Source organism: Siniperca chuatsi, linkage group LG2 (assembly GCF_020085105.1).
Source record: "Siniperca chuatsi isolate FFG_IHB_CAS linkage group LG2, ASM2008510v1, whole genome shotgun sequence".
Taxonomy (NCBI): Eukaryota; Metazoa; Chordata; class Actinopteri; order Centrarchiformes; family Sinipercidae; genus Siniperca; species Siniperca chuatsi.
The window spans coordinates 33,572,871-33,715,379 of NC_058043.1; the positions used below are offsets into that span (position 1 = coordinate 33,572,871).

At 40.6% G+C, this 142,509-nt stretch overlaps 2 protein-coding genes across 5 annotated transcripts; both read left to right on the top strand.

Annotated features, from left to right (window-relative positions):
* Nucleotides 1–16,129: 16,129 nt before the first annotated feature.
* Nucleotides 16,130–53,068, top strand: LOC122884969 (constitutive coactivator of PPAR-gamma-like protein 1). 3 transcript variants are annotated; one of them, XM_044215532.1, is made up of 17 exons: nt 16,130–17,302; nt 19,000–19,246; nt 19,332–19,414; nt 25,436–25,564; nt 29,297–29,387; nt 33,242–33,330; nt 33,424–33,674; nt 36,358–36,451; nt 36,536–36,757; nt 36,994–37,165; nt 39,313–39,562; nt 39,753–39,867; nt 40,592–40,801; nt 47,067–47,265; nt 47,544–47,673; nt 48,868–48,964; nt 51,429–53,068. In XM_044215532.1, the coding sequence occupies exons 1-17, from the start codon at nt 16,829–16,831 to the stop codon at nt 51,744–51,746; spliced, it is 3,171 nt and encodes a 1,056-aa protein (XP_044071467.1). In that variant the 5' UTR covers nt 16,130–16,828; the 3' UTR covers nt 51,747–53,068. The 3 variants fall into 3 exon arrangements, with proteins under 3 accessions (XP_044071467.1, XP_044071474.1, XP_044071479.1); XM_044215539.1 differs by lacking the exons at nt 39,753–39,867; nt 47,067–47,265; nt 47,544–47,673; nt 48,868–48,964; nt 51,429–53,068 and having other exon boundaries at nt 40,592–40,777; XM_044215544.1 differs by lacking the exons at nt 36,994–37,165; nt 39,753–39,867; nt 40,592–40,801; ... (2 more) ...; nt 48,868–48,964; nt 51,429–53,068 and having other exon boundaries at nt 39,313–39,556.
* Nucleotides 53,069–54,629: 1,561 nt separating this feature from the next.
* On the top strand, nt 54,630–88,086 carry phf2 (PHD finger protein 2). Of its 2 annotated transcripts, none has more exons than XM_044215545.1 (22): nt 54,630–55,060; nt 66,784–66,869; nt 67,796–67,910; nt 68,350–68,510; nt 69,745–69,886; nt 70,009–70,195; nt 70,424–70,586; nt 71,845–71,932; nt 72,315–72,421; nt 74,144–74,235; nt 74,322–74,411; nt 76,258–76,602; nt 76,831–76,947; nt 78,546–78,661; nt 78,878–79,056; nt 79,825–79,892; nt 81,033–81,199; nt 81,979–82,289; nt 83,142–83,237; nt 83,327–83,436; nt 83,517–83,832; nt 85,745–88,086. In XM_044215545.1, the coding sequence occupies exons 1-22, from the start codon at nt 54,963–54,965 to the stop codon at nt 85,831–85,833; spliced, it is 3,243 nt and encodes a 1,080-aa protein (XP_044071480.1). In that variant the 5' UTR covers nt 54,630–54,962; the 3' UTR covers nt 85,834–88,086. The 2 variants fall into 2 exon arrangements, with proteins under 2 accessions (XP_044071480.1, XP_044071481.1); XM_044215546.1 differs by having other exon boundaries at nt 82,000–82,289.
* The last annotated feature ends 54,423 nt before the right edge of the window (nt 88,087–142,509 follow it).

Consider the following 142,509-nt stretch of genomic DNA (forward strand, 5'->3'; position numbering starts at 1 on the left):
TCTTACACTTTCAGACTGCTTGTACTGTGAAAATTTGCATGAATAGGAACATGTGATATATGTATTGATATATTACACTGTTGTCAAAAAGAAAGTCATGTCATTAAAATAACCCAGGCACAATGACAGCAGAGTGTACAACTAAAGTCTTAAATATCTGGTTACTCCCTACCTTCATGGCAGTATGGCAGTCCAACAATGTAATAAATCATTGAGATCATATCTCTCCAATATTAGCTTCTCTGCACTGGCTCCCTGTAAAATTCAGAATAGAATTTAAAATCCTTCTCCTCACCTACAAAGCTCTTAATGGTCAGGCACCATCGTATCTTAAAGATCTCATAATACCTTCTCACCCCACTAGAACACTGCGCTCCCAGGATGCAGGCTTACTTGTGGTTCCTAAAGTCTCCAAAAGTAGAATGTTAGTTATTAAGCTCCTCTCCTGTGGAATCAGATCCCAGTTTGTGTTCGGGAGGCAGACACCATCTCCACATTTAAGAGTAGGCTAAAGACTTTCCTCTTTGATAAAGCTTATAGTTAGGACTAGCTGGGGTGAGTCCTGAACCATCCCTTAGTTATACTGCTATAGGCCTAGACTGCCGGGAGACTTCCCATGATGATCCTCTCTCTTCCTCTCCCTCTTCAACTATATGCATTTTTATCCCATTACTGCATGTTACTAACTCGACATCTTCTCTCTCCCGTAGTTCTGTGCTTTCTCGTTTCTCTCCTCTCTCCTTCTGTCACTTTCAGCTGGTATTTCTGCCTCTAGAGCTTCAGAGTCTGGATCTGTGGTTGTGGGCCGCCTGCTGCCCCTGTGTTCCTGCTCGACAACTGCTACTACAGTTGTTGTTATTGGCTCTGTTACTGATGCTTACATTATTCTTCCTATAGCTGTCATTCCTATTATTATTTGATTATTAATATTAACACCATAATTACTATTCTACTATATAAAAAAAAAATTCTACGTGGTCTTTGCATTGTGCCTCCCTAACCCTATCCCTTTCCCCCAAATCCCTCCCCTCTCTCTCTCTCTCTCTCAAAACCTAACACGGCGGCGGTGGATGGCCGCCCACCATTGAGTCTGGTTCTGTCCAAGGTTTCTGCCTGTTAAAAGGAAGTTTTTCCTTGCCACTGTCGCCAAATGCTTGCTCATGGTGGGATTTGTTGGGTCTGTAATTAATATTATAAAGAGTACGGTCTAGACCTGCTCTGCTCTATAGGAAAAGCGCAATGAGATATCTTCTGTTCTGAATTGGCGCTATATAAATAAAATTTTATTGAATTGAAAGCTTTATGTCCAAATTTATTGCAATTTAAGTAAACCACCGCCCAGAAGGTGGTGAGTGTTAAAGATTTAAAAAATCTTTTCAAAAATGTTGTGGCTCTCTGTAAATGTTTCAGTCATTAAACTTATTTTTAAAATTAAAATTAAGATTATGTTAGGGTTGCATTTGGGCCACATTGTGAAATAAGAAAAAGTTCCGCAATATTTCAGCATAGGAATAGTGAACACAATGTACAGAGAAGGGAAGGAACGAGGTGTTAATACAACAATGCGCAAAGAGAGTTATATAGAGCAAAAGTCAGTCACTGTAAATCTATCTGAAGCAGAGCATCGGAGGTCACGCACTCACATGGCACTGCTTCATGGATGTCTGGCCCCAATTTCAGTACCTCATTCTAAAAGTCACAGACGTGATTGCGCATTTGGAAGAGCAGGGATAGAAAGAAATATGTTATGAGTCTGGGAGTTGTTTAATAGAAAATAGTGTGCAGTATACACACTTCAGCAGGTTGCGCACTTCATTAGGACTTGAGTCTGCTTCCTTCGTTTACAGTAGGTTGCTCTGTGTCACTACTAGATCACCTTACTGGCCAAAATGTTGAGAAAACAAAGTTTGCAAAGAATAAAGGAGAGGTCCACTACTGAATGGGTACACCCCAAGTCTCTTATTTGATATTTCCTCGATCCTCGCTTCGTCCCAAGTCTCTTATTTCTGCTTCAAGAAGCGAGAATCAAGGAGCAAGGAGGGATCTCTGAGTTCAATTCAGTTCAATTCAATTCAGTTTTATTTATATAGCGCCAATTCATAACAGAAGTTATCTCAATGCACTTTTCCTACAGAGCAGGTCCAGACCGTACTCTTTACAATATGAGGAACCATGAGCGAGGACAAACGAGAGCAGCCTTCACGGAACTCTTTTACTGGCTGTGGTCTGAACAACAAAAGGACCACAAACAACTTTATTCATTTATTAGAAAGATTTTTTTTTCATCATCTGTTATTCATTCCCCCCATTAACTTTTCTTATGGATGCAATTAAAGTCAGAGAGAGTAGGAGAGTCTGTCTGTCAGCAAGAAACACTTTTTACATAATTTATCATCATCAGGGACATAGGACTGGGAGGGAAAGGGGGACTGAGAAGGGCCCTCATGTGAGGAGGGCCCACAAAGATACTAGAATGAAGAGCCGTGGATGTGGGGAGGGGCCCATAGAGAATGCCTATGTACAGGGTCCAGAATTTTGTGCTACGCCCCTGATCATCATTTCCATTCAGTGAGGCTGATAATTCCTGAGCATGGGATTAGATATGAGTTACATAATTTCAATTTTCCCTGAAACATTTAGTCTAATAAATAATTTCATGTGTTCAAAAGACACCATAATCATATTCTGTTATTCAATAAGGAATTCAAAATCAGAATATCAATAAAATACAGATGCAAATAATGAATAAATAATGTAAACGCATTCTGCCAGTAGAAATGATTCTTGTTCCTCGAGCAGCACGCAGTACACAGAATAAATGCAGAATGCAGGTTGTTCTTCGTGTGCAGGTGTTTGTTAAACAGGTAACATGCTACAGAGAGAAAACACTGCTGCTCTGGCAGTGATAACTGTGTGCCATTATTAGTATTAGCACATGTGTGCAGACACAAACAGCATCAAAACTCTCTACAGCTGTTAAAGCTGACTGACAGCTCATCCAGCTGTGATCAGCTGCCGCCGTCATCAGAAACGGACGTCGCTTCACGTGACACTTCAGAGGAAAGCACGTCGCATTTCTCTTAAAACACCTTTCCTCGTTTCCTCGGTCTCTCCCATGTGACCCCGGTGGGAGGGAGGAGGAGACGCAAGTGCGGGAAACGTGGATGCAGTTAAGAGACTTGAGATGTACCTAATGACTGCTGCACACACACAAGCAGTTCATAATTGTATGCTGCCCTCTAGCAGTAGTGTTGGGATATGACTTCATTCACATGCTATTTGCTGCGTATTCAGGCTGAAGGAAATTCTGATCATCTACACAAGACATTTGGAATTTACTTCATAAATGATTAATCATTCGATGAAATATATATGTATATATTTTTACACCATAGTCACATTCTTTAACAGTACACAGTTTAGGTGTCTGCTTCTCTTAACTTTAAATTTAATCAAATTTAGTTATAAAAACAAAAATCTAAATGTTCTGGATCATGAATTGTTCAGATCAAAACAATTGCTCCATGAAGGCTTTAAAAAAAAAAGTCTATTGCAAAACCTGTTGCATAACTTACATGAAACATTCTGAGGTGACAGTAGACCTATTACTTAATTTATAGAAGTCGAGTATGCCGAGAAGGCAGTGAGCACTTGTTCCTAGGTATTGTGAACTTCTGATATGCAAAATATCAGTTATTTTTAGGTGTGTTGTTAGATGACATTAAATTCACTTTAAACTTTTACAACAGATGGGACAATTAAGGACTTGCTTGATTTGTTGGTTTGCACTAAAGGTCTGGAGATAAAAATAGTTACTGGATGTAACTCCAGTTCTATGAGTAAGTGCGTAGCCCTCTAACGGGCTTCGCTATTGGTTGACTCCATCGAGGCTACTCCTCGGCACCCTGACACAGATCTTTGTACTCACCGCCCAATCAGGAGGTAGCAACCACATACTATAAAACACCAGCACACCCGCTGTTCATCTCCCTTTTGAACTCAGCAATGGGAATAGAACAGAGACCAGCAGGGCCTGTAGTTAGAGGGCTACACACGTACTCATAGAACTCTTTACCTACTATTGAACTACTATTTCTATTTCGTATGTGCTACGCCTTCTAACGGGTTTCAATATTGGTTACCACCGGAGGCGAACACTATTAGGGATGTAATGTACTCCCAGCTGGGCCCGAATTCCTCCATACAGCAACTCAGACCCAACTGCTAACTGGGCGAAAGGAAATTAAGTGGCCAGTCCACTAAGCACCGCCCACCTGGTGGTCCCACAGCCTAACCACATGCCTTCAAGCTTGAAGCAGAACGTAACCTGACTGTGTAAATCGGAAGCGGATGGTGCAGCCATTCTTGGCTCAAAGAAAGTTTTACAAACATAAAACCTCCATGGATCAAAAATTCATAATAGAAAGTCATAATTGACCTTGTTTGCAGTTTGAGGTGTCCTGTCAATAGTTTTACAGACGTCTCATTTTTTCGTTGCAATATTGCGAGTGGCTACTGGAAAATATTGGAGGCAAGGCTGAGTGGCGGCGCCATATCCAGTTCTAATGACACATCCATGGCAGAGACGGTGCCTCGATGGGGTTAACAAATAGTGAAACCCATTAGAGGGCATAGCACATACGAAATAAAACTGTGACTGCCGGTACCCAGTCCGTGCCGGCTGCCCATCCATTCTGCACATGCGTGAACTTATACCCGTTGCTTTGTACCACGCATGTGTGAATTGTACTCTACGGCAGCCAGCAAGTTGTTTTTTTTACTTTATTAACAACACATATTAACAACACAATTTTACACAAATACTCTACAATACAATACAAATAACAATAGAGGGAGTATTTGAGAAACAATAAAATTAACTAATTACAAAACACAAGCAGAAATAAAATTGAACAATGTAAAAACATACATAACACAGAAATCAAGCGAAGTGAATAAATAAATAGAACTTTTAAAAAAGTGAATAAGCAATATTGTAAACCAACTTAAATCAATGGTTTCTACAATGTCTCTCAAGAGATGAGATGTATTTAAAGCTTTTTTATTCACATCGGAAGACAAAAAGTAGTTTGCACAGCACAATTCAATTTATATAGCGCCAATTCATAACAGAAGTTATCTCATTGTACTTTTCCTATAGAGCAGGTCTAGACCGTACTCTTTATAATATTATTTACAGAGACCCAACAAATCCCACCACGAGCAAGCACTTGGCGACAGTGGCAAGGAAAAACATCCTTTAAGAGGCAGAAACATGGAGCGGAACCAGACTCAAGGTGGGTGCTGCCGGTTGGATTGGGTTGAGTTGAGTTGAGAGAGAGAGAGACAGAGATAGAGGGAGGGAGGTAAGAGCATACAGTAGCACAATGCAAATTCCACATAGAATTTCCAAATAATAATAATAATAATGTAATGGTAGTGGTAATACTATAACTATAATAATGATAGGAATAATAATGATAAAAATAATAATAATTGTAGTAGCGGTTGTTGGGCAAGACATGTGGGCAGTAGGTGGCTCGCAATCATAGATCCAGACTCTACAGCTCTGGAGGCAGAAATACCAGATGGAGAAGTAGAGGAGGAGAGAGGTGCATCATGGGATGTCTCCCGGCAGTCTAGGCCTATAGCAGCATAACTAGGGATGGTTCAGGATTCACCTGAGCCAGTCCTAACTATAAGCTTTATCAAAGAGGAAAGTCTTAAGCCTACTCTTAAATTGGGAAAGGATGTCTGCCTCCCGAACCCAAACTGGGATCTGATTCCACAGGAGAGGAGCTTGATAGCTGAAGGCTCTGGCTCCCATTCTACTTTTGGAGACTCTAGGAACCACAAGTAACCCTGCATCCTGGGAGCGCAGTGTTGTAATGGGGTAATATAGTATTATGAGATCTTTAAGATACGATGGTGCCTGACCATTAAGAGCTTTGTAGGTGAGGAGAAGGATTTTAAATTCTATTCTGGATTTTACAGGGAGCCAGTGCAGGGGAAGTATGATCTCTTTTCCCAGTTCTTGTCAGTACATGTGCCGCAGCATTCTGGATCAACTAGAGAGTCTTAAGGGACTTATTCAGGCAGCCTGATAATAAGGAATTGCAATAATACAGCCTAGAAGTAACAAATCGTGGACTAGTTTTTCTGCATCATTTTGAGACAGGATGTGCTTGATTTTTGCAATGTTACACAGGTGAAAGAAGGCAGTCCTTGAAGTTTGTTTCATGTGGGAGTTAAAGGACAAATCTTGATCAAAGACAACTGCGGTTCCTTACAGTGGTGCTGGAGGCCAGGGCAATGCCATACTACTGAGGGCTGTAGGAATACATGGCTCAGTAGAGCTATAACTCTGTCAGAGTGGCTACAGTGCTGAAAAGAACTCTAATGATGAGTAGTAGGCTACTCTGACATTACAGAGAGCTTTCCTGTATGTCTTATCTTGCCAGACTAAATGAGATTCTTCCAGATTGGTGGAATGCTATTTCCTTTGAAGTTTTCACGATGTTTGCTTTAATTTGCGGGTTGTATCATGGAGCTAATCTTCTTTGTTTTTTTATTTTCTTTTTTAGAGGGGCTATAGAGTCAAATGTCGTTCGCAATGAGCCTGCAGCGCTATCAACAAGATGATCAGCTTGGGAGGGACTGAAATTAACATTCTTATATTAACTCTCTTATATTGAGACATGGCACTGAATTAAATGCAGATGGAATCACTTCCTTGAATTTAGCCACAGCACTATCAGATAGAGATCTAGTGTCGGAGCTTTTGCCTAATGGTATGTAGTCCAGTAAAAGGAGTTAAAAAATGATTAAATAATGGCCTGAGTTTTCATTTTATTCATTGAACACACTTCTTGCCCATGAGCTCTGCAACATGTCGTTTTGTGGGGGAATTGCATGCAGGAGGGGCTGGATTGATCTGATTTGTTTCAGGCTGCTGTGGTATTGTATGATGGTAATTATCATGTTTTTCACTTTCACCCTGCCTTAATTTATAGTTTTCAGGTTTTTCTGAAGATGAGATTTGCAGCACATCTGTATTTGTCTGGGACTTTGGTCTTGTGAAGGTCATGGCTTGTCCCGTAGTCACAACCTCCGCCCCGTTTCCCAAAGGCATTGAAATTGAACATTTAATTGTCTTTCCAAAGAATCCTTCATTATCAGAAAATTATTTAATAACTTTTGAACTGCTATTATTGGACTACACGACATTAAACTCCTACTCTAGATGTCTATCTGATAGTGTTGTGGCTAAATTCAAGGAAGCGATCCCATCTGCATTTAATTCAATGTTATGTCACAATATAGGAGAGGACTCCTATGCAAATTGCAGCCCCTCCCAAATTAACCATGTTATTGAATTTAAGCAAACATCATGAAAACTTGAAAGGAAATGGCGTTCCAACAACCTGGAAGAATCCCGTTTAGTCTGGCAAGATAAAAACAAGTCATACAGGAAGGCCCTCCGTAATGCCAGAGCAGCTTACTACTCATCATTAATAGAAGAAAATAAAAACAACCCCAGGTTTCTTTTCAGCACTGTAGCCAGGCTGACAGAGAGTCATAGCTCTATTAAACCATGTATTCCTATAGCCCTCAGTAGTAACGACTTAATGAGTTTCTTCAATAATAAAATTTTAACTATTAGAGAAAAAATTCATCACGTCCTGCCCTCAACCGGTACCGATTTATCTTCAAACACAGGAACCTTAGAAACAACTGTAAAACCTGAAATATATTTAGACTGCTTTGCTCCTATCAACCTTCTTCAACTAACTTCAACGATTAATTAATCTAAGCCATCAACCTGTCTCTTAGACCCATTTTCCAACTAGACTGCCTAAAGACGTTTTACCCTTAGTTAGCACTTCTTTACTGGATATGATCAGTCTGTCTTTATTAACAGGCTATGTACCACAATCGTTTAAAGTAGCTGTAATTAAACCACTTCTTAAAAAGCCCACTCTTGACCCAGGGGTTTTAGCCAACTATAGACCTATATGTAACCTTCCCTTTCTCTCTAAGATCCTTGAGAAAGCAGTCGCCAATCAGTTGTGTGACTTTCTAAATAACAATAGTTTATTTGAGGATTTTCAGTCAGGATTTAGAGTGCATCATAGCACAGAGACAGCACTGGTGAAAATTACAGATGACCTTTTAATTGCATCAGACAATGGACTTGTCTCTGTACTTGTCTTGTTAGATCTTAGTGCTGCGTTTGACACCATTGACCATCACATCCTATTGCAGAGGCTGGAATATGTAATTGGCATTGCAGGAACCGCAGTAAACTGGTTTAAATCCTATCAGATCGATCTCAGTTTGTACATGTTAACGGTGAGTCACAGTTAGTCACAGAGTTACACAAGGTTCTGTGTTTGGACCGATTCTATTCACCTTATATATGCTTCTTCTAGGCAATATTATTAGGAAACACTCCATAAACTTTCATTGTTATGCGGATGATACCCAATTATATCTATCGATCAAGCCAGATGAAACTAACCAGTTAGCTAAACTTCAAGCATGCCTTAAGGACATAAAAACCTGGATGACCTGCAATTTTCTGATGTTATTTGTCTAAAGATATAGTTACTCTACATGGCATTGCCCTGGCCTCCAACACCACTGTAAAGAACCTCCGAGTTATTTATCAGGATTTATCCTTTAACTCCCACATGAAACAAACTTCAAGGCATGTGCAGAATGGATCGGGCACTGACAAGTGTCAGGCTTATTATAACTTCAGTAAATTCCCTATTACATAATAGTGAACTATTAAATTTCCAATGATTAAAAACCATTTTGTTATCTTGATTTGAAAGATTTTGTTTTAGTATTTTGAACAGGCACATTTGCGGTAACCTTCTTTGACTGACATGACCAATTTAGCACATGTGCAGAATGGATTGGGCAGCCTGTATGGATCGGATCGACACCATGGATGTATAATGAGACTACGTTCCATTTACCTTGGAAGTTGGAGCTGGAAATGACATCACACCCAAGTTGAACGCGTTCCAGTACAACAAGTGGGAAAAACAAGATGGACGCCTCTAGCCATTGTTAGCAATACCAGTTGATAACAATGCATTACGCGGTATTATGCGCATACAAACGCCGTAGCAACATGTCCAGTTAGACAGTACTGTGATTTAATGAGACACAAAAGATGGAAGTGCTAATAATCAGTATATTACTACAGCTTATAACTGTTAATGCGCCAGCAGCCATCTTGGATTTTGAGGTCGGGTTGGTGAGTTCCTTTAGGGGGCGTTCCAGTTGAAATGTCCATAGAGGTTTTATATTTGTAAAACATCCACTGATCTGAGAAAAGCGATTTAAAATTTGGTGACGTCATCACAATGTAAAGTCTATAAGCCGAGTGGGAACTCACGGGCAGGGCCAGCGGGAGAAACACTACTACGCATATTCAGTGGGCCGCATACCCCGGAAGTAAACCCAGAAGCTAGAAAACTTTTTTGGCATATGGCTACCTTGTGACTGACAAGTAGCTACCACAGCAACCTGTAAATCAGGATAGAGGCGATACGTATGTACTGCACTGTGTACATTTAACTTGTTTTTGGGTGCTGTCTGTGTTTTCATCTAAGAACTTTGACCCTTTCACAGTGTGTTTTCAGTTCATGAAAGTTAATTGTAACATTTTGGTCGTCTAAGAATGTCTTGTTCAGCGTTCAGTTGTACTAAAAGACACTCTGAGGAGTCGGCTGTTCATTTTTAAGTACATTTTGTTTAAAGCCTGTTTTACACTAGCCAACATTAGCATCCCAATTAATATCACAGTTAATGTGAATTACGGATGCACCTTCAAATCCTAGCTAGCGCTACCGTTAGCTGATAACTTAGCAATTGCTATGCTCCCCAGCTTCACCCCTTCATCCAAATATGGTCACTTCAGGTCACTGGTTGCAAAAAACCAAGATGGCGACAGCCAAAATGCCAATCTTGAGGCTTCAAAACGGTAGTCCACAAACCAATGGGTGACGTCACGGTGGCTACGTCCACTTCTTTTATACAGTCTATGGTTATAACCTACCACTGTATTTTATGATATCTGTCAGATGAGCATAACAGTGTTCATGACAACTTATATATTTACTTCCAGTTCAATTCACAATGTGGCATAATGTGACAAGAATGTACGGATGTAATACTTTTTCTTTAATTTAACACACACGCATACAGTATATACCTTTATATATTTTATTGTGTGGAGCACTATAAATGTTTGTATTCAAAATACTATACAAATAAAGTGACATATAGGGATATACAGTATATTATATATGTGATGGAGTTATATAGTCTACAGCATATTATATAGGCCTGCACACAAACTGAAAAAGTAAAATTGATCTCAAATGTAGCCCACAGCCCCAAATGCAGTTGTCGTCAGGACTATACTTTTGGAATATTTGCAGACAACACAATGAGCAATGGACTAGACTACATGAAATACAGCAAATTACTGCTGAGAACAGAATGTTCTTGTTGATATAATAATGTAACATTAGCAGCTGTTTGCACTTGTAAACATCATGCCACAATTACAGCAGTTGTATTGGGCATAGGCGACATAATCAAGGAATGCGGTTAGAACAGCGCACCTGTGAGGCGCTACACAAACGGTGAAGGCAGAAAGTTTAGTCGTGCATTTGATCATCTTAAATCATTAATACAACTTGTGAATACAAAAGGATTGTGCGCAGTCGCACAGTTGGCGTCATGACTTTCTCTCTTCACAACCTATTCAGAGCCGCTGAAGCTACAATGCCTGTGTGTTTCGTACATGGATGTATTTAAGTAACGGATTTAGCCACACGAGCATGGGTCTTGCTTATTCTTTCGCTTCCCGGCTGATAAACGGACCAGGAGTCACTGGATAAAACACATCAGGTAAGCTAACGTTACAAGGGACGGCCATGTTGGTGTTGGTGACGTATATTGTGCGAGCGAGCGATGGAAGTTCACTGAGCATTTTCACACAACACTGAATGGTATTGCAACAAACCTAAAATTATCTTTTAAATTGACAAATATCATATGTGTAATTCATGGCACAATTCAGACAGGATTTAAAAAAATATTTGTGTCTCGCTGTTGACTACAGTACATTTTTTTTCTAAAAAAAAGATCCCATAGGAGACACCGGAAGGGGAGGGACTTCGCTTCTCTATATGCCAAAAACAATTTCTAGCTTCCAGCCCTCCGCTAACTTGAATGGGGACTAGAGGTTGGCAAGATGGCGGTCTGAGCGGTCACGTTTGCCTCTGGTAAATTCCCTCCAGAGTTATCTTTTGACTATTTGTTCCCACTATTTTAACTTGTTTAAGAATTCTAAAGTTTTCCTGACTGCAACAAGACAAAATGTCCCCTCTGAAACCAATGCAACCCGCTGTTTCATTGGAACAAAGTGGCCATGACCATCTTTCGGCAGGTGAAACGTCAATGGACACAGAGCGAAGCCGTGATAAGAGAAACTTGGACTTTGATTTGAGTGAGTCTGTTCCCTGTACTCCGTCCAAAGGTGAACATGTTCGCAAAATGTCAAAGTCAAATGAAGGGGAAGTTCCAAGTTCTGCCATTCTTGCTGCAATAAACTTGTTGAATAAGAGATTTGATACACTAGAAAATAAAATGGAAAACATGGACACTAAGCTAACACAGAACTGTGCAATGCTTGCTAGCCTCTCGAAAGCAGTCGAATTTAATGCATCTGAGATCAAGGTTTGCAAAGGCAGAGTGATGGAGAAAGACTTGGAGCGATTGCGTGTTGAAAATGTTGAGCTGCAAGAAAAATGCAGAGAACATGACCGCTATAAAAGAAGGTGGAATCTCCGGATCAAAGGCATGAAAGAGACCATGAATGAAGATACCAGAGCCGAAGTCATTAATCTCCTCAAGAAGATAGCTCCTCAATGGGCACAAAACATGGAGGAGATTGTGGATACGGTTCACCGGATTGGTCCAAAGTTAGACAGCAAAGTGAGAAACATAATCATTCAGTTCACAAGACGCCAACACAGAGATGGGTTCTGGAAAATGACCAAAGTTTCTGCTGTCTGCAAGAACGCTGGTATTCGGTTTGCAGAAGACCTCACGAAGGAGGACAGGTTAGCGAGAGCAGTGCTGTGGCCCCGCATCAGTCAGGCACGTCAAGCCGGGGAGAAGGCCTATTTCCGAGGGCCACATGGATACATCAACGGTCGTCGCATCAAAGAATAAGTATACTCTCACATTTTTTCAACGTGGGATAATGTTGTCAGGAGGGAATAAACCTGTTTATTAGTCACTTTAAGACACTTCTTACTACTCTTTATCTTTTTTATTGCTGCAAGGTTATCCAGCAGATGGATGTTCTGAAAGCCCATTTAAGTTTTATTTCACTCAATACAAGGGGTTTAAAAGACAATGTGAAAAAAAAGCTATTTTTTTGCACTGTAAAGGATTTAAAAGCCACTGTGTCCTTCTTCAAGAAACTCACTCATGTGCCTCTGACGCCACCTACTGGTCAACGCAGTGGGGGGACAAAATTCTCTTCAGCCATGGGAGCAACAGATCTGCAGGAGTAGCCATCTGCTTTAACAAGTGCCCGGGTAATGTAGTCTCATATAAGTCAGATGACAATGGTCACTGGCTGACAGCTGTCATTAATATGGACAATATTTACTTGATCTTAACAAATGTCTATGGTTACAATAACACCAATCAAAATAAGGCCCTGTTACAAGAAATCACAGAGGTTGTTTCTCAATATAAAAGTTCATACCACACAGATTTGATATTGTTTGGAGGAGATTTCAATCTAGGACCTGATGAATATCTTGATAGATATCCCACTAAATTCACAGACACTCATTACAATGGTACTTTTCTTGATTTTTGTAACACCTTTTCCTTGATAGATACCGTATATGGAGGGATACATATCCTAATCTTAGACAATACTCTTGGATTAAACCTAATGGGAGTATTAGGTCTGGAATTGATTTGTGGCTGGCAGCCCCAGCATTCAACATTTTTTATCGGAGGTAGCCATGTCCAGTGCGCCCTTAACTGACCACTGTTTGCTGTCTCTTAAATTGTAGCCAGAGCTAAGAGGTAATAGGAGAAATGTTTGTTGGAAATTTAATGCCAACTTTCTAAAATGTCAGGAATACTGCAACATAATAAAGGAGCTAATGTTAAATATCAAATATGATACGTCAATTGGTAACTTTTGCAGCAGATGGGAACTTTTTAAGTTTAGGGTTAGGCAGATTTCAATTCAATTTGGAAAACAAAGGGCCAGAACCCTGAGAGAACAAGAACTTAAACTAATACAGGATTTGGATGATTATTGCAAAAGGACCCCCATGTTGGATTCAGATAAAGCTACTTTCATCAATCTAAAAACCCAATTGGACGAATTAAGTACCAGAAGAGCAAGGGGAGCTTTCATAAGGTCGAGGGCGAAATGGATCGAAGAAGGTGAACGTAATACAGCTTATTTCTGTGGTCTTGAGAAGAGGAGACAGGAGAGAAATATTATTAACACACTGATGATAAATGGCTCTGAGTGCACAGATTAATCACCGAGGAGGTCTACAGATTCTACAACGACTTATACACTCCTTCTGACCGAAGCAGAGATTTATCGCTTTTGGAAAGTATTAAACATCACATTCCCTCCATCAGCTCAGACTTTAAGGACTTGTGTGACTCAGACATTGAAATGTTTGAACTGGACAATGCTGTTAAACAGCTGCCTCTTGGGAAGTCTCCCGGGCAGGATGGACTCTCTTCGGACTTATATAAGCACTTTTGGAAAGTATCCAAAACAAAACTCTGATGACTACTACGAAACAAGGGCTCATATCACTTATTCCAAAAACTGGAAAGGATAAGAAATATCTGGACAATCTGAGGCCGATAACACCACTTAATGTAGATTATAAATTGTTGACTCATGCCATTGCAAATAGGCTTAAGGTAGGTATCTCGCAAATTATCAGTGAATCCATGACAATATTTGGCTTGTTCTTGATTTATTGGACTATAGTGACAATATCGAAGATGATGGTTTTATTTTGTTTTTGGATTTCTGTAAGGCTTTTGACCGTGTAGAACACCCCTTTATGTTTGATACCCTAAGATATTTTAATTTTGGAAGTGCCTTCTGTGATATTATTCAAATGCTGTATAGTGATATCAATAGTGCTGTTCTGTTGCCCTTTGGCACATGTAGACGTTTTGATGTAAAGAGAGGGATACGGCAAGGGTGCCCTTCCTCTCCACTTTTATTTATTATGGTTGCAGAAATTCTGAGCATAATGATAAAAACATGTGAAGAATTAAAGAAATTAGATGCTTTGGGATATCCACTTGCGATATGTCAGTTAGCAGACGATACCACACTGTTTTTGAAAAACAAGACTCAAATACCCATAGCTCTGCAAGTTGTTGCTCGTTTCTCAGAAGCATCTGGTCTTTATCTAAATGTGGGTAAATGTGAGCTGATGGTCGATCACCCGCAAATACCGTTATATGGTATACCTGTCAAGGATCAAGTCAAATATTTAGGTATTATTGTAACAAAAAGTGAAATAGATAGAGAGAAGTATAATTTTGATGGTGTTTTAAAGAAGAGTAAAGCAATTCTGAACATGTGGTTGCAGAGAGACCTATCTATTTTTGGAAGATTACTACTCTCTAAAATGGAGGGTCTCTCGAGACTTATTTATCCAGCATATTCCCTAAACATACCTCAAAAGGTAATCAAACAAATCAATCAAAATAACTTCAATTTTCTCTGGAAAAACAAGCATCATTATATAAGGAAAAATGATATTGTTAAATCTTTAGAAGAAGGCGGCCTGAATGCCATTGATTTCGACCCAATGAATGGCACTTTAAAATTACGGTGGTTACAAAATTTTATAACAAATCTAGACAGTTTCTGGTTCAATCTCCCCGCTAAAATATTCTCTAGTTTTGGTGGTGTCGAATTTCTTATTAAATGTGACTTTGAGCTATCCAAATTACCCATTAAGTTTCATGGACAAGTTCTCCAGTACTGGAAATTAATTTATAATCATAATTTTTCGCCCCATGATACACCTTTATGGAATAACAGGTATATACTGATTAGAAAAAAATCCTTCTTTTACAAACACTGGGCTGAACAGGGTGTAATGCTGGTTTTACATTTACTGGATGACAGGGGTAATTTACTTAACTATTCAGACTTCATTCACAAATATAATATTATTTGTTCTAATCAACAATTTACACAAGTCATCAATGCGATTCCACAAGCTATTATTGGTTCTGTTAAAGGTTTCTTGATGTACACACACTCTGTTCCCCAACTGTTTCCCTTAACTATTCAAAACATTTCCTTTTTAGACAAAAAATGTAACAACAAGTTCTTAAGATCCGTTTTATCCAATGTATGTTTTTCCTTGCCTTTAAGAAGACGAAATATTATGAAAGGTTTCACCAGTCAAAATATAAAAAAGTTCAGATGTAACTATTTAAAACTTCCTGTCCCACCCAAAGTTAAAGAGGTACGTTTCAAATTGTTAAATAATGTTTATCCATGCAAAGAATTTTTACATTCAAAATTTAATATTGAAGACAATGTTTGTACTTTTTGTTTAGCTAACATTGAAACAGATGAGCATCTCTTTTTCTCGTGTGTTTATTCAAAGATATTTTGGGATAGTTTTTGTATTTGGGTTTATCAAAACAACTTAGGTGTCCGTTCTTTCAATTACAATGATGTTAAATTTGGCGTTGTACTGGAGGACAAATCAAAAGATTTAACAATTAATAGCATGATTGTTATGGCAATTTTTTTCATTCACAAATGTAAATTTGGCAATATTAAGCCTTTATTTAATGTTTTTATTCATGATATGTCATCTTTAAAAGAGTCTTTGAATGTCTGTAACTCTAGGAATGCACTTTGGCTATGTAATAATCTGGAAGCTCTTTCTTTGAACCCTGTAACTTTGTAATTATGTCTTTCTTTGTTCTTGGTTTCATTTTTGTTCAATTGTTCGACCTGCTCTACTTGAAATATTGAATGTTTAATAAGCCTGTATGGTTTTTGAAATAAATATTAATAAAAAAAAAACAAAACAAAAAAAACTGACAGACCCCACCATAAATCAGGAAACAAAATCCTCAAACCTAAAGATTCAAACTTGTCAAGATAATTCCCATCCAACCTTTGGAAACCCCACTTATGCTGGCCATACCATTGTACAGTTTATCAAACGTATGTTATAGCCACTGATTCGCATAGGACAAAAAAGTGATTTCCTGCATGTTGCACTTTTGGCTACACCCAAATCAGTGATAACATTGATATGACATTAGAAATTGTAGACGCGAAATTAAGCAAATACGGAAGTAAGTAGCAATGAACCCTCTTGTTTATACAGTCTATGGTTTCCTCGTATGCCTCTGTACGTGCTTGTGCGTCATGTCGTCATGTGTTCCCCTCCAGCTCCCTCTCTCCGGGGCCGGGCAGACTCACAACCTCAGACATGGCTCCGTCATCTGACACATGGCAGCTAGCAGCCATGAACCAAAAAACTACTCACGATGCCTAAATAGCAGCATTTTTACGTTTATTTCGAAATTATTCCAACTCCTGCAATAACCACAGCTACCAACCGGTTGTCAGTCACTGTCAGTGGGAAAGGCGCACTGCAACCCCTTTCGGTTTAATATCCTCTGATATTTCGCTTTTCTGTAACAGTCACTTTTAAGTTTCAGTCTCTTCTAACAGACGCGCAACATGGGTGTTCAAGGTTTCCAAGAGTACATTGAAAAGCATTGCCCTAGCGCTGTGGTGCCGGTGGAGCTCCAGAAGCTGGCCCGGGGGAGTATGGTTGGAGGCGGCCGGCAGAGACATCCTCAGAGTCCGTTGAGATTGCTGGTGGACGCCGAGAACTGCCTCCACCGGCTTTACGGAGGCTTCTACACCGACTGGGTCAGCGGGGGCCAGTGGAACCACATGCTGGGCTACCTGGCCGCCCTCTCTAAGGCCTGCTTCAATGGCAACATTGAGCTCCTGGTGTGTTTCAATGGCGCCCTGGAGAAAGGCCGTCTTCACGAGTGGGTCAAGCGACAGGTGAACGAGAGGCAGACCGCCCAGCAGATCATCAGCCACGTCCAAAACAAGGGCACCCCGCCGCCCAAAGTCTGGTTCCTCCCTCCCGTGTGCATGGCCCACTGCATCCGACTGGCGCTCCTCAGGTTCCGCGTCAGGGTGAGTGAAAACTCGGCCTGGCAATTCCTGTTGAGCAGGGCCACTCCGGACTACCGCCCTCAGACGTTAGCAGGCATTGTGGTTAGCCTGCTAGCTGCTCATCACTGCCAGTTTCACCCATGATAAAAGCTGCTCCCATACTCGGCCAATATTAATCAGTGTGCCTCTGGGAGTGTTAGCAGTGGAGGCAGTGGCCAGCTTTTTAATATTGAACTCATTCTGATTTTGTGACGTTAACTCTTCATATGAAATGCATATGATCAACATTGTAATGTGGTTCGATTATTAATTAAAGGCCAGGTGTTTGCTTAGTCCTAGCAGAGCAAAAACAACTGACTCACTGAACTGCCCCAGTCCTAAAGGGAAGCTGAAAGAAGAAACCAGTCACTCTGGAACTTTTAAACGTTGAAACAATAAGCCAAATGACAGAATATTAATTGCCAACTATTTTGCTAAACTATAAATCAGTTAAGTACATTTTCTTTAAACAAATAAGCCCAAAATTCACTGCTTCCGGCTTGTCAGTTGTGAATATTTGCTGGTTTTCCTAGCTTTTTATGATGGTAAATTGACTATCTTTGGTTTGGTTGGACAAATCAAGACCTTAGAAAACATCCCCCTTTAGCTCTGGAAAAAATGTGATGGCCTTTTTTCACTATTTTCTGACATTTTAAAGACCAAATGTTTAATCGAGAATACAATCTGCAGATTAACTGATACTGCACATAATTAGTTGCAGCCCCTAAATATTACCTATGCAGGAACACTACAAAGTACAGAAATTCATACATATTTAAGCTGAGTATCTACAGTACTAAAGCATGCAGAACCAGTAAAGTTGCATTTCATTCTGCATGCAGTTTTGTCTCTGGCATGCTGCATTGTAGAGCTGTTATCAGAAGTGATTTACATGGCATTGATTTGTTGCATGTAAAAATGAAGGATGCTCCGATCTGCCATATTGGTATCGGGGTCAAAACTGACCTTATTAGGTGTATTGGGTATTGGGCAGATACCCGATCCACAAATGGGTATGGACTGATCCACATTAAATACAGTTTACTTGTCAATATCATTGAAAATGTGTTTCTGCTGTCAGTGACATTCATTAGGTCAGGGCTGCTGGGGGACATGTTACCTTCCCTATGAGTTCCATAGTGTGGTATTCAGATTTTAAATTTGCAAATCAGATCAGCATCTGGAATTGGATACCCTGAGTTGAGGTATTGGGAGAGATAAGTTGGAGTGGTGCAAACCAAGTAAATATGTGAATCAGGATATATCATTTAACTCCGTAGTTACAAGATATTATAATTTAGACATTGCAGTCATGTGTTATGTGGTAAATTTTATATATATATATATATATATATATATATATATATATATATATATATATATATATATATATTAGTGTCACTATTCATATAGTTATGCTGTTTTGAGATCAGGTTCTTTTGACACATACTCTGGATAGCATTTTAAATATATAGCCTATTATTTGTCTCTCTTTGAGTATCCAATCAGCTGTGAAGGGCTTATTCAGTACGAGTAGCTCAAACAAAACTGCACCTGGTTTGTAATCCTATTTCTGTTGCCTTTTCTCGAGTGCCTAATACACCATGTCTGTGTAAGAGGTTTATTTTGAGGTTTTACCATCTAAAGCCTAGCTAATTCTTGTCTTGGACACTCCTCAGGTTGTTCAGAGCATCGAGGACCACCACCTGGAAGTGATAGCCTTATGCAGGGAGACCGGCTTCCATGGCCTGGTGGCCTATGACTCAGACTACGCTCTGTGCAACATCCCATACTACTTCAGCGCCCATGCCCTCAAACTGAGCCGCAACGGCAAAAGCCTCACCACCAGCCAGTACCTGATGCACGAAGTGGCACGGCAGCTTGATCTCAACCCAAATCGTTTTGTCATTTTTGCATCACTTTTAGGTTGGTGTGATAGTACTGGACATAATATAAATGAAACTGTTAGATGAGTCCGACTGACCCAACTATGCTGTGGTGTGTTTTATAGGAAATCACATACTGCCTGATGAAGACTTGGCTGCCTTTCACTGGAGCTTACTTGGTCCAGAGCACCCATTAGCATCTTTGAAGGTAAATCTTCTAATGATGATTTCTTTATAATCACAGGACTGGTAATCCAGTGTAATAGAAGAGAACTGTGAATACTGATAGTGAATGACAGTTGGAGTGTAACGGTGGTTCAGTGCATACTGTGCTTGAATATTTTTGTCACAGGTGAGTGAGTGTATTGCTCCTGCAGTGTGCCTCCTAATGAATTTCTCAGAAAACCACCATTGTCATTCACTTTCTCAACGGAAAGTACAAAAGTGTCTTTAAAGAAAAAATCCACTGATTTTATACACAAAGGTCTGTTTACTCACGAGGAGTACTAATTCAGCCTGTGAAAACAGTTGTATGATGTCCTCTGTGGCTCGGGAGGAGTGTTCACAAAATAATCTCCGATGAAGCTATTGTGTTGCATTGTGGGAAATATTGGGTACAGGGTTTTGGGAGTTTGACCCATTCTAGGGACTAAAAGTCTGCTTCATCCATCTGTCTCACATGAGTCCTTCAACTTTATGGAAATGCGATTTTAAAGTACCCCTTCACTCAAAAATGTGTTTTTCTTATGTTTATGTCCCTTATGTTGCTTATGTTCAGAAGCGAGGTGAGCAGATTAAAGTAGTTTGTGAGTAAACACTACAATAAGGTGCAGGATTTAGTAGAATTAAAATGGTGACATAACCTACTAGAAATAGGGAATATATTCTTTTATATATTATAATATTTTTAATAGACAAATATATTTTTTGTTGCACTTTTGTTTCTTGTTACATTTGTTTGTTTTTAAGAGAAAATTATTGAATAAAATATTGAAATATTAATGAGAAGTTTTTGATATTTATTTTAGGTAAATTGTTATACTAATCAAGTAATAAAAAATAATCTTTAGAATAATCAATAAATTAGATGTTAGATTAATCGACTAATCTTAGAAATAATTGTTTGGTGCAGCCCTAGTCACAAATCCGAAAGCCAATCGCAACGCCACCGGCAAAGAAACCTGAAACCTCCGGCGCAGAGCCGACTTGTCAGCACAGAGAGTGAGTTTGCACTAAGTTAGCGTAGTCAAAGTTTTGACAGCAAACATGGTCGAGTGTGCAGTTTATGGATATAAACCGGACCCTGGAGCTTCCTTCCACTATCTACTTACGTTACGTAACTGGCACAGGTCGACCTAACGCACAGCGGTGGTGGGCGGGGCCTTCAGAGGGAGAAAGGGTAGGTGCTTCCAGTCCCTTTTCAGAGTTTTTATTTATTTATTTTATGTGGGATAACCATGTTAAACCAAATACTAGTCATAGCAGAGTATTTTCACATACTTTAAAATGTGTTTAAAGTACTATTGCACTATTGGTGCACAGATGTAAGTGACATCACCCAAACTTGTGTGTTCATGTAGGACTCCATCGCTCATATTAAGAAGCTGATTGACAAAATAGCTTTTTAGGGTCTTTAAAACATAGTAAAAACCTGATTTCATCGCTGCCTTTAATTTCTTACATTAAGAAGACTTGTTTGGGCTTGGACACGTAATTACTTTCATCGTTAAACTCACTGAACGTTAATACACATTTCCGGTTTTCTTTGCTGATTCCTACTGAGCTTTGAACACAAGGACTGGAGACCACATGCTTGTACATGCCTGTTTTTTTCCTATCCTTAGGAAAGTCCAGGGTCCTGCACGTATCAGTAGCTTTCATGCAAGTTTAAAGCAAGGTTGCGGACATCGCTGCTTGTTTGGTGACAATTGATGGCTAAAAATCAAAACTGATAGTTGGACAACAAATCGCTGTGAAACCGTGGATCTTTCTGGAAAAGGAGACTGAATTTTAGCACTGCTGTATTGCCAAAGTTGTAAATAAAGAGAATGCTGTGAGCTTAACCACCAATTGCCACCAAGCTGGATTTAGTGATTTGACATGAAAATTTTCATGCATGGCCAATGTACAGAAATAGGATATTCATGGATTGGTGAATGGTTGAGTCAAACAGTTGCCTGACAGCAGTGCGAGACAGTTTTAGGGCACAGTGTATAAATGGTTCAGCTGTTACTTTTTAAATGACTAGTTGTGATTAAACAGAAAGCCATCTGGTTCACATGTGCAGCCTGACTGAGGCTGAACAACCCAACATACTGACACATTACATTCCACTGCCGAATGACACTCAACAGGACCTCATAGTGCACACACTGATTGCTCACGTCTTAACTGGTTTCTGCTGCTGTCCCTTAAGTCTTTACTTTGCTCCCATCAGTCTTTCAAACAGTAATAAAGATAAAAAACTGACCTCGTAATTTTCCCAAAACATTGTTTTACACAGTAATATTAACTTTAAAATGGCATGGAATTTAAAATACTAAATAATCAACAGATTGTGAAAATCTACTGGTGGTACAACTACAAATATACGGCTGTAAAACAATATTTAAAAAAGAAAACAAACAAATGCATATTTACATTACATAAATCTCACTTTGTTGGTTGCTGTAGTCGATATCCAACCTGCCATCTTCAACAAAGAAAACATATTTTTTATCACATGGACACTGCCAATATTGGTAACTGAAACTGCACTATACATATGTTCATGCTTGATGAAATCATAAAATTATGATCAAACTAATGGAAATATTAAAGCTATGAAAGCTATATTTCAAGTTGCTCTGTACAAACAGTCCAGTTTCGCAGCTGCTGTCACTTGGACAGCTGTTTACCTATTAATCTCTGTTAGTGGGTCATTTATAGTCCACACGTGCTTTGGATTTGGATATCTGGAAAGTAACTAGTGGGCTTCAGAACAAAACAAAAGAAACTTAGTTAATTTGAAATTGTGGCTCACTAGCACAAATGTGGCCAGAACACTTAGGCCTTGTTCAGACTGTCAGCCCAAATCCGTTTTTTGGCATATCCAGCATGTATCCAGGTTGATTTTAGAAAGTCTGAACAGCAAAAAACACATGACACATTTGGAGCTGGTTTGAAATGCGATTCCAATCTGATTTCTACAGATGCGTCTGTCTGGACATTCTGGCCACTCAAATCGGATTTCCAAGTGTCTTTTGTGCCACGCGACGCACAACAACGTCAAATTCAGAGTGACAGAAGAGCATCGGAGCTGCTGAGCAGAATCCATGTTGTGTGGCTGAGTTTTGTCTGGTGCAACGGAGGAGTTCTGCACCGTGACTTGGCAGTGTGATTGTTTGGAGGACGAGATGAAGGATCTCCATTTCTCATACTTTCACGTTGGAAAGCCGTGTCACCAGCGTACATAGTTAATGACACCTACGTCGTCACCACAGCAACCCATGCACATAGGTTGGTGATGTCTGGACACACAAATCCGATCTGATCACTTGCAAATAATGGAGCAGACAGTCTGTCTTAAAGATGATTTGAGAAAAAAATCAGATTTGCCTGCAGTCTGAACAAAGCCTTAAAAAGACCTTCATCCTTCTGTGTTAATTGTTTAGTTAGCTCCTGTTAGGGGTGGGCAATATGGCCCTAAAATAATATCACGATATTTCAGGGTATTTCTGCGATAACAATATTCTTGATGATACGACAAAAATCCTGAAGAAATTTTATATATATATAGTTTTTGAGTGGAAACACCTCCAAAGGTGGTAGAGAATGACCGAACCAAGATCCTGTGGGACTTCCAGATCCAGACTGACAGAATGGTAATGGCCAACCAGCCTGACATCGTGGTGGTGGACAAACAGCAGAGGAAAGCCGTTGTGGTTGACGTGGCGATACCAAGCGATGGCAACATCAGGAGAAAGGAACATGAGAAACTAGAGAAGTACCAAGGGCTCAGAGAAGAGCTGGAGAAGGCCTGGAAGGTGAAGGCAACAGTGGTGCCCGTGGTCATCGGCGCACTCAGGGCAGTGACCCCCAAACTGGAGGAGTGGCTACAGCAGATCCCTGGAAGAACACCAGACATCTCGGTCCAGAAGAGTGCAGTACTGGGAACAGCAAAGATACTGCGCAGAACCCTCAAGCTCCCAGAGGACCCGAGCTCGAAGGATGAGACCACCCGCGGGGGGTGAAGGACAAAGTTTTTTAAATTTTTTTATTTATTTTTATATATATATATATATAAAAAATTGTTTGTTACCATTTTAATTCTCCACCTTATTGTAGTGTTGACTCACAAACTACTTTAATCTGCTCACCTTTCTTTTCCCTTCAGTTCTCTTTTCTTCACACACACCTGCTTGCCCGCCTCTTTCTGTTTCTCTCTCCTCGTATGTGTCTGCACTGTTGACTTTCTTTGTCAGCACTATGTTTTATAAAGTCACCCAAAAAAAACAACTCCCATTTTGGATTTTTTCACCCGTGATTCCGTTTTCACAGCAGCAGGTGAGCCGCGTGTGTTATTAATGACGTCGCCTATCGAAACCAACGTGGTACTAAATGACATCGGCACCAACGTGCACTTACAAGCTTTTACTAAACAACGGTATAAGTAGGAGACTCTTTCTCTTTGTTTCTCTGCAGAAAATGTGCGATTGTCAGTAGACCGCAAGGGAGGGGTAGAGCAAGGGGAGACTGTCCACTAGTTAATCGATCGCGGATGGCGTTGTTAATATACCTGGACGGCCCGACCAAGTAAAGTGTGTGGGGAAACTGCTTGATCTTTTGTAACCAAACCACTGCCACTACTGAAGTAGCTCCCCTTTTTGGAACCAATTCCTCCACCGTGGAGCCGGTAGCAATGTTACTTTTGCTTTCAGCCATGCTTGTTGTTGCTGTGCATAACAGTACAACGACATTATTTCAACAAGTTTGAATGTTGCCATTATCACGATATGATTTTTTTATCATATTAAAAATTATACCGTTATTATCGTGAATGTGATATGGCACACCCCTATCTCCTGTTATATGCCAAACATACATCAGAACTATCATTTTTGAGTATTATATAGCAAAATCCCTTGTTTTCTTCCTGTAAAATGTTAAAATATTTTAGATGACTCATTTTCAAAATAATGTAATTGTTTGCTAATTATTAATTTCTCCCTCTATCCTCCTCCTCCTGATCTAACAATGCAAGTGAGGGAGGTGTGGGTTGAGGTCAGTCCTCTACAGCTTTGCATCACGTATTCACTAAGCCACGCCCACGTTTGAGTGATCCAATCAAATCTTAAGGATTTGATATAACTCCCTCTCAGAAATACATCACATTACTGAAGATAAAGACACAGTTACTTCACTTTCACTGTGACTTTACAGGGGCCCTGTTGGATTTTCTTGTAAACAAAAAAAATCTGTTTACATTCAGTGTTTCTTACCAAAACATATAGAGTTGTGATGTGGGAGGAGGTATTTTGGGTGCCCCTGGTTCTGGTAAAAAGTCCCATTGAGTTTTTCCCATCGACAATGTTGTGTGACTCACAGCTGGAGCACTTTTACTGCGCTTGGATAGACATGAAATTCTCACAGTTGACTCATCAGTAGAAAAGATTAACATTAGAAAATATCTGGTTCTTTGATACACATGTAGTCACTGATCTTAATCACCACTAACAGCAAATGGAAGCTAAAGATTAAGGTGCTGAGAAAAAACACAGATTTTACAATCGGCACTTTTAAATTCTGGATCAATTTTGGGTTCATTTCAATTTTGGAATAGGTAGGTTGGCAGGACGGTAAAACGGTCTAATAAAAAGTTTCAGATGCATGGTTAAAACAGAATATGTAACTTCCCCAAAGAAAACTATTTAATTAAGCAGATTTAATATGATAATTATCTTGAAGCTGTGACATATTTTCACATTGTTAAACCAGCATTGACATGCAACAGTCTGGTAAACGCAGAACTGCACTGGAGATTTACTGTTTTTACTCTGCATACTTATTTATGATATACCTGTGCGTGTGTGTGTGTGTGTGTGCGCTGTGCCAAACTCCGGGCCAAATACAGTATTTTAAACAGCAACAGGATGTTGTTGTACTCACTGATGTAAATAGTTTTGTTTGAAATTATTCCCTCAAACTTGAGTGGTTGACCTGTTGTTAACTCTGCATTATCATTCCTCAGGTGCGTGCCCACCAACTTGTGCTCCCACCCTGTGATGTTGTAATCAAGGCTGTGGCTGACTACGTCCGCAACATCCAAGACATCACTGACCTGGAGGCCATTGCTACGGACATCTTCAAGCATTCACAGGTATGAAAAGTAGAGCTGCGCTGATGTGTCAAGGTGGCACTGGCTCTTTATTAATTGGACACTCATTGTTATCTGCTTGAGAGACGATGGATATAATGCAGATTGTTTTGGTCACATGCTTTTTGATGAATATATCCCAACAAACAGTGGTTGTGTAGCAGTAGTTTTCAGACTTATCCAGGTGACCCATTCCTTCTAAAAGCACCAAAAACCAATTTTTTGGGGGTGAAAACGATTTATACTTGGTTTCCAGCACTTATTTTTAAGTTCCGTTGCGAAACATTTCCATAAAAGTGAATTTAATGAATGTATTGTATGTATAGTGGTGCAGCAGTAAAACAACTGTGATAGACTTCACTGTAGTCTAGAGCCTGAAAAAATTTTAACATTTGTAGCATCAGGAGGGGCTGTAGAGAAGATGTTTTGCTAAAATGTAGTCAATAGCTAATAGCACCAAACCTCCAGTTCTATAGACAATAAAACCATTGGACAGATCTGTGTTTAGAAAGCAAACAGATTTGCATTTATACACAGACCTTTCTAGAAAAGGAGATTTTAGCTATTAGCGATTGCCAAGATTTTTAAATTCACATTCAAAAACCACCTTTGACATAGCAAACATTTCGCCTTGGCCAGTAGAAAGCACTGAGCAGAATCCAACTAAAATATTAGATTCAACAGGGTGAATGAACCCCATCGCTCCTGAAATGAGCTGTTACAAGTAGAACGCATAATATAGATATAAACATTTACAGCACTGTAGAATAAGTTTACACAATGGAAAAGAAAAAAAAGATACAATTATACAAGGTTGAAGTAGAATTTTTTTTTTTTTAGCACTGCTATGAAACCACTCTCTCCTGCTCTCATGACTCAAGTGTGAGCCATGACCCATACCCTAGTTGGAGGCCTCAGTTCATAATGTATTCAATTTATTTTATATAGTGCCAATTCATAACAGAAATGATCTCATTGCACTTTTCGAGAGAGAATTTTAAAATAGTGGTAATGTTATTAAAGTAATAATAATAGGACTGATAGTCACAGGAATAATAATGACAATAATAGTAATAACTATAGTAGCAGTTGTCGAGCAGGAACACGGGGGCAGCAGGTGGCCCACAACCACAGATCCAGTCTCTGCAGCTCCGGAGGTAAAAATACTTGCTGAAAGCGACAAGAGGATAGAGACGAGTAAGCGCAAAACTACGGGAGAGGGAAGATGTCGAGTTAGTAACATGCATTAATGGGATAAAAATGCATACATAGGGAGAGGAGGAGAGAGGAAAGAGGTGCATCATGGGAAGTCTCCCGGCAGTCTAGGCCTATAGCAGCATAACTAAGGGATGGTTCAGGACTCACCCAAGCCAGCCCTAACTATAAATTTTATCAAATAGGAAAGTCTTAAGCCTATTTTTAAATGTGGAGATGGTGTCTGCCTCCCGAACCCAAACTGCGACCTGATTCCACAGGAGAGGAGCTTAATAACTAACATTCTACTTTTGGAGACTCGAGGAACCACAAGTAACCCTGTATTCTGGGAGTGCAGTGTTGTAATGGGGTAATAAGGTACTATGAGCTCTTTAAGATACAATGAGGCCTGACCATTAAGAGCTTTGTAGGTGAGGAGAAGGATTTTAAATTCTATTCTGGATTTTACAGGGAGCCAGTGCAGAGGAGCTAATATTGGAGAAATATGATCTCTTTTCCCAGTTTTTGTCAGTACACGTGCCGCAGCATTCTGGATCAACTGTAGAGTCTTAAGGGACTTATTCGGGCAGCATGATAATAAGGAATTGCAATAATCCAGCCAGAAGTAACAAATGCATGGACAAATTTTTCTGTATCATTTTGAGACAGGATGTGCTTGATTTTTGCAATGTTACACAGGTGAAAGAAGGCAGTCCTTGAAGTTTGTTTCATGTGGGAGTTAAAGGATAAATCCTGATCAAAGATAACTCGAAGGTTCCTTACGTTGGTGCTGTAGGCCAGGGCAATGCCATCTAGAGCAACTTGATCTTTAGATAATGTGTCTCGGAGGTGCTTGGGGCCAAGCACAATAACTTCAGTTTTGTCAGAGTTTAACATCAGACAATTGCAGGTCATCCAGGTCTTTATGTCCTTAAGGCATGCTTGAAGTTTAGCTAACTGGTTAGTTTCATCTGGCTTGATCGATAGATATAATTGGGTATCATCCGCATAGCAATGAAAGTTTATGGAGTGTTTCCTAATAATATTGCCTAGACGGAAGCATATATAAGGTGAATAGAATCGGTCCAAGCACAGAACCTTGTGTGACTCCGTGACTAACTTTGGCGTGCACAGAGGACTCACCGTGTACAAACTGAGATCGATCTGATAGAATGGATTTAAACCAGCTTATTGCGGTTCCTTTAATGCCAACTGAATGTTCCAGTCTCTGTAATAGGATGTGATGGTCAATGGTGTCGGAGGGAAAGTTAGATATAGGTCTATAGTTGGCTAAAACCCCTGGATCAAGAGTGGGCTTTTTAAGAAGAGGTTTAATTACAGCTACTTTTAAGGACTGTGGTACATATCTTGTTAATAAAGACAGATTGATCATATCCAGTAAAGTAGTGCTAACAAAGGGTAAAATGTCTTTAAGCAGCCTAGTTGGAATGGGGTCTAAGAGACAGGTTGATGGCTTAGATTAATTAATCGTTGAAGTTAGTTGAAGAAGGTCGATAGGAGCAAAGCAGTCTAAATATATTTCAGGTTTTACAGTTGTTTCTAAGGTTCCTGTGTTTGAAGATAAATCGGTACCGGTTGAGGGCAGGACGTGATGAATTTTTTCTCTAACAGTTACAATTTTATCATTCAAGAATCTCATGAAGTCGTTACTACTGAGGGCTATAGGAATACATGGCTCAATAGAGCTGTGACTCTCTGTCAGCCTGGCTACAGTGCTGAAAAGAAACCTGGGGTTGTTTTTATTTTCCTCTATTAATGATGATTTGTTGGCTGCTCTGGCATTAGGGAAGGCTTAAGACTATCCTGCCAGGCTAAACGAGTCTATTAAATGTTCAATTTCGATGCCATATACCAGAACAAGGTCGATGGTGTGGTCAAAACAGTGAGTGGGTTTATGTACACTCTGACAAAAGCCAATCGAATCTAATGACCCAGCCAGTCAAGACAAAATAAGTCAATATGATACTTTGATATTAAATCGTTCACTAGTACAGCTTTAGATGAGAGAGATCTGATATTTAAGAGTCCACATTTAATTCTCCTATTTTGTTGTTGTATTTTACTGTTTTTGTTTAGGTTTTTATGTATAACTTCTCTTCTGTTAACTTTTGATTTCATTCATTTAAGTGGTTGGGGAGTAGATACTGTCACTAAGGAGTTTTGGGAAGGTAACCGCTCTGGAAGCGCAGAGAAGCATGTAAGACTGCAACTCTGCCTCCTGGTCTCAACTCTGAGTTGTCATGGTTTTGGTCCACTAATAAACAGGGAACAGGGAAATGTAGTATACTGGCATGTACCAGGTCATTTTAACTTTGTTAGGATTGGGAAGCTTTGTTTGAAAATGATAATCTTTATCTTAATGTTAAAAACAAAAAGATGGCTGCACGCTTTACAGAGCCCCAATGGGTCCACAGGTTATGGCATTGTTAACTGAAATATTTTCCTTCTTCTGTGGACAGATAATTCACCTGTCTTCTGACTGTGCTCTGTGTGTACTAATCTCATTTGTTATTCTCTTAGTCGTGCACTGATGACAAAGTCATCCGCTTCAAGAAGGCAGTGGAGTACTACTCAGCCGCCAGCAAACCCCCTCAATGCCCTCCACAGTTAGGTGGGTTTCTTTCTGATGATACTGTATTGTCTTGAGGTCTGGGCTTGAATATTGTTGTTTATCAGCAGCTTTGGTTTGTATATAGAGTAGCTGGAAGTTCTCAGATTTTGTCTTCACTGGCTAACCTGGCTGGTACATGTGTTAGATAAATGTTTGAGATTAGAAACAAAGACAGGCCGCAGGACTGCTTACCCATGGATGTATAATAAGACCTGGATATGGCCGCTCACACTTGCTTCCTATTTTGTATTGTAGTGAAAAATTCCTCTGCGGCCCAAAAAGCATTTCCCTGAGACCTCTGTAAAACTGTTGACAGGACACCTCAAACTGCAAACAAGGTCAATAATGACTTTCTATTGTATGAGAGGGAGAGAGCAATTCTTATTCGACTGACCAGGCACCATCTTTGGGTCCGGTATCCATGTCTTATTATACATCCATGTGCTTACCACGTTCTCACATGAGCGACAGTTGGTAGCGGTAATGCACCTCTAAGCTGGTTTGCCAACTGGACCAGAAGAAAAGAGTGACAAGGAAACATGGAGGAGGAGAGTGAAATTGCAGGATTTGTTTTGTATGGAAGTTTCAAATAAAAGAAGAAAATAATCAAATGTGATGAAGTATATATGGTTATTTTGAATCCTCTTAATTGAATTTACAGAACAATTACTGTATCGTGAATCATGATATATACCGTGATAGAAGATTATGGACGTATCGCCCACCCCTAGGTGTGACATGTTGGTTTAGTATTAGGTACATTTCCATCAAACAATTTATTATGTGCTTTTTTCATTCAAAAAAGGAGTAGAAACACCTGAAATTATAAAATGAAAGCCAAAACATTGCAAATGTTTTATGTTTTTTTAATGGTTGGCTGAGGTACAGTTTGCAAATGATTTGAATAAGCGATGATGTTGCAGGGCTGCGTAATCGCAATGTCCAGGGTTTGAGTCCAGGCCAGTGACCTTTTGTTGCACATCAGCCCCTTCTCCTCTTCATCAAAAACACTACAGGGTATGGGTCAATCATACAGTGCATTCAGTAAGTATTCAGACCCCTTCACTTTTTTCACATTTTGTTATGTTGTAGCCTTATGCTAAAATCGTTTAAATACATTTTTTATTGCAAATTTATTTAAAAAAAACAACAACCCTGAAATATCACATTGACATAAATATTCAGCCCCTTTGCTATAACACTTCAACTTTAGTCCATGTGCCTCCCATTTCCCTTGGTTATCTTTGAGATGTTTTTTTCTACACCTTGATTTGAGTCCACCTGTGGTAAATTCAATTTATTGGACATTATTTGGAAAGGTCTACAGCTGGCAATGCATATCAGAGCAAAAACCAAGCCGTGAGGTTGAAGGAACTGCCAGCAGAGCTCAGTGACAGGATTGTGTCAAGGCACAGATCTGGGGAAGGCTACAAAAAAATGTCTGCTGCATTGAAGGTTTCCAAGAGCACAGTGGGCTCCATCATTCTCAAATGGAAGATGTTTGGAGCAACCAGGACTCTTCCTGGCGAAAGTGAGCAATTGGGTGAGAAGGGCCTTGGTAAGAGAGGTGACCAAGAACCAATTGGTCACTATGGCTGAGCTCCAGAAGGTCAACCATTACTGCCACACTTCAATCAATCTGGGCTTTATAGGAGAGTGGCCAGACGGAAGCCTCTCCTCAGTGAAAGCCTGCTTGGAGTGTGACTGTATCAGACTGTAAGAAACAACATTCCCTGGTCTGATGAAACCAAGATTGAATTGTTTGGCCTCAGTTCTAAGCATCACGTCCGGTGGAAACCAGGCACCACTCATCATCTGTGGAATACCATCCCAACGGTGAAGCGTGGGGGCATGGTGGTGTTTTTCAGCGGCAGAGACTGGGGGAGGTCAGTGTTGAAGGAAAGCAGAACGAAGCAAAGTACAGAGATATCTTTAATGAAAACCTGGTCAGGAGCGCTCAGGACCTCAGACTGGGCCTTCCAACAGGACAGTGACCCTAAGCACACAGCCAAGACAATGCAGGAGTGGCTTAGGGACAACTCTGTGAATGTGCTTGATTGGCCCAGCAAGAGCCCAGACCTGAACCCAGTCGAACATCTCTGGAGAGATGTGAAAATGGCTGTCCACTGACGGTCCCATCCAACCTGACAGAGCTTGAGAGGTTCTGCAGACAAAAATGGCAGAAAATCTTCAAACCCAGGTGTGCAAAGCTTGTTGCGTCAAACGCAAGAAGACTCGAGGCTGTAATGCTGCCAAAGGTTCTTCAATGAAGTACTGAGTTAAGGGTCTAAATACTTAATGTGATATGTCAATGTGATATTTCAGTTTTTTCTTTTTGATAAGTTGCACAAATTTCTAAAATCCTATTTTTGCTTTGTCATTATGGGGTGGGGTATTGAGTGTATATTGATGAGGGGGAAAAAAAATACCAATTTTAGCATAAGGCTGCAACATAAAGTGTGACGAAAGTGAAGGGATCAGAATACTTTCTGAATGTAGGAGACAAATTTATTCATGAAACTTTGAGTTTCTTTTCTGAAGTGCATTTAAAATTTAATATATTAATATCAAAGATACTCTATAACATAACGCATTACAGGCAGCGCCAATGGTATGAAATGGTATACACTTCCTGTTTCCTAAGTGGGCATGGTCGAGTCTCCCCAGTTAAATAATAACAACAATAGAATTATTAAGTAAAGAAACAAGTTTAATATTATTATTATTAAGTAAAGAAACACAAGTTCACAAGTTTCAACTTTTAGTTCATGGTTTGTATAAGTCCCTTTTACATGTCTGTTTATCCGGTTGGAAAGTGACATCGGCAGCATTGCAGTGAAACCAGACCGACGGTTAGAGAACAGATGTTGCCAGATCTCTCCAGAGTGTGTGTGTGGCTGAGACAGAGACAGGTCTCGATCAAAGAAAAATGCCATTTTAGTGTCAGAATGTTTGGAGATATGTGGCTCGTGAAAAATGGGTCTGATATTTACTGTGGTGACTATGGGGTGAAAGAATCATAATTTGTGCTCACGTTCACTTCTCCCATTGGAGTGAACAGACTCAGGACCTGCCGCTAGTCTCCTAAAGGGGCGGGGCAGTGGCGAAACCCACGTGACACAGATACAGGAAATGGCTCTCAAGTGAGCCGTGTCTCTTCTAAACCGTGTCTGTTAATATTTTTTTAAATATCTAGATAATCTATCTATGAGATTCTCATATTATATAAAAAAAAAATGGAGGGAAATTATTGAATAATTTTTTATTTACCTTTTTTGGCTTAAAAGTAATACATTTACATACATTTTAAATTAGAGCTAGACCGAGAAATTGGCCTGGCGGATATATTAGTCAATATCAGCTTATTGCAGATTGCACAGAAATGTCAAACCACGTTAGAGGTAATTTAGAAACTGTCACTATTACATAGTTATAGTTGATTTTTACAGTGTAAAATGTCCCACTCAGTATGTGTCTTGTAAAACAAATCTAAGGGATCTGTATCAAGATTGTTTTTTATGTTATGTTTATTTAAAAAAAAAAATACTCAACTGATATATCATTATCTGATTTTATTTTTTTATTTTTTTTAACTTTCAAATATCAAAATTGGTATCGGCCTGAAAAATTAAGTATCGGTCATATATACTTTAAATACAGTATATTGGAATAAGCCTACAAAGTATTCATCCTTTCTTTTTTTTTAAACTAACCCTCACGTTTTAGAAATCCCAAATTCTCCGAAACAAATACTGACGTGAACTTGTCGTCATTGGTAACTACAGCTCTGTACAGCAGGTCCACCCTCTCCTGAGTCTATATTCTGACTTTTTTTTTGTGTATCTGTTTCACAGTCAGACCAAATCACATGGGAGTGCCTGCTGCAGTACCATCTCTAAAAATGCTCAACATTCCACAGGTGCTGCTGCCTGTAAAACCTGGGGTAAGACAGAAATACACTGTACTCAACAGTGAAATACTGCAGGTGGTTCAGCATGATGAGAAGGACATGTTTGTTTTCCCTCACTGTCTTCAGGTTCAGCACTCGTACCCAGAGCCTCTGGTGGAACGCTGCCTGGCTCTGGATTCGGTGGAGAAAGGCCTCCCGGAGCAGAACAGCTACAGCAACATTCCTCATGAAGGGAAGCACACACCGCTGTATGAGAGGTCCTCTCCCATCAACCTGGGCCAGGCCGGCAGCCCCAACCACACAGAAGCTGCTTTCTTCAACGCTTCCTCCACATCCTCCTCCTCAGAGAATGAAGAGAGCTTAGGCACAACTGCCAAGTGAGTTCAACACAGCACTTACTCTCTGTTACTGTCTATAATTCATGGAGAAACTCCTTAGCTGTTAGAGATCAGTCTGTCATGTTTGTTGTCCCACAGCTGACCATTTCTGTTTGTCATATGTACATTTATAATTTAAGGTGAAGTACAGGGGCAACAGTGAAGACAGCATTTGTAATCACCATCATTACCAGTGACAACATATCCCTGCATTTACTGGAACAACTTAATTTACAGTAAGAAATGTATTAGGAGGTGGCTGTACATTGTTAATACTTGTTTTCCAGAAATGTATTTTGTTATGTCATTTCCTATTAGTATTTTGTCCTGGTATTGTTCCAGAAACTTTGAGTTGTGGATGTGAGATAATGGGTTCTTCTTGCAGCAAATGTCTTTAGCTTACGTTTGGTAAAATAGTTTTGTAGCACACAATAATTGTACTGCAGTGTAGTCTCCAATGGCAAAAAATGCGCTGATTTACTGCTCAGTATGTGGTTTCTATTTCCAGATACCCAAAGAGGCTTGATTTTAGTTGGTCTATCCATGGTCCAAAATTAACACCTGCCAAGTGCCAAATGCGGGTAAATTTTGGGTTTGGCGGAAAAATAAATTGGGGCACCGGCCAGGTGGCCAGTAAATAATTTGGAATCACATCATCTAATCGTGATTCTGAGGTAGGCTATATTTCATATCAGCTACCGCCAAGTATAAATATCAGAACACCAGCTAACTGTTGCGTGTAACATTAACATGATAAACAGCAGAGCTACATGCTGACACTCCCCCACAGACAGACACACACACACACCGGAGAGCCTCTCAGCCTCTATGAGACACTAGCTCAGCTACAACCCAGGTACCACACAGAAACTTTTACAAAGGGCCGTGAATGTGCTTCTAGTCAAAGCTCCAGCGGACTCTCTGGGTTTCCAGCGCGGACACGGAGAGGCTGACAGCAGCTGCTCATGGCTGGTTAGCTCTGACTACCAGCTCTGTATGGCTGTTCGTGCTTCACTGAGCGGAGGTCAGTCTGTCACACTGTTGGTCACTCTGGGCGGTGTCTCCTTACCTCCCGCGTCACATACATAGACTGTATCCACGAGACCACGCCCCCTACAGTGGTTCTCCTGTGCAGTCGTCTGCTGCATCTTTTAAATATGCCGGGATGGAGGGAGCTAGCACAATTTGGGTGTGTAGTTACTAAAGTGATGTTGAATTTGGTAGTATATTGCCCTTTGTAGCTTCCTGGCCATGATAAAACCCCCAAATCTGTGATCTGTTGCTCCAGTTTTGAGAACAGGGGTGACAGACATCCTGTTCCTACACCTCATCATCAGACATGAGTTAAAGTGCAACAATGTAATTAATTGAGAGGGGTTTTTTTAATTTAAGTTCAGAATAAAAGTTGTAAATCTGATGTTATATCGATTTATAATTCTCTTTAAAGTGATGTTAAAGATGAGTTTGCATACTAAAAACTTGAGCTTATTATTTCAAATAATGCATGAGACAGTTTTATGGGCAGTAAAAAATATTTTTGGCTGATAAATTTTCTGAGTTTACCTGCCTTTGGCAGATGAGCCAAAAAGTTAACTTTGGACCCTGGGTGTGTATCTGCAAACATAGATCTCCAGATGACAGCACAGTTTCTTTTGTTTGTTTATTCTAACAAACTCTGATATAAATCCTTCATTTGGTTGAATCAAGTCTCAATAACAGGAGAGAGAGAGCACTTTGCACCATTGCACTAATGGTTATGATAACAGTTTGTCTGATTTTTAGCTCACAGGATCTGATGTCACTGTGTCTGTGCCTTATGTGTCAGTACTTGTGTAGAAACAAAGCTTTGCTGGTAAGGAAAAGAATGGTAAGCTAATGGGAGAAATGTCACTGAGGTCATGAAGAGTTCACCTCTCATTTGGTTGAATTAAACACATGACACCTCCTGACACTTGTCAAAGAAGATTTGTCTTGGCAGAAGCACAAGTATCTATAAAATATGTGTATATCTTGCTACACTTAGTAACCACACTACACTGCTACACTTAGTAAAATGGAAACCTGTATTAATTCTAATAAATTTTCTACCTGTGGAAGGAAAGATGTTATTTACCACACAATATTTGAAATCTTTAATAGGCTGTTTTAATTTTCATAACACTGCTATTCTAAGAGCTAAACATCTACTTTTAATAGTTAATGGAAAATCGAGGTTGGTGGGTCCCTCCAGCGTTTTCTGGAAGGAACGTTTGCACATTTCTATTTAGGATATTCGTTCTGTTAATATTTCATTTCTGTGCCACCTGTGGATGAAGATATGACCACTAGAATTTAATTTGGGCAAAGGGTGTCAATTTAAGACGTCACAATAATTGCATGATTTTTGTGTGGCTGTCCATCTTTGTCTTTTAGATTGTAGACAAAGGTAGATTTATACAGAAAACCTGCCTGAATGCTGCTTTAGGTCCGGCAGTAATTATCAAATGAAACAGAATTTGGCGTGCTGTCAAACTGCTATTGCCTGATGATACGAGCAAGTGACACTGCTCATTGTAATAATTTTTACTTTCCTGTATGAACACGTCAGGTTATATGTTATTTATGGTACACTGCCAGCCAAAGGTGATCAATGGTTTATCTCGACTTTGCTAAACTGAATCATATGTATGCTGTTTTTTTTTAGTCATGTTAGTGACCATAAGGGTGAATGGGAGAAAAATGAACATACCCCACATTCTGAAAACACACCAGAGGGAGACCTAGGGGACCAAACAAAAGTGAGTGAAACACCAGGAACACATTAGACCTGTTCAGAAATCTCACCAAGTAACTAAAAAACGCTGTGTCCTGTCTGTCCTCAGGCTGACCTCTGTGTGACCTCTACTGTGAGCCTGGGGTCACAGGCCGGAGGTCTCCACAGCCTGAATGTCCAGATTCCCTCCCTGCTCTCCATGCCCACCAGGAACCACATGGACATCACCATCCCACCTCTACCTGCTGTGGCCCCTGAGGTCTTACGGGTGGCCGAGCACAGACACAAGAAGGGCCTTATGTACCCCTACATCTACCATGCTCTCACCAAGGTCAGGGGGTTGGACTCATCTAGACTGATTCTGATAAGCTGCTTTGTAATGACAGTGTCTTTTATTTTAATTGTGTTCATGTAAAACTAAAGAAATCCCAATGCATCCCAAGAAAAGCACACATATTCATGTCTCGTCAGAAGTGATGCTAGGCCTACACAGACTGGAATCTGAAGTATCTATAGTGAGTTGTTTGTGGCATTGTGCAGCATTAAGGTAACAATGTGTCTTTGCAGGGAGAGATTAAGCTATCTGTCACCATTGAAGATGAAGCTAACAAAGACCTGCCTTCAGCAGTGCAGCTGTTTCGGCCTATCCGTCAATATGTTTACGGAGTGCTCTTCAGCCTGGCCGAGGCCAGGAAGAAGGCTGAGAGACTCACCATGAGGAAGAACTGCCTCCTTGAATGTGAGTCCTGTGGTTAGAAAGCTCCTTTATGTCACTGTATCACATGCCGTACTGAGGTTTCTGGGCCTGCATTTATCAAGTGTCTCAGAGTAGGAAATTAGTCCTGACTGGCCAGAAATTCTCAGAGTGATGCATTTTTGGTCATACCTTTAGGACTAGGAGTAAAAGTGTTCTATCAACTTTCTTAATTTGGGAAATAAATCATCTCTATTGATATTTGGGAGCGCTCCAGAGGTGTCCTAACCTGTTAAGAGTCACCAGGAGATGGCATTCAGGCAGAAACAGTTTGTGGGAGGAGAGAGATTCATTGAGGCTGTTTATACCTGACATTAACATGCGTCTTGGGTGATCCGATCACAAGTGAACAGCTCTAAGTATGTCAGTTCACACCTGGCATTAGAATGCGTCTCCACAAGCGTCTTGAGTGACCACTTGCGATCGGTTCGCACTTCCCTGCTCTATATGCAAATAAACACGTATAAAATAAAAACGATAAATGCCACCGGAGCGCAGTGTTTCTGGGGACTGGGCCTCACTGTTTACTGTACAAAAAACACTTTAAAAACACAATTTATTCACTGATTTTGGTGAAACTGGATCATATTTTATGGAGAAAATATTTTCTGGTTTTCCCCTCTGATGTCCTCCGGCTGCTCTGCCTCAACTCTCTGTGATTTCCTGATGGACAGATACCTTTTACTTGTTGCTAAAGTAACCGCTAGCTGCACGGCTAACTGTAGCTGTTCAGCTCAGTTAGCGGTCCTAGTAACGCTAGCATCAGTTTCGTGTATACTCTATCCACGAGAATCCATTTTGCCTGTTGTTTTTGTGGCTTCTTCTTGTTGTTTCGCACTTTACTTCCACTTACGCAATTCAATTAAATTTTATTTATATAGCGCCAATTCTTCTTCTTCTTCTTCTTCTTCTTCTTATTATTATTATTATTACAATTTTATTATTATTATTATTATTATTATTATTTGTAGTAGTGGTTGTCTAGCAGGAACATGTGGGCAGAAGGTGCCTTGCAATCATAGATCCAGACTCTGCAGCTCTGGAGGCAGAAATACCTGTTGAAAATGACAGGAGGAGAGAGACAAGTAAGCACAAAACTACAGGACAGAGAAAGTGTCAAGTTAGCAACATGCATTAATGGGATAAGAATGCATACAGATGGAGAGGAGAGAAGTGCATTATGGGAAGTCTCCCGGCAGTCTAGGCCTATAGCAGCAAAACTAAGGGGGATGGTTCAGGACTAACCTGAGCCAGCTCTAACTATAAGCTTTATCAAAGAGGAAAGTCTTAAGCCTACTCTTAAATGTGGAGATGGTTTTTCATGTAACCAAGATTGCCTAATCTAGATTAGTGAATAGCAAATAATATGGGTAAGAGTCTTATAAAATCTCTGGAAAGTAGGTCGGTATTCCCCTGAAAGTAGTGACCCGTCACCTATTGACTTTCAAATAGTGGCCGGGGCCTTTAATTACCCCAACTGCAGAGGGTACCAGGCTTTTATTAGAAGCAGGCTTATATTAGAGACATGCCTATATTTCTAATTCCCTCTGTTTGATAAGTATATTTGCTCATATTTAAGTATGAAGGCTCCTTGTTTTCTGATCCGCTCCTGTTTGCCTTGTTAGTTTTGTTACTGCATCTAGCATTCCAGTCGACAGAATCCCTTAATTTCTTAACAAGGCTTTTATTGTGAAACATTTGCAGGACCATGTTGTGAAAAATACAGTGACTTGCACGGTTTCCATACGGTGCTTCAAATGTAGCTATTGCCATCTTGTGGTACGTTACTACATTATACAGTTTTGCTGGGACAGTAACACACATACATCCACAGTGACTGAAATAGGACAACAACACTTGATGAGTAATCTAGATCAACAAAGTGTTGAAAATAGCATGATTATATTGTTGAATTTATTAAATTAAAGTGATGGAAATGTATATTATGCTTAGTTGGCATTGGTATGCACATTATATGACAGGCACCAGGAGTTTATCCACATTGCTGAAAGTAAATGTAGGTGTAATGTAGTGCTTTTAGTCCTCGGTTACCTTTCAGTGCTATTTCTTGGAGAGATCCTGGAACACTTGATAAATACAAACCCCGATCTCTTTGAAATGTTATTCTCCAGATACACATGTCATGGTCAAAGAGTGGGCCGCCTACAAAGGCAAGTCTCCCCACACTCCAGAGCTGGTGGAGGCTCTGCCCTTCAGAGAGTGGACCTGTCCCAACCTGAAGAAGCTGTGGTTGGGGAAGGCCGTAGAGGACAAGAACCGCAGGATGAGAGCGTTCCTGGCCTGCATGCGCTCCGACACTCCAGCTATGCTGAACCCTGCCAACGTCCCCACGCCCCTCTTGGTGCTCTGTTGTGTGCTGCGGTGAGTAGATTGCTGAAATCCAGGACAGACTGTAGCTTTACACACAGAATAAAGTATGTAGATTTCACTGTCTAGGTGACAAGTGAATCCAGTGTGAAGTAAATTGAAAGGGAGTGAGGATTTATTAAGACCGTGAGTTGATCAGTTCCTGGTATTTGTAACACTGTTAACCTTCTGTGTTTTGCTTCAGGTTTATGTTACATTGGCCAGGAGTAAGAATTTTGCGTCGTAACGAACTTGACGCTTTCCTAGCCCAAGCACTTTCTCCTAAACTTTATGAGCCTGACCAGCTGCAGGAACTGAAGGTGATTTTTGTAGTGTTTATTATATGAGGAGTGTCCGAGAAATGCAAACGTCATGAATGTCCTGGCTATAATCTGCCATCTTGTCAATTGCTTACTTGGTCCGTATGTATTTAACTGCTTTAAATGTAATTTTGATTGATGAGAGAATTGGCTGACTCCTGTTAGATTTCATATTGTCCTCTTTCTGTGGATACTCCTCATATTCTCCAGATAAAGCAACATGCTCATACAAAACACTGTTTTGTATGAGCATGTTGTTCCTGAAGCCGTAGCTTTGCACTAAAAGATGTTTTTTTTTACATAGCTTTGAGTGACTCTGCGGGGTTCTTGTGTTATGTGTGGATGGTTTATGAACTCCATGTCTCAGAGTGAGTCGTAAAAATGCTGGAGCTTCGTTCTCATTTGACCTTTTGTTAATGTAAACCATCCACACGAGCTGTGAACTTTCATCCTTGTGGTCTGTCTGTGTCTAGCTCTGTCAGCCTGTCTGCACTTCGCTGTGCCAGAACATCTAGGTTGTGTCTGCTGGCTTTTTGTGTTGGCTCGATTAGGTTGTGTACCTCAGTATTTTGGCAGCCGGGAGTGAATGGGCTGCTTGCGCTTGCTCTGTGCTTTGCTTTGCACTTCATTCATCTGAATACTCAATGGGGCTGTTGGAGGAACATACTGTCTTCTTTTCTTTTCATTTGGACATTTTATAAGTCTGACTGTTTCTCTTCTACAGATCAACAACCTGGACCCTCGAGGAGTCCAGCTGGCCGCTCTGTTCATGAGCGGAGTGGACATGGCTCTGTTCGCCAACGATGCGTGCGGACAGCCTATTCCCTGGGAGCACTGCTGTCCCTGGATGTACTTTGATGGCAAGCTGCTTCAGAGTAAACTCATCAGGGTCAACAGGGAGAAGGCCCAGCTCATTGACCTCTGTGATGGTCAGGTAGCTTCATTCACACCACTCACAAGTCAGCAAAACATGCTCAGACTAAAGGGTTTATAGCTGTTCTGAATAGACACACACTCAAAGGTGGCACAGAAAGCCTGCTGTCAGACGCACTGCCTCCCCAATTAATATTTCTGTGTCCTTTGCCTGTCTTTATTGAACTCATGCGACCTGCCCCTTTTTTCTCATTTGTTCCATTTCCATTTTCTGATTCACGATATTATCCCGATAATCAATAAAATACGCTCTTAAAATGGCACTAAAACTTACTGGAATCACTTTATCTTACATTTTGTTAAGAAACATATTTTTATTACATCACAGATAGGATATCTTTTTAGTGAAAATCAAACACAGGTTCCTCGCGGATCCTTAGTCTTAAAACGTCTTCAGTTTCGTTTTCTGATATTCAAGGTCTAAAAATGTCTTAATGTCTGGAATTGTAGGAGGGGAGGCATTAAATTTGATCTGAGGCAGAATGAAAGAGCATTTCTATATTTTTTTTTTTCAGTTTTTGTTTTATTTTACCAGTATTTTATATCTCACAACAATGACTAATATCTATTTGTTCGTACGTTAAATAGATAGTGTACACTCCGTTTGGTAGGTTGCGGTGGTACGCCTTGTGTACAGGCTGCATTTTAAACTAGAAGAACGTGTTTATCCAGCTTCCGTTTTGAGGGTTGCACGGAGGGGAGGGGAAAGGAAAATACCAAGAGCACGATGCTGTGAGCAAGCAATGCAGGCTCAGCAATGGGTAAAGGCAAATTCAATTAGAAGTTCCAGAGATTCGTACGAAGCGCAATGTGAACTTTTTTGGCAAAACATTCAAACTTGGGACAATATTAAGCACGGATTCTCAAATGGAATCTCAAAAGCACAAGCGCTATGCTAGCACTCGGAAAAAGTACTATGCCCATCGAGTCGTACGCTGCTAATGCTAGTTTGGCTGTAAGTTACGTACTAGAGATGATTTGTCTACTGCAAATATGTCCGCCCTGCAGTGGTGGAATGTAAAGAAGTACATTTAGGCTACTCAAGTATTTGAGAGGAACTTCTACTTTGAGTCTTTTCTTTTCATGCAGCTTTATGCTACTCCACTAACGTTACATCTCAGCGTCAAATATTGTACTTTTTACTCCACTACATTTGTCTGACAGCTTTAGTACCTATACCCATCCAGTGTAAAACCATGTATCTCCAAATGTGCTGATTTTGAATGTTTGTGATAAACTGAAGGATGAAGGATAAATAAATAATTATCTTTATTTATAGAGCGCTTATCAAAACAAAGTACAAAGTGCTTCACAGATAGAGAAATAAAATACAGAAAAGCAATAAAATAAACAGCCAGCTCAGGTAAAATCAGGATCTGCTTTCAGATAAAAATGTGTTTTGAGACGAGACTTAAAAGAAGACGCTGACTCAAACAACCTAATTCCTTCAGGCAAGTTGTTCCAGAGCCTCTGGGCCCTTATAGCAAAAGCTCTGTCCCCCTCAGTTTCCATCCTGGACTCAGGAACAGACAGGAGAGCCCTGCCCGAAGATCTCAAACTACATAAAGGTTCATAAGGGATTAAAAGGTCTAAAATATAGTCTGGAGCCAGGCCACAAAGAGCCTTAAAAGTAATCAATAAGATCTTAAAATCAATCCTAAAACAAACAGGAGCCAATGTAAAGAGGCTGAAACAGGTGTGATGTGATCGTACCTCTTGGTCCTGGTTAACAGCCGAGCAGCTGAGTTCTGTACAGTCTGCAGTCGTTTCAAAGTTTTTTGATTAAGACAAGTGAACAAACTGTTACAATAATCGAGGCGTGAGGAGATAAACGCATGCACAACAGTTTCTGCATCAGTAAGATTTAAAATAGATTGGATTTTTGCAATATTTCTGAGGTGATAAAAACATGATTGGACAAGCTTAATGGTATGTTGCTCAACCTTAAACATCTACATTAGTAAAATGCAAGGAGCTGGATACTTGGATACTACACCACTGCTGCTCTGGCAAAGCCTTCAGGCCCTGCTAGCGTTCATCAAACTACTGCCATACAGTTGTATTTTCGTTAATGAGAAGGTAGTTATGTTAGCTAATGTGCACTGAATATTTCCGTTATTCAAGTAAAATAAAACTCTAACGGTGTATACTGTAGTGTAGTTTGGCGATTTCTTTTGCTGCGGTAATGGTATTTTTTCCTTTTTAGAGGTATTAAAAAAGGTCTTAAGTCATTAAATTTGTACTTAGAAAAATTGCAGATACCCTGCAAACAATCTTAAATAAGGTAATCATAAATTATAAGGTCCCCTTGCATAAATAAAGGATAAATAAATAAATAAAAAATAGCAACATTGTGTGAGTCTATTCTTTCTTTTCTACTATGACGTCAAATGCTACAGACAACAATTCCATCAATTGCATCAGTATATATTATCATTTACCCCAGACTTAGCAATTACAGTAATTATCCTTTAACAAAAATAAGAGTTAAACTGTCCTACTTTGGACCCTTTTTAGTAAAAAAAACAAAAAAAACAACCTGTCACTTGTGAGGATATTCACAATTAACCCGATAATGGAAATTCTTCCACGATCAACTTATCTTGAGTGTTTTTTCCCGATCTGTGATAATATTGTATATCTTTCCATCCCTACTCACACCACCACAGATATCAGACTAAAAAGTCCATCTTAGGCAAAAAAGTTATGTTCTGCATGAACTAGCTTACAACTAGCTCAGCTAGCTCACTGTGTGCTGTAGCAGTACATTGGTTTGATGTTTCTATGGTAAAAAATTTGAAGAGGTCTGATGCTTAACTCATGCAGGTTATTAAGGTAACATTTGCTTTCTTCATAAACAATCATAAAACCTGATTTTTGCTTTGTTGGTCTTGAATCTGATCCATAAACATGAATTAAAACACAACCTTTCACCCAACTATGTACAATATATTTTCGGAAAGTTACAAAGACTGTGGGATGCAGCCCTCCTGAATTCCGTCATTAGAGAGGGGGTTTCAGACGCTGTTAGATGATCCAACAAGCACTGTGTTTGAAGCAGAATAAGGCCTTAAGAGCTCAGTTTTTACACTGATCACATATTGCAGTTTTAGTTTGCACAAAAAACAACACAATATTAGCCTGAGCATATGTAGCCTGATTTCATTCATATCCTTAAGTCAAAAATTGACAAAAATGTAAAAGTTATTTGGTTAAAGCTTCTCAAATATGAGGATTTGCTGCTTTCCTCTGTTTGTGTTAACTGAATATGTTTGGATTTTGGACTGTTGGTTAGAAAAAAACATTTGAAGAGGTCACCTTGGGTTCAGGGAAATGCAATTTTTACTTTGAACTTTTTTTTTTTTTGGCATTTTAGCCTTTATTCGACAACAAGTAGAAAGAGAGAGGGAATGACATGCAACACACCTGGGTCGGCCGGAACCCAAACGGGAATTGCGATTACAGTATAATGTCTATAACCGCCAGGGCACCAGGATGCCCACAGGTTTGATGATGGTGGTGGAGAGCGCTGTCTAACACGTCGGTCCAAAATCTCCCATAGATGTTCAGTTGGGTTGAGATCTGGTGACTATGAAGGCCATATCATTTTCATACTCATCAAACCATTCAGTGAGCCCTATGGATGTGGGGACATTGTCATGCTGGAAGAGACCACTCCCATCAGGATAGAAATGTTTCATCATAGGATAAAGGTGATCACTCAGAACAACTTTGTATTGATTTGCAGTGACCCTTCCCTCTAAGAGGACAAGTGGACCCAAACCATGTCAGCAAAATGCCCCTCACAGCATTACAGAGCCACTGAATCCCCTCACTGTAGGGGTCAAGCATTCAGGCCTGTACCGCTCTCTTGGTGTACGCCACACATGCACTCGCCCACTTGTCGAGCATATGGTGAAGGATGACTCATCTGACCACATCTCTGTAGCCTAACTTTTGTTTTAGGACGTGAATCATCAATCTTTTTAGCAAGATCAATAAGGGGTACAAAAGGAAAAGGGTCTGTATTGTCCGAAAGTATTAAGTAAACTAACTAATGACTGTCAATCACACATCAAATGAGATGCACAGGAGGAGCAGTATTCCCTGTTTGGACCTGTTTTTCTCTGTCGCCGAACAGAGCGAAACAGGCTTAAAACCAGCTTCTGAACCAGGAAATAAAGATCATAACATTTAGATAAAGAAACAACATAGAAGCAATTTACAGCAATTGCAATCAAGAGTTGATGGCAAGACAACATACATAATTAACAAACATTTAAGATGGAGTATGCGATTCTGGAGAAATCCAATACCATAATATAGAGTGAACAACAACACAGCAAGTAATATAGCTAACGTTAGCTAGGTTGTGGGTTAGCAATCTGTCCCTACAGCTGCTGCTGCAAAGCTAACAGCCAGAGAGGATGAGACGGTTTCCCAGAGCCAGCACAGCAGCTCCAGACAGCGATGCTCACAACTCTCCTGCTGCTGTAGCTAACATCACAACAACAGCATATCTGGGCAGAGAGTCAGCTGAATGTCCGTGGGCGATTCAAGTAAGGGAGACACTTAAACACTGACTTGACACTGACCCCGCTCACTGGTTTGAACGGGGCGTCAAGGAAGCCATTTTTGTGAAGAAAGAGAACCCCTCTTTGAACAGAAATGGTGGTCTGAGATTTAATCTGCCCAAAGTCTATCAGAGTGTATTATCACCTTGGTCACGCCTATCACATGCTAATCAGGCACTTAACAGTGATGAAGTAGATGCAGCCAGAGAACAATAGGCCTGATTACTGATTACTGGGCCATCTTGAAACTATTAGGTCAGTTTCAGGTGAAACTAGCTATTTACAGATACTCAGGCAGATTCCTTCCTGAGGGCAGGGCTTATGTAACTCAGAGTAGTTTAAATTTCCAGTTCCCGTCCAATTTTTTCACAATTGAGAATGACTTCCGGATGGGAGCCGAAATGTCTTGATTCTGAAAACAGTGTCCAGATGACTACGACTGAAACCTTTTCTACGATTAAACACTGACAAAAGACTAATATTGATTAGACACTTAGTAGCTGCTGATTTGATAACTGCACTGACTTACCTGAAAATGTTTTAAAAATGTTTTAAATCAATATTAAAGTGAATTACAATAATAATTTTTGCACTCACAATAAAACTAGAAGAGTGCACTCAGTAGAGTGCAGATCTCCGCCAGGCCTGGTATCACCAAATGGCGTATGAATAGTCATTTTGTGTTATCACATTACCTTTTTTGCTTTTCACATGTCATTTCACACCATTTAGTCTCTACTGACTTATACTGTGCAGAGACGGCGCATCTCATTTTATATGTAAGTCATAGAGAAGAAAATGGCAGGTGAACTAGTATAAAGAGCGACAAAGTCCACATACGAACAAGGTCAGAGTGGATGGATGGGTCCAAAAGTCAATGTTGACTTATTTTATTAAGTTCACTAACATTTAAACCACGCCACGTACTTAACTTAAGTACGTACATAACTTAACTGACCTAACTATCGTACTTACCTAGGGGCTGGTTAAGAGGAGAGAGGAGGCAGCAGTCCATGGTGGTAGTAACAGAGCAGTCAATAAAATAGGTGTTTATAAAAATTGACTCCACGAGAGCATACAATCATAAATGTGCACAAAAAATATTAGGCTGATGGGTCCAGTAGTTTGTTTGATTTGATTGATTAGCCGTGGACAGATACACACACACACACACACACACACACACACACACACACACACACACACACACACACACACACACGATAAACGCATGATTCCCTCCATGCTTACGCCTGGCGACATAACAAACGAGCAACAGTGGTAGTCAGGAATAAAACACCACGGCCAGTTGTGCAACTATTCTTTTTCAAAACAGGCGAAAACTGCTTAAAGCTGCACTAAGCAAGACATTTTAGTAAATATAGCTGTCCGAGGGCCGCATGTTTTATTTACACTATCCTCCTAAAGTGAAACACTGCAGGTTGACCCTATTTTTACAAACAAATAAAACTTTGGTTTTTGGTGTGGACAATAGTGGTAATAAGTAATATTTTTGGCTAAGCAAGAAAACTGGGCACAACCTCTTCCAGACAGCAAGAGACATGCATGTCTGTTAATTGACATCCTTTCTGGGTTCATGTTGTAGAATGATTGTAGAAATGGTTAGCAAGCGTAAATGAACAGAATGATTTGTTTGTTTACAGAAGCTGTGATTAATTTCTCTCTCTCCAGGCTGAGCTGGTTGCCAAGGTGGAGAAGATGCGTCAGAGCATCCTGGAAGGTCTCAACTTCACTCGGCCACCTCATCCTCCTCCATTCCCACCACCGCCACTTCCACCTCCTCACGGGATGCCTTTCTACCCCCCCACTGGGTCCTTCTACCCCCCACCCCCTATGATGCCTCCTCAGGGGAGAGGCAGAGGGATGCCTGGTGAGTACAGCCACTAACAGCAGCAGGCCATTTAGTTTTGTATTTGTTCTTAAAATTAGTAAGTATTTTCATACATTTTCCATCCTACTAGTTTGGAATTTCAAGCTTCTCACATCCCTCCTAAACCAAACCAAACCCTACCTAATCATTGTGAAAGATTTTGTATTTGTGTTCCCTGTGTGGTGTTTGTGACCAGGTACCAACGTGTGAGATAAGTCAACAGAAGGGTGCAGCACCATGGATGCACTTGCACAGATTAACACCATTTGTTTTTCAAGGAATCTCATCGCAAGGTGGGAAGCTGGAGATAGCTGGCACTGTGGTGGGTCAGTGGGCTGGAGCTCGACGCAGCCGAGGAAGAGGAGGCTTCCCTGTCCAGGTGGTGTCTGTTGGTGGACCAAATAGAGGGTAAAGCCAAATTTCAGACTTTACGTGTCCTCGAGGGTCCGCTTTGGTCCGCGTGACATAAATGTCGTCTTCCGCTGACCGCACAGATTGTACGCATAGCAAGTGCACAGACTGCGCATGCTCCACCCACACTTCTAAAATTCGTCTTTGAAAGAATACAAGTAGAAAGAATATAAAATGCTATCATGAGGTCGCCATTTTCTTTCCTAATGCGCATGCTGTTTCTTCTCCCTCTTGATTTTTATGGTGTTTGGCAGGCCTGGAATTTCGTAATTTTAGGGGCAAGGCCACATGCCAGGGCATCAAGGCCATAAGTAAAAAAAACCCCAAAACAAAACACGATTTTGATTCACTTAAATAGACAAATCCATTTCTAAAAGCATTAATGCCTTTTTAATAATAAACAGTGTAACACTTCTCACATTCACACACATTCTGATGGCAGGTGCTAACTGCTCATCAGTTGAAAGAAAGTAACGCTTTCACACCCACCGAAGGCACAGCCCTCGGGAGCAGTTTGGGGTTCAGTGTCTTGCCCAAGGACACTTCGACACGTGGGCTGGGAACTCCTGGGAAGCCGGGATCGAACCGCCGGCCTTCCGATTGGTGGACGACCCGCTTTACCACTTGGCCACAGTCGCCCCTAAATTTGTCTGTTGAATACATTACCTTATTTCTAGTAGGTTATTTCTTATTTCACCCTTTTAATTCCACTTAATCCTCCACCTTGTTGTAGTGTTGACTCACAAACTACTTTAATCTGCTCACCTTGCTTTTCCCTTCCCTTCTGATTACGTTACTGTTACAATCAAGTACATGTACTAACATTCCCTTGCCAGGGCAGAGAGGCAGGGACAGAATAAAACATGGTGTTGGTTATGGTGCATTACCACCACCAACTGGAATGGAGTGTGGATCGGGAAATGCACATGCGTGGAACAACAGACCGACGCAGCCCCTCAATTGTAGTATGAATGGAACTGTGGACGCGGAAAGTATGTCCGAGCCTTAAGTACAGAAAGAACTTTACTACCTATTTTTTCTGTTATTATTTATTCAGTTTCATTTCAATTTTATTTATATTGCGCCAATTCATAACAGAAGATATCTCATTGCACTTTTCATATAGAGCAGGTTTAGTACTCTTTATAATATTATTTGTAAACCACATGGACTTGTTTCTGTCTTCTGTAGTCGTCCCAGAGGTGTGATTTCCACGCCCGTCTTTAGGACGTTTGGTCGAGGAGGCAGGTACCACGCTCGAGTCTTCAAGAGTCAGGGAGCGTACCTGGTAAGTCAGTGATTAATCACTCTTCACATGATCAATACGTACAGTCACAGTTAATTACACAGATTGGGAGTTGAAATTTTCCCTGAGCTGTCGTGTTGATAAATCCACCCAGGTCTGTTCCACATTAAAAAGCTACAGAGGCAGAAATCAGGCAAAAATGCATACACACTTGCCTCATATTTGTTGCTCTCAATCAATTTGAAATTGTGCTTATTAAATGTCCGGTATGTAACATTTAGGAGGAGCTATTGGCAGAAATGGAATATAATATTCATAAGTATGTTTTCATTAGTGTGTAATCACCTGAAAATAAGAATCGTTGAGTTTTCATTACCTTAGAATGAGCTGTTTTTATCTACAGAGGGAGCGGGTCCCCTTCCACGGAGGCCGCCATGTTGCACCGCCATGTTTCTACAGTGGCCCAGAACGGACAAACCAAACACTGGCTCTAGAGAGGGCCTTTTGCGTTTTTCATGAGTTTTGCAGCCACCGTAGTTTCTCCTACACGCTTGGAAGGGGAGGGCGAGGCGAGCGGTATTCAAATGGCTGCAAACCGCAATTTCACGGCTAGATGCCACTAAATCCTACACACCGGGCCTTTAAACACTTAGTCCTACACATGAACTTCAACAGTCATGCACCCTCTTGTTGAATATTGATATGTCAGTAAATGTCATTATCATTCAGTCTGTGAGTGCAAATGTCAAAGTCAGAGCACAGGACTAAAAGTATCAATTTCACAGTGTGAAATCAAGGTCCGAGATGTTGTTTGTTGGCCTTAGTTTCGGTGTCACTATTAGAAATAATGTTTAGCTGTGGTAGCTTCTCACTGCATGCAATTTTTAATAGATTTTCTTCACTAAGCAGAGAGACAGGTCCATTTGTAGCCAGACAGATTCAACTTTATGCCAGTATACCAGCAGCATTTGTTGCAGGTTTTTTCCATACAGCCTAAATGAAGCCAAGCATTTCAATACATAAATGTGATGGCAATTAAACACGTTGGTCACATGCCTGAATAAGTGCACTTTCACGTAAAGGTTATAACCTTAATCTTGCAAGGTTGCACCTAGTTACATTTCCATAATACTTCCAACATAGGTCAAGTTTGAATTCTGTGTTGTCACGTTAACTAAAGACGACAGCAGCACAAGGTAAAATACACACAGATACAACAGTTCTGTTCCACCTTCTTAAGAGCCCTGGACTTGTATCACTCATGCTAAATACACATAGAAAATAATCTATTTAATAAACTAGGAAATATAGTGAATGTGCTGATGTAGTCGTTAAGGAGATTCTTCTCGTCAGATCAGTCTAAAATATGATTTCAAAGAGTTGAAGAAAAAACCCAACAACATTGTACAACCACAGTAATCATCATCATCTTTTTCCTTGAACTTACCGCTCTTGTGCAACAGATGCCAAACATCACTCAAGCATTGTGGCTCTTTCTACGATAGTCCTATCATGTCAGAATAAAGCCATAACAAACATGTTTGTACAACCACCTATGTCTGAATAACATGAGTCATCACTTTAACAGATAGCACTGATGCAGATTCCATGTCTGAAAAGGGCTTATGACCTGAAGAAGACAATTCAAGACATCTTAAGTTCCTAATTCACCATCTCACTCTGATCTCTGAGTCACTGAGACGTGCTAGCGGTTCATAGACGCTGCAATGTTTTGTTAAGTGTCAGAAGCTCATGAAGTGTCCAAAACCGAAATGTCCTCTTCTGTTACGCATGGACGTGGTCAGTAATTCCAATGGCAGTCTGCCCATTAGATTTTGAAATATCTTGTGTATAAGTGGAAATTCTGTCCTGATGGTGGTGCTGGAGGAATGATTAGGGGGGTCACGAAATACATTAGGGTTTGTGCACTACGGACCTGCTGCCCTGGAGGGAAGCATAGTGTGCTGATGAAATGGAAAAACAAATAATGTTCAGCTTATTAGTTGGAAGACTTCCCAAATGTAAAATTTAATGGATCTAGTCTAAGGGCATATGGGCCAGGGTACTATAGGTGAAATATAAATTCCTCAAAAATTGGAAAAACAACCTCAAGTGTCTCTCTTTGAAGAAGGTGGGATAATCATGTCAGTTGTTATGGGTCACCATAGACTGTATGTGCTTCACAAAGATCAAAATACAGCTGTTGTTCTTTTCACTGTTTAATTACAGGGCAACAACAGAATACACAACCATTGTTTGCACTTTCAACATGGGATGAGTGGGAACTAAACATCCCTCAGCAGGTCTTTGTGCCCTTTTTAAAACCCTTTTATTTTACTGCCAATTACCTTCTCAAGTCGTTTTGTTAGTTACCAGGACTTTCAGCCCACATCTGTATTTTCTCCGTGTCTCACATGATTTTAAAGTGGAACCCTCACATTTACTGCTGCAGTGTAACGGTCTTTGGCATCAGTTTAAAATCCTTTTTGTCTGTTCTTTGTACCAGAGTAAACCTGCTCATAAGCCTGCTCATACATCTGGACACGATGCAGTTAAGGAGAGAAAGAAGCCCAAGCCAGAGGAGAGGAAATCCTCCCCTGCACCGTGCGACTGCTCAGCCACAGAGAACGGTGTGGAGGACAAAGAGCCAGACCAGCTGAATGGAGATAAAGAGGAATGCAGGGCTCTCATCCAACCTGAAAGTGCCTTTAGCAACGACTCCAAGACGTGCAATTCTAATCCTCACTTAAATGCACTAAATGTAGACAGCGGCTGCCATAGAGATGAAGGTCTGGAGGCCGCCGTCTTAAAAACAGAAGAGTAAGCCTATTTTTCTAGAGAGGGTGAAGGATGAAAGATGGAACAGGGTTAGGATATCTGGAAATTTGGAAAGCCTACAGTCAATGTACATTTTTCCTCTCAGACAAAAAAAAGAAAAGAAATTCGGATCCCTCTCAGTGAACACGAGATATATGACACACTGCTAGTTTAAGGAGTTGTTCACTTCCTCATCACCAAGATTTCTACATGTTTATGAGAATGATACTTTTCCTTTTCGTTAGAATGTTAAAGCTTCAAGAAGCTTTAATTTTGATATATTTTAGTTCTTATAGGTTGATACTCTTCCAGTACTTGCTGCCATGTGTTTGCCATAGTACGGTTATCAATTTTATGTTGTCACTGTAACTGCTTAATGGAAACCAAACGTATAATGAGAAAAGGAAAATGCAACACGTCCGACTTGGTCACCACTTTTAGTTTGGTTCGTGTTTAAGCAGCTCTGTCCATTAGTTCAGATGAGCTCCGTGTAATCTCAGTCATTAAGCTATCGGTAACATTTCAAGAAACGGCTCTAACAATCAGATGCAAAAGATCTTGTCAAACTCTGATACTCAGCTTGGTTTCTTGAATCAAATGTAGAGCTGTAGCATTCAACAAAAACCTGCATGGTTCGCAGTTTAACAGGTGTGTAGTTATTAAGCATGTTGTCCTTTTCTTCCATCTTTACAGGTACTGTGGCCATTTGCAAATTAAATAAATGGCTAATATCAGTGATAGCCCATAAAAGGTGTTAATTGTTAGTAACAGATTTTATTCTGACCTTGATTTTTTTTTTTTTGTTGTGATATTGACCTCTGTTGCATTTAATTAAAAAAACAAGAAGTTATATAGCCACTTTGAAATAGTGTATTCACACTGTATTGTTCTCTGTTGCTGTTTTCTGCATTAGTCAAATATCTGAAAAAAAAAATCCCATAAAAAGCTTTGATCAAACATCGCCCTTTTTGTAGCAACGTGCTCGACCTTCCAATTCAGACTTTAGCCGTCAGCCAGTAATCCTTTTTGAGATTTACTTTAGTGTTGTTTTTACACTCATACTACTTCTACACCAGAAACATCATTTCAAATTTTGACTTTCTCCCTCTCATCTGTCATTAGTGATCAGAGACACGGTGTATTCCCCCCCCCCGCAAGAGCTAAATAGCTTACCTTCTATGTGAGTTGATCGGAGTTTCTTCCTAACTCGTGGGATTGTAAAAGAATGAACTGCTGTTGGGTTGGACTGAATGTTGATGGATTGTGGCGTGGTGTATTTGAAGGCAACTTAGCTACAATGCTTAATAAAACTATATTCTTTTAGTACAAGTTGTTGTTGGTTTGTTTATTTTTCCCTCATCATACTGTAACAGCATGTAGACATTAATATTTCACCTTTTCCCTGCTCACTGACTGACTTTCTGCATATTTAACTCCCTGCATTAATTTTTTTAAAGCAGTAGAGTGAGCAAATCTGCTTTAAATTCAGCCAGATTAGACGATGATTCTTGTCACAGATTACCTGCCTACCTTACCGTGATATCGCTGCATATGTAATGAACGATACTTAAGTTCCTAAACTGAACTCTGACCTGCAGCATCATTGTGAGATCTAGCATCAATACGAACACATACTACATTTTCTGAAAACAATCTATCCGCACACTAACACGCAGCTTTAATACTGTCGGGACAGTTCTCAACCAAAGAACTTCTGGGACCGGTCATCAGATTTCTTTGACTTAGTTAATCTGTCAAATAGTTTCTTCAGTATTGTTGAGCTTCTGCAAATGAATGCAAGCACGCAAAAGGATCTGTTGGCCCAAAACATTTGTGAATATTATTGTGAAGCCAGAGATGTGGTCATTTTCCGGTGATCAATACAGCAATGCCCGGTCCCCTATACAGAGCCGCTGCCAGCATTAGAAATACTGACTAGCCACCAACCAATGTCTGTAAAACAACACCAACATTTAAATTTTATTCAGTCATTTAACTATATGAAACAATAATACTTTCTGTGCGTTTTACCTCCTTAGATCATGGTGTAAATGTTTCAATGCCTTCTTCACGGTGTCATTTTTAAATATTTAGTCTAAAGTCCGCCTTCACCAGTGTGTAATCTAAGGATTACCCATAAACGTCCAAATATTACTGATCCAGCTGTTTCCCCAGTGGTACCCGAGACCCTGCCCTACAAAAAATGGCTAAAGGGCATATATTTTACTGTGGCTTCTGTAATCACAAATTAATTTTTTGATCTAATAAATAATATTATATTATGCTTAATAATACAATATAATCTGATATACTATAATCAGAATCAGAAACTCTTTGTTACAGCTGCTGGCTGTCAGTCACACAGGAGAAGTACTAATAGAAATAGAAATAGATATAATAATAAATAAGTCTGCAAGCAAATCGAAATATGATACACTATAATACACTTATCAAAATAAGTACAAGTGGGTATGAAGTATAAAGCTAAGTGTACAGTACAATGTAATAATATAAGTAATAGCAGTGCAGTCGTGTGTGCTGTCAAGTTGAGAGTATGCATTATCATACTTTTTTATTCTTTCTTTTCACTTTTGAAATATCTTTTAATGTTATAATTTAAAAATATATATATTTATGTTTTTAAATATTTAATTTGGTCATACATGTATCACGTCTATGAAGTAATTATGTTACAGCTAAATAATACTCGTGCACTTACTTGCTGGAGGAACGCCAGTTTTATTCACCTGCTAGCCCCGGGTTTGAGCGCCGGGGTTTCGCCTGTTCGTGTTGGGTGGAGGCTGCTGCGAGGAAAAAAAGCCCGATCGATCCGGACGTTCATTCATCTCAGTTGAGCTCCGCTGATTTAAACCTGCTCCCTGACGTAACTTTCCCATTTATTTATTTATTTATTTCGCAACGACATCGAGGCTACATTTTCTTCTGGCTGCTAATATGACCGCCTCGGTGCCGTGCAGTCACCAGGGGGCATGCACATAGTAATAATAATAATAATGCATTTCAGGAAAGCCTGCTACGACGAGCCTCCGTCGTTTCCACCACACGGCCGTGGTGTGATGGAGATGTGCGCCTAGGTTCATGTGTCCGGCGGGTCTGCCCCTGGCTTTTTTTCTGGGGAAGATCATATTGGATCATATTGTTTGCAGGACGTTGTTCCTCCTGCAGCCCCCCCAGTCTATCCCGACGTAGTTGTGAATTGAACATGGCGACTGTACCAGTATATTGCATCTGCAGATTACCTTACGACGTGACCCAGTTTATGATCGAGTGCGATGCTTGCAAGGACTGGTTCCACGGCAGGTAAGGCCAGAATGCTCACCGTAGTGTTTTTGTGGCGCTTTGCATTTGTGGAAAACAAACAAAAATGGCGAGGTCTCGCTGCGTTTGACAGCTTTGTGGCTCTCAGTCGCCCGTCTACATCTGAAGAGAGGCCGCTTGGAGAAGAAGAAGAAGGCGGAGTTAAATATAGCCGACCGGGGTTGTGACATTTTTTCGCGAATAACACTAAACATATTCCCCCTATAAAAAGTTGCGGTGGTTTATAGAGTGATTTCGGTGTGGCTCTATTAATTGTACTTAACGGGTATTTCACAGCCCCGCATAGCTCCAAACTAAACCGTTCCCGCTGTAAGGAGCGGGCGGTGGAGGCAGCGGGGGAAGCCGCGGCAGACTCGCTGCTCGGTTCTCTCCCGTTCCCCCTCTTCCCCCTCTTCCTAACCGCTTTCAGGCCGATGTTTCGCGCATATTGTCTGTGAATGTTGTCAAATTCAAAGCGTTCTCCTGGCTTTCACCGAGTGTCTTTACAGAGCACGGCTGAAAATCACGACCCGAGTCTGAGTTCAGCCCCGCACAGCCTTCCTGCCAGGCAGCAGCTATGGCTGACAATAGCCCGTACTGGATGCCCTTAAGCTTTAGCGGGGAAGGGAATACAATTATTAACATTCGCTGAGCTGGTTTTCAGTACTTTGAGCTAAAGCTAATTGCTGTTTTGTTTCACTGCGACTGGCCGGAGACGTCTCGTCACTTTCCCCGCCGTACAGACGCTGTAAGGCTCTCGGCCAGATGCCTGCCATGGTGCTCTGTTTCCCTCCTGTTGTTGATACACAGGTCTGTCCCTGCGCTCGTCTTTGTGTTGGCATGTTTCATGCTGTTCGGCTGCACTCGGGGTGTCTCTTTTTGGCAATCGATCATTTGTTAATCGTGTTTCGTTTGGTGAACGAGCCCTTCAGAGCAATGAACAGTATTTACGCGCCGGAACGTTAACCCTTTAATGCCCTCCCCCCCCCTCCCCCGGGCTGTATGTAGCGCTATCACATTATGTAGTGGTGAATTAAATGCTGGGGATAAGCCTTGACCTCCAGTCACGCATCAGCATTAGCCAAACAACCAGTATAATGAAGTCGGGGTTTTTTACATTAAAAAGCATTCAGTTTATGCCCCAAATGTTCTCATATTGACATAACTTCCACCAGCTTGATGCTGCTTACTATGACATATACAGTTGCAAAGTCTTTGACTTCATGTCCCTTGTTAAATAGGGAGAAGCTGTTACAGTGGATTTCCCATACATCCCTGCCTATAATCCAATCATTCAGTCTTCCTGAGCTGAACCTCCATTACGGAATAAATAAGGTTATTTAAATCAGATTACAAATCTCAAAGGCAAAGTTTTAACTAATCACAGGACCACGTTATGAGCGTGACTTGGTGTGAAATCTGATATCAAAATAGGCCATACAGTGTAGAGCTGGTAAATAAATAGCTGAGAAAAGACAGCAGTATAATAACTGTAAGTGTGGAGTGAAAAACCCCTGAATATTTTATGCACCTACAATATATCATGTTCATAGATCATCATCACTGTAGAGGATGTTATGGTATTATTTATTTATTAATCCTGTGATGCCCCTCAGCTCGCTATCCTCAGCTGTCTAAATACTCTGCTGTGATGACTTTGGAGGTACAGTATACTTGCCTTAGAGGTGGCACACTTTATTGTACACTGTTATCTGACATATAGTCGACATTCATGTGGCAAGAAAAGAGCATCAACAACTAGAACGACTAATTATATTGTCAAGCTATAAAAAATACCAAGTGGATAATTAGTGTGGCGTGGAAATATGGTATAACACCAGTAAACGCACAGGTATGTAGTAGTGAGCATGCAGTAGTTATGTTAATTCAATGCCAGGATAAGGGAAAAATCTAATACTGTGGGAAGCATGCTTACTTGCTGTCACAGAGTCAGATAAGAAGACTGGTGTCGGTTTGTCTCTGTGCAGTACTGGCCTGAGGTGAGTTTAGCTTCGGCACAACGACACACAGCAGGGGGAAACTGCTGGCTCAGCTCCATCAAATCTGAACAACAACACTTTCTTACAACTTCTACGCTGCCTTCTTTACATCACAGAGTCATCTCGGGTTCGGGGCGGGTTTGAGCCACAGCGGTGGCTTGGTGGGGGGGCTTTTGAGATGCTGCTTGCCGTTATTGTGCCCAGCTGTTGTTGATCAGGAAATAGCTAACTGCTCCTAAAAGCACAGGATTTTTACTGTACATGTGTGTTTAATCCCATGTTGAATGGACAGCATGCACATAAGTCAGCTTTTGGAGATGTTGGATTTCTTAAGCTGCATTAGTAAATATTTTGTTATATTAACATTGTATTAAATGAATGTGTGTAATGTGAAGGGGGTCACATTTGTAATGACAAACCCACAGAGGGTTATTGCCTAACTCTGCAGCTCCACTGAGCTTTTTAGCCTCTTTTAGCTCATTATTTTGATTTAATGGTCCCCCAGTTTACTCCAGGAAACTAAACATCTTGCAGCTAAAGAGCCAGATATGTTTCTCACGAGTTGGTGGGGACCAAACCACAGCTAAAGGAGAGCGAATATTGGACATACTGCATACATATCTTGGTCACAGTTCTTTAATTACAAAACAAATGGGATCCTTATCAAAAATGTTGTTTATGTTAGCATTTACATTAATAAACGACTATAATTAACTCAAGTATCAATATCGGTATCAGCCTCAAAAATTCAGTATCTCTTGTGCTAGACTTAGCGTACATTTAAGCATTGGCCAGAAACGTGACTCCAGTGGAGTGATAATGTCGTTGGATGTGTCAAACGTTAATGTTAATGTAACATCTTTATGCTATGATAGTACGTCAAGTGTGTCTGTCAGTTTGTTTTGGGGTCCTTTCGTCCCCTAGTGGTGAAAAAAAATAATGAATGCAGCCAGCAATTAGCAGCTAGCTTCCAGGCTTTGTGCTAAGCTAGGCTAAACATACCCGAAACATATCAATGTACCGAACACACAGATACAGATCTTGTCATTTGTCTCTGGGTAAGAGCGTGTTTCTCAGATATGTGTCCTTGCTTGATATTACAGTCCTCTTTCTGAATGCCAGTAGTTTATGTTTGTGCCATTTTTAATTCACGTTTGTTTTAAGTGGTGCCTTTTTGTTTTTACCAGAAAGTGAGTCATGTACTGCAAGTAGGTTAGTTACTGCGCGATCTCTATGAATGGCATCACTTTAGTTTACAATTCTTTTGCCATGAATAACATAAATAGTGAACACTTCTACACAGTGTTCATTACAGTGCACCTTCGCTGATGCCAGTACGTATTGCAACTTGATATTTGAACAATTATCTGGTAGCTTTTTAGAATTTGACAAATTCATTGCAAGCAATTGCTTGATAATACCCAACATGATACTACATAGCAAATACTTACTGTCCTGTATTTGATCATTTCTCCGCCGCTGGCGCACACCTGACTTTTCACAGACCACCTGTAGTTTTTGTCGGAGAGATAACCGGTCCCAGGAGTGAACGCGGTTCTCACCACAGACTTTCAGCTTTGTCTTACTTACTTAAATATCTTACCTGCCCCACGGCAATCTGCTCTGTGTTAGGCAGCGTTCACTGTCGCTTATTGTTAGGAACAAGAGAGAAGAGCTTGTCCTGCCCGTTAGGTAATGTCTAATACCCAAGTGTCTGAAAGGATACTTAGCACTTAGTAAATATATCTATACTGTAACTATGTTTACTTGTAAATGTTTTAATAACTCTTTGTTCTTCTCTCCCTGCTGTGCATACAGTATGTATACTACGTCTTATAGGCCCTTTTACCAAGCCATGAAACAACGGCCCATACAATTAATAGACTGCACAGCGTGACTGCGACAGCAGAGATTACAACTAAAGTTATGATGACGCTGTGGTGCTGGGAAAATCTCATTGGAGCTTTTTGAACACTAAGAAATTAATCATTGTTTAACTTTGTTAAAAATGTGATGGGCTCAAATTGGAATAGCTTTGCTATACTAGATACTAATTTGTCTTAGAATACGAATGCTAAACCCAAGTAACATGTTTCAGTTTTTTAGTAAGACAGATGAGTTACACAAGCTAGTGGCAGTCTATATTATCACCATATAAAGTTGCAGTGGCTAACGTCAAATATTTGCTTGCTTACACCTCCAGCAGGCACAAAGCAATTGAAGTCACCAGACAAACGGGATTTTAATATTCACATTTGTTTTATCTCAGTTTTGGTCTCCAGCCCCACTGGGGATGTCCCGTGTGCTGACTGAGACAGTCCCAGACGCATCCCATTGTAGAGGTTACGAAAGCCCCGGTGCCCTGCTCTACATTGGAGATGGGGAAGTTTACCCGATGCACATCAGTCATTCCTCAGCCTTAAAGCACACTCTCCTGTCCGAGCTTGTCCAAGTGTGTTTTGTAGTGCGGCATCTTCGTCGTCAGAATGGACTCATTAATGCCTCCTGTGGCTGACTGAGGAGAAACACTGACTGCCACCTCGGTTGGCTCTGGTCATTGCTTAGCGCCGCAGTGGCAGTGGGTGTTTTTCCCACGTTGGCCACAGGGGGAAGCCCGTTGTGACCACACTTGGTGCCGGGCAGGTAGTGTACAGTGAGTTTATCAGAGCTTGTCAGCTGCCTGCTTCTGGAAACAAGGTTGACGAGAGCAGTAACACTGAACCAAACAATACATGTGCTGTAAAACAAAACAATGAGCTAAAAGAGGCTAAAAATCTCTGTGGAGCTGCAGAGTTGGATTACTATTCTCTGTGGATTTGCCACTATGAGCGACCCCATTCACATCACACAATGCTAATATAAAATATTAATGCAGCTTAATTTCTGTCTTTTCACTTACTGTCATTAACTAATGTACACAACAGAAACTGTTGTCAAAGAGTGTTGGGCTACTAAACATAAAATAAGCCTAAGTCAACACTTTCTGCAGCTCCTTCACAATAAAAGCCTTCTGGTGGTCCACTGGAGAAAGGAACCTCAGGAAGTGCTGAGTGTGCAATGGCGGGACGTTCATTCATTCACTGCAGCTCTGATAGCACAGAACAGAAGCGCTGATCGGGAAACAGTGCGTGAATGGAAGAAGAAAGAGTGAAACCTCCAACCGACATTAACGGCTAACTCACATGGGTACCACGTAACTCTATTATCAACATAGTGTTTAAATCACAGCCGTCTGCTCATGAGACCAGCAGCTTTAGTCTGACGTGACTTTCTCCACTAACTCTTTGTGAAATCACACTTCAATCTTCCAAGACTTTACAGCGCTTTTCAATTGCCATGTAACGTTCAAAGGACAACTGTTGGTGCCAGCGACAGGTCAAAATAGAACTTGATGGGGGACCAACCCCAGTTAAAGACACATTACACTGCATTAAATGTAAGGCTCATTGTTTACAGCGTACAGATTTTCACTGGAAAACAGAAGAAGAAGCAGATTGGTTTAGATTGATTTTCACCCAAAAACTGTAACTAAAATAATGAGCCCTCATTACATCATCATCAGTTTTGTAATACTAAGCATCAGTCAATATGGAAACACAGTACAAATCAAGAAGTGCTGTTAACGTAATCATGGCCACCTATAGATGCAGATTCATGTCAGAACTGCCTTCAGGCAAGGAGAGAAAACAGGATCTTGACTTTTCACTTCAGACAGTCAATGGAGGCACTGTTCTTGTTAAGGATGATGTAACACTTTTTTTAGCCTTGATGTACCACTGGACACAGTGCATTCATTTCTAAAATTATGAAAAGCACCATAAATGTGCCCATGTACCCACCACAAATGTATAATTTGGTTGATCATATCAGAGATCATCGTGATACACCTTTGCACCGCAGGCCCCACTTTGGGCACCTTGTCCTAGAGGGATCCGTCCTGCAGAAAGCTTCGTACTGTATTTCATTCCAGATGTAATACACATGTATTCAGTGCAGCCTAAGACCTTTTCTCCCACTATACTAGCCATTCCTCCACACTTTTCTACTTCACTGCAGTCTGTGACTCACCTCTGTGGACTACGTTGGCTATTGATAGAGAGATACTGGATATACACAGTTACATACATACATATACACAGTGCGTATAAGGCAACATTTAGCACAGACGTGTAATAAGGAAAGTTATAGCACTAATTCATATCTTTATTACACATAACGACATGCTGGCAACATAAATCATCTACACTCTGTACCTTTCCTATCTGTTATTCCTGTTTGTCAAAAGCACTTTTGAATCTGTCTTGACTTGACTTGAAGTCCACAAAGCCTGACAGTCAGTGGATTAGCTCCAGACTCTCACCACACTGACATCACAGTGCTTTGGTTCTGGCTGTTTTTCAGCTACTGTATTAAAAAAGCATAAATGGTCCCAGCCTAGTGGCATCTAGCCATGTAGTTTTAGTTTTATTTGCTGGTGTCTTGAGATATCTGTCTCCAACATTTCTCTTGTCACACCGATACAGTGGCGGTAAATGGAATTTCATTGGTTGTGCTCGCGGCATTAAAAATGTACATTTTCAAAAAATTCAAAAGCAATGTGTCTTTCCAGGAACAAAGTGGAAACGCTGTAAACAGATTTCCACTGGAACGACTCTCCTGATCCTTAAGACAGTCCTTCCTTTAGCTTCAGTAACGAGCTTTAGTAGAAATGTTTCGGGTGACATGCTGTCCGAGCCGTACTGAACCCAATCACAGGTCCTGGCAGCAACCGCTGAGAGCAGCTGAGTTTTGTACATATCGGCTGTCTTAACAGTATTGATCCCGTCCTTGTACTGAGTGCAGACATGTCCAGGGTAGCCTATGTGTTGTTTCCATGAGTGACAAATCATTTCCCTGACTTGCTGATTGCTTTTGTTCAGTGTAGCTTGCTCCTTGTTAACCAAAGTATCTGTGTGTGTATAGCATGCATAATAGCTGACATTACCTGCTGTGTCTGAAATGACATAGCTAGTCACTAGCTAGTGCTACTAGCCGACTCCTCTCTAAAAAGGTAAAAGGGGCTGTCAGTGCCCGACCCGTGCCGGCCGCCCGATCTGTACCACGCATGTGTGAACATTTTACTTGACTGCAGCTTTACCTTCTTTTTTTTTAACTTGCATCCGCCCACTCCATCAAGTCGAGCTGACAGTTCTGGCTGATATCAGGCAATGTTATCGACGGTCTCAAACCGCTTCGTGTCGTCTATGCTTCACCGCTTCTGTTCTTTTTGGGACATGGCCGATATTAGCCAACATAAAAGCGCAGATAGGTTGTACGACTGCTCTTGTTTTATTAACACTGCTTGTGAAAAGACAGACAACAGTGGTGTTGTTTTCCAGCTCTCTAGATATTGCCGGAGGGCTGCGTAGAACTCAATATCAGACATAGTTCAATCTCTTATCACTAACTTGCTAATTTGACCGCCAATACTAACCGATACCAACCAACTCTCTCTAAGTGGCGTAAAAAAAATCCTGCATGCGTGGAATGGATCGGGCAGTGTCGTAAAAGAGGTTCAATTCTGCACGTGCGCTGACTTTTGCGCATGTGCATAATGGATCGGGCACCGACAGAGATTACTAATTTTGAAACAGCATCCTCTTCATGAACGTGACTACATGGAGTCACACCCATGAAACATATATTTTTTAAATTTCTCTTTTGTGTGATAGAACAGACAGCCTTCCAGAGTGGCACTGGGACCGTCTGTCGGGACTGTAAATAAGGGAAACGGAAGGCTTATGTGACGGAGCTCACCGAGCAAGCACTAGCGCTAGTGAGCTAGGCTCAACCGTGCTAACCGCGCTTATCACATTTGGCTGTTCAAGCTATAATTACACTGTTATCTTATAAATCACCATCGGGTGCAACAAAAGGAAATTCTATGATAGTAGAACTGTAATATAGAAATGGAAAACTGCTGAAGGTTTTATTACATGTAGCTTTCAAAATCTATTTTAGTGTTATGTGTTTGCATGAATACAGAGTCACATATTCACGAGTCTTTATTGAGCTCCTGTTTGTTTTCTCTCATAATCATTTTTATTTCAAAAAAAAATGTTGTAATGAAGATTTCATTTGAATCACAGAAGCAGTATTTCTGTCAGTGTAAATCCTAAATAGAGGTAGAAGAACGAAACGTTGCTCCACAGACATTGGCCTGTTTTTCGCTTTGCTGTGAAAACTAGTTAGTGTTTCACTAAATTGTAAAGTTGTGTTGTCGCTTCTCTACTGATTACGCTTTCACAGTACAAGTAGCCGAGCTAGTAAGGCTACCAGAAACTAGCCAGCCGATTCCTCTGGCTGCCTATGTCGGTCACATAAACCTCACCTTGTATGTCGCAGAACACTTTCACAAGCTTGCTTTTACTGAGCTTTCACCTGCATCTTACCGTCTTCAGCAAACTGAATGTATTGTTGGATCAGGACATAAAACAGGGAGGAACTGCGTAACCAGTCCAGAAATCAGTCCGAAAAACACTTTGTTCATAATCTCGAGTTTGGATTCTTCAAATTAAACTTGGTTCCAGCTACCGGGAGTTAACTGTGATGCTTCAGGGAAATGAAACAGGGCTTGAACCGTGCGTGCCGTGTTGCCACCCTGTAATGCTGAGTTGGAGTTTACTAGTATGTCATTAAATAACCAGAAAATATGCACCCTTTGGACTAAAAGCTGCTTTGCTAGCGTAATCTCAGGTGTATTCACCAACAAGTGAAAGAAAAGTATTTTTAGATAGATAGATAGATATTTCACAAAACAAATGATATAGGTCAAATTTAATAAAAAGCCAAAAAATAAACAATAACCAAAACATAAGTAAAATGTGTGAATAGAGACTAAAACTAAGTCCATAGACTAATATGTATTGAATACAGATGTAATGTGCTTGCATATATATAAATGAATGAATTACCTAATTATATAAAATGAATTAACTGTACATTAAGTATATGTGTGTACTCACAGGTAGAGGTGTGTTATGTAATAATCTAGGGATATGCGATAACATAATAGATACATACTGTAGCTAATAGATAGATTTACTGATAACGTAGGTAGCGTGTAATTTACAGTTATAAAACATTACTGATGAAAGTAGAGAGCAATTGGCTGCCTTCCTTCTGTCCTTCTGTCCTTCTGTCCCTGATGTTGGGCTGTTTCCATCATGTCCGCCTGTTGCGGCTCTTTTCTCAGGTTCATGTATGATTTCCTGCAGAATGCTCTGATTAGACCAGCAGTATGTAATGTAGCCTGACCTTGAATAATCACTGAGCAGCAGGTATCAGTAAAGCGGTTACAGGGCTACTCCAGTAATTTAGTATTGCACTTCGTTAAAGTCAGAGGACTTGAGAGAGACTTTTAGTCCCTAGTATTGTTCAAGCTCCAAAACTCCTGGATCCTACACTTCCCATGATGCATCTCTCTTGTGTTTTTTCTTTTAACCCTCCCTGCTTGATAAACACTTGTGTCTTTCAAACTGCGTTTTGGAAGCGGCTGCGCCTGTAGTGGAGCGTCTCTGTCTGATCGAGCCCAGAATCAGCTTTAGTGGCTGATTCTGATTCTAACGTTAGCTTGATCACTCAAGTGAGCCAGCGGAGGTCCCGCAAAACCTCCGTTCTAGAATGCACTTTAGAATACACTGACTACATAGGCACATTCAAAATGAATTCAGACAAATTGCGTGTTCCTTCCAAGTTGTTCCAACTTGATTTTTATGAAAGTGATAGCTCTACAGTAACTGTATTTACACGTTACAAAAGAGTGCTTCAAAGTGTATGACAAACCCTACAAATGTAGATCTTTAAAAACATGATAAACATTTTTTTTTTGTATTATCACATAAATTGTAGAAGTGCAGAAGCTTGTATGTTATTTTATCAGTCTCTGTGGAGGATTCATTTCTCTCGCACCCCACGGAGGAAGGCGAAATCAGAACGACGCTGTGCTGCAGCTCATAGAGTGAACTCAGGTGTGCTTTAGACCTGGCCTAGGTTTAAAAATAAACCCTATACTCATAAAATCTATTCTGAAACCAACACGGCAACAATGTAGAGAAAGTTGAGGTAATCGGATCCTACGACGTGCGTTTAGTCTCACACAGAATTAGTCTGGTAGTCAAGGTGAGATGTTTATATAATTCGCAGTTACTGAAAGACAAAACCAGCCTCCAACTTACTCCTAAAACCATGGGAAAAGCATTTCTCAGCCAAGTACTTTTTTGCTACTTAGCAGACAAATTGAAGTGACCTCACTGCCACGCTCACCAAATTCCTAATGAATTCTTTGATACCACAAAAAGCTGCCAGTAAAATTGTCTTAACATATGTTTGTCTGCACATTTCATGTTTAGTACGAGTTTTAGTAGTTTCTGTTTGTGCTGTAGTAAGAGGAGTTTCCACCAATATAAGGATGTCATGAACAGGCCTTTCCACACACCCACCCACTCTTGTGTTTGCCTTCAGTGAAAGCAAGTAGGCGGTGTAGTAAAGCTGTGGAGTTCACGGGGGGAAGGAAACATTCTGGGGAAACTCCCAGTTCATCTGAGTTTGGGAGCAGCGGCTCCAAATGGGAGGAATTTGCCTCTGACAGCTGCTGTTTGAAACAGTGGGAAGAGCTGCGCGTCCACTGTCATCATTTCAAACAAGGCAAATGCATTGTTTTCAAATCAATCAGCTGGACTTTTTTGTTTTTTTATCCCTTTCCCACAATGTTGCTGTCTGTGTATGTTATTACAACTTTACCGCCTGAAGCGCTACGGTTGTGTTATATTGGGCTCATACATTGATGCTTTCTCTTCACTCTAGGGCCTCTAGCCTTAGTTTATATTTCTCATGCATTTTTACATAAGAGCCTTTTGCATTGATGATTACATTTGAGTCACAAAAAGTTGCTGAAGTGCTAAAATATAGAATGCTTATGCATATACAGTGTGTAGATGCATATTTATAGTCTACTGTCTGATGTATGTGACACCCTTTGTCCTGCACTGTATATGAGGGCCGCTGACAGCCGCTGGTTTCTGTTCATGTCAGAGTACAGAAATGTGTTTGTAGAGATATTTTTTTTAGAAAGAGCCAAAATAATATTTTTGGATACTTTTTGCTAATTTCACGTCAGACTTTTAAAATAAATTTGCAGTTTCAGTTACAGCTGAAGCAATTAGTTAATGAATTTGTCGATCGACAGAAAATTAATCAGCAACTGTTTTCAATTCGTTGTTTAAGTCATTTTTCAAGCAACGACTTTAAACATTCTCTGGTTCCAGCTTCTCAAATGTGAGGATTTGCTGTTTTTCTGTGTTTTATATCGCTGTAAACAGAATATCTTTGTAGACGTCACCTTGGGCTTTAGAAAAGTGTGATGGCCATTTTTAGTTTCTGACATTAACACAACGATTAAAGAAATAACTGTCAGATTCATTTATCATGAAAATGATCGTTAGTTGCAGCCCTGCTGTCAGTGCAGTGATGACGCTGTAACCTTGACCAAAATAAAAGCACGCATGATGTCACTGTTATGAATCTCAACCAAGTTTCAAGTCTCTTTCAGGCAAGTTGACTGTTATACTGCAGGGAAATAGAGAGAAGACACGTTCAAAAACCAAACAAACTTTTACATGCTTTGGAGAATGGGTCCTTTAAGGTCACATTCCCAAATATTAAAAAGTGTTTCTTGTGTTCTTTCAGCTGTGTTGAGGTGGATGAAGATGACGCTCCAGATATTGACATATATCACTGTCCAAACTGCGAGAAGACCCACGGCAAGTCCACATGTAAGTAGCACCCCTCAGGGCTTGTATTGACTGTTGCTGACCGAAATGTTACTTCTCTTAAAGGAGCTGAATGTGACGTTCACTGCCACTAGATCTCGCACCAGAGCACCGGCATCTCCGACCAAAACAAATGGGCACTATGGCGCACCAGACTCCATTGAGAAAAACAGTAATTTTACCTCGCAGATGATCGTAAAACATACTTCATTCAAACTGGACAGAAACAAAATAAAACTCACCAAAAGCTTTGTCTTTCCACTGTTCCAACTGTGACCAGCTCTGGTTTGGTCAAAATAAACCCTCACCGAAATATTCTGGCTCTACGCCGCCAAATGGGCTGCAGTGGCTGCGACGTAATCCTTGCGGACAAATGAGCCCGTCAACGTACGGCCACTAAAAGTGCAACATGATAACACTATGGAAAGGATCCCTGCAGAGATAGGCCTTTTTGTTAAACAGTAAGATCCTTTTTGTTTAACCAGAAACGGCCGTTACATCGCTCTCCTCGAAGCCAACAGTCTCACAGGGAGGAACTCACATGCACTAACATGCACGCAGCCGAACCGGCTGCCAAAACAAAGCACAGAGAGGCTGAGTTATCCTCTGCTCCGGACGCCATCACTCCACTAAGTCTTTACATAGCAAATAGTTGCTTGCTGCTATAATGTTCAGAATCTCGTACAGAACCTTTAACAAAGAAGCGAAACAGCTGCCTTGGTGATATGATTATTTCACTTCTTCTCAGCTTTGGCTTCTTGTCAACTTTCTGTCACGTCATATAAAATTCTCGAAATAGACTAAAAGAAAGCAACATTTTATGTCTGAATATGAAATTCAATGACTTGCTCAAGTCATTTCTTGCAGTGTGGTATTGTGTTCTAAGTGTTGCTACGTGTTTTTTCTGTTTTATTTTTTCTGTTCTTCAGTGAAAAAGAAAAAGAACTGGAGCAAACATGACACGGGGCAGAGCACAGATATCAAAGCTGTTCAGAATGGCAGTCAGGTTTTCATAAAGGAACTTCGCAGTAGGACGTTTCCAAGGTAAAGACACTTTAGACACACTTTGCATTTTTTGTACAACTCGTAATTGAACTGTACAACTGTCAACACCACAAATGGGGTAATAATGTGAGATAAAGTGGTGACAATTAAACATTCTATATAACAGAAATAGTCAGACTCATGTAATGAATTCAATTATAATAAAATTAAATGATTCCTCATATTGATTAGGCCTCTTGATATTTCATTAGGGACTCTTAAATATTGTCCTCCTGCCATTATCATTCCTCACTTTAATACTTCCACTAGGGGGCACTGTCTTCTAACTTTTCAAGATCTGCCTTCAGATAGCTTTACAGGTTGCTGACAGTAATCAGGTCTTATTTCATTTCTTCAGTTCGTGAAAAGCTTTTGAAATGCTTCGACACACATTTAACACTTTTGTCTTCCACTCACTCTGGCCGTGTGTGGCTCCCAGTGCTGATGATGTAGTGGTGAAGCTGAGCGGTGGTCAGCTGACCATGGATTACCTGGAGGAGAACGGCTTCAACGAGCCAATCCTGGCTCAGAAGAAAGACGGCCTGGGCATGGCCATGCCTGCTCCCACCTTCTACATCAGTGATGTGGAGAACTATGTCGGTAAGGAACTCAGTGACAGTCACTACTGATGCTGTTGCTGCAACTGCTTGTATAACTGCTACTACTACGATTACTATTCTTGCTACTTTATAACTACTACTGCTGCTGCTGCTGCACTACTGCAGTGATTATCTGTACTACTGCTACTGCTACTGCTACTATAGCTACTATCACTGCTATAAGGCTTTGACATCACCACTACTGTTGATACTACTGCTGTTGTACCACTGCTACTACTGTTTCTAATACTACTACTACTGCAATTACTTCTTCTGCTGCTACTGCTATTTCTGTAGTTTATAACCGCTACTGCACCTACTACTGCCATTATAGCTGACATTACTTGTACATCCTCATCTACTATAACCACTACCCCTGCTACTACTGTGACCACTACTAGTGCTGTTACTGTTACTACTATAACTATTACTACTACTACTGCTGCTGCTAGTATACTACTATTGCACTACTCCTACAGCTGCTGTTGCTACTGTTACTGGAACCATTACAGCAATGAGCACCGCTGATATTACTGCTACTACTGTACTAGTACTTCTACAGCTGATCTACTGTAGTACTGCTTTAATTCATTCAATCACTACTACTACTACTATTCCTGCTGTACTCACGGTATTAGGTGCAGTAATTATAGTACTCTTGTATTACTACAATAACTTTTACTACTTTACTTTACTTCTACTCCGGTGCAACTATTACTGCTATAAATACACAACCACTACTACTTCGAATACTACTATACTGCTATTACTATGAATATCCATAAGAATATCTTCATTTACAAAGAAGATCATAGCTATTTTGGGCAGTTCTTTAAAAATAAGAGCATGAGCAATAGAAGAGGGAACAACAAATAAAGACGCAACGTATGCTTTGCTTTGTATGTAATTTGTATGCACATCCTGAGTGTCTTTATTGAAAAAATGGCTATCCAATTAATTAATACTGTACCTAATATTTGTGTTTAAGTTAAAATAATCAAAAGATAGAAAATGTACTATACTATTTGCTTTTCAATAGGGGGCGCTTCTGTCCTTTATCTTCCCTGTGCACTGGTGCTCAGTGATGAGATCACTTGTTACATATCAACAGTATACTGCTACAGATATATTTTGTAAACCAGTTTCCTGTTTAAAGAAAAGGTTTAGCTTGTAGGCGGTTAGTTTTTCTTCAGCTTGTTTTTTCACGTCTTCCGTGTCCTCTGTTATTGTCTCAGGTCCCGATGTCGGCGTGGACGTCGTTGACGTCACCAAACAGACTGACAGCAAGATGAAGCTCAAAGAGTTTGTCGATTATTACTACAGCACAAACAGAAAGAAAGTTTTAAATGTCATCAACCTGGAGTTCTCTGACACGAGGTACACACACTATATGTGATGGTGAAGTTTGAAGTGAAGTTTCTAAAGTGAGATTTGGCTTATGAAGATGCCAGTCTGGAAAACTCCTGGTGTTCATTTCTTTTTCTGTTTTTCTGGGACAGGATGAACAGTATAGTGGAGAGTCCTCAGATTGTGCGGCGGTTGTCTTGGGTAGAAAACTACTGGCCTGACGACGCTCTGCTCGGGAAGCCAAAAGTCACCAAATACTGTCTCATCTGTGTCAAAGACAGCTACACAGACTTCCACATTGAGTGCGGTGGCGCCTCCGTCTGGTACCACGTCCTAAAGGTTTGTCACACTCATGGTTAGACCAGTACGTCGAGTCAGAATTGGCCTTGGAACTAAAATAGGTATCAGACAGTCAGTGTCATCTGCCTCTGATATGATGAGAAATCAGTTTACACAGCGCTGATTTTCTTTCATTCGGAATGTTCCTAGAGGAAATGTGGAATATATTAAACTCCGTCTCTCATATGATGATGATGCCAGAAAATCTGATTGTGTTTGTGTTTGCAGGGAGAAAAGATCTTCTTCCTCATCAAGCCCACCTCTGCCAACCTGTCTCTGTACGAGCGCTGGAGATCATCATCCAATCACAGCGAAATGTTCTTTGCCGACCAGGTGGACAAGTGTTACAAATGTACTCTGAAGCAAGGGCAGACTCTCTTCATCCCATCAGGTCAGAGCTGCGCTCAGGCCATGAATATAGCTGAACAGGATTTAGAAGAACACTTAATAATATGATGATACAGTTTCATTTGTGAGGGAAAATCTTGTCCAATTACAGCATTTTCACAGGTGCAGCGCTGTTGAAAATGTTTAGACCTACAAAACTTTATTTTAAACTCTAGTGGAGATCCCAACGGTACCAACTGTAATGAAATCAGGGGCCACCCCATTATCCTAAACTATGATTGGCTATCTGCATGGTCAGAGGCGGGGCCTTAGTTCGAACCAACTGTTTGACGAGTATTTTTGAATGTGCGTTATTTTAAACCTACTTTTGGAGGTACAGTTTCATTTTGAGGACTTAAAGATTGGTAGCTCTATTTATCTTTCAAATAAAAATTTTAAACACAGGATTTATGAAAATGTTAGTGAGTCAGTGCCCCACTTGGACCACCCCAGTCAAAAAAGTCTGGACACGCCACTGAAAACAACTAGAATATTTCCATTTGATTTGATCTAATGTTTAGTACTGAAATAATTAGCTGATTTTCTCAGTGTCGATAATTGACACGATTTATAAGTTATTTTTCAAGCAAAAATGCTAAACATACTCTGGTTCCAGCTTCTTTTCAGTTTTTATATCACTGTAAACTGAATTAATGTTGGTTGGGCAAGACAATGAATTTATGAGACACCACTTTGGACTGTGGGAACTTGTGATGGACATTTTGTCACTATATTCTGACCTTTTAGAGACTAATCAATTCATTGAAAAAGATTTTAACAGATAACAAGTGCTTATAACTTTAAATCTACTAAATTCAAGAAAAATCAGGGTCTAAGAGATTAAAATACAAATTTCCGAAATTGTATGTGCTGTATTTTTCTTTTTCCCATTGATAATTAACACATGGAAACAACATGCATGGTTTAATTTTTTGGTTTTTTGGATTTATGAAACACAATGTGTGGGATATATGGATAACCACATTATATGTAATTTTCTATCACAATATTGATATACTGTATGTTGTGCTATACATTTTTCTGGAAAATGAATTGAGAAATAGTTATGGATAAAATATCAACACGGTAATGTCTGTTTTTTTTTTTGTCAGTCCAGCAAATGAAATACCTGACAGATCAATGTACTACATTACACTGATGCGAAAATCATATAAAGAAACAGTATTGCTGCTCATTGATTTGCAGCATTGTCCACAGTGATCCAGTACAGTATTAACAGTTACTGGATTTTTCCCCCTCAGGTTGGATCAATGCAATACTGACTCCAGTCGACTGCCTGGCGTTCTCTGGACACTTCGTCCACAACCTGAGCGTGGAGATGCAGATGAGGTTTGTACACCTGTCTTATTACACACACAGTCAGCCTTCATGCGGCCTTGTCGTCATTGTGTTTGGTAATTGGCCTTTTTTTTTTTTTTTTTTTTTAATTACTGTGATCCGCCATGCCTCCTGCAGACAGTCATGTCCTAATTTTGGGGGGATTTAGTGTGACTTGAAGACATTGCATATTGGACATCTTTTGGCTGATCTTACACAGTAGTTTCCACTGGGTCCTCATTTAGGACTTAGCGTTTAGCTCCAAATTCCACCAATCTGTTTCTGAATTCTCCACATTTGGAAATACCTTGTGAATTGCATAGTTTTGTTGCAATAAACCTGTTGGTAATGCATGACGATGTTTAGCTGAAACATCTTGTCCTATTCTCCTCAGAGCATATGAAATCGAGAAGCGGCTAAAGGTCAAAACTCTCACCCCCTTCCCCAACTTTGAGACGGCGTGCTGGTATGTGGGACGCCATCTCCTCGAGCGATTCAAAGGTAAACTCTTAAATCAGTTTGATGTATTTATAGATTTCATTTTTGCTCTAATATGTGGTATTTTAATGTAAACTTACATCCTCATTTAACTCACCATTTCTCCAGAAGAATGCATGAAAGCAGAGAAAACACAAACACTGTCAGAAATGCCTTTTTCCGAGCTGCACGTTCAGCGTATGGCTGCATGTCTGCTGCACAGATGAGGAGCTGGATGCTTTAATATTATTTCAGTCATTAAATCGGTGAATTGCCGAGTTCACAGATGATTAGCTTCAAAAGGTTTGGCTCAGCTAGAATCACTTGCTCCATTACAAGCCTGTGTTTAAACTCCCCTCTGCTGGCTTGGGCCAACTGTTTATGTTTCCACCATTTTATGTGTATGTGTGTGTGTGTGTTAAAGCCAGATTGCTATTGTGTGTGGTGCACACTACTTCTAACCCACAAGGCCTTGCCATTAGTATACCATTATTCTTTTTAACAAGGTCAGCTCTTGCAGTGCAGGAAAAAGACTTACTTCACTGCTGCTGGTATTTTGCCTTGATTTAATAATTTCCTGTTTTGGTTGTAAATCCACTTCAGTTGATAGAGCTACTTAGATATTCGGACAGTGCTTTTCTGCCATTAAAGTGAAATGAAAGAAGCAATCCACATTAAAACTGAATCTGCATAATTCCACATAAATCAGGGCTGTATTTGCCGCAGTTTAATCTAGACTGGTGAGTCTTTGCCATAAGTTAGAACTAAATAGTCAAGTTAAGCAAGTCATCGAGAGATCTTTTTCATGCAAGTACACATGGGAAATGCAGTTCACTAATGTCACTAGTGTCTCCTAAAGTTAATCTGTGTTGCTTAAGCCCAACACAGATTATCTTAAATTTCTGAGTTCTCAGACCATTTTCACAATTGAGAAAGACTTCCGGATGGGAGCCGAAACGTCTTGATTCCAGATGAGTACGACTGAAACCTTTTCTACGATGGAACACTCCTGGACGAATGAGGGACTACACCGTCTTATAGTCATTTAAATAAGCTTTATTTCAGCTGACACAGAAAATTTAGCTTTTTGTTAAAAATGGCCGTGGTCGGGGCTCCCCGGTACCTCACCTGGTAGAGCATGCGCCCAGTGTACCAGACTGAGTCCTTACTGCAGTGGCCCCAGTTCAAATCCAGCCCGCGGGCCTTTGCTGCATGTCACCCCCCCCTTGCTCTCCCACAGTTCCTGTCTGTCTTCAGGTGTTCCTATCAAATATAGGAAAAGTGTCCAAAGAATAATCTTTAAAAAATGAATCACCACGGTTAATACTGTACACACATTACGTTTAACATTTTAGTAATATAGCTGATGCACAGTGATCCGTGATTGATTGTGTACCTCGAGAACTTGAACACGTCACTTGGCTGTGTCGGGGCTCAGCTCTGGTTCATTTTGGTAACAGGACAGTTTGTCTAAACACGCAGTCACTCTGTTGACAGAATCCCTCTCCTGTTCACTGATGACTTCACATGGTGTCTCATTATAACAACACAGACTAAAGTGTCAGCTCATCTGCTGTGTTTGTGAGAGGCTTATTCAGTTACATCCGGTAAATCTCTGCTGCACTGAACGTGTGCACGTGTCGTTTGACTTGTTCTTTTGTAAATTAATGGCTATGATTTCTCCAAGTTTAAAAGTCACGTTTCATTCAATGATTAAATGAGACATTTGCATTTGTTTTTCTGCAGGTTTACATAAAGCAAATAAGCAACCAGCCCCATACCTGATACATGGTGCCAAAATCATCAATGGAGCTTTCAGAGCTTGGACTAAAAAACAGGTATGGACACATTAGGATATTTGTCAGTCGTCCATCTAAGATGTTATGAAAGGTAATGGAAATTTTGTTTGTTTTCCTCGTAACAGGCCCTCTTGGAACATGAAGATGAGCTTCCAGAGAACATGAAACCATCACAGCTCATTAAGGATCTTGCCAAAGAGATCAGACTGTCAGAGGTATTTTGATTTTATTTTGGCATAAACATAATATGATCAACCACGCTCTAAAAGTTCCAGGTTGTTTTATACTTTGGTGGCCCCAAGTGGCAGTAAGAAATAACGGTTTCAGTTTTTACATCACGATGGTGATGTTGTTCAGGTGTGCGATCTGAGAGTTTCTGTCCAAAGATATCTCAATTCAGACTGCAATAAAATCTACTTTGGATATTGACGATCCCCAGATGATTATCCCTTAGGATTTTAATGGGCCCACTGACTTTTGTCATAGCACCAAAGTCAAGTCAAAAAATGTGGTTTTCTTGATATTGGTCCATGTCAGGTTACCTTTGAAAACTAATGGCTGTGGATATTCATAGTTTTCCGTGTATGAGCCCACTCCATGACCTTTCCCTTTCTCTACCTCAGGTCGAAATGTCAGCTGTGCACATAAACTATCACATAATCTAATAGGAAAATACCTTGCAATTTGCAAGAACATTCATGCTCCCCCTGAGGATGAAGCCTTTTCATTTTGATGACGCCATGGCCTTTCCTCGACTGTCTCCCACAGGACAAACTTTCGAGTTTTAGCTTCTCTACTTGCAGCTACTTGTTGCTTTAGAAATGACAAGGTTATGCTCTTCGTGTTGTTCCATGGGAAGAGAGTAGGGTCCACAGGAGTGAGGTGTGCCACTTCCTTCGCTGCCACAAAAGTATAAAAGCAAACAGGTTTACTGTCCTGTGTTTTTAGCGTTTTTCGCTCAGCATGAAAAGGTAGCAGCACCGTAACTTCTATGTAAAAAATATGCGACAAGTGAATTGAAAAACACTTTTTAAGAATGCCACACAGAACTTTAACTTAAGACACTTATAACTAACGTTATAACATTAGAAAGGTGTGAAAAAATTAAGCGTAGTACTTGAGGCTAATGTTAAATGTTAATCAGAAAATGTGCCATTAAAAAGGTGAACTTGTTGCAAAGTGATACTGTGTTTGCACCTGAAGTTATGGTACCGTCTCATGCTGAGTGGAAAGGAGTTTTACAAAATGAAAAATGAGGAATTTTTTGTATTTTATGTATTAGTTTGGAAGCCAGTTTGAGTTTAGGCACACAAGGAAATTCACAAAAATCAAACACTGAGCCACAGGATATATTACAGTATAATCTGTGACACATGGCTTTATAGTCCTGGACTAACATTAATGTTAGCTACTCCAGCGCGCTAACATCGCCTACGTCAAACAGGTTAGCCTTGTATTTATTTAGCTAGTATTTCTTTCACACCAAAAACCCTACAAGAAACAATATTTAGCTGGTTTTTGAGAATGGTTCTTGACTGTTAATGTGACAAAAAACATTCAACATTCGATCAATTGTCAATTGGCGGTGAATTACAGTGGGGGGGCGTTTGCTAACGGAAGTGACGCACCTCACTCCTGGGGTGCCTTCTCTCTTCCTATCCCATATCACAGACCTGAGGTCCCAGACGTGGGGTCTGCAGTTGGACACCAGTTTAGCACCAGAACTGAAATGGGCAAAATTAGAAAAACTGGTGTCAAACTTTGTGATATAGATAAAATCTTGTGTAGGGTACTAATGAACAACTTTCACGATCAATAAATGTATCCCCCCCCCCGCCTTTGACCATGCATTGAACCTACAAAATTCACAAGGTACCAGAGTGATGAGTGATGCCTGCATTACTTCAGTCATCAAATCAGCAAATGTTTGGTATTTTTTACTTAATAAATAAATAATGTCGTCATTTAACTATCAAAATAGTTATTGATTTTTTTTTTGGTGGAGAACTAATTGCCGATTACAAAATTATAGTTCACACAATTCCCTGCTTTTATTTCTAGAATGCAACAAAAGCCATTAAGAGTGAGCCGAGCATTAAGGTACCAGTGGAGGACCCCCCATCCACCCACTCTGAGCCTGAAGAGCCCGTTTCCCCAGCCCACGTCCCCTCGCCCAGCAGAGAGAAAGCCAGAAAGAAAGCTTCCAAACCCCCTAAACCCCCCAAACCCCCAAAGATGCCCAAGGCCCCCAAGCCCCCGAAGGTGCCGAAGGTCAAGGAAGGAGGAAAGAAGAAAGTGAAGAAAGCAAAAGAGTCGTCGCCGCCTCCTAAACCCTCCAGCTTCGCAGCCCTTGAGTCTCATGCGAAAGACATCTTGAGTAAAATGGACCAGCCTAAAAAGACGAAGGTGAGGAGATGGTAATGTTAACGGAAATTAAAAATTGTTCTTATTTTGTAGAATGATTATTTGCACCTTTAGTTTCACTTTATGTTGAACTTATTTTTGCATCCCTTCCAGCAGAAAGCTTGTCAAATGTAACCACATATGCAGAATAGGAAAAGCAACCATTGGTTTCTCTTGGAGGATTTTTTCTGTTAATGATTGTGTCTTTCTTCAAATATGTACGTTTTTCAGGCTGTTAAGAATGTCCTGAGTATGTCCGAGAAGGAAATATCAAAGCAGAACAACGTGGAGAAGTTTGAAATTAGAGAGCAGAATAAAAACAAGACTGAAGCGAAATGGAAGTATAAGGTAAGATCATTTCAGCTCATGATTTAAACTAATGGCTGCTTGTTACAGGCCAAAGTAAATAATATCACAATCCTTTAAAAGTTTGCATAAATTGAAGGCTTGGCGTCCTTTAGTAAAGAAGACTCAAGCGGTTGTGAAGGTTTCAAGCTGAGCAGCTGAACAAAAAAAATGTAGGGTCATCCAAAAGTGATTTGCACACTTCACTTCAAAGCAATCAGCAAAAATAATGATGTGGCCTAAATCGCACATTTGAGGCCTGCAGCTCATCAGAGCTACTCCAGAAACATCCACCCTCCCAGAGTTTACCTAATGGAATTACGCCACGTCCATATCCACTGTGTTCCATCTAAGTATTTACATATGCCCTCGTCTTTTAGAAAAAGTTTGTTGTATCATTATTGCTGAACAACAGGGGGAGGCTTTTTCTGAGCAAAAGTGTAATTTTGTTGAACGGGGCTTTAGTTTCATGGAAAATTCAATGCCAAACTGCTGTGGAATGTTTGCAGTCCCTCCAAGGATCTCCATCCAACTGCTCCTTCACATCAGGCCAAACATTTGCAGATGGAGTAGAGAGACCCTGTTAGATGTTTACCAAGGTCACTGAAGACCACATCTTCATTTGTGATCACTGTTGATTCATGTAAAAGTTCACAGCTCCTCTGTGTAGTGTGCAGGGCACTTAGGCCTATACTCCATTTTACTGTCAATTTAAAAAATGCATGAGACAATGTGAAATGTCAGTTTCAGGTTACACCGCGTCGTCACATGCCTTTAATTTAGGAGTCAAAATTGTTGAGGAGCGAATATTTGAAAATGTATATTCTTGGATTTCAGTTAATTACACAGCCTGCTCAGTGGTGATTTTTATGGCAGCTGTTTTGCATTCCTCTTAGTAGATTTGGTTTAGTTTAAATTGGGTCAGAAAATGTCATACGTGAATAAGATCTGTGGAGATTAACATCATGATGATTTCAGTCTTTTTAACAGTAATGCTTTTATTTTAATCAAATGACTCCCTTCTACTGTTTTACAGAGAAGTGATTGTATCGTGTGTCTTAAAAAGAGTTGATTAGACAAGTAGTACGGTTTTTACTTTCGGTCATTTCATTTTTGAGTCAAATAACAGGCATTAAAATCCAAACAAAATTACTTTTGTGTGTTAACTTGATAGGTTACATCTGCAAATTTGTGTGCTTGGATTTCAGTTAATTGCAGTAGCCATTTGATGACAGCTACAGCATTTCTCCCTATTCCCAGGAAGGTTTTTGTATTGTTTAATTAGGGCTGATACAATAGAATAAGTGTGAGGGATCCATAGCGTTGAAGAGATGAGACACATTTATTTAAATTACATTTTGGGAGTCAACATACTCAGACAAGAAGGAGATGTGCTGAATTTTATCATCGTAATATAAAACATACTGATAAGTGCAGCTTTACATGGATTTTAAACTTGGATGCTGGTTCTTGTCACTTAAAATGCTGATACCAGTCTGCGATAAGCTAATATCAGTCAATATCAGCCCGGTCAATGTGGCATTTAATATCATGGTGGTTTCATTCGCTTCTTTGACTTTGTTTCCTTTTTAACTTTACAGAATAGTAAACCAGATTCCCTGCTGAAAATGGAGGAAGAGTGCAAATTTGACAGAACACCGCTGTCAAGCAATAAAGACAAATTCAGCTTTACTATGTCTCACAAGAAAATGCTCGGGTATGTATGGAATGTCTGTGATCGCCATATGAACGATTCATGAAAGGACTTTCGAGAGGAGAGCACGTTAACCTTCTCATGTGGTGTATTACGGTGATTACAGAGCTATGTGGCTATCAGCACCATATCCATTAGAGCTAATTCGAGGACTTCTCACTGTGAGTGCCTGTCTGAGCCTCGCATCACTCCCTTATTGTCCTGCGGTTTCCTTTTCAGCTCCAAGACGCTGAAACCTCAGACCAACTCAAGTGTTTTTGGATCATTACAAAACCTAAAAGAGGACAAAACCAAGCCAGTGAGAGATGAGTATGAGTACGTCTCAGATGAGGGGGAGCTGAAGATTGACGAATTCCCCATCAGGCGGAAAAAGAACCCTGTTAAGAGAGATCAGTCCTGTGAGTATTTTGGCCTTATTTCATGTAGTGTTTCAGTTTATTCAAACTATCAACTAGGGCTGGGTATCAAGCCTCAAGACTTTTTGAAAATCGGCTTAAATGTGTAGTATTGAAAAGTGCTCGGTCAGATTATTAGGTTTACTTATTCTTTGATCCAATATTTCCTGGTCTAAATCGGGGAACTTATTTAACTTTAGTGTATATTTTATTTAGGTAAAGTTATTTTTTTAATACTGGTGCATTAAGCAGTTTGGCATATTTTCCTCTGAATCACATCTCCGATCGGTTCTGCTGGTGTGCTCGTTGACGCCCGATTTCCCTGGTTGGAAAAACAATTAACCGATCAAAGCTTTGTAGGAAGGATAAAGAATTGAGACGTCATCTTCCTACATAGCTAGCTAGCTATCTACCGAGCCACACCCACGAAAAATAACAGAAAAATGGCGACAAGCATGGATGAGTAGCAGTGGCAGTAGAGAGTTATTGGGCTAGTACAAAACAAAGCAAAATAAACCCCTGAAGTGAAACCAAATGGCAATTCAGTCTAATTACCAGGCTAGGTTAGAACGTGTTTAAATCCACTAAGATAAAGTATTGTTTTTAAATTTTTTTAACTATTGTTTTACTAAAGAGTACCGCCGATCAGGTCTTGTATTAACACTGACACTGCATATCGATAACCAGCCCTAATAGCAACAGTGAAAAATGATTTCGATTTACAACTTGTGTTGTAGCTGTCGCTCAATGATGAATTCATTTTTTTTCCAGTTTTGTCAGACATCAGAGAACCCATTCAGCCAGCCAAGAAACCAAAGTTCCAACCCTTGGTGGCCAAGGTACATCACATGATATCACTTTTGACTAATGACCTTGATGATAATCAAATTTTGTGACGCTAAGTAGCTAATATTTGAGCAGTTGTAATCTGATTATGCTACTATATGTACGTGTGTTCAATGACTGAGGGTTGATGAAACATTGGACTCACACAGCCAGCTACATACTTTTGATCAGAATTTATTTAAAAACCAATCATGTTCCAGGGGATTTCATGCACAAGAACATGCTGCAATGCTCCTTTAAAGCTCAGATTCAAAAAATACAAAAAAATAATGTAAAAAATGCATTCTGGGTAAATGAGAAGAAGAAGCTCCCTAAGCTGTGGACCACTACGCACTGATATAGCTGTGGCATAGGCAGAGGAAGAAACAGACTTAAACCAGATGCTATAGGTCACTGGAAACCATATCATATGTCTTATAGTTAACTACAGTCCAAGGCTGGATTACTAAATGTCTGAAGTGGGCAACTTCCCCGGGGATCCAGCCCCAGATTTATTGTGCGTCTCTTTATTTGAGGTAATTCTGTTGAATGCAAATTAGTTTGGGAATATCAAATGAAAGGCAGGTCTGTGTTATTACCTGTTTTGTCTGTCAACATTTACATGGTGCATATTTCTAAATAGATTTGTGTTAAACTAAATAACCACAAAGAGGGGGCCAGTAGGGGTCCACAGCTCTGTTTTGCCCCGAGGCCCCCTAGTGGGTTATTCTGGCCAAGGTCACGTAATAAACAATGAAACTGCAGGAAAAGTAAGTAAGTAAAATGTATTTAGTATAGCACCTTTCACAGAGCAAGGTCACATAGTGCTTCACAACAGTACAATTATTAAAAAATAGCACTATAAGAGTCAAAAACTAAAAATAGATTACAAATACTAGACAGCTTGAGGCGAGGTCAGCTGCTTTTTAAAGGCGTCAACAGAGACCGCAGAGCGTAAGTCTATAGGAAGAGCGTTCCTTCAAAGGCACGATCACCTTTCAACAACAGAAACGAGTCACTAGAAAAGTTAACACGCAGGGACTGAAGTAGCTGAAATCCAGAGTGAAGTCACATTAAAAACCAGCAAACTTTGAAGCAACGCCACATTCCCCTGTTGCTGTGTCTCTCATGGCTGTTCGCTTCTCCACAATCAGAGCGTCGACTCCTCCGATGAAGAGACTCTGCACATAGACACAGAGGCCAAGCCTGAGGTCAAAAGTCGCAACTCTAAGGTCAAGAAAAAGGGCGGCAGCGCTGCGGGGATTCTCGACCTGCTGCAGGCGAGCAAGCAAGTGGGCGGGATTGACTACAGCACCAACAGGTAGACTAACCACCCCTGATGTCATGATTTTCTGCTTCTTCAATCCATTTCCTTCAACACCAGTGGAGCCTTTACATCTAAACACACTTGGGTTGCAGTACATGCACAGCATTACTCTCTAAATGGCTCCCACTGGACCTTTTTTCCTCTCACTAAATACATCTTAGGTCTTACGCTCCTTATTGGGGCAACCCGCTGACAAACAAATGGCCCGCTCAACGACGATATAATTGGATGAAAAAGCTGAATTTTATAACTTTGCTTAGAGCTGAAAAATCATCTAGTGACTGAAGCAACAATTTACCCAGATTCTGTCAGCGGTTTGTGTTAAGTCAATGTTTGTTTCATCCTGCCTTAATCTATCAAACACTGCATGGCTCCAGGCTCTTCCCTTTGCCTTTTGCTGTTTGCTGTTTTGCTCGGCTCGTGATGATCAAGTTCTCTTGATGGTCTATTTCCACCACATTGAAAGCTACAAATGAGCAATGAAAGAAAGAAAGAAAACACTGAATGAAATATGTTAATTTCTCAAATTGTTTTGGTGGTTTGAAGAGGGAACTCAGTGAGTGTGGGGAATGAAGTGACCACGGCTCATTATAGCAGCGTTTGATTTTGTAGGTGTCAAATGCTAAAGATGCTTAATAGCATAACTGGTGACATTTACATCGACTTCAAAGCCTTTTTCAGTTACTTCTCTCAGTCACTCTTCACCTCTGCCAGCGTGATGACTGCTGTGTAATGGCTGTGTTGTTGTGTATTTTTTATTGACGTACTTACAGTCAGCCACCTGCATCTCCCAGCACACAGGAGGCCATTCAGGGCATGCTGTCCATGGCCAACCTGTCGTCTTCAGACAGCTTGCAGCAGCCGTGGAGCAACAGCCAGTCCAAAAACAATAGCCAGTCGAAGAGCAACTCGCACAGCGCGCAGGCCGGCAAGAAGGCCAGCGGAGGAGCAGGCGGCGGCGGCAACAACAAGCGGCCCACCAAACGGCTCCCGAAGAAACCCAGGAAAAGCAGCAGCATTGAGAGTCTGGATTATGACGACGACCAGGATCACATGGACGCCTGTTTCAAGGACTCAGATTATGGTAAGTGCCAAAAGCCGACATGCCTCTTGTTCCTGTTTTATTTGGGTTTTACAAACAGGCCAGATGACTGGAGCTCACCGACGTCAGCCCAGTGTTACAGGGTTATATTCTGAGCAAACGAATGAGAAAATAATTATCTGCCATGCCTGAGTGTCACTGCTGCTAACAGGTGCTGTTAAAAACAGATTGACCCCTGATGGATCAACATGTCGGTCTTTAATTCTAAATTTGGCCTGGAACTTTTCATTAGGAGTAGATTATAGGGTTTATGTTTATTTTTCGTGCCTCCTTTCCAAATCCGTCCTTTCGTGTTGCTCCAATTTGTGATTTTTTTTTCCTCTGAAATGTTTTCTTTGTGAACCCCATCCAAACACAGCTGTTTGGAACCTCCCAGCTTGTTAATAAGCCATTAACACGAGTTCCAAATTGTTATTTTACATGCTTTTTGAACTTCTAATTAGTGTCTAATTAGTTGTTTGTAGCACGAACATTCTCGCTCTGAATACTTCAGGCCAGCGTGGAGCTTTTCTCACACACTGGCCTTCTTTTGTAAACAGGCCATTTTTTATCTTGATCATCCAATTATCAGATATTACAATTGGAATGGTTGTGCTGTGAGCAGGCATAGAGATGGGGGCAGTCAACAGCTGTCTCACAGCTGTCCTGCATGCTGTCACTGGAAACTTCCACCATTTTAGATGCGCGGAAAGCAGAAATAAGTGCACTTAAGTCACATTCTATGCTTTACATATGTGACAGTAATTGGCCGGTAATGTTTAATTTTCTACATCCTCTCATTGAAAACCTGACATGCATGGCATGTTAGTAATCTGTTACATCTTTTGATTTCAGTTTACCCCTCGCTGGAGTCCGAAGAGGATAATCCTGTTTTCAAATCCAGATCGAAAAAACGGAAAAGCAGTGACGACACTCCATACAGCCCGACGGGTATATACCTGCATTACTAAGGAAAGTTCTACCCTTTACAGTTTTATGTAGTAAATGTTTTCTAAACCCTTACATCGATGTCATCCCAGCCCGCGTAGGACCCTCAGTTCCTCGACAGGAGCGGCCAGCCAGAGACGGAGCCCGAGTGGCCTCCATAGAAACGGGACTGGCTGCAGCTGCAGCAAAGCTTTCTCATCAGGTATGTCATGACAATATTTTTACAGAATAATAGTAACTATTCCTGTAAGTATTGCCCAACAAAAAAATATGTGTCAATAGGAGGAACAGCAGAAAACCAAGAAGAAGAAGAAAAGCACCAAAAAGAAGGTAATAGTAATTGAGGAGCCCCCGAAAATCTCTCAGGACAGTAGCTCGCCGGAGCACAATCTGGACTCCCAAGATGGCAGCCTGACAGACCACGAGTTCAACACTGGGACAGTCAAGTCGCCGGGAGGGCCACAGCCCATGGCGCCGGGGGTTTTTCTCAGCCAGAGGCGACCGTCCATGTCCTCTCCCAACAACAGCACCAACTCCACTAGCACCAACAGCAACAGCATGGCGAAGGGGGATCGTGTGGGGTCAGCAGACGCCAAAGGTGAGTCGTAACGAAAGCAGCGTCAGTGCTGGCTAGACTGCTTCTCTTTTGGTTTGCTTCACGCTAAACAGCATCAGGTTTAAAGCCCTTATGTGTAGAATCTGTAGTCACGCTAGCAGTGGGGTTTTAGGGATGGAAATGTCAGTCTGCCCCCACTTTGGTATAGACTGAAATATCTCAACAACTGCTGGGTGGACTGCCGTTAGACATTAGTAGAGATGTTCATGTTCTCCACATGATGAATTGTTGTAACGCTGGTGATCCCCTGACTGTCGTACTTTGGTTTCAGACCAAATACCTGCAAAACTAATGAAATTCCCATCAGCTTCAGCTGCACTTGCTGTTTAGTACTAATTAGCAAATGTCAGCATACTAAGGATGTTAGCATGCTAACATTAGCATTAAGCTCAAAGCACTGTACTTAAGTACAGCTTCACAGAGCTGATACAGCATCTTGTAATTTAATAGAAATAAAATAATACTAAATTGTCCTAATCATTTCTCAGGAAGTTTCTTTGAAAGAATCGTGTTCATTTTTTAGCTTGCAGTTAACTGATTCCAAGTAACTGCTTGCATAGCCTGGAGGTCAGCGGAACATGCAAAACTGTAAAATTTGCGTACAGGCAAGCATACAATTTACTATATGTATGGAGAATTACGTTTTCAATAACAAATAATATTGAATGAATATTTATTTGGGTTTAAATGGAGCAGATCTTTCATGGAAATTCCTATTTTCCCTATAATCAGTACAAAATTTCAAAGTTGTTATCAGGGAACTTCTACGAAAGTTTTAGGAAATTACAGGTCTGTAAAGTAAAGCGCTACTGGTATGGAATGAGTAAGTAGTAATTATTAGCAATAAACAGTTTGGTTTAGCAGCTGCTGCCTTTTACGCATGCAAAGTATATTCATCTTTTTAGAGTTTGGTAGTGTGTTGTCATGTATAAAATGATTGGCGCTGCAGATGGATGCAGACAAGGAAACGCTTCAGTTAATGCATTGTGATTCCCTCACCATGTTTTCAAAGTTTTCAAGGTACTCTGACTAAATGTGCGTGGACTGACCCGGTCGGGTTCACTGTAGCTAAAGCATTGCCATGTACATCCAACTTATTTTGATTTAAGAAATGCATTTTCATATTACATGATCAGTTTTTATTATCAAAAATGAAATGACCTAAAATAACTCAAATCATTCTGTTAAAAGAAACGTTATCAAATCTGTGAATATTATGGACCTCTACTGGCAACAGAGAGGAACTACAATGCAAATGACTATTTTTAAGTTTTAGCTTTGTGGAGTTTTTGACCACTAGTGGCTAGGGCTGTCACATTCCTGAAATTTAAGTTGATGATTAATTGTCATACACATAATTGCGATTAACGATTTCATTGTCTTTTCTGTTTTAACTATACTAGTGTCATTTTATGCCACTAGTATAGCTTAAGCCTAATACCGTATTTTCTCAAATAAAAGCCAGTAGACAAAAAAAAGCCGTGTCTCAAATAATGGCTGTGGTCGCCACGAACAAATAAAGACCGGCCCCAGATAAAGCCCAGAAAAAAACAAGGGCGGATAAACTCCTGGTGCCTGCCAACTAAGCGTAATGTACATTTCAATCGCTTTAATTTAATAAATTCAACAATGTAATCATGCTATTTTCAGCACTTTGTTGTTCTGGATTACTCATCTAAAGTGTTATTGTCCTATTTCAGTCACTGTGGGTGCGTTAATGTCCCAGCCAAACTGTATTTTGTAGTAACGTACAAGTGCCACAAGATGACAATAGCTACATTTGACGTACTGTCTATGAATACAAATCAGTTAGAAGTTATTACTGCAGCAGGAGCACTGACACTCTAGCTGGGAGTCCTGTCTTATCACCTGTCTTTTCTTGTTCTTTTCACAGCTAAGCGGCTAAAGAAAGGCATGGCAACAGCCAAACAGAGACTTGGAAAGATTTTAAAGATCCATCGAAATGGAAAGCTCCTCCTGTAGCATGCAGCAGACTGCTGTAGGACTGGGAATTCATGAGCTGGGTCCCATCCCAACCTCACCCCCGTTCACTGATTAAAGCCAACATTGGAAAAAATAAAATCATGCATTTTTCAATTTCTAAGAAGAACATCACTCAAATAGGTTTTTGCCTCTACTTATACTTTATAACTTTCAGATATTAAAGTGTACAGAACCTACTATAAATATTTTTTAAGAGAACATGTCTCATTTTACTACAGCTGTCAGTTTATCAGGGGTTGCTAAAACATGAAGTAGAAGTACATTGCAGTCATTCCAAGATTTCTGAAAGTATCCCTTGCATGTATTCAGTTGCATGTGCGCTTAGGTCAGGGTTTGGGGATTTTACACATTAATTCCTACTATATGGATGCAGCTTATCATTGCCGCACTGATGATCGACGGGTTGAAATGGAAAAATCACCTCCTTTCTTCCTTCCCAGCCAAGATTCTCAGTGTATCGTAGAGTACGGTTTTGATTGGAGTCAACTCGAGCATTTATCTCTTTATTTTAACACTTACGTTTGCAGAGCACTATCAGCGGTGATATGTATTTATTCGTGTCGAGTCATAGATAGGCAGCGGGACTTCACGGAACAACTGTAAAGCACAAAGTGTATCAAACTGCAGCGTTGTCAGGATGTTTCTTGCTGTTAAACGTTGGCTAACAGGACTAAATGGTAATGGAGGCCTGCTGAACAGGATTTGGTGTGTTGAAAAGCATGGGATTTCTGACACTACATGGGACCTGTAGCTAATGATAAGCCTCATCCATGTCAGGTCTGCAGTTACATGGGGATACTTTCTCTCTTCTTTTGCTTTCACAGGCAGCACCGACAACCTAGGCTCATCAATGCATTTTTACAGCTTCACACAGTACAGTATATAGAATGTAGCTTGTACATAGCCTTTTAAATTACTACTTTTTGTATCCTTTCCCCTTAAGGCTTAATTCTACATTTTTACCGGTTTTGCTAATTATGAATACATGAATAAAAATATATATATATGGATATGCAGTATAGTCCTAATTTTTTAATTTTTGTTTTATTTTTGTTTTTTTAATAGCAGAGATTCATTTGTAACTTTTTTTTTCCCCGTTAGATTTAAAGGTGTTGCCTGGAAAACAACTGAAGAAATAATGCATTTTATTGTCATATGGCCTTACATACACAAAGCTAATTGTATTGTGATTCTGTTTGAACAAGAGACGAAGCTTTGAGGAAAAATTATATAAAAGGAAAAAAAAACAAAGCACTTAAAGTTTCTATGACCAGCCTCTTGTTCGAGTTCTAGTATCCTGAAGGGTTTCGGAATTATTTTACTAGCACCTTGTGAAGTGTTTATGTGTCAGTGATGTAATTTATTAATGTTTGTAGCTTTTTTATACTTGTACAATTCTTAAGAGTTTTTGTTTTTGAATATTTCATCAACTTGTGAAATTACTTAGCAGCCATTTATTGTTTTTTTTTTTTTTGGGGGGGGGAGGGTGTTTGGGGCATCACAAACATTTTACGGACTAGAATCCACATTAGCAAACATTTTTTATCTCCATCCTGTCTTCACTCAATGTCAATGTTATCATGGTATCATGGTTTCCAATGTGACATGTTATTATTATTATTGTTGTTGTTAATATTATAATTATAAGCAACTGCGTCCACGCCCCCATCACACCGTTTTATTTTGGTCAAGACATTTTGAACACGGTTTAATGTGCTATGCTCAATAGCAGCAGTGTTTTAGTCACAGATGTAAACCATGCGTCCACTTCTCAGATACAGTATGAGATGCGCTCCGATCAAACTCTGTCAGTGGGACATATTTTCAGGTTTTTATTTGTACAATATGTGTGTTGCTTTGTTGTGGTTTATTTTTGTATGTCTGACCTATTAAATGCATCCACTGTGCCAGGACAGTGAATGATACCTGTTGTAGCTGTCTTCCCTTACTGTTATTTACAGTACTAGTAAGTATTTACAATCCTTTTTGACCTGAATCTATATTTTTCTGTATTTAGACGATTCTGTTTGAGATCATGGCTCACTTTTTTAAGACATCGAGAAATGGCAAATTCCGAGGAACAAACATATTGTTGTTGAATGATATGATTGTCAGCCTTGTTTACTTTTGCAATACAGTTACTGTGGAAAACCTACTTTGTAATGTGTTCCTCTCCCACTTGCAATGTGACGGCTTCTGTGGTAACGACTAAACATGTTTTTCCCTGCTTCACATTGTCGTGCTTCGTAGTCGCATCAAATCCAGCACCACACTGATCACAAACTGATCTGGCTCTGGTTTTTTAACAAAAAATCAGCCTGCGCTTTCAGCCTCTGGGCTCCGTTTAGGATCTTGCCTCCCGGAGCTTTAGCAGCTGCTTTAGCCAAGTCATTAATTAAAACCAAGCCAAAGTCAACACCATTAAAAATGTATTAACGTAAAAATGCTCTCAAGTAGTCAGACTCTTTTTCCGCGAGGACGCCCTTTCACCATCCCGACCAGGTGTTGCAATGTTTAAATAAAATGTACACAGAAATTCATACAGGATCTGTCAGTCAGGAAAAAAAGATTTCCTCGTGTTTGCTTTTAGTGCCTCACAAGATAAGATTTTGTTCTTAAATGTGTTCTCAGACAGCCAAGCATTCGTGTTAAACTCTTAAGCAACAGCAAGTCTACACCACTAGATGGAGTCAAAAAATATATGAATATAGCAACTGATGCATGTTTTTAAATCAACTAAATGCAATAATGCAGGCTTCAGCTATTGCAGAGCAGTGTTTTAGTATGATCTGTATATTTAGAATATTTCCCTCAAAGGTTTGACTGTTCAATAATACACATTTTGATTCTTTCCAGAGTTGTCTTTTTATGTCAATTACATCCAGGTTGTATCAGCATAATTACAGAAGAGAAAGGAAAACCAGTTTTGAAGAAGGGATGTGAACGTCAATGAGGAGATTACAAGAAAATGAGTTACAGCACATTTAAAATGAGTGTCTCCAACAAAAACACGTCAATTAACTCTTACTTTGTGTGATTAAAGACTGATTACATTAACAGGAAAGTTATGTGAAGCCTATATTCATTATTGTTTTTAATCCTGGCCTAATAACACATCTGGACACAACTGATTTCACAAAATACAACGCGTGTAGTGAGCTTCATGGGAATCTGCATTTCCCCACATTGGTGTTTTATTTAATTTCTCAGTCATACCTTTGTGTGTGAACGAGATCTGAGATCACGGCTGTTAAAGGTCGTCGCCCCGTTTCCACCCTGCTTAGCATCAAAGTGAGCTGTTATTGTTAGCTAATTGTTAACACAAGAAAGTGAAGTGCTCCGACATCAGCAGCTGAAACAATCACGTAATTTGCCCTCTCAGGATCATTTTCACACACTGACATCAAAGTGTGATGAGTTACTTGGATTTACTATGAGACTTTCAGTGGAAATAAAGATAAAAAATCTTAAATTGGCAAGAAGCTAAACTACAGGCAAAAGTGGGTTAGAAATAATTGACATTTAGAATAGTATTTTTTCAAAATTATTGTTAACCTCCAGTGTTTTTTGTAGATTTTATTTCCTTATATAATAGGAATTACCACGATTATTTGGACAAAATGCGAGTGCAGCATACAAAAAGTAAACTCAAAGTCACTTAAGTGCAAAACAAATCCCCAACTCGTCTGGTGATTTCAGTCTGCATCTGAGGCCTAAAAACTTTCTTCTTTTTTTTTTTTTTACCAAGTGAACAAAATAGCCAGTGCAGGCAGAACTTTTCAATCTCTTTTCAATACAAGTTTATTTTTCCAAAGAGTTTTCTAGAGATGAGGCACGTTGCTGCACTAGAATGAAGAAAATTACGTGGATTTTTAGAAAATACCTGGAACCAGTTGATTACTATGTATTATTATGTTTAATTGTATTACGTTAGAAGCAGGTTAACTTATTGCACTGGCAGATTTTTTTCACTTGTAAGAAACAAAAAGGATTTTAGGCAGATTTTTCTTGCAGTGCAGCTTCCTCAAAATAGAGATTTAAATACAGTAATCAAAAATGTAGACAAATGCACCACATGTCTTTTTTCCTTTAAGTTTTGGTCCCTGAACACTTTCTCCCCTCCTTCCTCCTTGTTTCTTTGTCAGTTCCACCGGTGCAGTTGGTCCCCTGGAAAGGGCAAGTGGGATCACAATTTAAATGTCAATGTATTAAAAACAATGCCTGCAGAGTGTTACAGTCTAACTGCATTCATGGCCATGCTGCACTCGCTTAGTGATCACAGATGTGAATGGGCTGCCCTCGGTTGCTTTGAAAACCCTCTGGTCCTGTATGAGAGTCCCAAGTGGTCAAGAGAAACGTGTCATGTGAGAGATGTCTTAATTACACAGGAATGTCAGGTTGAGCCTTGCCTTTGTGTGGCCATGCAACGATGCAAGTTGATAAAAGAACCTCCTCACTGCTCTGCCTTTTATGCATCCCATTCTTCCGAGTTCAGGGTTGTCATTATTAATAATGCGCGGAGATTCCTCTGCCAACAGATTGGTAAAGCTGGAGAGACCCCGGAGCGATCTCCTCACAAAGAGTCTTAGGTTGCCTGTTTTTGTGGCGGTGATGAAAAGTGGCAGACTTGAAGCTTGTGTTTCTCTGCAGTTGTTTGGAGCTGCTCCCCTCTGCATGGATTAACTGCTCTGTCAGCCAACAGGAACTCCTCTGCTGGTGTTTCACTGGGAACTCAAAAGTGCAGAGAGACATTTGGCTTCTGCCGACACACACACACACACAAACACACACTTTCCTGTGCGTTTTGGTTTGCTTCCCAAAATGTATCAGTTAAATTACTCTTCAAAGGATTTCTAATATTTTTTGACAGGTTATTACCATGGTGCATATTTGTATTTGAGTCAGCAGGTAGGATTTCAATGTCACTTTTGCCTGAACAGGTGACTTGTACTTGAGATCAAACTTTTTGCCCACAGGATGGCCCGTTTCATTTCCAAGACACACTGCTGCTCCAGCAAGTGTATAAAGGGTTAATTTTCTGAAAGTTAAAGATCCTTCAGGAATGGAGTGAGAGGAAGCTAAAACTTAAAAACCGATGTCAAACAAAACACAGTGTTGCCTTAGCATAAAAATGAACGTCCGACAGCTTGAGAAGTGCAAGTAAACGCTGCCCGGTTTCAAGACAAACACAGAGGCTCTGTTTTATGGTGGCGTGTTTCCTTAACCTTTGGCAGGCCTGAAATTTTGGAACTGGAAAACAACACTTCATCGTTAATTTTTGACGCCCATCAAGGAAACGACTGTCACGAGTGAAGTGAGAGCCCACCCAAATGAGAGTATTATTAATGTGAGCGTGATCAAGGCCTCGGTGGAAAGGTTGTTGTATTCACTGACTGCTCGCAGGGACTGCTGGCTGCTGCAGTATCAGTCACAGTAGAGCAGACATGATTTTTGCTTAATTTATATATGAATAGCACACCAAAGTTTTGTTATGTGTTTCTTGTCGATAGCTATGGAATAAAAACTATTCTGCCCTACAATGCTAAATCACACTACCTACATATCCGTGTTCAAATACATGATCGTGATCAAATACACGTTCAAATTTCAAAACCAGAATCTCACTTTTTGTTTTACCATAGAAAAATATTCCAAGTGTAAAATTTCCATGAAAAACTACATGTAACATTTGCAGTAACTACAAAGCGGAAGTAAAAGCCAAGCCTGACCTGCATTATAGCTTTGCTATGCTGCATTCACGCGATGTTGACAGAATGGGAAACCTTCAAGTTAGTCCCACAAAAGTTCACGCAGTAGTCCAGGTTGATTACACCCACTGTTAGCCTTTAATTCACTGCATATAAAAAGCCTAAATTAGCTATTAGCGTTTATTGTGTTACATATTTGTAGCAGATTGTTAACACGTTACACCAGATACAAATAAATGGTGTTTAGCCGCAGTAGCTGAATTGACTGGAGAAGAGTTCATTTAGCATTTCACTTGGACACTGGCTTTGCAGCCATTTTGCTGCCAGTTTGTTGACACTTGGTTCTTTTCACCAAGTCTGAAAGTTTTGCTAGCTGTCAAATTCCTGATATCACTGAATTACAACTAGGTGGCGGACATGAGCGTTTTTTCCCAGTCGGCTGCTTGTAATTACTGTCTGAACTATATGGCATGAACATGGCATAATCCGCACCAAGAGACAGCCAACTAGTCAGCAAGGTAGCTAGCTTGCAACATAGCCACAACTAGTGTTAGCTAAAGTTATGTTATGTATTCTTTGTAGCTGGTTCCTGTAATTGAAAAATACTAATTTTTATGAACTGAAACCCGGATAATTCAGTCTGGTATCCTCCTGAGTCAGGCGGTATAGATAGGTCCAAACAGGACGCAGAGAAAGAAACAGCAGCTAAGCTAGTCCCGGTAGCATCGTGGTAACTGCAGTCTCATCCTTTGACTCCTGGGGAATTTCAAATTCATATTTAAATGTATTAACTTAAAGATTAATTTATTATATCTATTTCAGAATGATTATCAGCATTACAAATGGGAGCTGGACAGACAGATACAGCAAAAGAGAGACACGTTTAATCGGAATCGACTTTCTAAAACAAACTACTTCAAAAGGACAAGAAAGCAGAAAGCACATTTTGAACAATGTGTAGCATTCTCTGAAGATTGTCCATTTTTCTTGTTTTCAGCATGTGTTTTGTAATACATATTTTTATAGCTGCAGCACATTAACATCTGTCCACAGAACCTTGAATGTAAATGACTCTTTCGTTTCCTTTCCTTTTCTAATTAACAGACCTCCTGCATATTTTTCATTTCACATTATTTGTAGTTTAGTATCCAACTCCACCAGCTGGCTGAACTCCAGGACACATGTGGCTGCACACGGTAAATAAATGTGATCATTTCAGAGTTGAACACAGTTGTTTTTGAGAGAGCGAGTATTACTCAGGGGAAAGAGAAAATGAGTGAGTGAAGTGTTTTACACTGTCACTGCACCAAGGCCTCTGGACATAAACATCTATGATCTGCACTTTGTGATAGATTTCTGTAAACAGAGAAGCCAAACAACAGATGCAACATATTTAACTCTGCAACACACAAATGTAAACATCTGTTAGCATAGTTGAGCAGTTATTTTTAGAGGGTTTTTGCTTATGAGAACCAGCACAAGCAGAATACAGTAGATTGGTAACAGTAAATCTGTTAGGACTGACATTATTATTTTCCTTAGTGGTAGTTTGACTTGTAGCAGAAGTAACACTGGTGATAGTGGTAACAGGATTATGGTGACCTAAACTTTCAGATTTGTTATCGCAGTGTGAGTGGTAGGTATAAGTCTCTTCCCTTTAACATCCAGAAATGCCAAAGAAATGTTCTTTAAAAGGCATATTTTTTAACTGGAGTTCAATCTGTTGACATTAATAATGGTTGGAAGAAATGTCCCTGCAGCTGGCATCGCATTAACAGAAAGTGAGTACCTGTAGAAGAGGGATAAAGGAATACATAAAGACTACTAACAGGCTATTTTAACTGTTCAAATTTCATTCATTTAATTTAATTTATACTTAAGTTTATAGTTTAGTTTTGATTTTCTGTTATTATTATTTCATTTTTTACACATTTGAGTCTTGTTTTTCTTATCTAAAATGTCATTTATTTTTATTGTATTTGGGTTTTTTATTAGTTAGATTTCCAGTGTGGTTAACTGCTCAAAATGTGCTGTTATATCTGCTGTTAGTGTTATATTTTTGGATTTTTTTTTGTAAACTAAAAATCTAATGAACAAATTTAAGGGATTCTCATCAAAATTGTTTGTTTATGTTATGTGTTCCATATTAAAAAATATCAAAACAAATATCAATCAATATATAATTATCTAATTATTGTAAACTTCAAATATCAGTATCGGCCTAAAAAAATCCAGTATCAGTCGGACTGTAAGAATAATAGCATTAGTAGCGACAATAAAGAGTATTATTGAGAAATGTTACGTGCATTGCTGCCATAACTGTTTATCATAGTGGCTCTGATTTCATTGTTCATGACGTGGAAATAAATTACACTCAGCTGGCACTGGGAGTCCCCCAAGTACAATTACTCTGTTTACATGCAGTAGTAGGGGAGGGAAATTGCTTTTGAAAGCGCTCTTTAAGGTCATGGTTTTGTTGCTGTGCATAAGCCCAATGTTTACCGGAGTATTTTAAGGAAACTCAAAGCCGCTCCACGCATCAACAAGTGTCTTAAACGGCTGCACAAAGGGCCCGTTTTTAGCCCAGCTGAAGCAAATGTTCACTTAATCCTCTGGAGAGGCTCCTGTGACGGGCCCCACTGTCAAAGGCCTCTTTAACAAGGTGCTGAAGTCACTTAAGCACCGAGTAAACAAACAAACAATCCAAATCATTCGCTGCATTTCCTGGACTCTGTTCCCTAAACAACTGCACGCACGATGCATCTACCGGCGGTGCATCCGAAGCTGCTGTGCGGTCATCTGTGTGTAATTATTCATCATTCTACATGGGAATTCCAATGACGTGCTGCGCTGGTGAGGCAGCGTTACCCTTCTCTGAAACAAGTGGGGTTTATTTTCGAACCTCTGCTTTTTCTCCATGGCCAGATTGCCCGGAGAGATTGGCTTTCTCTGGGCTGTGTAACAGATACCATCTAAATCATTAGGGCTCATTCATTGCCATGTGCCACTCTGCAGCTCAGGTTCCTCTGACCCCGAGGTCAAGCGGCTGAGAGCTCCCTGACCTCCAGCACTTCCTCTGAATATTAACAGGGTAGTTATGTAGTCAAAAGCCCTGATATAGAACATTGGTTCATTTAGATAGTAGCCAATCAGGCGGAGCGGCGAGGAGTGCAGTGATCTCCGCAGGATGGCTGGGCCTTTATGTGGCTTACTCAGGGCATAATGACAGCAAACAGAGGAAGCGTAGGCCTCTCCGGCTGAAATTATGCGGTCACATGCCTGCTGGCTGTAATGCTTTCCTTTAACCCAGCTAAGTTGGGCTCCTTACGGGGGGCCAAATCCAGCCAGGCTCTATTATGAAGATGAATGTTGCGCAGTTATCTTGCAGACATTGGGCTTGCATACGAGACAGAGTGGAGTTTAAAGGCCACCATGATGAAAGAGGCTTTTACCATGCAGCCTCTGCACATGATGGCAATCCAAATCATCAACGATAAAATATTCAAATGATTTTGAAAGAAAGTTTGCGTGAACTCGCTGACTTGCAATTATTAGATTATGGTGTGAGACTTTTTTCCTCTCTTCAAATCTTTGAGTTTGTGTACTATATCAGGCTATTTCTTTTGGCAGCTGTGTATCAGTCCCATGTGAACCCTGAGCAGAAACCGGAGTACATGCCAAATCACTCATGACAAACTACAACTAGCTGGTTGCAGCTTTGAAATCGCAATAAAGTGCAATCAGTGAAGCGTCTTTTAATATTTTTGATTGTGACAATTAAATTGGAAGTTATCTAGTTGACGCAGTGTTGGCCTCATCTTGCCTGCGTGACTCCCCCAGTATCAGGGACCTTGTTTTACTGCTGAGCAGCTGCTGTTCATCCACAGCCACACTATCAGGCCTTTAATCAGGAAAACATCACTTGTGTGTTTGTGGAGCTGAAATGGAGCGTGGCAGCCGCTGGAGGCTCTCAGGAGATGGACAGCAGCCACAGTGTCACTTCTTTGTGCTTAATTGTCCATGTGCAGGAGGAGCGGCGATGTGAAGGATGGTGCTACAGTCATCGTCACTGGTGGGCTGCAAAGAATACTTTAACCAACAAGTCAGTTAGCCACAGCAACAGCAAAACTTATTTGTACACTAGTAGTGGATTAAGGAAATCCCATGTGATTCCAGTGCAGTTTCTCCTGTTTTAGGAATTGTCTAGAAATCAGTGTCTTGGAATAAGACAGAACAGAAAATTACAAATCTTGAAAACGTGTGAAACGATTTTTGTTTCAGATTTAAAGTAATCTCCCGACCTTAGCACTCGTTCTCACTTTTAGGGATTTGTGGACCTAACAGTAGAATGAATCCATTTGTTCTTACTCTATTATAAAGGGAGTTTAAAATGACCCTAAAATGATTCAAATGAAATCATCTAAAAAGGTAAAAAAAAAAAAAAAAAAATCACTGTTACACTGCACACTGGAACATAACACAGGCCGACATTAACATTCATTCGGAGTCGTGTTTCTGGCCACTTCGGGACTAAACCAAGTCAGTAAAGTTGTGGGCCGTAAACCCAAAACATAAAGCTGAGGGGAGCTGCACAGACGATAAGGTGATAATGCTCTGTGGGTTCATCACTACAAGGGACCCCTTTCATGTTCCACATAGTCATTAGATCCATTGTTATTATAAGAATGTTAATTAGTGCAGCTTTAATTGATCCGTCCACAACTCATAGAGACAGTACTGTAGCTTTGTATTAAGGGCTTAGTAGAAAAAAATGGAAACAAATGGACTCAATGAGCTGTTAAGACTGAGATGTTCCTACAGTGTGGAGTCGCTGCGAGGTTCCAAAGTATTATAAGACTCTTTCCATGAAGCTAAATCGTGATGCTGTTGGTCACTGCTGAGCGGTTAACACCTACTCTGGGTCTGAAATGTTCCACTGGTTTGGGTTCATGCACCAGCTCCCAGAAACCTGCTCACATTAGACATCAAACTGCAATCGGTCTGCGCAGAACACAGGTTTCTAAGATAACCAGCATTCTTTGGTGCTGTCAGACACTCCCCCAGAGCCTGAGGACTGCCATCCCAAGCTTGAATGCATGTCAATTACAGCCACATTCTCTTCGACCTCAGTGAGTAAATAAACACCCTGAAACTAGTGGATAATCATCACAGCCACTTTTGTCTTATTGCAGAATCTAGATGACACATGGAATCTGCATGCAGGCGGCCCTCCACTATAAATAGTCGGCAGCAATCAAACAAAATAAATGAAATGTCAGAGCACAAGTGTTTACAAGCACGGCAAAATTTTAAGCAATTATAAGTAAATTTGTTGCATTTCTGAGTAAGTGGTAGCAGATAGGCCTCTGACAGGGAGGCAGTGGAGTGTGACGGGCTGATTTAGAACGGTAAGGCTGCCCGGCTCTGTGTAAACCCTCAACCCCAGCAACAAAAAAACCTCCACTCCACATCCCACACTGACCACATCTCAATGGGGAGGAACGCTAAAGACATCTGCAGGGCCATTAAACACACTCAGCCGCACATCAAGGAACACTTGGCCGCTGTGCCACTCCTGCTAAACTTCCCTCCAAATGGCTATTTGTTTGTCTGTTAATTATCTTTTCCTCCTTTCGGGGGACTTTAGACATCTTCGACTTGTTTCTTCTTTCGCCCTCGCCTCCGCTGACCCTCTGAATGCTTTAAAGTTGTTTACGGAAAGAAGAAAATTCTGACTGACACGAAAAAATAAAACGCGTAATGGAAAATTGACAAGCATAACATTATCCCATGCTCATTTGAGATGTCTATAAAAATGTAGCGTTTGGGTGACTCAAGATGTTCACCACATTACCATAGTTGTGCATCATATGACATGATTTATAGACAATCCTGTGATAATTTACATCTTGATGGGCTCATTCATGTGGCTTACTGGGGAGGGTTTGAAGAGTCCGCCTCGCTGATTACAGAGCGACTTGTGATGCTAAAACAATGTGTGCTGCAGTCAGCGTGAGCACAGAGAAACGCTTTGTAATCAAGGGCTATTTTTAGGCATTTTGAATCTTTCATTTAGAATTGTGACATTTTTTTCAAAGTCCCTCTTTGTTGGAAATCTTAACAAGACAGATAAACAAAAGGCCAGAGCGAGTGAAGCAGAGAACACATGGTGCCGGCACCTGGATGGATGTGTTACCTGCACAAAGTTTGGACTGTTTAAGAGTGTAAAGGTGGGACTTTCCGGGACCCTGTGGAGGACCTCCTCCCCACAACCCCTTTTTGGAGCTCTTCAATGGGACAATAAGCAAATGACAGATAAGGAATGATTTGCTAAAAGCAAAACCTCAAAAATAAACAAACCATTATGCCGTGCCGCGGGAGAGCTGGGTTAGCGCTTCTAATTCAGGTGAATTGCAGACAAATTTCCCCCCGACTGGCACACTTACAGCTGTAATAATACAGAGAGGGCTGCGGAGTGACTGGGCTGCAGACCAGCCTGCACAGTGTCCACACATGGCCAGAGTCTTGCAGTAACACCTCACATGGCAGACCTGACTACGGAGAGAAAATAGTGCATGTATTATTAACATGTGTTTTACAAGATTTACAAATGTAAAAAAGCGTTTCTGTACACGTTTTTTTTCATTACATGTAACCTTTTTGTAAATCTTATACATACGCACACTCTTCTCCCCATACCTGATCTGTATGTGTGGGTGAGTGGTCTGCTTCTGCAGGGGGAAAACGTGGGACAAACCCAGACAGACAAAGCGGCGTGAATCGGTCCGTGTTTTCTTTACCAGGAGTGGCGTGTTTATTTTTTGTTTCTTTGGTTTCAAAGCGTGGGCACCACACTGCAAAGGAAACACGAGTGATTGAAATTAAAGTGCTTTGATTGAGCGCTGTTTTTCCAGCCTGTGGCACAAACATTTGCAGTTTGTCCTTTTCTGGGGATTTTAATGACCTGTTGGGAACACTTGGCCATAAATGATGTGTTACAGGAAATAAACGACAGAGAGATACGCCTCACCGTTGCCTTGGGTCAGATTATGTAAAGCAGATTTAATGGGTCCGATGTTTACCAGTTAGTATTTGAAGCTTTTAACGCTCAAAAAAAGCCGTGTCCAGCAGCTCTCCGTTATGATTAAGCTGCATGTGAACAGTATGCAAATTGGGAGTTCTGCAAAGAGGCCAAAAAGCATCCAGGAGTAGAATAAGGACATGTTCACTTTGAATCCCCATCAGCGGGGCCACACACTCTCATATGTTTTCGCCGTGGCAGAGCTGGAGTCTGAGGAAACCGGGCTCGAAACCGCCGTGTGTGCGAGCGCGAAGGGCAGAGCAATGACATGGTCCTGAGCGCCTGATTGCAGGCATCTTGAAAAGATCTGGCTGGCTCGGGCTCACCACAGGTCCCCTTTCAGAGGGCTGTCATTACCACCGAGGTGAGCTCTCACACGCTGACCCACACGCACACTGACACACACACACACATGCTCGGGGGCCGAGGGGATGAATGAGCGCACTGAGGCCTGGGCCTGATCAAGTGAGCGGCAGCCCGGAGTTGGTGTAAGGAAATCCTCTGGTGGGACTATCAGAGCACATTAGACTGAGCAGGCCCCGGCTCTGGAACACACAGCTGCAGGGAGAGCACACTGAGGCAGTATTTCAGCAGCCGCTAAACACTGCCGCTTTAATCCCAACGTAAATATGTTAGCCAAATTGGAAAAAGAGGCCTCGTTTACCTATTTCAAAAATATTCTATCTAACAAGGATTAATTACTTATGCAGACGTTAATCATCAAATAGCAATGTGAGGCAGAAGCAAACGAAGGTGCGGAAAAGTCTTCATCTCGGAGCTGACAGAGTGGATAAAGCTGCCTTTTTATGAGCTCCTTTTGATTCGGCGTTGCACAGCGAGATTTCCTGTTATTCAGACGATAAAGGGAATTTATTAAAGTCAGCATCATTTCAGTGCGTGTGTGTGCGTGTGCGTGCGTGTGTGTGTGAGCTGTCTGACAGGTGTGCTGCTCCTCTCCCTCATAGACTAACACATGCAATCAGAGGCTGTTTGTAAACAGTCTGTCCTTTCTCAAAAGTGCCTCAGAGATTTACTCAAGGAAGTGAAATTGCTGCAAAAGGACCTCATTTGGCACCAGGCTTCAACTTGTATGCTTGAGTGAGCGTAATTGCTGGAGGGGGGTCGGGGGGTGGGGTGGGGTGGGGTGGGGGGGACCCAGCTTTGGGTTTGCTATCTCTGGGCATACCTTCCCCTAATAACAACTGTGACTGAAATCAAACCCGCTCTGTGTTTGCTCCGTGAGGTGATTAGCCGGAGAAGTTAGGATTTCAAATAGCCCTAAGTGGGCTGCTCTATTTACGTAAGCTTGAGATTTATCATTGAATTTGTGATTAATTTAAAATGGATTAGCTCCACGCATTCTGTTTCAGAGTAATTGTGCTCAAGTGGAGCATGCACAGCAACAGATTGGTTTGGAAAATTGGTTACATTATGGGAATTATTTGCCATTTGCACAACAAGCAAGAGTGTAATCTCCCTCTTCTTGTTGTCAGTGGGGAAATTGAGGATGTTACCGTTGGCCTGTTGTCAAGTATGATGTATGGGCTGCAGCTAATACCAACCACAATGCAGAGACTGAAGGCTGCGCTTTTGTGAAGAGCTTGTGAAGAGGTGACCTGTTGAGGTGTCCCCGGCTGGTATCTCTGATGTCAGTGGAGTGGTTTGATCTGTGAGGTGTGTGTGTGTGTGTGTGTGTGTTAGCAGACATGACCCGGACAGGCGCAGCGTTTCGTGTTGGGTGTCAGGCAGACTGAGCCATAGCTGTCAACAGTGATGCTTTATGGGGGCATTTCCTCCGTCGCTCTGACATGTGCTGTCACCTCAGTGTGGTAGACACATCTGCCCGCTAACAGCCACTGCTGTCAGCACACAGACACACACTCCGCAGAACACCCACTATCAGATATCCCGAACACACACCCCTGTTGTCTCACCGCCAAGAAAACAATCCGAATGGACCGGATTAGAAATATTTCAGTCGCTGACATCTTTTCACCGGAATAATTCAACGACTTGGCTCTGAAGTCTGAGACATTTTTCATCACATATTACTTTTAAGTGGTAAGTGTGTGTTGTCTTTGCTGCCGTGCACAGTACATTTAGCTTTCACTGAAATGGGTATTTGAAGGCAAACATGGATGTGATTAGACTGAAGTTGCCAATTGCTGATATCTGCTTCATATGGGAATATTTACATGTTAAAAACCAGTTAATCAGGGGTTTTCCTTTAAATGCTGTTATTGACCAGGTGGGGAAGATAGCCTAGACCACCGTGGGACACAATAACCTCAACTGAAACACAGTTTATTGACAAGTTTTAGCCATGTTAGCAGTGTGGCTGCCAGCCGTCAGTTTGTTTGGCATCTGTCTGACTGACCCACTTTTTTCCAAAATATCCAATGAATGAACTGCCATGGACTTTTCTTTATGCGCCACCTATAAAAATATGACTGAATTCTTATCTTATGTAAAAGTTAGTGTAAACATGAACACTAGTATACAACAACACACTAAATATTAGCATACCATGCTAACACGTTAACATACATGACAAACAAGCTAAATGTTACTTGCTAAGTGTTTAGCATGTCGACATACTAACAACAAGCTACCATGCAAAACACGTTAGCATGATAACTATGCGTATGTTGACATGCTAAATGTTACATGTTTAAAGTCAGCATATTAACATGTACAGTAACATGGCTACTGTTAGCATAAGAGTTAACATATTGTACATATAGAATTCGCTTACAGTATTAGCATGTCATCTGCTAGCAAGACTACAGGCTTTCTTATTAATGGATAACAACTTCTTTAACATCTTTGAACCCACAGAATCTTATTTTACTGAGATCACAAAGTTTACTAAAATATCAAATATGTCAGGCTGAATTCTGGGGAAATATGTGTAGAATAAGTTTATTTAGATCTCAATGAATGAATAGTTTTATTCAAGTGTCATACACCCAAAAGTGCACAGCCCACATGGGATTAAAAGACACTACTTAATGGTGCAGCCATAAAAAAACATGAATAACCCATTCTGTATAAACTGTATAATCTTTACACTAAATCAGCAAAGTGATACTTAAGTTTATCTTTCTTTATGTATATACTCTATGTTATGGTATATGCTGCGTGCTTTGAAGTTAAATGTCAGTACTCTAAATGTGTTGAGCAGCAGTAATCAACAAACACAAGAATATCAGTCTTTACAACTTCCTGTTACAAGGGTCACCTCCATCTTTGGAAAGATCACGGTGCAGTCGAACAAAGGGAGCAGATGATTCATGCAGTCAGCGAGGGCGTCAGATGGATGGTGTGAGCAGGCAGCGGGACCACCCCTTGGGAGCAGCAGAACACTGTTTGTTAGGCATGATGAATTGGCTGCATGCTTGAACCCAAAGGTTGGCAAATTAACAGTTAATTAGCGGTTGATAAATGACAGATCGACACAAGGCCTCCACCGCCGTAGTCCTCTCCCGCTATCTCACCGAGGCAAGTGTTTATGTCCTGGTAACAAGTGTCGGAGCAGACTGTTATGTCTGCATTTTGTCACACGGTGCGATTGCTCTCAGATGTGGCACCCCCTCCCTTCCACAACCAACCACCCACCAACCTACCCCCACCAGCCCACCCCTTTTCAGTCCTACCCCTATTTACCTCCAGTCTGCCTCCAGTGGCCCGGCCCTCCTCTGCCTCTCTGCACTCCTGCTGACACCCTTACCGATCCGTCTTTAAGCACACATTTTCAGTCAGAATTCTTTCTTCTTTTTTTCACATAAGTGTAAACAACTTACAATTCTATCCAGTAAAAAGACAACAACCATGAAGCAACCCGTGAAAAGACATCAACATGCCTGACATTTCCCCTCTCTACTAGGAATCATTCTGGGCATGATAATTGCCTTTTTGCTGCTAGATCACGTTCCCGCCATGACTGAAGGAAGCAATAATTTCAGGCCTTATGATGTAAATTGGAGGCAGGTCCTGTGCGCTTGACGTGTATGTAATGAGCGCAGAGGAAGACATATTTAACCTAACAATGCCGCCTGTCGTTGGCAATGGGCTGTAAATGGCCTCGTATTTAGAGGAGTCGTGGCAGAAGTGAATAAGTAGAAAGACCTATTAATGGTAGAAGTCCAAGAATTCATCTCCCTTTAAACTTCTCCCTGTGTATTTTTCCTTTCACAAAGAATTTATATGAACAAGAAGGCTTTTCTTGCTTGACCTTCTAAAAAACAGAAAAGGAAATAATGGATATTTTCTTATTAAGTGCAAATTAGTGTCAGTTCTGCAGTATAAAACCTGTTTCCTCTCCTGACATTTTCTTCACCGAGGGGCAGGGAGGTAATTTCCAAATAAAAGTGAGCGAAATTACACAATAACACTTTACTCTTCTACGTAAATGGCATTTGATTGAGTGGTTCTGAGGGGAGAAGACAGTTTTGTGAAAAATGTCCTGAAATGCTTTTGAGTGATTCATGTTTCAACAGCAGTGGGGGCGGCAGAGGAAACAGCAGCATGTATGTACATTCATTACTGCGGACTTGGCATGGGAGGAGAAATAATGTGTTTCAGCTCAATGAGTGACTGCCAGAACAAAGTACATACAGTACTGGAGCTCCGCCGCTGGTCCTGGAGGGCTGTGGCTACTTGCTGAAACATCTGAGCAGGAGTTTTGTGTGACAAAATCATCACAGGATATGAATTCATGTGTCTTTGATGGCTTGCTTTTAAAAGATTAAGAAAACAGTTAGTGGGAAAGTGAAGCAGCCGCACCTGAATTCAGCAAAATCTGATTCATTTCACCCTCTGTTCATTTTCTCCTTGGATCATTTCTTTTGAAAAGGCTTATCGGGGATATCAGAGACCCTGCAGACCTGGAAGGGGATCATTATCAGTATCCGAGTCCCTGACTGATGTCACTCAGCCTCGCTGGCACACAGATCTGCTTGGGTCCTGGGTGGAAAATGCAGCCCTGAGATGGCCACTGCTGTATTCGTTCCAGCTGCTCTGGCTGCAGGCAGCTGGTTGTGCTGCAGCTCGGTGTGGATGGCTCATCACTCTCGGGGAGAACACAAAGCCTGTCATTAACACGCTGAGAACCGAGCGGCCACTGCCAGACTCTCAAGCCAAGCATCCAAATGTTTGTATCCCCTTTCCCATCTGAAACGGAAACAATTTGGTTTTGTCCTAACAGTACAGTGCATCTCGGCTCCAAAAGTCTTGCTTGTGTGTTCAGGTTTCTGGGTGCCATTTTGGTTGCCGAGTGCTCGGAGCCAGCATGAGTCACATTGCTAATGTCAGGAGCATTACTCTCATTATTTCATGGTTAGTTTGACACACGGCTAATATTCAGATGGCAGGAGTTGAGATGAGCAGGCACAGGAATATGGAGTGAAAATATGTGAGTGGGAGGTCTGCTAGTAGTGTGTGTGTGTGTGTGTGTGTTTGAGTAGGGCAGGGGCATCTGGAGTCTGCCAAACAGTTCCTGACAGAACAGTGCCTCTCTCGGCCATTTCCTTCAAACAGCAATCAGGCCGAATCAAAGCAGCTGCTCTGTTCTTGAATACTCCAGTTGCGCTAATCAACTCCGTTTAGCAGCTCCTCGACCAGCAAGGAGCTGCATCACACTGCCTACTGAACACACACACACACACACCATTCAAAAGTCCAGTCAGAAATAATAACACTTATTTTATTAGGCCTGCTGGAGCCGGGCCAGCAACATTTAACAATCTTACACATGTTGAAATGAATGCAGGTGTGGAAATGGTGAGCTGAAGGACTGTTAAAGATTCGTAGAAATCATCCGCTCATTTCTGGCTCCAAGTGGAGCGAAAGAGGAATGATGAAACTGAGCAAAATGCAATAATGCAGCAAGAGAGGGAAATGCCACATTATTCTCCTGGATCTGTTACTCTGCAGCAGCTGTTGTGTCTATTGTATATGACAATTCCAGTCTAAACAACATGGCACTAATCCGCCAATTTCCATTCACTCAGATGACAACAATTCAGGTTAATCTTGTATGTTGAAAGCTACGCAGGAGTGATCCAAACAAATGTCTGGAGCAGGCTTTGCCTTGCCTACCCCTGGATGCTCTGATAAAGCAAACAATGCTAATTGTTCAGACTTGCCTGAGCTCTGAGTAAGCCTGCAAATTCATTTTGTGACTTCAGCCCCGCTCACTGTGATCACCGTTACATAAATCCTAACATTTAACAACACAAAGCGGAGGAAGTAAAAGCACACAGAAAGTGTTTCAATGTGGTCTGGCTGCGTAGCCTTGGCCCTGGAGAGACTTCCTCTGTGAAGTATTTAATGTTGGAAGCTTTTTCTCTCCAAACACAGGGCACCTGGGACAACAGCGGCCGTTCCAAAGCCAGTGTTAATCAGCGGCAATGCAGACTGGCAATCAGCAGTACCCACAAGAATACAATTAATACGGTATGCTGGCTCTCTATACAGCCATGCCGCCTCACTTATGAAAACACAAAATTACAGCGTTAAACTGCTATAAACATTTGGGAGAAGCTGTGTGGTACATCCAGAGAAAATCGTCTTGATTGCTAAAAGGATTTCAAAGACTTTGCGTGGAAACTAGATGAAAGAGGGAAAAAAAACCCAAGCAGCTTTAAAAGCATTCTTTGCTCCACTGTAGTCAATTATTTTCTTCTGTTTCAGTCAGACAAAACATGTCCTCTGGAATTTGTTCAGTGTCACTCGACATTGCTCGAGAGGATTTCAGAGGTATCTCTGATTGATCATGAGCATCAGTAATGCGACAGTTACTCTCTCCCAGAATAACCCGAATATGAGATGAGTAGACTGCACTTTTAGCTGCCAAGGGTGATGTTAGCAGCAAGTTACAGGATAATTCAGGTTTATTAACTTCTAACCTATTTTCAGACTTTTGGATCATCATCATCAATCATGATGACATACTCAAAAAAAAAAAAAAAAAACAGTGACAGTACTACAATGCACCTTTTAAGGCAAATTTGTGATGTGGAGCTATATAAATGAATTGACTTGAAAGTAGTCAAAAACAATGGACAAAACTACAAAAGAAAAAAAGACATATTATAGCACATTAAGCTGTCAACATTAGCCTTCCAGTGGATTTGTGTTTATGTCCATCTGATGAATGGAAGTGCAATGTTCACTCTCCTTCTAGCTCTGGTTTGGTCTCCACCGGCTCCTGAGGGAAACATCTGGCTCTTTAGCTGCTAAACGCTCCACTATGTTCACCAGTGTCTGTCTGCTGTTTGCTGCTGGGCAGGTAGTGTACAGAAGGTTTATCAGAGATTTTTTACTAAAAAAACAGCTGCCTGCTGCTGCTGGAAACAAAGTTGATGAGAGAAATGAGACTGAACCAAAACAGTAAAGTTGGGGCTTTGGTAAAACCAAAACATTGAGCAGAAAGACGCTAAAATGCTCCGTAGAGCTGCGGGGAACTACATAAATGGGTGACAATTCTCTGTGGGTTCATCACTACAACCGACGCTTTTCACATTACACATATAAATTAGTCCCGTTGTTAATATAGAAAATATTGATTAATGCAGCTTTAAAGAGGTCCATCTCAGTGGAGCAACAGTTCTCATGCGTCTATCGCTTCAGCAGGATCCTGACATTAAATATTCCCACTGTTTACCCAAACATCATTACTGTTTGAAACCAATTTAATTGACAATACTGACATTACATTATGGAGAAAAATGAGGCGTAACATGACCTCACAACCAGTCAAACTACAGGCGATACCGCTGAGAGAACACTTCTCAACACTGCAATATCCAAAAGGCTGCAGACTAACAGTCTGCTTGAAAAAAGTGCACACTGGCAGCATCTGAGAGTGGTCAGTCTTGTCATTAAGTTAATGCTCGTCCACAGTTTGGTCTAAACACAGAGACTTTTATGGAATTATCCTAATTACTGTGACCATTAGCCTTAATGGGGAGTAATGGCCAGTTAGATGTTATTTGGTAAAACAACACGCCAGGGGCTGGAGGTGTTTTATTACAGCTCTATATTCGGCTCATTTCTGGAAGGTAAAGAATGTTTCCAGATCGCAGGCAAAATTGACCGGGCGCTAATTCAGTTTCCACATCTAGCAGAGCGGGGACCACCCACCAGGAAAATAACATGCAGCAAGATGCTCGCTGTATGCTAATAATTGGCTTGCAATGACAGCTTCACTCAGCTTTATGCTTGACGGACTTGATTCAGAAACTTGACTGTAACCTTGTCAGGTCTTCTTGAGAAATGCTGCTCTCTCTCACACTAAAATTCTCGGATCAGTCAGTCTTTTTAGGGGAACTCCACGGATTCGTCTTTAAAAAAATCATTGCAGGTATGACATTTATGCAGTTTTTCACAGCTATGCATGATTAGATGCTTTTTAAAAGGCTCAGCACAAAGCTTCTGTTTCCAGCTGTGGTTATACGACTTGATGATTTAAGGAAATTACAAAAGAGGGCCTGTTTGTAACCATAGAGCGCCTTCAGGGAAAAGCCAGGGCTACATTGTTTTCACATTGCACCACTCGGTTTTGCAGGAGTTATTATAATAAGTCAAAGCACACACTAGAGGCAACCATCAAATTTATATTTCACCAAGACATTGTAGGTTCTTTCTAAGTTGAAATCTTAGTGACAAAATGTTTTACAGCTTAGTTTAGCAGCGGTTTGGGTATTTAAGCCTGGGAACACAATAACCTCTGGCACTGCTCACATGGTGGTGACTACAGTCTGCTCTTTTTTGTTATGTTGGTTCTCTAGAACAGTTCTAATTGCTGTGTTTGTACTGCTCTCCCTGTGGGATATGTTACGCAGACTGAAGCCACATATGAAATGTTTAGGTATCTGCAAGGCTGCTAAAATCACAAATAGGCAACTTGGGCAAGTAAAATCACAGTATAAGACAACTTAACCCTGATGGCTGAAGTGTTGGTTCCTCTTCAAATGATTTCCAGATCAGGCAGTAATTACCATTTCCAGGGGAATTTCTTCACACCAGAGCTTCTGTAAACACAGCCAATAACGAGTTAACTGCTGTACAGGGTGAATGATAACCAGCTATTTAGCTCTGAAGTGTGCAATGTGAATACAACATCACCACATACGGTGTCTTGTGAGATTTAGGAAACATTTACAAACTAGTTTAACTCCAGCATCAGTGTTTCAACTTTGCCATGGGCCATTTGCTTCACACCATCACCATCATTCTTGAGCTGACAGCGTATTGTCTGTCTTTATGAATCATGTCACATCCGTGATGAATGGGGATATAATCACATTTCAATCACAAATCTGTTCCTGAAATGCTTTATTGTGTTTGTCATTGAGGTCGGAGGGTAAAAAAAATCATTAAACTGCCATTGATCTTACACACATCAGGTAATACAACCTGCAGACAACAGCATCTCGTATTCTGCTATCAAGGCCTCAGAGGGGTACGAGAGTCGCTACTTTTACTCTTGAACGGATGTGGTGTTGTGTGTGTGGTGATGCTATTTTGTGGCTAGCCTTAAAGACCCAGTGAAATAAAAAAATCTCCTGCACTTGCTATATACTGTATATGTTAAAAGAAAGTGAGTATTTACTGTTTGTATCAAAAACCCTTCCTTTCTTCTATTTTCATAAAACATTAAGATATTTTTGATGACTCATCCTGCAACTGGTGGGCGTGGGTTGGGGTCTAATTAGTTCTTTTCTCCCTTGTCCCCGGCCTCGGTGGAGATGAGCAGACCGCTGCAGCTCCAAAATGCTCTCTGCTCTCTATGTCACGCCCACCTTTGAGAGATCCAATCAAATCCCTGAACACCTTGGTCAATTCCCTCTCAAAATGATACCCCGCCCAAATATTTCACTCTGGAATATGTCACATTGTGTGGCGACTGATGGCCTAATGGATAAGACGTGTATTATATTTTGGCCGGCTGGAGTACATACCCCTTGCTTTATTTCTACTGAACTTTGAAATAAAGGTTAAAGTCTGGCTGGGGACCTGAGTTGCATCTCTTTCTCCCTCATTTCCTGCCGTCAGCTGCTGGGGCTGTCTAACATGTACTTCATCCCCCCCGAGCATTCCCTCGCCTGATCGATAGGAACAGTTGGTGTGTTTATCCAGTCCAGTTATAATACACTGCCGGTTTAGGGAAACGCTCTGCAGATACCTCAGAAAGGAGAGATGACGTGACACTTTACGTGATGCATTTATTGCTCATTACTCCTTTCAGAGGGCCGATATGCAGCCGCTGGCTGTGCTGGGAGAAGCTGCGGCTGTGGACGTGGTTACTGCTCGGACTGCGGCTGCAGGTGTGATTGAGTCTATGATGCTATGGATATATGGCTACTGGGACTACTCTTTACTGCTCCAACTAACATTAGCCAAGAAAGCATCGTTAAGCCACACAGGATTGGAGGCCAGGGTGCTTCTGTCAGATCTGACGAATGTGTTACCACCTCAGGAGTTCAGGAATACAGAAGCTTCAGCTACAGCACAGCCATGTCAACTCACACATCCCCTGCATGTAGTTACTGTTACACCTATTACAAACCAATGCGTCACAGCCATAATCATGACGATTCAAAGCACAGCCATGGCTACAGACACAATCACCGTGACAGCAACATCCCGTCATAATCCCAGCTACAGTCCGTCTCAGCCTCGGCAGCAGTCTGAGTTTACTGCTGTGGCTACAATAGTCATCTGTAGCTGCAAGGACACAGGCATGCACCTGAGCCAGCCACAGCTGAGGGTCAACCACTCGCACTGTGCTCACAGCCAGCGGCCCCAAGACAACTTCAAAAACCTAAAAAAAAAAAAAAAAAAGGACAAGAAATGAGTGAAAGGACAGAAGCTGAAGACAAAGTAACTGCCGTGCAACTTTTGAAAGAGGAAATCCATTTTTTCCTCCAACAAGTTCAAAGTTGAATTCATAAGCAATAAAACGCAACCTTGCTCAGTTTAATAGGAGTTCTGCTGCTACAGCTTTACTTGCTCTGGCATGACTAGCTTATGGTGGCTAATGGTAACAAACTTTAGCAATTTGACGTTTAGTTCAGATTAAGGTTATTCAAGGTTGAAAAGTGAAAGTTTAGTAGAAGTCTAGTCTTAACGTAACAACATGGCATTGTGGGTTATGAGTAAACAGTATATGACAAAAAATAAACAGTTCTACTGTAAACATGGGGGTGTGCAGTGCCTCTGTTACATATTTACAGGTTTTTATGCATTTTTAAAATGTGTAATGATGTTTTTTAAATATGGTCTAAAATATGTAGCCCAAACAATCCTGGTCTTGATCAGAGCTGGAGCATCTGGGTCAGTGGGTTTAGATGGTATTGCTGTGTAGCTGACTCGATGCCTTTCTCTAATTGTGCTACACTGTGTTACACTACGTTTTCAGCATGTCACAAGTCTACCTCACGCTGTACCTCACCAACGCTTCACTGTTGCAGTCGGGAACAAAACATGGCACCATAGTTGCTGAATTCACCCCAGATTGAGCCAGAATCCAAAAGTGAATTCAGGAAGCAGATTCAGAATTTTACACTCACCTTGGGGATTGTAGTTATCTTCCCTATGTAGGTTTTACCTTTGAATTTCATAGAAACCAGAAATGTCTCCTGGCACAGTTGTTCATCTTTTGTCCTGATGATTCAGGAGGGTTTCATATCCAGCAGAGCCTTAGAGGTCCTCTGTCTGTCCCCTAACATTGTCTAGAACCAGGGGTGCCCACTGTGCAGCTCTATTCCACTCGCCACCTGATGACAATGTCTGCAAAGCAACTGACTCAAGAGAATCGTGAGAGAAGGTAAATAAGCCTTTTTCCCAGCAGACATTTTGACTTTGAAAGAAAAGCACAGGTGTTCTTAATAACATTAACAATAGCTCCATTTTTTATTCAAGTGTCCCAGTAAGCCACGACAGTGAGCCAGCCTGCACCTGACCCGGACCCTGAAGCTGAATAGTTAATTAATAATTTGACCTGGGCTGAGAGGGCAACATTTTCAAAGTTGGGACTCAAACGGAGCATCAATATAAAACACCAGGAATGATATCACTTAGAAAATATGTTGAGTCTAACAAATGTCTCATCAGGCCGAGGAATGCTCCGGCTCAAACTCCACCCAGCCCCACTCAACAAACCCTCTGATACAATGATTTCAGTTCTTGGACGTATGATTTCAGACAAGCTGCTGCCCATCTGACATGTGCTGGCTCATCAATATCAATCTTTCTGCCTTTTTAACGTATGACCGAAAGTCACCCAGAGAATCATGTGGATGCTTTAAGTCAGACATGAAGCTGTGTGATTGTCAGGCTAGTTAATTTAGCGTGACTAGAGTTTCTGTAGCCATGCAATGTTTGCTCTTCACACTCTGATTCAAGAAGTGTAGCTTCATGAGCTTGGCTCATTCCTGCAGGGAAATCACATCATCATTAAGCAGAAGATCACTTTTTGAGTAACCTCTTCTTCAAGCACGTACCATGCTCACAGATTCGGAGTTGTCATTGGTGTGGATAAACCCGTGTGATATGCTGTAAGGCTGTCTCACATACACAACAGGAGGAGCTGAGCTCAGGATTCATGTTTACACATCAAAACCTGTATATACACAGAGGTTTTACACCCAATAAGCCAATACATGTCCGAGAAGTGCACTTCATACAGCAATGATTACACCGCACCTGCGCTTTAGTGACAGAAAACAACAGAATAGACTAATAAAATATCAGGTTAAGTCATAATAATAATAATTATTATTAAGTAATGGATGTTAAAGCCCCTGAAAACTTGGTTTCTTATACACCTTTCTCTATAACGATAAATATTCGTGACAAAATAAACAACACTCAAAGTTTGAAGGGTAAATCCTCCCAGACAAGCAGAGAGAAGGCGCAGCAGAGTTCCAAGGTGTAGCTTCTGTTCAACAGAAAATAGTGTGTTCATTAAGACCCAATTCTTGACTGAGAATGACTTAATAGAAGATAGATTAAAGGGTTGTTTCACCCAAATTTAAACAAACAAGCAAAAACACATTTTCAAACTTCTATATCTAGCCATGCATAAAGTTTTGGTTGTGTTTATTGAGATTTTGAGAAGTCTGTCTCAGGATTTCTGCCTCCCCCACAGTACAATGGAAGTAAATGGGATTTAGTTTGAGCTGCTCACAGCATTAAAAATGACTTCCAAACAGCAGTGTCGCGTTTGATTAACGGCGTGCCGGATGAAGCACAGACCTACGACCACTTTCTATTGAAGAAAACATTCACGGTGCGTTCTGGTCAAAGAGATTTTTCAAAGTCATGAACTCTGCAAACATCCTTTTGTGATGGAACCAGAAATTTCCGAGACAGATATCTCAAAACCTGGACAATTAAAACCACATCTATTCTTCTATGAAAATGTATTTTTGTTCATTTGAGTAAACTAACCCTTTATTCATTTCACAAGAACTAATTCCGACTTTCAACATGAACTAGGTAAGGGATTTATTGTTCTGCAATTACTGATTCACGCCTTTCTTTATTACACTCTGAAGACGTGCTGATGTGCACTTTAATCATCTGTTTGCTGCACGGCAATAATCAGCTCAAAACGATCCAGCTTAGTGTTTAAAGTAAAGTACAGAAGCGCCGCTTCATTTCATTTTATTACAGTTGTTTCAAGACGAGAATTAATTTTTTTCATAAGATCAAAACCTAATCAGGCACCTCTTTGTCAGTGCAACGTCTGCCCGTGTCAGCCCTTGTCTGCAGAGGTTGATCACTCATTATCTCTTCTTCTGACTGTCAGTTCCACTTGAGTCAGTTTAGCCTTCAGCTCCATTATCGGGCTTGTTACGCTTGTCTTTCAAAAAGGCAACGGCACTGGGATGAAAGCTGTGGTCTATGGAAATGCATTACATTTTCATATCAAGATAACAAGACAATTAATTTGTGATCGTGAGATGACAGCAAGAAAAGTCATGCAAGCAAAATTTGCCAACTGAAACTGAACCTTGTTGACTGCCAACGTACTTTTAGGTCATCATAAAGGTGCTTTCCCTAACTTTGTTTGCACTCAAACTGCCTCCTCAGACACCAAGATTCTCTCCTGACTCACGACTGATCTTTTCAAACTTACTGTGTTTGTGTCTTAAAAATGCTGAGAGGAGAACTTATCTCATGCTAATGAAATTAAATTGTGATCGTTAGAAAAGAAACCAAAACTGACAACTGGATGTTTCCTCAGCTGCTTGGCTGTGTAAGGTAGCAGATGGACAGACATGTGATTTGAGAGTTCACGCTCATCCTGAGGCTTTATTAATCAACTTCATAAACACACCGAGACGAGAGAGAAAAGAAAAGGAGGGAGGACAACAACAGGAAGAAATGGAGTTCCTGATGATTTCAACCAAGAATCAGACTTTGACATGGGAGATGGCTTTCCGCATGTCACATGAATCATTTCTGTACGGGTCATTTGTAACACTGACGTTGTCATTCTGGTGATAGAGGCGCCGGTAAACAAAATGCTCAGTGTCATTTTGGAAGGCAATGGCACACAACATATGTTGTTGTTTCGGCTGGAGAACCTGTTGACCCGACCACCACAGGTTTCCACACTGATCTTCAAATTCACTCGGCAGGAGGAGTGTAACTGGCAGAGCAGCAGTTTGATTCAGCTCCATTTTTCAAGTTGAAAATTCAATTTAAGAGCAGCTACTACCTTTCTTTCACGATTCATTTTGATTTCCACTTGTTAAGTGATCGATGTAATGTATCAGTTGCTACGCCCCTATAGTTGGCAGACTTTAAAAAAACCTAAAGCATTTTTGGGCTTTTATTTCAGACAACGTTCAGATTCAGCTTGGACACGAACAGCTCCAGTGCGTTCTGCTGCTCTGTGCTCTGTTCTGAAAAGCCACTGCTCTGAATCCCATAGATTCATTTGCTTTTGTTGTGTTAACGATTTAAGGAAAAAGCTGAGGAGGAAAAACATGATAAATCATTTTTCAAAAACAACTGAATCCAAAGAAGGATGCACATTTTGGATTTTTATCGCACAAACGAATGTTTTAGACTTTGTGAATTTGTTCTTTAGCTATTGTAAATCATAACCTACACCACAGTTCACTTAGCACTGCCACATTAGGTATGGTTCAACAAATCCTCAGAAAACTGTCCGTGTCTGTCAGTGCACGTCCTAGCTGTTATCGTGAGAGCTGTGTCTGCATCCTGACGCTGTTTTTAATGCCAGCTCATGTTTTAACACAGTGTGGAAGGTGGTTTGTGAGCTTACGTCCACATCACAAGGAGCCTGTGTGGAACCCTCATATTTCAGAGTGCAGTTGGCATGAGGACATTTGTTTTCATTTTTGAGGGCAAGTGAAGAAGAATTAATGGCTGTCGGCTGATAAATGAAAGTAAATGCTCAGTATTTTGCACACGCTGAAACCATTTGAGACACAATATTACAAAACAAGTAATGAATCTGTATGTCATGCAGACTGGAAACTACAGTATAGTGATTTTGATCTAATGTATTTCTAGATAACAGGCAAGGGCTGCAGTGTGAGGAGTAGCTGAGAAAATGTGTGTATTTTCATAGAATATTACAAAATTGGGCATGGAAGGTCAAACGTAAAATACAAATGAGAAATAAGATAAGTACATGTCCACAAGCAGGTATTTCAACAGTCTAAGTATCATTCAATAAATCTAAGGACACAGTTACATCTAGGTCCAGTACCTCTACAATATTAATCTTATCACTTGTACATGTATATATCCCAATTGATTTGGCTAGATTTGCAATGTGTTAATATGCATTAATATGGTGGATGGTATCAACAAGTTTCTAGAGCTTTTCTATGCTTTGTAAAAATGATTCCATTTATGTGGTTCAGCCCTTAAACTAACACTTATTGTTAAAATAGTGAAACATCACAAGGTGACATCTTCAAATGTCTTTTTTAGCAGACCAACTGTCCAAAACCCAAAGATAATCCATTTACAAACAGAAGCTGGAACAGAGAAAGTTTGGCATTTTTGATAAATGAATCAATTAAGTGATCAAAACAGCTCCATTCAACTTCCCAATATAAAGAAGTTCAATTTAGCTCAGCTACATTAAAATGCTGCTTTATGCGTTAGTAATAAAGATCTTGTATACAATAATATAATACTCTGAAAGCAGCCATTCAGCATTGTGAACACTTTTTTACTTACTGAAATACTTATAATACTATATTTTACTTAATCACCTTACTTTAATCAAAACTTCAAATGCTAGACGTGTCATTTGTTTTGTGTAGCATGAAGGGACTACAGCTTGCATTTCGTTGTACAACCCTGTGTTGTATAACGATAAATAAATGAGCCTTGAACGTTGTACAGTGGTATGTTTACATTGCTACTTTTACTTAAATAAAAGATCTGAATGCTTACTACTTCCATAAGCAGTCACTCACTGTATCATTAAGGTTTTTAATGTTTCCAGGCTGGACAATGGACATATTGTTTAGGTACAGACATGTTAAAAACTACAAATAAAATACCAAAGACTCACCTTACCAATGCATTCAGATGTGTAGTTAGCATTAGATTTTCATTTTAGAGAGTATGATGCTCACTTTTATATAAAACCTCTTTTTCAAAAAGTAAAAAAGTATCACTACAAGCTATTTTAGCTAGGAGTTTTCTGTTGAAGGTCATGTAGAGTGTTGCGGTATGTTTGTTAACGCTGCTGTCTTTTGCATGTTGCTGTGAGCGGCTGAGGTAATGCCTGACGTCCACGTGCCACAGTGAGGGCGAGTACGATCCCATCTGGGATTGGTAAGGGTCTCTCCAGTTCCCCTGGAGACTTTCTGATCTTCCCTGATTGCATGTGGCAGCCTCTGACCTGCACTGAAGACCCTCTCCTGACATGGAAGATTGACGATTATCGATGCAGAAACCTTTGTTAATTCAGCATACAAGGTTGTGTGCTCTCTGCAGCTGGATAACTGTTTTAACCTCATCTATGAGCTCAATCCGATGAAATCAAGTTTATTTTGGGAGAAAAAAAAAAAAGATCATGGTTGTGAGGTTTTTTATGCGCCAGTGTTGAGCTTGTATCTTTCTGATGCTGCATGTAAATCCAGATTTAGTCCAAGGTCTGTGGAAACTGGAGCTCCCTCTTTGATTGAGTGAATCACCTGCTGTGGAAATTATAAACACTGAGCAGGAATTTACATTAGGCACCCAGTGGAAAAGTGCACTGTGCTGATGGCTTTGTCTGAACGATGGAGTAATAAAATCTCTTTTGTATACAGGACATATTTCATCAAGGTATCTGCACTTCTTCACTCCGACTCTTTAAAAGCCATTTCATCCATCTTCAAATAGAGCTGGAAAGGCCAAGTGTGATGATTTCAAAACATTTTAACTGCAAGGACACTGTGCTTTTGTGCTTAACTTTCCTCAAGTAAAAATTGTTGCCCTTAAATCTCATTTTCGTCTTAATGGAGAACTGTCCTGCTGTGCAGGAAATCGCACAGACACGTTGAAACGCCTTCAATTAAACTATGAATGACTGCAGTCAAAATTCAACTAGGATGAGGCACCGATGGAGCATAAAGGCCGTGGGACAAGGGAGTAAAGTTACCTGTTTTTGCTGTGTAGTCATGGAAGTCTGACAAAAAAGTCTTTCTGATGCCAAAGTGACTTTGCGTGTTAAAACACTTAAAAATAGCAGAATCACCAGTTCTTCTAAACTCACATGAGCATAAGTAGCCTACAAAAGGGGGACCAGTACGAGTAGACTGAGCTTCAACTCTAAATAATAATTAAAAGAAATAAAATGACAAAACTACACTGGAGATTTTGTACATTATTAGTGTGAGATTGGAGTCTATGAGCAGCTCTACGACCACTGCGTGCTTTTGCCCTGAACATGTGTACCAACCAGAGGCCTACCTCTGTGTCTCAACTCATGGAGGCTCAGTTTACCAGGGGGAATTCCAAGTTTATTTTGCTGGTTGGGTTAGCCAAAAGCAACCCGTCTACTCAAGAAACCCTGGGAGCACACGGAGCAAAAGTGTTGCAAGATCTATGGTGAAAATTAATGTTGGAGTCTTTCCTTCCCAGCTATCAGGCGCTGATATGCTGATTATGTGGGTTGTCTACAAAAATAAGCACCATTTGAAAAGGCTTTTGTACATCTCTGATTAATTTTGTTCATAACAATCCATGCTGTAGCCAGGATTTTAGAAATACTGAGGTCAAAGTGATCCACTCACTTTATTATATTATTTATTCATTTAACTTAACGGTTACATTTTTAGAAAATGTTATCTCCTTACGTGTAGGTCTAAATCCTGTTTCAAATAATATAATTGTGGCAAAGAAACACTAAATTCTTGTATTTTATTTTATCTGGGGCTCCCTAACCTCTGTTAAGGCGCTGGTCATGAACCGTAACTTCTCTCTGTTACGGCTGGGGGCCTTTGTTGCATGTCATTACTGTCGGCTATCTAATAAAAGGCTGCTAGCTTAGCCAGTGGCGAGTCTAGAGTCTGTTGGGGCCCTAGGCAAAAATCCCAGGGGGCCCCACCAACCACCATTTATCACCATTATGTTATAAATATATGAAAAATTTAATAAAATTGAATTTTTTTTATCTCAAAGGTTCACATTAGAAGTTTTTTTTAAACATTATTAATATAAAGAACATTAAAATATTTTCAAAATATAATAGAACAATAAAAAAAACCCTAAACTTCAGGAACTGATATAACAAAAAAGCTCCTGCTCATGACAGGCAGGAGGTGGGTGGCCGTCATCCCACTGCAGGTGGACACTGACTGAACTGATATGACAAAAAACCAACAGGGTGTATATTGTCATAAAGAATCTTTAGAGGGCATGGCATACATTATGAATTAACGTGGAATACTGGACTAACAGTTCTCATTAGCAGCATTGAGAGGGGGCGCTTTATCCTTCTATTTTGCTGCTGTCAGAACCAATAATGATCCTGAGGAGAGATAAGAAAGTGATGTAGTAGCCTTTCAGACTGCTAGCTAGCTCGGTCACGGCCAGCAGAGCTGGACCCGCACTCCAGGCTGGAGTCTCCAGCTCCGCTAGCTAGGTTAGCTAACAAAAAACATGATAGAATGAACAACATTAGTCTAATGCCAGCTGAAGTAATTCAAGTGTCTTCCCCATAGTTAAAGCTAACGTCTCATGACTAAATAACAGCTTTGGATTAAAGCGCTATATAAATCTAGCCATTTTACCATTTAGGCTACCTTACAATTCTGAACAAACCCAGTTGATTCCTGAATGTAACTTACCAGTGACTAGCTAGCCAGCTAAGACAACATGATACTAGTAAAAATGGTAGTAGAAAGACATAAAGATGATGACTACATTAACTAAATGCCTGCCTGAATGAGTAGGTCTTCACTTAATTCTTAAAAATGAGTTTGCATGTCTAAGGTAACTGGGCAGGATGTTCCGCAGTCTTGGAGCGTAGTAGCTAAAAGCAGCTTCCCCACTCCTTTTGTGGGTTACTTTAGGAACAGTTAAAATATCAGCATCAGAGGACCTAAGGGCTCTTGTTGGTTGGAGGAGTTAAAAAGTCTGAAATGTAAGAAGGTGCTATATCATTAAGAGCTTTGTATGTTCTAAAAGAAACTGGGAGCCAGTGCGCACTAGCTAAAACTGGAGTCTTTGTTAAAAGTGTGGCGGCAGAGTTCTGAACCAGCTGAAGTTTTCCTATCAGCTTTTTAGCTAGGCCAGTGAAGAGTGCATTACAATGGTCCAACCTGCTAGTAATTAAGGCATGGATCAAATTCTCAGCATCCTGCTTTGTTAAGAGCAGCCTTATGTTGGCGACATTTCTCAGGTGGAAGAATGCTGCCTTGGTCACTTTGCCATATGGGCTTCAAAGCTTAAATCAAAGTCCAAGATGACACCAAAACTTTGAACTTCTAATTTGGTCAAGATATGGTATCACATTTAATACCTGGATTGGTTGTGAAAAAAATTAGTTTTCCTGGAGAGTTGCTGTGTGATGTACAGCAGTATATTCTGACACGCATCAACCTGAGGTGATCCTGCTAGTGTGTGGGCTTACACAGAAAACAATGGGATGTTGCGATGTGCATAATTTGCTGGCCTTACCGAAAAAAGTAATAACAGTACTGTAACATGTCACTCAGTAATGCTGTTCTACCTAACATATGTGATCACACTTACCCTCAAACACCTCAATCAGTCCTTTTCAGCTTTACCCTGACAACATATTTACCATACCAGCTTTTCAGCAATGTTTGAATTAAAAAGTCCTTTGTTGATACTGGGCTGTTAATACTGGTCCAGATAAAGGATTTAGCTCCACCATTAAGGCTCAGTTTGAGCACAAGCTACAGTTGCTAGGTGTAGTTCTTCAGCAGCTACCCGGGCTCAAAGTAGCACAGACATTTAAATCCACACTTGCTGTCACTTTAAGTGCACTTGAGACCTCATTTATTGCAGAGCACTTGTAAACTTTCCCATTTCCAAAAGAAAAAGAAAAAAAGTGTGCATCTATTGAGGTAGTTAAGTGTAGTTTTCCATTTATCAATAGCTGGGGAGCAGCCAGGCAGATGTGCGCAGGATCGAGCCCTGCCAGACCAGACTTTCTCTGAAGACATTAGCATGCCACAGTGAGAGAGCACTCTCATCCTTTGGAATTTCAGTGATGCGATTAATTGCTAATCTGCTTACCATTTTAACCAGTTCTGCTTTGGGATGGTTTGTCTGACAAATCCGGAGTTCTTGAACATCTTACGTAGACCACCGGAAACAAGTAGAGCATGCAAACGGAGGCTAAGCTCGGTGACAACATAAATGGGCAAAAACATTTTCTAAAATATCATATTATGGTTAAAATCTTCTAATGAGGAAAGCCTTGGTAGCAACATTTGGCGGTTTGATTCCAGCCAGTGACTTTTGTTGCATACCCCCCCAACTTCTAATTAGGAGGCTTTGGCTTTCACTTTGAGAGGATATTACCAAAGGTCTCCAGTGTGGTTAAGGCCAGGAACACTAATTCTGCATTCTAGATAGCATACTACCCAAGAAATAAATATTCTAGGTTAAGTTGGGTTTAAATGCCTGTGGTAGGAAATGGCAGAAGATAGGTGAGAGGGACAGACGAGGCGGGGGCAGTATGTAGTTCCTCCCTTCAGTGAGAGAACACATGGATTTGGGTCTGCTAAATGTCAACATGAGTAAGTCATGTATCACTTTGTTTCCATGATTTCTACACAATTAAATCATTAAGTGTCATTAAGGGACTTGTGTAATAGCCCCTATGGTGGAGGACTGGAGCGAAATCCAGCTCAGCGCCTGCTGCAGTCTGCACTGGACTGGAAATATCAAACTATACTATCCTTAACTTGTTAATCTGCAGGTTATTACAACACAGTATCTCTATATGAAGCTGCATTAGAGCCACACACTCACTTCCATTGTGGTCTTTGCCCAAAACTGAGTGAAAATCTGAACTCCGTACAATCACTGGGGAAGTATGAAGTTTTACTGTAAATGTTGTGACGGCGGGGGGAAAGAGGAGGAAAAAGGGGTTTAATGTTCTGCATCCACTTTGGCAAAAGACTTGAGCGCTGCCGAGCCAGGTCAACATTCTGGAAAATGAAAGAGACATTATGAGTGGAAACACTTGTATTTAGATCATTACTTCACACAGTAATTATTACATACAGAGCGTTATGAGTCATTGCAAGAAGATTAGCTTGTTAATCTCCAGGAAACAAAGGGCCTGCAGGACACAGAGCATGCAGAAAAACATCCAGAATTATCAAATAATGTTTCATGCTCGCTATTGTAAACACAGAGTAACTGATACCTGTTTTTTATAGAAAACAAAGCATTGATGAGGCGTAGGCCTTCGCTTCCACTGTGCCAAAGCTCTGGAGAACATTCAGTCAGGAGGAAATGTAAGATATGTTCCGTCCTAGCTCATTTTGACATTAAAGACACTAACTGGAACCATTACAAGCTGAGCAACACACTGGAGTGTTATGCCTCATACTTCTCAAATGAATAGATGTGTAATAACTCCAAAAGGCAGTTTTCAATTACATCCTATTGGAAACAAATGGCTTTTATTCCTTGAAATACCAACGCAGTAGTATACATGTCCATGCAAATACCTTGTGTACTTGCTGCTTGGGTAACAAATTGCCGTATCATGTGTTACAATTACCTCCTCAGTTTGGCCAGCCAATACATCTTCCCAATGAAATGGGTTGAAAGCTATGAATTATGGCCATATTTCAGTCTAAAAGAAACAAACCACTAATTGCGACGTGGCCTCTCGGTAATTTCAACAGAGAGCCCAGAAAGGCACTCCAGCATTGGGGAAATCATTTACTGCTGCTCCTGCTTTATTTTGGTTTCAAATAACAGACACTACTAATTTGGTGTGGGCCTGACCCCTGCACCCCCCCACCCCCCATGCCCCGTGGGGAAAACTCCAATCAGCCCACATCTCCACCAACTTTTTTTCCCCTCCCTCTTCTTTTGCAAGCCCTCTCCGCTACCAGTGAACTGAAGTCCGCCTTTCTGAAATGTTTCTGCTAATTCCCATTTCCTTTATAATCACAAGCTTTCATGTGAGTGGCTGGCCAGGGCCGGCTGGGGAGGGGAGTGGTAATTACTCTGGGGTCCCAGGCATTAACCCGACCAGGTGTCACTGGATGGCCTGTTTACCTCAGTGATTAATGAATGGACTGCTAGTCTCTCACTACCCCCACCCACTGCTCTTTTATTCAGCACGGAGCGTGCCACTGAATCAATTTGCTGAGCAGTGACAGGTCTGAGCCACATCAGACCTCTGAGGCCAGCCGGTCCACCCGGGCCCTTCTCTCCTTACTGGGCCAACTCATCTATTAGCGGTGCTAAGCTAATTAGGACAGAGTTTCATGAATGGCAACTCAGGCAGCGTGTGCCCTGAGATAACATTTGCGTACAGCAGTTTGTTGCAACAGTGATAGCCCGAAGTGTATTTTTCTCATTAATAACTGAACCAAGTGAATACTGATGAGCTAGTATACAGATGATGAATGTTGTGTCTGCCTGCCTGGTAGAAGAAAAAGAAACGCTAAACCTTTATGTAACATTTTATAAACTATAGTAACATCTTTTTTATAATCCTGTGTTGTAGTGGCAGAGTCAAAGCTCATAAGCCACTTCAGGTTCAGGATCCAGAGCTGAGCCGGTAATAAGCCTCTACCTGGCTTGCATTAAAAGATTAAGTTTTCATCATTTCCTTTTTTTCCCTGATTGTACAATAGACCAGGCCAGACCTCACCTGGTGACTCTGTTGAAACGGTAAATATGTTTTACCATCTCGCAGGCCGCTGCAAAGCTGTTATCCACACTGTGATGAAAAGGGGTGTGAAAGCAGAACTGTGGCGTCCCCTCATGTCTGTCAAAGAGGATATGGAGGGAGAGGAGCGCACAGGCTTTGTGTACACAGGTGATTACCTAATCAGCATGTCCTCTTTAAGAGGGGCCAACGAGGGTTCACGTCACTCAGCCGCCACAACTGAACCTCCCAAAGCCAAATACAGTCTCATTGCTATGATACTGACTCAATAACACATGAGAGGGTGGGGGGCGGACACAAAGAGAGTTTATTTCCAACAAATGTGCGTTTCTCTTTTCAGTCGAAGCAACAAATTAGGCTCCGTTCACTCTCATCACTGCGACTGAGCAGCTTTTTGTGCAACAGTTTCTCAGGGTCATTAACTTTACTTTTTGGGAGTTACACTAACCGCTCATTTTCACATCATGGACTCTTAAAAAAGTGACGGCCCTATTTTTGCATAATAACTATAAAATGTTTTTCTCGTTTACTTGTGAAAAATGGAATTGCCAGTGGGGGAAGAAGTAATGAGATCCTTTGGCAAATTAATAAAACCCAAATGTAAAAATACTGTTATTAGTTAAAGCTGCGTATTCAAAATTGACTTAACAGTAGAATTATCAGAAAAAATGTTATTGTATTATAGGATTGCTATTATTGATGCTTGAACTGGTTAGCAGCATTTTAATATTGTAGCTGGTCGAGGTAAAGCTATTTGAACAACTTTATATACTGCTGGGTAATTTCATCTTTAACAAATTAGGCATATTTTAGAAACGGATAAGATGTTTTACACGTAAAATATTAATACAAAAAGTAACTGTTAACCATAGTCAAATAAATGCAGCAAAGTTAAAAAACCCTTTTCTCTGAAAAGTAGTAGAGTAGAAGTATATTGCAAGTAAAGAATTAGTAGCTACTTCAGTAAATGTATGTCAACCGCTGGCCACACCGCACAACTTTTTATTTCTCAATTTGATATTATTTTTTAGGGGTTACAATACTGGTAACTTTACATTTTTTAGGTTATTGTAAGTTTTTTATTTCACAGTAAAACTGAGTTGAGTTGAGGCCAAACAGAAACTTTTATCTTTTAAATGTGCGGCGTCCAGAGTTATTGGATCGTGTGTAGCCTGGAGTCTGGCTGCAGGTAGCTACGTTTCTAGCCTTGTTAGCTGTTAGCTACTAGCAAAAGAAACTGACTTGTAGGCAGTTTCTGTTTTGTTATGTCAAAGAATGAATAATGACATACATTTCAGAACAATATTTTATGACATTCAACTTGGTCAAAACACCTGCGGTTTTATATTCCTCCTACTCAGCTCATGGCCTTGTGTGGCAGACACTAATTACACTTTTTCTTTCAGTGTATTTTAGATGTTTTTACTTTTTCTGAAGCTTTTTCAGTAAGATTTTATGTGAGCTTCCTTTTCAGCTCTAACTCTTTTTACTTTTATTGCCACACACCGATAATTACATCAGAAAAACTGCAAGTAGAAATTAGTTTCGGAGCTCACAAGCAATGTAGAAACACTTAGAAGTGCCAGTCTGTTCATCCAAAGTGTCGCTTCTCACTTCAAACCTTATGAGGCACATTCAAGTGAGTCATTGAGACGTGATAATAAAATGATCCTGTTTGCCGTAATCACTGCGTGTCACGACAGAACACATTCCTACTTATGTATTCAGGCTCATCTGGCGTGCCATGACATCAGCTAACAGTGAACATTAAGACAGGCCATTAACAAAGCTGATGAGTTACAAACTGTTGCTGCTATTATCCCAGAGCTCTTAATGGATTGCATTTTGATTGTGTCAGCCAACACTCGAGTGACCTTTTACATGACGGTTGAAGCTTTGCCGTACATTTCCAGCTGTTTTTTCCACCCTGTCTGTCAAAACAACATGGTTGAGTCAAGCGGAGGTGGGTGTTAGGGTGGAGAAGTGGGAGGATGAATTGTTGTGACTACCACAGGTGGGGACATGGAGAAGGAGAGGCATGACAAGTCGAGCTGTCACTGAAGAATGCTACAGTATAGCGCAGGTGTACTGGAAGCTCAGATGGATTAATACAGTGTTAATGAAACAAAAACATGTCAAAATTACCCTGCGCTCAATATAGTGTTTTAACACCTGCGGTTTTCTCTGCTGTTTGCCTTTCTATGTCAGTTTATACTGCGTTTCACAGGCCGAGGGCAGACCAGAGGAATTAGGCTATCATAACATCACTGTGAAATATTACATTTTGTTCCTGATGACTGCAAAGCACAGAATTATAATTACAAAGGGGTCGCAGTGGTGATTAGTATGGGAGACAAAACATATTGTTTCAGACACCGAGTATGATATCTGTGGGTGGTCTTGTGTTGTTTTGTTTTATAAACTGTAGCCTGATATTTATTCCATTACCCACATTTTGCAGAATATTCTGAAGCATGAACAGTGCTGTGATTACATTTGACTAAACTGGGGCTCTTAACACACATGGCTATATTTTTTTTTTTCACAATGCAATTATTTTCTGTTTAAAATTGTTCTCAGTTGTAATGCCGTGTCACAACTATAATTAATATTATATAGAAATATTCCGATCCGTTACTGAAGTAAAAGTACAGAGGTATATTGGCAAAATGTATATAAAGTATCAAAAGTAAAAGTATTCATTATGCATCAGACTGGCCCCTTTCAGAGTTACATTATGTATATATTATGGTAATGGATTATTATAATTAATGCCTAAAGTGTAAGCAGCAATTTAATGTTGCAGCTGGCCAAGGAGGAGCTGATTTTAACACGTAACCATGTTTTTACCCACTATAGCTTTCAGATAAATGTAGTGGATTAAAAAGTACAATATTCCCCGCTAAAATGTAATGAAGTAGAAGTAATATGTGGCGTAAAATGATAGAATGAAGCACATAAAAATTGAACTCAAGTACAGTACTTGAGTAAATGTACTTAGTTATATTCCATCAATATAATTAATTACATTTGGTTGAATACCCTCCTTTATTTGAGTGCACTGGCTGTGATGTTAATTCCTCTGGTGTTCGAGCTGAAGACGTGGAAAATGTCTCACTTTATGACTTTGACAGATGGTGACAAATGCCTCATTGAAAGGTATGCATTTCTGATAAATTACGCCATGATCCATTCAGTGAAACTTGATGACGCAGAGCCAAACCTGACTGGATTTATTATATGGAAATGCTGCTTCACCCATCTTGAATGAACATTAACAACTTTCAACATTGTAGCAAGAACGGCCTTGTCTCTGTGCTGGAAATATTAGAGGGTTAATGAAAAGTTTTAAATAAAAAAAATAATGTCATTTTCTCACTAATGTCTCCTATTTCTCTTTCCAAAACCTTTCAGTGATTTTCCTTAATAAGATGCAATCTGTCACACTTGCAGCACTTTTGCGTGCCATTTGGCAAAATTGGCAATTTGTATCAGCAGGCCGTTACTCCTGAAAGTGAACCCCAACCGCTCTCTGTGCAGAAATTGAGAAGCGACAGAGCGTTACATACAAATCAGCGGTTATTAATTCCAGTACGACAGGAGGAGGTGGTTGCTTTAAGAGCTGTGACATCACCTTGATACTACCTGTCACTTTTTATTAGAAAATCCAAACTACTCTTTGAATGGGGGAAAAATATAATGTTTGATCAGTGATGATCTGTTCAAATTCAAAACTTCTTTGGTGGAGGGCATTCCTAAAATGTGTCTACGTGAGCCATTGCATGCCTGTTGTCCGCTAGGCTATTGTTCTCTTCTATAACGCAAAATGGAAATAACCAGCGAGCAATGCTGAACAGATAATCGTGGCACCAAATCATCTGAGAAGTAATGTGTGGAAGCATTTTAGATTCAACCGCACACATGGAAAAATGGACACATACTGTATAAAGCTGATGTTGTTAAATGCTAATGCCTAGTAACATCAGCTTGTCACTCAGCGAGGCAGGAGAAGCACTGTGAATGAATGGAACAATGTTAGTTCTGCATGTTCACAGGTTTGGATTAGGCCACATGGGTTGCATTCAAATGAAGTCAAACAAATTCCGTGCGGGTTCGAATTTGTTTGAACTTGATTTTTTGAAAAACTGACCGCCTTAAAACGCTCAGAGGGAAGTTGCTGTGACTAAGATGGCGAGAGGCAGCTGGGAAATGACGGTTCTTATATACAAACATGCAACTAGAGCAATCTTCAGCCGCCATCCATCAGAGGCTTCCTTTGTAGGTGCAGGTAGTTTGGCAGGAGGGTCATCGGTCAGCGTCTGGTTTACACCTCTCTCTCGGTTTCAGGCCGGAGCAGGCTGAATGGAGGGGGTCATGGTATTGATCGGGGCCTTGGATGGGAGCCCTTGACCTGCGCCTCCATTTAAAAGCTATAAAGGAAGCCCTGCTCCAATCTAATGTTTTCCACCGAGGTGCCAGGGGAGGCGGTGGACACCTGCACTATGTCATTCTGTTTAGATTGGGAGCTGAGGCTGATAGGGCCAGCTGGGCCTCTCTATCATTAGATCCAACAACGCTTACAATAACAGAGAAGAAGGCAACACAGAAACACATTAGATTTCGCCTTATTTATGGCATTTGATGACAAGAGTACAGCTCACAATCCAACTTGGACGTTAGCTGGCTAAATTGATGCAAAGCACTTACGGAGCTCATCCACCAGTCTAGTGTCTAGTGCGAAGATGCTTGTCTGTTGTAAATATTAGGTTTGAGGAACATTTTTAGCTTGTCAAAACAAAGCCCTGCAATTGCTTTTAACGTCCTTAATCTTTGGATGATTGTTCAAAACAGATTCTTGACTCACTCTGCCTTACATCTGTTCAAACAGCCCCCTTCACCGTACGAAAACCGTACGGCTGTGGAGGACAACAAAAAGGAATTTCAGTTGAACTTAACCTGCCTCAAGTTGTGGTATTTTTAATAGAAATAACAAATATATAATACACAGTTAACATTAGCTTTTTTTATGAAAGTTGTATGAATAAACCTTTTGCATAAATGCAGCATTACTTACTACAAATTATTAGTGAAATGTGAGTGAGGTTTCTGAAGGTGACCACAACATTTTTCCTTCTTGTTATTTCCTAAAATACTTGACCTGTCAACATATTAATTTCATTGTGGGACTTATACTTTAGCCTGAAAAATAGTCTGATGAGTGATCCTAATGATGGACCTAATCATAGAGATTTATATTAATGCTTCAGCTTATTAATAAATCATGGAACAGTGAATTTGTAGGCCATTATGTCTAAAGTCTACCACCATTTTGGCTCCAACATTTACTAAAGATATTCTACTATTAAAAGCAATCTATCAATGATGAAAGATCCAGAGTTTAACCAAACAATGCAGTCCTGAAATCAAATTTTTTTTTCATTATTTGAAGTTACCAAAGCCATGTCTTTTAAAGGATCATACCAGTGTTTTGCATGTTTTCACTGAGCCATTGGCTCCTACTAAATAATGGGTCACAAATTTATAGTTTAATTAAAAATAAAAAAAACCTCAGTAATTTCCTCAAACAGCTGGGCACTGTAGTTTTTAGTAAACACCACTTGAACAGGAGGAAATAAATGAGCCAGTGCAACAGTGGCCATCACTGATGTGTTTTTAATGGAAGTCAATGGAGCTTTATGGCACAGAGGAATAAGATAGATCAGGCGTTATAGACAATACTTGTTAGTGGGATCAATTCATTGTTGGTTTTGGTCTTTTTCTGTGATTTGATGACATAAAGACAAATATGGAATATCACACTGGGAACATGAAGTCTGTCTTCATTTCTGTGAATGTTAAATTATTGTTGCGAGGTAAAGCAGTGCAGACATTTCAAATCAGTCAGTGCTTAAATTGCATTACCACACAGTGATGAAGTGACTTTAACCAGAAATTATGAACTTGATATCCATTGTAGTAATTTACACAACACAAGTAAGTCTCCTAATTGATTTTTTAAAATTGTATAGAAATGAATGGAAAACAATGGTTGCCTTGAAGGGTAGGAATATGACATCAAAATTTATAAAACACAACAGTATGGTTTGCTAAAATGGTGGTATATATCATAAGCTATGATGCATTAAAACATGAAAACCACTTGTATAGTCCTTTAAGTAACAGCCCAACTTTATTTTTCTTGATAAATAAAAAAAAAAAATTTCAGTGAAACCTTTGAGATGTTTGAGGAATTACCCCCCATGTAAGGGAGGTGAGGAGCGCATACAGAGGCTGAGCTGCTCTGGTTCACTCAGTGTGTGTGTGTGTGTGTGTGGGTGGTGAGTGCTGAATCTAAATTGCAGCTAATTACTGGGTTGTTTTCTGTCAAAGTTTTCCTTTACTGTTTCCATACACATTAACACCTACCTAACTACGTTTATAATAGGGCGTCTGTGCTCGCCAATTCTGCTGCCCATAACCACAAAATGTTTTACGGAGTTATGTTGCCACTTGTCTGCAGTTATCATGAGGGACATGAACTTTTATTCATAGCCAGCCAGGCGCTGGCCATCGGAAAGTTCGGGAATTTTCCTGATGGGCTGGTCTTGTGAGGGCTGGTCTTTTTTCCCAAGCTAGGAAAATAGGTCATCTAAGCTGCAGCGACACGGCCGGTGCAACCCGTGATAGCAGGTAGCATTTGCCATCACAACTGAAACTGAAAATATCTAGCACTCGTTAAAAGTAGCTATAGAGACAGAGCCCAATAAAGTCCTGCCCACACCGGAGAGGAAAACAATCCATCGCCCTCCATTTGTATTGCGTGAAGGTGCCTCCTTGTCACTTTGGTCTGCTAGCAAACAACAGAAAAATGCCTAAAAGCTGCTGTGTGGTGGGAAACACTACCAGGGTAACAAATCCAGAAGTTTTTATAAGCTGCCAAACCAAAAAACTCAGCCTTTAATAAGACAAAAGTGTATACAGTCAACAAGACGTGAGGCGTCAGCAGGAAAAATGGGAAAACTGGGGGATCCTGACACTCAGTTACATTTTGTCACTGGTCAAATATCCAAATGTCAGTTTTAGGCTAACTATATTCCTGTAAGTTAAGCTAAAGCATTTTGACAGTATGCAACTTGTGTTATAGTGAAATGTGGATAAATCAGAAAGCTATGCAGTGCTATGTTTGCAAGTGCTTTAGGTAACTACCGTAGCATTTCTCCAAGAAAAGAAAGGTAAGGAGACCTTGGGGCCGCTTGACAGCAAATTCCCCGGGCTGCTTTTTGTTGCCAGTCCGCCCCTGTAGCTAGCATATGCTTTCCTTTAAAAGGAAATTAGTATCATGGTGGGCAGTTTTTGACAGAGCTCGCAGTGCTGGGGACGCAGGAGAGAAACAGAAAAGAGAGGCAACAACAGAGAGGAAAAGCAGGGAAAAGAGAAAGATAAGGAGAGGGAAATGCTGTGTGGCTGAGCAGCCTTGGGCAAGGTTAGTAGAAAGGCACCCATCTGGCAGTGTGACTTTTGACTGGCACATAGTTAAACAGTGATGCAGTTTGACAAATTTCAAACAGAGCTTATGAAAAGATAACATAAACACAATAGTCACTCCAGGCTCAGCGTCCACCTGTGTGTGTCGCCCCGGAGTGTGAGTTAAAGGCCACTGCTAATGAGCAGAGCCGCTCCGCACTCTTGGATTAAGGTCTTTGTAAAGTAAATCACTGTCAGATAAAGGCACAGTGTTTATAACGTACCATTAATATTTTGATCGGTATGTTTAAGAGAGCCAGCTCCTTAATGCACACTGTCCTGGGCTTTAATGGGATGCCCTGGCATATCTGCCTCCACCCCCCAGTGTGTTAACAGGTCATGAATCTTTTGCCAATTTCAGTATCATACTGTTAGACAGGTTTTTTTGTTCTTCGTAGAGACATGAGTCTGTGTATGGCTTGGTGAGATATTCTTGGCGGCTGCAGTGATATTTGGTTAATCTTGCAGGGTAGATGTGGTAGGGCAGTGGGTATAAGGGGAGGGGGAGGGGTCAGGGACATTTGTGATTGAATACCCATTTTTGATTTGACTATAGCAAGTATCACTAGAATAATATAAAAATGTGTCATTTTAGCTTGGGTGGCCTAAGAACAAAACCATTTTTTTCATGTGAAGTGTCATGAGGAAAGATTAAAACTCTTGAAATGTGGTTTCGGCGCAGAATGTTCATCTTGCATTCATTCATTCACCTATATCTAACCTTCCCGTTCTCTCTAAGATCCTTGAGAAAGCAGTCGCCAATCAGTTGTGTGACTTTCTAAACAACGATAGTTTATTTGAGGATTTTAGTCAGGATTTAGAGTGCATCATAGCACAGATAAAGCACTGGTGAAAATTACAAATGACCTTTTAATTGCATCCGACAATGGGCTTGTCTCTGTACTTGTCTTGTTAGATCTTAGTGCCGCGTTTGACACCATTGATCATCACATCCTATTATAGAGACTGGAACATGTAATTGTCATTAAATGAAATGCACTAAACTGGTTTAAATCCTATCTATTAGATCGATCTCAGTTTGTACATGTTAACAGTGAGTCCTCTGTGCATGCCCAAGTTAGTCACAGAGTTCCACAAGGTTCTGTGCTTGGACCAATTCTATTCACCTTATATATGCTTCTTCTAGGCAATATTATTAGGAAACACTCCATAATCTTTCATTGTTATGCGGATGATACCCAATTAAATCTATCGATCAAGCCAGATGAAACTAACCAGTTAGCTAAACTTCAAGCATGCCTTAAGGACATAAAAACCTGGATGACCTGCAATTTTCTAACATTAAACGTAATGTCAGTACGTAGCCGTAGCCCTGCTGCTTATCATGGGATCATCATCAACGCAAAGAAGCCGTCAAAAGCACAAGTCTGAACCATTGCGCCAAAATTGAAAAATACCAAGTAGAGGGTTAGCAAAAACTAGCTTAAACTCTTGTAAATGATGCTTCTCGATCTGCATATATTTGAAAATGCACTCTGTTTCACAGACTACCACTCAAAGGCAGGGGAGGTGGGTCGGCCACATCTGATTAGAGGGTGTTGAATTTATTTTTATGTAAATGTCATGACAGAAATTAGTCCCAAACTGTCAACTCTATGTCAGCATTGGCCTTGCAAAGTTCAGGGTGATTTAAAACAGTAGATGTTGATGTGTTGAGCCATTTTCAACTCATGAAATGCCGATTTTCATAAATTTTGGTAAGAAATGTCAATATTAACACCAGCATTGATGTGTTTCTTCAATCAAATCATTTAAATGTGCAGTACCTCTTTAAATGATGGTCAAAACTACAAAGACCAAAGATATATTGAATAGTTTTATACGTGATTGAATCATTATTATCCTCTAAGCTAAAAGCGCTATATTTAGCATTTTTAAACAGTACTGTGTCATTTTATTAAATTTAACAGTGAAATCAGTTCATTTAAATGTAATCACAACAAATTTTGGAAATGACTCCATACAAATCCTTCGCATTGAGTTCAGCTTTGACTTCAGTAGTACAGTTGCACCATTGACCTATAGCAAGCTGTCTTGACAGTACTGACCTGTGAGGAAATGGTAAACTGGGCACTCCAAAATGGAGGAAGCTATTGTTGCTTACTAGTTGTGTTGCACCATCAGTTTTATTTAAATTTTTAACCCTCCTCTGTCAGGGCATAAATTGCTACACAAAATACATTTTGTGAACTTATTGTCCCGTTAGCAACAGAGCTAACTGACAGCTAGTAAGAGCGTTAGTGGCTTACCAGCTACAGTAGTTCACCAGTTACCCTTACTAGCAGCAACTATATCATAAAGCTTCCAGCACCAGCTATTTTGCAAGGGCATGCAGATGAACTTCGATGTACCACTGGACCTTTAGACAAGTGCCATATATTGATCCAGCCATTATCAATAGGTGAAACCATGGATATGGTGATGGACAATCTCACTCGAGGGTTATTAAAACAGACCAAATCTCCCCTAAAGTCTGTTGTTTCCTGCTGTAAAAAGAATGTTGCTTCTTGTCTGCCAGGCATTTTTTCCAGCTTTACTAAACAGATAAACATGTTGGAAAGTAATTTTTGTTATGGGTGGTCTTTGTTAAAGAGTGGATGTTGACTGTTGCTAGGAAATGGGCAACGAACAGCAGTCTCCTGCGTTAAAGTCCGACTCGTTGTTGACTCATCCAACCACCCTGACCTTCTCCCTCTGTGGACTCTGTGGCTCTATAACAATGTCACCTGACTTCCTCCTTTGCTCCTGTCATAATTCATACGGCCGCTAGAGGGCGCTGTCACTTGATCGTAAACATGCTGAAACGACGTCGCTTTTCTTGGGAGGACAGTCTCACTAATTGAGATGTATTGAAGAATCGATCATAAACCTTGAACAGATAGGAGGATGGATATGAAGTTAGGTCCTCCAGTTTAGTCCAAGTCATGTCCAACATGTTTTCCATGCACATCTTTTTACATCCATGTTAAGGAATCTCTTCCACATATCTTGCCACTAGTCATGGCTATACAACGGTGATTATAACTGTCACCTCTTGTTACTGTCTCCAAGGCCATCATAGAATTACTTACAGTTCCTGTGCCAGGAGTTTCTGATTGTTTTTACTGAAATCAACATAAGGCCTGTGAGGAAACTTCTTCAGTGATTCCAGAGCCATGTGAGGCACATCTGGGAGATTACTACAGCTGTGTCTTCTAGTCGTCAAGCACCGAAGGCCTTCTGCTATTTTAATCCACAGCCTGCAATCAAACCAAATGAGAGAGGATTGGACATACAACAGAAGGTTGTAAAATTAAAAGCAATTGCCGGAAACTGGGGAGTATGATAGTTTTGTGCATGTCTTGTTCAAATGAATATCCAGACAACATGTATCCTGAGACATTCTTTAAAGATGTCACTTGTAGGACTTTATAATCCTTTGAATGTTCGGAAACTAGTTGTTGTGACATACTGTAACGCTGCAGCTAACACAAACCCCTGAAAAATCACGATTGTGGCTTTTGAAATAGCCACACCGATTTTGTGCTTTCTTTTTGTTTTGTCTTTGATATTAGTTTAATCGATTTAGAATTACTCATAATTGCAATAATATGATGCAGCTGCAGTCAAGCTGTCATAATATCATAAATGGTGAAAATATTCCTTGTACTTGTTTGTAATAGGTGTAAGGGGAATAATTTGTCCATTCACACACATTATTCCAACAATGTATTAATCATCACTGTTGTCCATTGTCAGAAAGGAAAAACATAAAAGGGGGAACAGATCAAAGGATCAGTGTGGATTTCTGACAACAATCTTTCACTGCACATTCCTATAATGTTAAAACACATTTAGATAACAAAAATGTTCATAAGGACACAAGGGCGTAATTTCCACTGGGGATGTGGGGGACATGTCCCCCTCACTTTTCAAAATCTCCCATTCATGAAATATCTTTATGTTGTGCATTGGTGTTGGCTCTTGTTTTAAACCTCTGACAATTCTTTGTTTTAATAAATGTTGATTGCTAATTAACTTATATTAAAATATCATGTTTTTATTCATTTTTTTTTAGATTTTGTTGTGGTGTGGAAATGAATGACTTCAGTGCAAAGAGTTGTCTCTGTCTTTAGTGATCAGCGACCATGGCTGTGGTGTTTTTGCAGCGCTCTTCCCAGAGATCAGCTGTCAATCAAACGATGTGGGCAGTACTTATTTTTCCTGGGTCGTCTGTTAATGAGGTGGTGTTCTCTGCTTTGTCTGTTCATTCATCACTGCTAATGTGAACTACCAGTGCTTCAGGTTATTATCAACAAACTGGAAATATTACACACAAACATAAAACACATAAAATGACTACCTGTTCAATATAATACAATCCAATTAAATATTTATCATCTTCAGTTTTTGTTGACACTTATATGATTCTGGTGTTGCTCCTGTTTACTCAGACATCTTTTAGGTTTAAACAAATCATCAATAATTTCAGATGCAACTGTCACTTGAAGTAAAGTGAGCCCATATTTAACTTACCAACACTAACACTTGTAGCTCGTTAGTGTGGGCAGAAAATGTCTTTCTTTCTTCAGATTAAGGTAAAATGTGTATGGACTGAGTTTAACAGGTAACACATATACACTTCATACTTAGAAAAAGAAAGCCTAAATGTTGCTCGTTCTCACTCTGCAGTTTCTTAAAGAAAAACGATGTTTTATTACACGCCAGCAGTTCATTTGGTGAGTACAACATTGTCATAACCAATAGAAGCAATGGCCAGAGCTACAAAAATGTAACCCAAGTTGTAACAAATTAGTTTGTCATCGCTGATGAAGAGCTGTAACCTTTTGGTACATCTGAAGTACTGTTCATTTAAGGAACCTGTACCTTAACATTGTGAAGTAAGAGAACATTTTAAGATTTCCATGTAAAGGGCCTGACTTCACTGTGCACGGTGTCTGGGGCAGTCTGGGGACCCAAACTAGTCTGCTAATCAGTTCAATCAAAGCCAGTTACGTTTTGTGAGGCAAACCGACCAAACATTTAAAGTGTGGTTCCAGCTTCCTAAATGTGAGGATTGTTTCCATTTTATATCATTGGAAATTGAATATTCCTGAGTTTTGGACCAAAACGAGCAATTTGAAGATGACACCTTGGGCTCTGAGAGCTTATTTCTTGCATTTTATACACTATTTAATTGAACATTCCAAAAATAATCTATTATCATAAGTTGCAGCCTTCACCCAAACTCAAACCGTTTTAATATTTATAATGGCAGAGCCACATGGAAGCATGACTGATTATTTAACTAGAAGACAACCCTTCAGAGGATCAAGTGGTGCTTTAAAGCAGCTTCTTTAAAGACCCTTTGCAGATCCACCTGTTTGTACTGAGCACACCAACCTCATCTACTAATACTTAAGATAATAACATAACTTCAGATAATAACCTCTGCACTAAACATGTTCTGTTTAGCTTTGTGAGTCATCATGAATGATAAGAATCAGGAGTCAAAAGTGCAGTAGCTCTAAAGGCTCTGCAGTAATGTTTTCTCAGCGTTTCTTTGCTGTTCAAACTAAGTTTCCACTTTCTTGTCTGGTTTCATCTGTTTTCACAATCTGTGTCACTTAAGACACAGAGTGCTTTTGCATGGTCTGCTTTTGACCATGTAGCCAGTACAGAAATGCGTAAGACTATCAGCTACGTCTAAATGAGAAGCAAAATGCCGTGCCGTGATACGATGTAGGGAAGGATCCGTCCAAGCAGCTCTTGGGAAGCAACATGAGGAGGGCATGACAAACCGTCATGATGTTTGTATTTTGTTTAAAGTGTTGGGAAGAGAAATGCTGTGGGGCATTAACTGGCTTTTCATGAGGGGAAGTGTTTTAGGTGTAAGAGGTGAAAGATTTGGTCGGGTTCTGAAGACTAAACTAAAGAGGAATCTTTCACAAACAAATGAACGACTGGATACATTCTTTAGCTATGCACCATGGGTAACATACGTCTTGAAGTTGTTACCAAAGATAGATTGCTGCCTTGTCATGTCTTACTTTTAAAAGCCCTAGAAAGTGGGATTGACTTTCAAGCTGGATTTTGAAAGGGAAGGGGTTTTGTGCTGTAATTGCTATATAATGAGGGTTTCACTGACCTCCTGCCACATCTTGGCCATGTTTTTTTATTTACTCGTCTAGTGAAAGGCAACGACTCCGTTAAACAGATGGAAAAAATATGTCTCTCCAGCTCCTGCAGGAATTTGATTTCTCCCAACAGCTGTCTTGCTTTATACAAGCATGAAGTCGGGGAATCGCTCATCTCAAATCAATCAAGCCGGCTGACGTTTCCTGCAAACTGTGCTCACAGAGCTGACTGGAGGGGCGGTGGGCTGAGAGGGGAGCATCATCATGGCAGAGGAGCAGACGGGCTGATGTGCTCTTGTTTATGTCCTCTAATGCCTTCTGCCATTAGCTGCAGGACTGAGAGCTGTGATCTGAGCCACAGGAAATCACCTGACACCTGCAGGAGGAAACTTTACTTTAACACAACTCCATTAGGTCTGAAAATGACTCTGAGTGCATTGTGATGCACAGCATGGCTGAGGGTGAGTTTGGGCTTTTAGGGAGGAGCGAAAACGCACCGCTGTAGAGGAAGGGAGTGCCCTGGATTTATAACACAAGACAAAACGAGAGCATCATTGCACAACGAAATGCAGCACAATAATCGTTGTAACTCGATTATCTTGTTTTCATAATCGTTGGAAGCCAAAACTGTAACTGAAAATAAAATCCGCACCCTGCACTGGCTACCGGCGGCTGCTCGAATCCGATTCAAGACACTGGTTCTTGCCTACCGTGCTGCCAATGGCTCGGGCCCATCCTACATCCAGGACATGGTCACACCGTGCACCCCAGCCCGTCCACTACGCTCTGCTACTGCCAATTGGCTTGCTACTCCCTCACTGCGAGGGGGGTCCAGCTACCGCTCAACAAAATCACAACTCTTTGCGGTCCTGGCTCCACAAAGATGGAACGAGATCCCCATCGACATCCGGACAGTAGAAACGCCACACATCTTCCATCGCAGACTGAAAACTCATCTGTTCAGACTGAGCCTTGGCCCATAAAAAACCTCCTCTATCTCTTATTGTCTCTAAATGTAGCACTTGAAGCGGTTCAGCATCTTTGATGAAGTTGATGTACTTGCATGATTCTCGCAATTTTTGGGTTGTATCCACATGGTTGAAATGCGCTTATTGTAAGTCGCTTTGGAAAAAAGCATCAGCTAAATAAATGTAATGTAATAAACTGAGATGTGGGATTTCCTTCTTCTGGGAAAAAAGATGAAAACTTCCCTTTAAAGCCATTACGCGTTACATCAAATCATTCTGTGGTAATCATTTTTGAAAACTGGGGCAGTCTGTCTGTCGTCGTCTTAGTGTCCCCAGGTCGGATCCAGTGTCTTTTTCTGATACCACCACTAGCGGGGGTCTCTAGTGGGACCACCCATGCAAACAGATGTGTTTTTATTTGTCCAGAGTTGGCCTGGATAGTCCGTAGATTCTGTCTGTGAGCAGTGGTTTGTTTTCTGTTGCTGGATAGCTAGCATGAGCACGAGTTAGCATACACCTACAGAGAAAAGAGCACCACCTACAGAAAATCAAAGGGTCAGTTCACCCAAATTACAAGTGCATCACTCAATGCCGTTTTTCAACGCTGTGAGCAGCTCCAACTACTGTACCACACACGAAATTCCATTTACCGCTATTGTATTGGGGTGGATATCTCAAAACCTGTCTATGTACAGATTGTAGTGCAACACGTCCAATCACATTGGGCCATTCATAATACTGCGAGGCTTTTAATGACACACTCATTTTGTTGAGTAGTTGCCTCTTTAGTCTTTTTGTTGAATGGGCTCAGTCGTGTTGGCTGTACCTTCATGGTGTGTTTCCCCTTGGCTGTTTGCCATGTGAGCCCCATTCTTGCATTTCCATCAGAAGGATATTGAACAATGCTGTTAAGGTGCCCTGAGGAGGTTTCTTGTAAACAAACAAAAGTTAGGTTTACATTCAGCGTTACTCACCAACACACATTGTGTGTATCCTTGAGGTCTAACAAACATGTTGCCTGCATTTCCTTACCCAAACACATAAAACGTTTGCAAAGCCGATTTTTTAAGCATTTTAAATCCAGCACTGTTTACATCCAAATTTACTAGCTTGCAGTCTTCTTCTTCTCTGCCTTTGTTGCTGTTAATTCCACTCACCTCCATCGTACTGAGGTAGCAGTGGAAATCTCAGAGACAGATGTCTCAAAACCTGGACAAATAAAACTAAAACTATCTGCATGGCTTGATCCCTCTAAAGGTGAGTGAGAAAATGTTTTTTCTGTAATTTTGGTGAACAGACCGTTTAAACATCATTAGCGATTAAAAAGCAAACTATGTCATAAAAGAGTCAGAAAAGTGATTTGTGGGAAATGTAGGGCAGCGATGAGACTGCTGAACTCCAAATATATACAAACCTTTAAAAAGCACGAATCTCACGGATCATAGTGGTGACAATGATGGTCGTAACAATGACAGCATTAACAGTGCTATCGCCCAGGGGTGTATTTTTGGAGGGACAAAAACGAAACAAATGAACGATATCCTGAGAATAATCATTTTCTCTCTGATGCATATAGCAGCTAGAATGTTCATTTTGGTTATTCTGAAGTCTGACTACACCGAAAATAATATTTGTTTAAACTGCAGCCCTGGGTGAGTGCCCGCTCCCTGGCACGAGTTGTTGTACAGAGTGAAACAGCGAGGACTTTATTCCCCGACACTTCAAACTGCAAATGTTGCTCTGTGGTTCACTTCCTGTCCCACTCAGAATGCTGAGAGCTCAGCCTCATAATGAATGGGAGTCACACTGAGCTATTTATAAAGCGGAGAGTCTGTGAACACCTCATGTGTTGATGTGACTGCAGCTGATTGCCAGGATAATTGATTATCATGCAAAATGGAGAATTACTTTGGAAATGAATTCTTTTTATTTACAGTGCATATTTACACCATGACTGCTGAGTCGGTCGTGTTACTAAGAGGAGTGTTGCTAAATGATACCTAACCACGACTAATGAAGAATCTAATTGGGTTTTTATGGCTAGTCCACCATCCTTGATGCTTTCAGGTTTTTCTAGTCTTAAATATAGATTTAACATATATTAAAAGCTCAGGTCACCCATGTTACAAAAATTATACTTTCTCACTTATCGTTTGTGGTATTTAGCCACGCACATAGTTTTGCTTTTATTTGTACAGGTTTTAAGGTATCAGTCTCTGAGTTTCCTCCCTCCACCCCAAACACTTCTAACGTGAACTACTTTCTGCTGAAGACACAGTCCCTCTTACCACTGTAGACAGCGAGCTCTGTGGATAATCCACAGCAATGAGGACGCATGACATGATGCTGTTATTTTTAAATTTAATTTTGTATTAATGTTTTGAGCATCACCATAGCTGGAGTAACCTGTGGGTCCTGGGGCAAAAATGAATTGTTGGGCCCCTGTTAACCCCCCCATTCCTCATACATACTCTCTGTATATAACATATAAGCAAACAAAAAAAAAAAGAAAAAACTCAATTCTGATACAGGAACACAGGGCCTCGAGTTCAAGTAATAAAGCGGGACTTATTATAAAGAACAGAACAAGCTGTAAACACGACGCCGACTCTGTTTTGGCCCCCAACGTCTGAGGGAAATATCAGGCTCTTTAGCATAAATGCTACACTTCCTTCATCAGCTCGGGGCGGATGCAGAAATTTGGATATCTCAAAATCTGAATTTACTAAACCAAAACTATCAACATGGCTAGATGCCACTAGAGGCAAATGTGTGATTTAATAATATGGACGAATTTGAAGTAAAATTTTCAGATGTTCTGGTGACTTACCTTTAAAATGATTTAATTATACAATTATTTCATATTTAGCACATCAGTATTAGTACAGTATCTGGAATACTGGTAGGCTTATAATGAAACTCATTTTGTTGAGCAGTCTTTTCCTCCATGTTGGCCCTGTCACCTTTGTGGTGTCTCGGCTGCTTCAGAAATGTTTCTCCTCAGCGGTTTACCATCTACGCCCCCCCCCCGCTTGCATTCCCATCAGAAGCATATTGAACAATGATAACATACCTGCCCTCAACATCAACATCATTCAGTTAGAATTATCTCCACACACAGAATTTACAACAGTCTTATAAAAAAGGCATGTTGTCAGGGAACGTCCAATGAAAACAGAGAGAAGAATGGCAGAGCTAATGTCGGACTGAGCCTGCACAGAGTTGGGTTTCAGTCTAATTGGGATCATACGCCGCATGTGCAGTTTTGGCACATACGTTAGATTAATCAGGGGCTCTTTAATCGTGGAGAAATTCTCCTGTGCGTGGCTGGGCGGATGCTGGGCCCCCCCAGACCCCCAGCCTGGGCTCTGTCTAAGCACAGACCTTTTGACTCCATAAACACCCGCTCTCAGAAATTGGGGTCAACCTCTCATTGCTCGCACCAGAGCGCTATCATGCCACCACAAAGGGTCCCCTTAATGATTAAATTGCGTCGAGTATGGATGTTCCGAATCTGCGGATTCCTGGCGGCTGACTCTTCCTCCTGATTGTAATTTATGTCGGAAGTCGTTGCTGTCCAACACCCGGCCCGTTCGAAGCCCAGGAGAGAGGATGTGCACGTGGATAAAGTCGGCACCGTCCAGTCTGCTGCAGCTTTAATCTGCACTGTGAAGCAAAGGCGACCTCACACATTCACCTTGTGCCATTTACAAATCGACAGCAGTAATAAATGCATATCTAAAATGTGCTCATGTTTTTCTTTCTTATTGCTGGGACTCTGTTGCCAGCCTCAGCTCTGTTGTTTAGGTTAACCTGTCATTAATCTGCATATGATTAAGCCTTGACATACATTTGACATTCTGGGCAAGGACTGATTAGCCATTTGCTTGGATGATGATGATGATGATGATGATGATGGTGGTTGTGTGTGTGTGTGTGTGTGTGTGTGTGTGCGGTGGGGACTTGCAGATGTCCATGTGGATCTTAAGGTGAAACTGAGAACTGTTATACAAGACCACCACGTAAAGGAGAGGTGCACTTTCAAAAAACAGAAAAGACATTTTGGATGATTAGCAGGAATTTGAAGAATCTGGATTCCATAATTTGTCAGCCAGTGAAAATGAATATAGAGTTTATTAAGCCTCGGAGGCGTCACCACGCTTCAACTGGATGAAGCTAATATAAATATTATGAACTAGGTTTATCATAATCCACAGGGTTATTTCATCCATGCATTCATGCAATTCAAAATATGCAGTTTTGTCATCATAATGAGAATTTCATTCTTTATATACATTATAACCATAAAAACATGTTTTGTCTTCATATAATAATGACACTCAGGTTACTGGCATAAGTGCTGAACGTCACTGATGAAAGCCGGGAATTTTATATTAAAGGGAGAATACAAAAAATGCCTCCTCAGGATGGATTTGGGAAAAAGAAGCAGACGCCCTGTGAAACACGCTAAGTATAATGTGTGTGTGGATGCAAAGTAAAACTTTTCAAATTTTCAAACACCAAATTGCGTGTTTTGAGCCTGAACTGGGAGATTCAGACCTTTAATTTTCGTATTTAAGAAGTGTTTAAGACAAGTTTCCTTTGAAGTAAATGATCTCGGGGCTCTCGCTTTGTTCTTCTGTTTACAGCACTTTAACTTTGCTGACATGAGCGCTGAAGTTTGCCACATTATGGCCCGGCTGCTTATTGATCCCACACACTACCAGCCTCAAGGACAACACCTTAACCTCAAGGTCATCAGGCCCAAAACAAAGCTGGTGGAAAACAGACAGAGGCACACGCAGAAAGACACATGTTGAACGGCAGTCTTGGACATCTGGGCCCTTGTGTTTGGAGCTGCTTTTCACGCAGCACAGACGATAAAGATTTAACAGTGTGGATTAACGACTGAATTGCAGTTTCGGGATGTTTTCTGATGCAAAACATATTTTCCAGCCTCCACTTTGGGCTGTAATGTCATATTTCTGATTTAATGAGGTGTTTGGTGATTAAGGCAAATTTACTGCCACTCTGAAGAACATTTCCTGCTTTTAAAACCCGGATGTTTTTCATATCATGTCAGCAGTCAGCGCCTGTTGATTTGTCATAATAAATATCATTATTTTCTTTACAAAGTATGGGCATATAGTTTGCTTTATTGGTATATTTACAGGTTGAAGAGGTTGAGGGTGATCAAATACTGGAGTTAATTCCACAGATTGTTTTTTAAAATAGTTTTAAAAATCATTATCAATCTATTTGTCTTCTTCTTTTTTTGCATGTCCACTGTCCTTTACCCCCCGGTATTATTACAACATTTTACATTATTACATCATTTACTTCATCGTTTTATTCTTTGGTTTTGGACATGTTTTGAACCGCAGGACGGAAGAACTAACGTGTGTGTCGGTGTGAGGCGGACTGGGGAAAGAGAGATATTAATTTATACCATAATACGTTTTAGATTTGTGTGAAATATAGGATATTAGAATATGGACAGAACTGCCTGCACACACACACAGCTCACTCAGCCGGAGTGTTTTCTGCGCCAGGTCCCTGCGCGCTGCTCAGGGTCGCACCTGGGACAGGGTCGCACCCGGGACAGGGTCTGGCTTGTCTGCTTCTCACCTTGTGAGCCAAGCAGCTCGTCAGTAAGCGTGCCGGACTGAGTTAAAGCTGGTTTCGAACACGGGGCCGGCGTGAAAGGCCCAGAGCTGTAAGACTGTGAGGGCCCCACGGGTCCCCTCTACATATACTCAGTGACACTGGTTTAATAAGTAGCCTGGGTGTAGTGGTCTTATTTAACCGGTATGATCTGTCTAAACAGTCGGCCGCGTTTAGAAGCATCCGG

What these genes read in the sequence shown, in the direction of transcription:
- LOC122884969 (XM_044215532.1), top strand. Translation starts at nt 16,829, where the DNA reads ATGGGTGTTCAAGGTTTCCAAGAGTACATTGAAAAGCATTGCCCTAGC. An exon ending in ACCAGCTGCAGGAACTGAAG is followed by an intron (nt 39,868 to 40,591) that starts GTGATTTTTGTA and finishes TCTCTTCTACAG; the next exon opens with ATCAACAACCTGGACCCTCG. An exon ending in GTTGGTGGACCAAATAGAGG is followed by an intron (nt 47,674 to 48,867) that starts GTAAAGCCAAAT and finishes TGTCTTCTGTAG; the next exon opens with TCGTCCCAGAGGTGTGATTT.
- phf2 (XM_044215545.1), top strand. Translation starts at nt 54,963, where the DNA reads ATGGCGACTGTACCAGTATATTGCATCTGCAGATTACCTTACGACGTG. An exon ending in TCTCCTCGAGCGATTCAAAG is followed by an intron (nt 72,422 to 74,143) that starts GTAAACTCTTAA and finishes GTTTTTCTGCAG; the next exon opens with GTTTACATAAAGCAAATAAG. An exon ending in CAGCAAAGCTTTCTCATCAG is followed by an intron (nt 83,437 to 83,516) that starts GTATGTCATGAC and finishes ATGTGTCAATAG; the next exon opens with GAGGAACAGCAGAAAACCAA.